Source organism: Phascolarctos cinereus, unplaced genomic scaffold (genome assembly GCF_003287225.1).
Source record: "Phascolarctos cinereus isolate Bilbo 61053 unplaced genomic scaffold, phaCin_HiC Scaffold_4;HRSCAF=312, whole genome shotgun sequence".
NCBI lineage: Eukaryota > Metazoa > Chordata > Mammalia > Diprotodontia > Phascolarctidae > Phascolarctos > Phascolarctos cinereus.
The window spans coordinates 404,552,835-404,697,013 of NW_027555847.1; the positions used below are offsets into that span (position 1 = coordinate 404,552,835).

At 36.4% G+C, this 144,179-nt stretch overlaps 1 protein-coding gene and 1 long non-coding RNA gene across 2 annotated transcripts; one reads left to right on the forward strand and one right to left on the reverse strand.

Annotated features, from left to right (window-relative positions):
• Nucleotides 1-31,363: 31,363 nt before the first annotated feature.
• Nucleotides 31,364-32,814, reverse strand: LOC144456950 (uncharacterized). Its single transcript, XR_013486185.1, has 2 exons — nucleotides 32,558-32,814; nucleotides 31,364-32,092 (listed from the first exon to the last, which is right to left on the reverse strand). It is a non-coding gene; the product is annotated as an uncharacterized LOC144456950 (long non-coding RNA).
• An 849-nt stretch (nucleotides 32,815-33,663) lies between these two features.
• Nucleotides 33,664-119,436, forward strand: TENT4A (terminal nucleotidyltransferase 4A). The gene is given in 15 exon segments (XM_021004426.2): nucleotides 33,664-34,032; nucleotides 34,034-34,621; nucleotides 34,623-34,849; nucleotides 75,713-75,836; nucleotides 84,703-84,749; nucleotides 85,658-85,778; nucleotides 87,408-87,515; nucleotides 100,667-100,795; nucleotides 104,071-104,284; nucleotides 105,213-105,339; nucleotides 107,020-107,120; nucleotides 107,294-107,466; nucleotides 108,104-108,262; nucleotides 114,861-115,025; nucleotides 117,062-119,436. Coding segments are annotated over 15 exon segments (2,613 nt in total). The 5' UTR covers nucleotides 33,664-33,897; the 3' UTR covers nucleotides 117,257-119,436.
• The last annotated feature ends 24,743 nt before the right edge of the window (nucleotides 119,437-144,179 follow it).

The window sequence follows — 144,179 nt, forward strand, 5'->3', positions numbered from 1 at the left end:
TAAACCTTAGGCAGTACTATCATTTAACTGGGTAGTCACTACCTTCATCTATTACCATTACTTACCCTTCCTCGTTGTCACCATTTCCCAGAAATTTCTCTCTTTCTCCCAGAAAAACCCATTTGGGAATTTGTCCTGATTTCAGAGTAGTATGACGGAGTAATTCCTTTCCTATCAGTTCATGTACCCTTCTTATATCCTTCCCTTACCCCTCACAAAGAAGAAAGGGGAAGAGAAAATCAGGAAAGTATGCCTCCACTTACTGGATCACGTGTATACAAAGTATATACATTGAAAATAAAATGTGATATGTTATCCTACACTTGCTATTTAACTAGGTCAATTTTACCAATTTATTTCATTGTTTATCTCTTCTTAACTTCTTAAAAATCCCTTATCCAATTGATATGATGTAGTCTACTAAATGAAATGTTGCTGCCTCCAAATACAATAATGGTTCTGTCTATTTCTTCTTACTTTGCCAGTTTTTCTTTTATATATCATTGGCCATATTGTTTGGGATGGAGTAAGACTGGATTAGTGTTTAAATGGTTTAGTGACATTTCTCAATGAGGAAACATCCAGTACCAATGGTCTTGCTCTCCCATTTTTAGTCTTGGATAGTTGTCTGGGGCCACTGAGAGATCAAGTGATTTGCTCAGGTCACATAACCAGTATGTGTCAGAAGATGGACTTAAACTGGGGGCTTTCTGACTCCAAGACTAGCTTTCTAGCCATTTAGCCTCAGCATATTCCCATTTGTCTGGAACATAAAATTCAGTGTTAACTTTTCATTGATTAATGAACTTTTAAACGTAGTGAAATTATCATTACAAAAATAGTTATTGTCATATTAGTACTATTCTCTCATTCATTTCCCTTTTCAGATGGAGTTCAGATAGAAATCATCCTGGGATTATTCATTCATTACCCTATTATTTTATTATATTTAGGGCCAGTTAGGTGGTACAATAGATAGAGCCCTGGACCTTGAGTCAGTGAAACCAGAACTCAAATCTGGCATTAGATACCTACTAGTTGTGTCAGCTCAGGAAAGATACTTCATCCCTGTATTCCTTGGTTTCCTCAACCGTAAAATGGGCATAATAATATGACAACCTCCCAAGGTTTTTGAGAGGCTCAAATGAGATAATATTTATGAAGCATTTAGCACAGTGTCTGGCACATAGGCACAAAGTATATTACCTAGTTGCCCCCATCCCTCCCTGCCTTCTTTCTTTCTTCTGTATCTTCTTCCTTCTTTCCTAATATGCTTAATCTTCTTAAAAGCATTATATAGATAGATTAAATATGACTGCCTTTTATGACTAATGTGGAAATATGTTTAATATGATTGTACATGTATAGCCAATATCAGATTGCATGCTGTCTTGGGGAAAGGGGAATAGAGGGAGGGAGATAAAATTTAGAACTCGAAATCTTACAGAAGTGAATGTTGAAAACTAAAAACAAAAAAAAATAAAAAAATTTTAAATATGTCTTTTATGTAATTGAATAAAATTATCAAATATAAGTTCCTTATGTATAGGATCACTAAAAGCATTTTCAGCCCAGTTCCAGTAGAAGAAAGAACAAGAGAGATAATATGTACCTCATTCAGCTTCCATGTAGTTTTGGTTTCTTCTACTAGGACTTTATATTTTTAAGCTTTTCATTCTACAGAGTTTGGAGATTACAAATATTCCCTATAGTTACATCTATTAAAAATATTGGTCTTAAATTTTTATGAATCAATGTTATAGCTCCCCATTACCTCCAAGATTACATATAAAATCTTCTGTTTGGCTTTTAAAATGCTTCATAATTTGTCTTCTTCCTACCTTTACATTCTTCTTATACTTTAATCCCCTTTATATACTCTATGATCCAGTGACAATAGACTCCTTGCTGTTCCTTACATAAGACACTCTATCTTCTGACTCTTCATATTTTCAATTCCTGACCCCCATGCCTGGAATTCTCTCCTTCCTCTTAGCCTCACCAGTTTCCTTCAAGTATCATCTAAAGTCCCATTTTCTTCAATAATGGAGAACAGACGTATCCATCATCTTAAAAACAATACTGGTCATTTTTTTAGGGTTTAAGCTGGGCAATGCACCAAGAGCTATTTCATTAAAGTTTTGGTGTGAAGTCAGAAGTACCTCACTGAATTAAAGTGGCCACTTTCTATTCTGTTTCTTAAAAACAAAACAAACTTTTCCTCCTTTCCTTCTCTCCAGAGTTTTAATGGTAAAAGAAAAGGGATTTAAACCTTTTTGCCTTATGCACATTTTGAAAGTTCTTATCAGCCTTTATTCATTTTGTGAAGTAATAATTTTTATTGGATAGGAAATACTTCTCACCCTATGTATCTTTATATATAGTCATTTCTTTGAGGTCCCATTTTATCCCTACTTCTCTATCTGTCCTCTATGCTTATTTCTGGATGTTTGTTTTCTCTCCTGGTCAACTACTCTCCTTTTCCTTTCTTTTTCAAGTATCTCTTCCTCCTCATTTTTCCTGTCTCCCACATTCCTTTTCTCACAAGTCTTTTTTATCTTCCCACCTGATTACCCCTTATATTACCTTTTCTATTACTCTTATGCATTTTCTCTCCTTCCATGGTTTCAGTCCCCCATATTTACTCCTTTCTTTCACATTTTTTGTGAAATATTTTTCAATATTTTGACAAATTTGTGGTTTTATGGATTTGAGTGCTCTTCCAATGATAAAAATCACAATCTATCCACATCTGCCTAGCCAGAGGCATTTTTGGCTATTTCCTCCCTCTGTGGGGCTGGGACTGGGGCTGGGGAACACCCTACATGCTGGAGCCTTGTTTTAGATTTCTTGACATTAAGGAGATAGCAATGGAGTTCCTATCACCTATCCCTCATTCTTGCTAAATGACTAGCTCATGTTTTTTCCTGATTATTAATCTCTCTGACATAATTTGTACCATTTCCATTGCACAATCCTTCCTTGTTCCTAGGTCTATCCACTGAGGCCAAGAAAAAAAAATCTGGTCTCTTCCATTAGATTTACTTCAATGTAACTGACATCGTGAGTGTGATTTCTTCCTCCAGTAGTACAAACTATGGAATATAATGAATAGAGTTTTATAAATGGATGAGGAAATGTGGACAAGTACTATCTACTAGAAGAGAGGTGGATTGTGAAGAGCTAAAAAGGAAATAATCATTTTTAAACATCTACTATGTGCCAGGCATTGTGCTAAGTTCTTTGTAGATATTATCTCATTTGATCTTCACAACAACCTTATGAGGTAGGGGCATTTATTTTCTCCATTTTACAATTGAAACAGAATAACTTGCCTGAGGTCACGTGGCTACTAGGTGTCTGAGGCTGGATTTGAACTTGTGTCACTGACTTCAGCCCGCTGTCCCATATATGGATAAGTGAGTAAAAAATGGGAAGTTTGAAAAGACAAGAAAATAAAAGTTAAAAAAGAACCTCCAATTAAACACCTACACACCTAATTTAAGTACCAAATTCCAAATACAAAAGAAATGCAAATATAAGAATATTTTTCTCCTAATTTGGGTTTCTTTCTAGCAATCTTGATTTACAATATGAATAATGTTACTAAATTTTTAAAAGTAGTATGAAGGCTCCAGTCAAATTACAAAGACATTTACAAACCAAAAACCTGGAATTTTAACATTTCATTCTGTCAAAGAATGCAAGTAACACATTTCAATAACTTTTTTTCTCCTTTTCCCATGGAACTTTCAGACTATTTCTAGTTAATGGACAGATACCTCTGAAATACCAGAAGGAATTCTAAAACCTCAGTGCCTTCTTCTACCATTGCCTTTTTTCTTCTTCTTCACTGATTGTCTTCTGGAGTAGAAGTTCTTGATAGGCCTTTTGTGGACACTTCTGTACAGTATAGATCACAATTACCAATGCCTTTTTTTGTGCTGAGATGCCTTGCCCTATTCCCTCTCAGAAATCTTCCACAGGTGATCCACCCAACCTTCTGGGATCCTTCTTTAATATTCTGTAAGTATCAGTACAAAAAGCAGGAGGATATTTTTAATTATTTCATTAACTTAATATCCTTCTTACAAATGTGTAAAATGCATGGGAATGTTCCAGTTATGTAAGCCTAATAAAGCAACCCAATGACATTATTCATTTGATTAGAAACTCTAAATACTGAAGTGAAACTCATTAAGGTTTTCAATATCTATAAATAAAGTTGGCAGAAAAAAAAAACAAATTGCAAAGTTATTTCAACTCAGACATCTCAACAGCTGTAGTCATGGTCTGCCTAGCTTAAAATGTTTCTGATTGAAAAGCATATAGATGCTAGAAAAAATTGAACAAAACAGAAACCCTTGAATTTATAATTTCAAAATATTATGTTTGTAGAATTAACTATGGAAGTAATGCTAATTTTCCACCCAAATTCCATAGAATATTCAGGATAAAGCATTCCCTAGTTCAGAACTGGTTATTTTCCAAAACTCTGTAAATTGGTTGCTTGAAATTCAGAACACATTTTTCCCATGGAAACCATTTTGTACAAGGCAGTTGCATTCCCAAGTCAGTCCTCCAAAGTCTATTTAACTCATAAATATGACATATACTACTAAGGGTACTACAGAACTTAACCGTCGTGTATAATGATGGGTCTATTGTGAAATGATTTCCATGTTCCAAATTGGGATGTTAGGAACACATCTTCCTATACTGTAGCATGATCAGCGGGGATGAAGGAATTCCTATATCATGACCTCCATCTTCTAAGCAATAGGAGTGGGGATACTCCAGCCCATATGATTTAGAGGTGGAAGAGACCTTAGAGATGATCAAATACAACCACCTTATTTCATGTTTCCTTATCAGGAAACTAACCCTTGAGAAGTGAAATAAATGCCTATCACATAGGTTATGTTACAATCAGGGATTGAGCCCAAGTTCTTTGTCTCCAAGTTTAGTGTTCCTTCCACTACATCAAACTGCCTCTTAATGTGGTGGGACAAGACTCCAACAGGATAGAGATGAGGGACAAGACTTCAACAGTATGAGAACTCCAGTGGGAGAGCAATGGTGGGAGGTTGTGGATGCTTTGAGGCCTTGGGTTGGCTCCCCTATTTTCATTTCTTCTAAAGATCCCTTTGATTGCCAATCTGCTTTCTTTTCCAGATACCACTTGTAGCTTCCCTCCAACATCTCTGCCCTCCAGCTTACTTCAGAACAATGCATGGTTTCACAGTTTCTCCTTACTCTTCTTGTCCCTGCAGTAAGTATAGGGTCCTGATATTTTGAAAAGAGATTTTATTACCAGAAACAATGGATAAACCAAGAGGTAATAAATTAACACTGGAGATTATGGGTTTTAAAAGTCCTGAAATGATGCTTTTTGAACACCTCTTCAAGTTTTCCTCATCTTACCTACCATTTATATTTTGCTCTGAAAGGAAAGGCAAAAGTCATATTTTTATATAAATAAATCTTTGGGTACACAAAAGAATGTGTCAAATTTATATTTTGTCCACATTTTTGAAGAAATCCCAGAATCAGTATCTGTCTTCCTTCTTTACAACATATCAACTACAAACAGAACATTTAATGGAGAAAAGGGAGAAGTGGGAACCAGATTTGCTGATGGTAAGTATGCAAGGACGCTCCGGCCTCTGTGGAAATAAAGGACAAAAGGAATGAAGAAAGGAGGCAAAAATCCAGGTTAAAGGGATGAAAGGGGAATCTTCAAGTTCCTGTCTAGCAGTCACAGAATCACATAATCTGATTTGAAAATGTTGTACAAAGGCCATTTAGTAGAAATCACACTTGAACCAGAATTATCTGTGTCAAGTATAGGGTCCAGCATTGAGGATCTGCTGCTTGGCCCATAGAATACTATAGCACTCCCTATTCCATTCTCAGCATAGAATTAACTCTTATGAGAGGAGTTTGGATCCTTTGCCTCTCACTCAAGATCCTCAAGACTAAGGTTATGGCTCACAAGTCTAGAGTGTCCCCCAAAAGGGAGAAAAAATAAAAAAGATGGTCAATGTACAACATAGATGTGGTGAATAATTCATTCTTTCATAGAACACTCACAAGAATAAATTAACAGAATGACTTGGCACTGTCCTTACTACTTGGGCCAGATTTGGGCCAGTCCTCTTCTTAATGGGGGACATCTTCTCCAAGAGCTTTGGGGACTCTTAGGGTCTTAAAGTTGTTGAGGACTCCCTTTGGAATCAATTCTGCTTCATCCTGTGATGGGGAACTTCTCAACCTCTTAAAGTTACCTCCAATGCTGGATACATCTACTTCAGAATACTTGTTTGCCTAAGATCAAGAAAGAACAAACACAAAACAGGCAAAAGCATCAGGGGCCACAGTGTAAGGCAAGCTTACCTGCACTTACTGCTACATGGATAATGTCATATTGATTTTTAGGTGGAAAAAGATCTTTTTCCCACTACCCATCACTGGAATCGCATGATCCCACTTGAAGAGTTGCAGCCAAGATAACAATGGCTGGAAACTATCTCCTCTTTTAACTACTGAAGCACCCTGATCACCTACCTATGTTGTCATCATGGATTGGGGAGATGACCAAGGAACCCCTCAGGGTTTGCCACATTATAACACAATACCAAATCTTTTCATTATTGTATCATCTCATGTTCAGAAGCAGCTGGGGAGTTCTTTATCATCAACGTGTCCAAATAATGAAACACATACTTAGCTAGAAGCAGGTAAAGAATACGTGAACATGTTTTCTCTCTCTCTCTGTCTCTCTCTGTCTCTCTCTCTGTCTCCGTCTGTCTCTCTCTATGTCTCTCCCTCTTTCTGTCTGTCTCTGTCTCTCTCTCTGTTTCTCTCTCTCTGGTGGAACCTGCTACATTGTCAAGTAGTTATCCAGTATTTGCTTGGAGACCTCAAATGAGGGGAAATCTATTGTCTCCAGAGTCAAGCTGCTACACTTTTAGATAGCCCTAATAGGAAGTGTTTCATTATGTAAAACTAAAATATACCTATGTAATTTATATTCATTACTATCTGAATACAGACAGACTCTGACCTCAGAAAGCTTATGATCTAATAGAGAAACGATACAAGAACTCAGAAATATTATTCAGTACTACCAGAAGACAGACTTTTAAATGTGACAATATGGAGGAGAGGGAGTAAAGAGGACACCTCGATCAGTGCCTAGTACTTGTTAGCAGACAGAACCAGAACATGACTTGTTCTCATCTGTCTATCTACCACCAATCACTTGGTTGCCTCTCACTGTTTGAATCTGCCCAAGGTTGGTGTTTCAAAGAATCAGAATATAGTTTATAGCTTCAACCTACTTAGCTTCTCCATTCTCTTCAAAAAAGCTGCGTTCCTGGTAGGGTTCTTACAAAGGCATTCTGGTATATGTTATTTAAACAGAATATTAGAAGTAGATGAAAACAAGTCACCATCCAGCAGTTATATTATCCAGCATGCATTATACTCCTTCATTATACACATCAACCAACCTGTGGCAGGCAAGACAAAAACCTAAAAGTCCACTTTCCCCTATCTGACACAGAGAACTAGCAAAGCATTTGTCCAGAGCTTTCCACTCACAACAAAACCTTTGTAGTGTTTGTGATAGAAGAATTCAGGGCCCTCTATTTTCTCTTCCACAGACAAATAGAAAACTGTCTGACGTCATTCTTGTACTCAGCAAATGATGGCTTTGCTTTTATATCTGCATTCCTATCAAAGGTAGACATTTCACTAACATCTCCAATATTGATTGGTTCTATCAACTATCTTGCTAATACATTCTTATCAAGGCAGTCAGAGGACAGAAAGCCTTGGGCTTTTTCAAGTAGATCCTCTCCCAAGTGGAGTTTTGCCCCACACACCTCAGTCTTTGTTATCTACAGTTATCCCTGATCCTTGCAATATTCTATCCAAAGCTTTGCAGAAAGGACATGTAAGAGAACACTAGGGAAAAGGTGAGTTGGGGCTTGTAGAATGGGTGAAATTAGCTAAGGAAAACTTGGAAGAGGATGATTATAAATAATCTTAAAAGGTAGTGGAAGAGGATGGTTAATGAAGTACTCAATCCATGATAGGTAAATGACCAACATGTATCATTCAATACATTTTGAAAGAAGGTTTGAAGACAGGGCCGTATATATCCTCATCACCAATCCTGCCCTTTATTAGGGACCAAAAATTCTCCCACTGATAAAAAACATGAAGTGCGAAGACATGCCCTCTAAAATAATGCTCTTAAATTTATTCTTAAAATTTACTCTCTGATTATGACATGTGAGGCCAATAGCTCCCAAGTTTGCTTTCTACATATTTTTGTTTTTGTTTTTTTAAATTTTATTAATTTATTTTGATTTATCAACAATCATTTCCATATGCTTTTGAGTTGAAAATTCTTCTCCCCCTTCCTCCCCTCCACCCTCCCCAAGATGGCGCACAATCTGATATAGGGTTTGCATTTACATACCCATTAAACATATTGCTTTCTACATATTTTTGGATTAAGACTATAATGTTGTACCTGAAATAAAAACTCTCCTTTGATATTTCAAGGAACATAACTTTTGACTAGTTCCAATATGCTATCACTGCCTACCTTACTTCTGTAGCCAACAAGAAGGTAGAGTCACTTGATTAGAAATGTTCCTTAATTTTCCTTAAAATGTCTTACCTAAAACCAACACACTTCTATGGATAGAAGATAATTTTCCTACTCAGCTTAAAGGGATTCACTGTGTGCTGATATCTTATTGACTTTGAAAAGAAACATCCAAAATACCTTCCATTATTTGTTTTTTGGTTGTTTTTCTGTCATGTCTGACTCTTCATGACCTCATTTGGGGTTTTCTTGGAAAAGATAATGGAATGGTTTGCCATTTCCTTCTCCAGTCCATTTTATGAATGAGGAACTGAGGCAAACAGAGTTAAGCTATTTGCCCAGAATCACACAGTTAGATTTGAGCCATGAAGATGAGTTTTCCTGACTCCAGGCCAGGCACTGTATCCACTGTACCACTTAGCTGCCCTACCTTCTAGTATACTGAAGTTGAAATATCAGCAAGAGTACTAACATGCTCTTTAAGTGAATTAAAAACTATCCATCTATACTTTGCACCTTCACTGATGTCCATTTAGTGTTGCAGTGAGAAGTTGTGATTCCCTGCTATAGGTGGTTAAAATGCTTTGGTGTGTTCACCAAAAAGTTTTCCAAGGCTTTTCTTTTGTTTTCCTTTTTTTAAAAAAAAAATTAAGAAAGAGAGGGTGGAGGAGGAAAAGAAGAAAAGCAGGACAAAAAGGAAGAGCAGAAGGAGGAAAATAATAGCAATAAATAAGAAAACACAGAGAACAGATTTATTTTAAGAATATTAGCTTAGAATTAAATTAGTTAATGGACATTTTAGCTAGAGTTCTGGATAAGACACATTTAAAACTTTTTTTGGAGTTCTTTTTTTCACCATATAATCTTTGAACTTACACCAACAGAAACTAACAACATCACAAAAAGTGTGGGTATGATCCTACTTTTTCCTACCTAGTTATTCATGAGAAGAATTCAGATTTTGAGGAAATACAACATTCTCACTAATGATGGTGCTGTGAAAAAATTTGTTTGATTAGTGGCCAAGGTCAGGTTGGTAAAGGCACATTTTTGCTTCTATTCCAGACTACTGAGTGGTTTAGCCATCTGTCATCTCTCAGCCCTGATGGATATTTTGTAGGGCAGGATTATTATTCAGGTATAGATTCAACTACATGGTTACTGAGGTCTCTTACAATACTGAAGTTCTATGATGCCATGATTCTTTTATACTTGAGTGACCTCAGACATGTCACTATACTCATGAGGGTCTTATTTTTCTCATATGTAAAAAAGAAAGGTTGGACAACTTCTCTGAAGGACTATCTTTAAAGGCATACTCGGTTTAAAGGTCAGAGGACCTAGGATTGTATCCTGGCTCTGCCATTAACTGCCTGTGTGGCCATGGGCAAGTCAATTAACTGCTGAGCTTCCATTTTCTCATCAGAAAATATAGAAAGTTGAATGACATCAATGGTGTCAAACTCAAATAGAAATAAGGGTCACTAAACCCTACATAAGGATCCCTATAGGATACATACAGACTCAGAAAACCACATGATAACATTATCTATGTTCTATTGTATTTTTATTTGTTCTGTTAAATGTTTCCCAATTACATTTTAATCCAATTTGGTCAGCATGTTGCTGGCCACATGCAGCCCATGGGCTATGAGTTTGACACCTCTGCGCTACATGATCTCTAAGACCCCTTCTAATTCTAAAGTCCTATGATGTTATGATCCTATGATGGTCCTGGGGTTGCTTTCTTCTGATAGCATCTGAAAACACTGATCCAGGAACTTGATATTAAAGGTGCCATTTGGAAGAGTAGTGGGAGTTGAATCTAGGTGAGAACTGAGAGCTATTCTTTCTCCCCAGACATCAAGGTAGGGATTGGAACAGATACAAGTAAGAAAGAAAAAAGACAAATTGATTCAGGAGGTTGTGCTGGCCTCTATGGCTATATTAGGCATATCTTAGGTAAGAAGACTAGGTCTGAATCTCAACTCTATCACTTACTCATATGACTTTGGACAAGTTGCTTCACCCTTCTGGTCCTAGTTTCTCTTTTAGTAGACTCTCTGCTCTAGATATGACCTTCTTCCTCCCTGTTCTCTAGAAGATAGCATTAAATTTTTTTATACCTTGAAACTTCTATGTCTCATGCTTATAAAACAGAGACTCCTTCTAGCCAATCTTTACTTCTTTTTTTGTGACAATTGGGGTTAAGTGACTTGCTCAGGGTCACACAGCTAGTAGGTATCAAGTGTTTGGTCTGAGGTTGGATTTGAGCTCACAAAGGCGAGACTTCCTGACTTCAGGGCTGGTGCTCTATCTACTGCCCCACCTAGCTGCCCCAATCTTTACTTCTTTTGCCTATGATCTTAGAGATGGCAAGAACACGAGAACATGCCCTTCCATAAAAAAAATCCTGTGGTCCTCACCTGAATAATCAGATATCATGGAGAGGAGGTAATGAAGGATCCAAATGGTCCTTTTGGTGGAAAGCTAGCAAAACTAAACTCAGGGACAACTTCTCTTGAGGACTACCCTGTTGTCAGTGAAAGTCACATTGAATTGGGAGTGAGAGAACCTGGGATCCTATCTTGGCTCTACCTACCACTGAACCTCATGGACTCAGTTTTCTTCTCTATAAAATGAAGGGGTTGAACTACATGGGCTTTCAGGGCCCTGTCCACTCTAAATCTAAATACCTAATCATCTCTGCTACTGTAAATATGGGGATTTGTGGGCTTTGAAGTTCTTTAAATCTAATCTGCAAACCTGGATTAAGGTGAGATCAAGAGGAGAGTAGAAATCCTGAGGTAAAAACTGCCTGCAAGCACTTGGTCCCAATACTGAGTTCAAGCTCTCTCAACTCTTGCATGGGTTATTGCAATAGTCTCCTAAATGATCTCCCTCAAGTCCTTTTCCTCTCCAATTGATCCTCTTTATTGCTGCCAAAGTGGTTTTCTAAAAATGTAAGTATGGCACTCCTCTGCTCAATAAATGGCTCACTATTGTCTCAAATAACAAATAGAGTTCTTTTTAAACTTTTCATAACTTGGCCTCAACCTACCTTTCTACACTTATGATATACATTGTTCCCCTTACCACATTCTACAGTCCAGCTAAATTTGCTTTCTTGCCTTGTTGGTCCTTTTAGATGACAGTCCATTTCCTCTTTCTACACTTTTGCATTAGCTGTTCCTCATGCCTAAAATTTACTCTTACTTCACCCCTATCTCTTAGAATCCTCATTTTTTTCAAAACTCTAGTCAAGTATCACCATCTATGTGAATGCTGATCTTCCAACTTGCAATGCCCTTATTCTCTTAAATTTACCTTGCATTTATTTTATATGAACATATTGACATCCATGTTGTCTCTTCTGATGGAATGTAACCTTCCTGAGGGCAGAGGTTGTTTCATTTTTGTCTTTGTAGCCTGAGCACCTAGCACACTACCTGCACATTTCATACACTTAACACGTGTTTATTGATTGATTGATTGATTGTCTTGCTATCCAAACTGTTAGAACCTGACCGTCATAACCCAGAGGTCTGTACAGGCTTATTGACAAACTATTGCCCTTGGTAGGTCACCAGCCAGGGGTTTTCAGAGTTGACTCCTTCACATTGGTGTTCTTCTCTGCAATCCCTCTGCCCTATGCAGAGAATTTATTTATAACAACTCTTTCCTTTAACCAGATATTGTCCCCATTCCTGCTCCTTGTTCTTATTTCCCATGATCTTTTTCCCCAAAAGCTTTCCTTAGCTCCCTGCAAGTAATCATTTTTATCACCAATATCAACCACTGTCTCTTACAGTTCTGGTGTTCTCCTCAGCTACCAGGAGATAGCACACCTTACTTTCCCAAGGGACCAACTCTCTAATGACTGGCCCATATGGGAAAGAAACTCATGGGTTGTTTTAAACTAAAAAACACAGCTCTGTTATCCTTAAGCTTTCTTTTGCTTACTGGTCCCCATAGCCCCAGACCTGACACAAGAGATTATATGAACAATCTCCACTTAAAATTTGAAAGTCTGTTTCCAACTCTATGTAGGCTCCTGTTGGCTGATTGTCATTTGTCTCACCTCTCTCCCAATGTCAAGGTGGTATACCTCTTTCTTGAATCAGCAATTACCACTGGGACCAAGGACTCAGCGAGAGAACACACCTCTTTCTTCATTGTCCCTCTCTTTCTTGACAGAGGGACCTCACAGAGTTGTTCCCATTCAAATATTCCTTCCAAAAACATGTAGAAAGGGGATTAGTGAAATTAAATCCTCCCAGAATTACCTACGAATGGAAAGAGGAGAGAGATATTATGTAGTCATCCTTGCTGAGCATCCATTCCTCCAGGGCATAACTGGAAATGAAATGATCACCTCTCTTTCTCCTTTCTGCCAGTCTGAAGACTATCAATCTTTCAAGACCTAGATAAGACACCACTTAATATATTAATATTTCACTTGCTACTCTAGTCATCACTAATCTTCCCGTTTTCTGAACAACTATAGCAATGTAATCTATACCACAAAATTTGGCACTTAATAATACACTGTCTGCCTTATATTGGTTATCTTTTCCCATTAATGTATATTAGGCTTGTCTCTTTCACTAGACTTTAAATTCCTTAAGACTGAATTCTTAAGGGCAAAGATCAGGTCTTATACTTCTGTCTTATACTCAATGTGCATAGTGTAGTATTAAATGTATAGCATTTACTCATTAAATGCTATCATTACAATATTTATCATGATCTCAATGTAATCCCAGCTGAGGTGACAGGAGAAAGGCCAGACACTCAAGTGGTGTGGATATTTACTATTCTGCTCACTTCCTTCCTGTCATACAGCAGAGAGAATAGAATGATTGGTTTTGAGGTTAGGACCTTGGACAGATTCTTGAGTGTAAACTTTGGATTACATAGCTATGCATTTAGAACTGAATGATTTATTCAGAATACCCAATAAAGATATGCCCTTTTTTTCCTTTCCAGGAATTTTATAGAATTTATGTCGTACTTTAGAGGGCAAACATGATGACACATTTTTTTTTTCCCAGTGAGGAGGAGGAGTAGTAGTAGTAATAGTGAAATAATAATATAATAGCTGATAGCATTTATATGGTGTTTTAAGATTTGCAAATGCTTTACAAATATCTCATTTGACCCTCACAAACTTGAGAGGTAGGTATTATTCTCATTTTACAGATAAGGAAACTGAATCAGTGTTAAGTGACTTCCCCAGGGTTACACAGCTAGCAATGTCTACTACTAGATTTGAACTCATGTCTTCCTGCCTTAAAGGAAAACTCTATCGACTATACCACATGGCTGACATTATGTGCCAGTATGCACACCAGCCAATAATCAGTGCTGTGACTCTATTATTTCAACCTCAAGATTAAAAATAGGGTAAAGTATAAAGGTAGGAGGCAGCTAGGTGACCCAGTGGATGGAACACTGGCCTTGGGGGACACCTCTACCATTAAGACCATTCTGTTCAAGAGAAAAATTATGATATTGACTATTCTTTTTTCCCACAAAAAGAGAAATGGACTTTTGACAAACAATAAGTTTGCTATATTCCATGTTGGATAGTAGTATATGATAATCTTTTGTACTTATAATCCCTGATACCTGGGCTAGTAATTGCTTATCTTTTCCAAAAAAAAAATGTAATTGATCACTATAGGAAAACAATCTTTAAAACTCCTCTTCAAAATCAATATTTGAGAAATGTTCTGTTTTGCCTCCAGACATGAGGTATAATATTAAATTTTGTACTTTATAATTAAGTACTCAACAATAAAAATAACCATGAAATAAAATATCAGATAGAAGTCTTTAGATGAGCAAATGATATACGTGCATAAGAGATATGAAGGTAAATATATACAATTAAAGGAATTAGCTATCAATAAAAATTTTACAAAGAATAAGTATATTAATAATATATAATAATTAAATAATATTAATCATACCTTAATGATTTATGTTAATTATACATGAGCCAATGTAGAACAAATGAAGCAATGAAACATACCCAGCAAATATATTCAGTTTTTGTAATAAGAGGCCAATACAAGTTCTGCATTCCATAGCTTGTTTTAATGCTGGATTTTCTGGATAGATGCCTTAACTCTTCCCTTTATTTTATAATTAGATGACTTGTGCTTTCAGAAGATCCAGAATCTTAATATATCTTTGCACAGAAAGGTATGTCACTAATTGCTATATGGAATAATTTGGGTTAGACTAGTTATTCCACATTTCTGGCTTCCTTAGCTGTAAAATCAGTGAGTTAGACTAATTTATGATCTTCTGCATCCTTCCCAGTTCTAAATCCTATAATTCTATGAATTTTGCATGGATCAAGGACTTTGGAAAGTTTGAAAAAATGTCCCATCAGCCTTTAGAGTAAATGTAGATCTAAGAGTTAAGCATTATTCTTTCCAGTAGAGGGAAGCATGGAGTATCACAACAACTTGAATTGGTTTTGCTGTCTCAAAGCAAGGATGCAGATTTTTCAATGCTTTGTATTGATTTCAGAAATAAGGAAAGAAAAATAAAATTTTGCACTTTGTCTTAATCTTTAAATTTTTGGACCTGAGTGATACTTTACTTAACAATTGGCCAATTAGAAATGGACAGTTTCTATTAGGACATTTCATAAATTTGTTTCTGGATGTTGCAGAATCATGATCAAGTTAGCTGGTAGAGAAACTGATCAGAAATACTAAGGGACAGCTTATTTGCCAAGAATGGAAAGTAATTCTGAGAAAACTGTAATATCATAAGGATTATGATTGTTTTAGAATCTCTATAGTGTGTATCTTAGAAAAATGGTACATGCCACATGCTATCAATCAATTGATAAGCATTCATGGAGTGCTTGCTATATACTAGGCTATTTGCTAGACTCTGTGTTTAGTACTGGAGATGCAAAAGTAAGGCAGTCCATACTTTCAAGTTTATATTGTACTATTTATTTTCAGACTGAATTTATGATGAACTTTCTCTGATTCTTACCTCTTCATTTTCCCCTTCAGAATCTTGGTTGTGAACCAGGAGTTTAGTGGTGTCATTTCCAAGGTTTCGTGACATGGCATTTCTTATGCAAAAAAGTGTAAGTTGAATTTTTCATGCTCCTCTATCCATACTTTTGCATGTATCCTAAAATACGTTTGTTAGAATATCTGCTTTTATTATATGCTGAGCACATAGTTATAAAGAAGAATCTGGTTCTCTGGAGAATAACAGCCAAGGTCATGGTGTCATTCATTTTTATGATGAAATGAACATTGCCAATTAAAAGCACATGCTCATTTCAAACAGAATAGGATTGAACCTTAAGAAGTAAAAAAAAACAAGAAAAAGAAATAGAAAAAAATAAGCACAGGCATGAAGAAACAAAATTACAAATTTTATTATTTTTGCAGATGATATGATGGTTTGCTGAGAGAACCCTAGAGATTTGACTAAAATTATTAAACAATCAATAACTTTAGTACACTGTATTTCTTAAAAAGTCACCTCCCCAAGAACATCATTGGGAACATGTAAATAGACAACACATCATATGAAAAAGACCTTGTTATTCTAGTGAGTGAAAATCGAAATACGGATGAACAGTATGACATGGAAGCCAGAAAAGCTAATGTGATATTCTACCACGTTAACAGAAGCATAAAAAACAGAATAACAGAGGTTAATATTAGGCCAGATATGGAGCACTATGAATCCCACATCTCAAGAAGGACAACAACAAGTTGGAGGGTCCAGAGGACAGTGATCAGGATGGTGATCACTGAAGGATCAGTTGAAGAAACTAGGAGTAGTTAGCTTGCAGAAATGATGACTTAAGGGAGAACATGATAGTTATCTTTGAACATTCAAAGAATGTTTTGCTTGATTTCAAAATACATAACCAGCACCAATATATGGAATTTGTAGAAATTTTCGTATGGAATTTGTAAAAATATTTTTGTTTGATGCAAAGAAAATTTCCTAATCATTAGACCTGTCAAAATATGAAATGGAAGGGGCAACTAGGTGGTGCAGTGGATAGAGCACCTGCCCTGGAGTCAGGAGGACCTCAGTTCAAATCCGGCCTCAGACACATAACACTCACTAGGTGTGAGACTCGGGGCAAGTAAGTCGCTTAACCCCAATTGCCTTACCAAAAAAAAAAAAAAAGAAAGAAAAGAAATGGACTGCCTTGGAAGGTGATGTATTTTCCATCAGCATTAGTCTTCAAGAGAAGCCTGGATCAGAATTTGTAATTATGTTATAGATGGAATTCTTGATTTGGGTATGGGTTTGACTTGGAGTCTTTTGGGTCCTTTCTAACTCTGAGAATTGTACCATTAATAATGAATATGCATTGATGTAAATCCTTCCTCACTATTAGATAAATAACTCAAAGTATATTTTCTAGTGGCAGGTAGTCATTTTTGTATTTGTACAGTTAATCTTTGGCAAATAATGTGCTCATTAGAATTGGACTTGTACCAAATATGCCTCCAGAAAAAAGCCACATTTGATATTTTCTCCTTCTTGCAATGCCCTCCCACCTCCTCTCAATCTATATCTATTACTTCAATCAAAACCTGCTTCAGACATGCCTTCTCCAAGAAACATCCCCCTCATTACCCTATTCTACTTAATTCCCCACCCTCTGTCCCTTCACATTTGTACATAAAGTATCATTCACTTCCACTCAAGTTGCAGTGCAAGTAGTAGCCTATACTGTACTTGAAATGAGAGACTGTTTGAAACCTGCCTCCAACATTTATTAGCTGTGTAACCATGGAGAGTAAGGCACTTAAACTCTCAAATCTCAGTTTTCTCATTTATAAAATGGGGAGAATAATAGCTGCAGTACCCACTTCACAGAGTTGCTAGGAGGATGAAACAAGAAAATGCATGTAATAGTGGCTTGGGATTCTCAATGCACTACAAAAAATGTCATCTATTAATGCTAGTGGTTATGTGGCACTCTCTATCAGTTGTCTAGTTGTTCATGTTCATGTTCATGATGTGCTTGAAGGAGCACAAGGCTGAAAGTAAAATGACTTGCTTTGAATGCTGGCTATATCACTGATTAGCTGTATTATTTATCTTGAGCAAGTTTCTTTATCTCTTTGGGCTCAACTTCCTCATTCTTGTAAAATGATAAAGTCAGACTATTTGATCTCTGAGGTCCTTTCTACTCTAATCTTTTGGCTCCATGAATGTATCCAGCTAAGTTGTCATTTTTTTTAATTCTGCAAGAAGAAAGTTTATTTTCTATGAATACATCAAACAAAATGTCAGGCTTGAACACCATCCCTTTCCCTTTTAGTTGGGATTCCTCTGTGCAGGCCAAAAACACCAAAAAATCACCGATGTTCAAGAAAGGATAGATAAGGTGGAAGATGAAATTTTCCATGACTTCTATGAAGAAACTGGTGTAGAAAATATTTGTGAATTTGAAAAACACTATGCGAAACATCAGCAAGAAATTGACAAAGACTGGAGTTAGAGAAGCTAAAGACTTGACTAAACATTCAGCTTGAATATAGCCGTAAGTTGTAATCTTCTTAAGAATGTGCCTTCATCTTTTATATCTACCCCACCCCTCAGAAGGAGGTTCTTAGCCTGTACTCCATGAACTTAAAAAAATTAAGTATCTAATTTTAAAAATATTTTGGTAGCTGTATTTCAATATAATTTGTTTCCTCACTTCTAAAATAGGGGACAATAATAGCAGCTACCTTGCAGGGTAGTTGTGAGGATCAAATGAGATAATAAGCATTTAGCACAATACCTGGCACATAGTAGGTGCTACATAAATCCTTGTTACTTTCCCCTTCCCTTTCCTTCTTAATTGTATTTTATTTGAATTTTTGTATAAAATGTGCATTATATACATTTAAAAATATTCTGAGAAGGGTTGTATAAGCTTTACTAGATTGCCTATGAGATTTACAGCACATAAAAGCTTAAAGAATCCCTACCCTTGTAATAACGTCTACTAAAAGCTACCAAATGAATCCAGTAGACTTTTGTGATGAGAGGCTTCTTATTGCAAACCCCATGTAGATTTTCTACTTGGTATGTTTCTGCTCAGTACTAACAAAGTCCTATTCCTTGTTATGGTGTTAAGCTGACCATGAGTTCCTGAAAGTTATGCCAGAAGAGTGTGTGCTTTAAAATGCTATACCAAACTGGAAAGGCTTTGAGTGGGAGCTCAGCAGCAAGTTGTATATCTGATGTTAACAGTAATGGCATATAACTGAATACGGAGAAGCTCATCACCAGAAATGTGGCTAACAGGTGATGAATTCTTTTTTGTTCACAGAAACCTATGAAATGGATAAAAACAGAAAATGGTCTTTTGTCCTGTGTGGCCTCTTTCTCTTTTTACAATGATGGTAGCCAAGCGGAAGAAAAGGAAGTACAGGCTTTTTAGCACCAAACATTTCTTAGAATATCTACAAACATTAATCTACCTGTTGGTATTCTGGTTACAATCTTTGTCCAGTGACCAAAACATCCACATGACATTTTCCCCATAAATAGAATATATAAAGAATTTGTAGCTAAATGGAAGGCTGGTTCCCAGGTTTTCTTCAGAAAAGTGACTAATAGAATTGGCCAGATTAGCCTCATACAAGGGCAACAAGATGTATTACTTTATGGGAAAATTGGTCCTTTTGTACCAACAAAATACTCCAAGCTCCCAAGTCTAAGCAAATATACCATGATGAATTTAATTGCAGATTATATGATGTCTAGTGTAGAAAATGAAGAAGTAAAGAATTATCTTGACTATTTGTGAGCTTAGTCTTCTGTGTTTTGTTCTTGGTTAAATAAAACCAATCCTGTATTATGCCTTGTTAGCCCAACTATTTGCAAGGGAACTGAAGGTACTTCCATTTTTTAGAGAAGACCTAGACATGAGCCAAATAGAACTATGGGTGAAGGTAAATACCTGTAGTGGGTGACATGATGAGTTCCTAAGTTTGTGGGAGGAGGAATAAGCATTTTATATACCACCTTCTATGTGTAGGGTACTATGCTAAGTACTTCACAAGTATCATTTCATTTGATCCTCATAACAACCCTGCAAGGTAAGTGTTGTTATTATCCCCATCTTACAGTTGATGAAATTGAGGCAAACTTAGGTTAAGTGGTTAAGTTACTTGCCCAGTGTGACACAGCTAGTACATATTAGAGGTAAGATTTCAACACAGGTGTTCTCTTACTCCACTGAACCACCTAGCACCTCGTCAGTAGAATTGTATGAGCCACAGAACCAATGAGAATCCTCTCAAATTTAACCTGGTTCATATGAGTCCAGGGTTGATCTTCTTATGATGTGGCCCACAGTACATATACTATATTTAGTGACTGTAGTGCACCACTGAAGTGGAGGCCAAAAGGGGGATGACAAAGTGTTATCCTGTAAACTAGAATTTGAAATCAAGAAACCACAGCCAAAGCTTTTTAGGTTATTCAGAATACTTATTGTTCTGTATCATGATTACTTTCTTTAAGAAAAGAGTCAGAAGGTACTGGATGAAATTGGCATAGAATTATGTGGAATAATCTCTAACTCAGAAAACAAGAAAGATAGTTGTAAGCATAGTCACTTAAAATTAATTTTCTCTGTGTTATGGTCTGATTATAACAAAGATCCTAGTAAAGACCAATTTGGAATAGATAAATACCTGGCATGAGTGCCATCATTTGCAAGGCCTTTTATTACCTCTGAGTTTCCAACAGGGTGTTTGGGTTCATCATAATTATGGCAAGTATGTCTTAAGTCCCCATTCTACTTCACACTATTACACACCAGGCAGGTTATTTAAATTCAATGGCTAAATACCTAACCAAAACTCAACAGTAAGTTAAATAACAAATAGAAATCAAACAATGGAATAATTCTTAGTTAAACACAAAGGGACACTGTCTCCCCAGGACAATTCACATAGAGCTAAAAAAAAATAGCTATCTTTTTCTGTGAAGGCAGATAGGGTGAAGGGAAGAGCTGAATGTTCTTATCTCCTCTCAGCTTGATCTTGGCAGTTGGAATTGAAATCTGCTATAGCTTCTCAAGTGTAGACGTTGACTTGGTTGGCTCTAGGGCCATTAGATTTCTGCTAGACTTCCTAGGTTTGGAGCCTTTTTTGCAGACTCACCCAAATGGCTTTTATTGCTTCTTCATTGATAACAGCAGCCTAGCTGGGCCCTCTCTACCTCCATTGACCATCATGTTCTTAACTACTTCACTTTTTAAACCTTCCACCTCTCAGAAAACTCTGCCAGATATAGTCTTCACTTGGTGATGTCATTGCCTAGATGAACATAGCCTCCTGAAAAATGAAGTACAGGAAAAATTTCAGTGTCTTCATCTGTAGATTGGTGACAAGAAAAACAATACTATTAGCTAGCATTTACAGAACACTTTAAGGTCTTCAAAACTCTTTACAGATATATCCTTGTAGCAATGCTGGAAGTTAGGTTCTATTATTATCTATACTTTACAAATGAGGAAACTGGGGCAGACCAGAGGTTAAGTGATTTGCCTATGGTCATACAGCTAGTAAGTGTTGGAGGCCAGATCTGAATTCAATTCTTGATTCCAGGTTCAGTGCTCTATTCACTATTTGACCTATCTAACTCTGTAAATAGGTAGTAAGTATGAATGCTAACTTGCATGACCAAGACTATGGCATTATTTCTTGTGGAGTTATACATATGTATAAAACTAGATATGAAAGATGTCGACTTCATTGAGATTTTTATTCTGATCTTCCTGCTCCTACTAGGTTCATCAATGTGTTATTGAAACACTCAGACTGTGGGTCTCCTTGGGAATAGAAGGTATAGTTCTTGACTTCTTGAAACTTGCCAAAACTAGCATTTCTTGAATAACGTACTCTCAAATGGGAGGCCCCAGGAACTGGCAGTGACAACAGGAATTTGGTGAGTCATCATAGCTATCAATAAATTCTGTTGTTTTAAGCCTCTGCCACATCCAGAAAATGAATTGAAAGAAACTAGGGGGCATGACCCAGCAGAAAAATTATCTTTATCCCTTTTGATTATTTAGTTCTTTGTTTTCATACCTAAGGTTCATATCCAAAGGCCAAAAGCGAAAAGAAATATAGGCTTCGTAAATATACCAAAAATCATATTAGACATATATGAATCTGTAATTATGTGATTGATTCTCATGGAATCACTATTAGTACCTGCATGAAGTTAAATTTCTATCACGAAGAAAAAAGATACATTATTTTCAAACTTCCTGTTGGAACAGATAAGTCAGTCAGTTAATAAACATCTGTGAAGTACCAACTATGTGCCAGGTACTGTGATACATGCTGGCGATAAAAAGAAAGGTACAAGAAAGTCCCCTGCTCTCAAGGAACTCACAGTGTAATTGAGGAGACAACATATAAACAAATTTAGGTACAAACAATCTATACGCAGAATAAATTGGAAATGACTAGCAGAGGGAAGACACTAGAATTAAGAAGTATCAAGACAGGCTCCTTATAGGAGGTAGGATTTTAGCTGGCAATTGAAGGAAACAAGAGAAGCCAGGAGGCAGAGATGAAGAGGGCAAGCATTCCAGGCATGGGGGAACAGCCAGAGAAAATACAAGTGTTGGGACATGGAGTGTCTTGTGGACAGAGTGAGCTGGAGTGAGTTAGGAAGAATATTAACAGGCCACTGTGATTGGATTGTACAAAGTGTAAGAATGGAAAATTCAGGAGGAGGAGAGATTATGAAGAATGTTGAATGCCAGAGGATTTTATATTTGACCCTAGAGATGATAAGCAACTACTAGAGTTTATTGGTTAAGGGTTACATGATCAGACTTGTACTTTAGAAAGATCACTTTGGCAGCTGAGTGGAGGACTGACTGGAGTGGGGAGAAACTTGACAAACACACCACCAAGCAGGCTATAACCATATGTAATCGTGCTACATTTTTAACTAGTTGTACTTCCCCACAGGGGAGCTAGATGGTGCAGTGTATGGGGTGCTAGGCCTGGAGTCAGGAAGATTCATCTTCCTGAGTTCAGATCCGACTTCTGACACTTATTAGCTGTGTGACCCTGGACAAGTCACTCACTCCTGTTTGCTTCAGTTTCCTCATCTGTAAAATGAACTGGAGAGGAAAGGGCAAACCACACCAGTATCTTTGCCAACAAAACCCCATATGGGGTCACAGAGAGACAGACACAATTGAAACAACTAAACAACAATATCTCAACAGCCTTATCTTCTATTTTCTGAGGTGAAGAGAGGCAAAGGCCCTATATAATATTTCAAGTGTTACCAAGGGTCCATAATTTCAATCTCCAGGATCTAAGAGAGTAATAAGGTAGCTGTGCTCACCTCCACATCACATTTTATGTTTTCTAGGATCAAGATATGGACTGGAGCTGTGATTTCCTTGGTAGAGGAAACTCCCTCTATCAATGCAGATCTGTATGTCCTTTCGTAGCTTATAATGTTAAAGTTGCCTAGGACTCCCTAGAGGGAAGTAAAGTGACTTGTTCAAAGTCACAAAGCTAGTATGTGTCACAGGCTCTTTAAATCCAGGTCTTTATCACTTCAAGGCCAGGTTTCTATTCCCCACTCTATGCTGTCTCTTTTAGAGGCTTTGTTCCAGAATTGCCATACTTTTAGACTTGGAAGAGGCCTCAGCAGCCAGAGAGTCCAAATTCATCCACCCAAAGAATCTCCACTATAAATGTCTAACAACTCATCTAGCCTCCACTTCAAACCTCTAACGACAGGGAGCCCACTGCCCTGAGGCAGCCAAGTCCATTTTTGGAGAGCTCTAGTTGCTAGAAAGTTTTTCCTGACATCAAATCTAAATTTGGCTCTTAGTATTGCTCCTGGTTCTCCCCACAGTGGCCAGATAGAACATGCCTAATCCCTTTTCCACATAACAGCCCTTCAAATACTTGAACAGAGCTATCATATCTCTTACCTATTACTTCTTTTCTCCAGGATAAACATTTCCAGTTTCTTCAATTTATTTCATATGATGTTTACTCAAGACTTTTCACCACTCTGGTGGCTTTCTTTGGCTATTCTTCCCAACTTCCTGAGATCCTTAAACTGTGGTGACCAGGAGTGAATACTATATTTGAGATGTGATCTGACCAGGGTAGAGTGAAAAGATAGACAGTTCCTTTTTCCTGGAAATGATGCTTTTAGTGCAGCACAGGATTGCATTAGCTTTTTTTGTCCATCCCCATCCCATCACACTCTGGATTAAAATAGTCCATTGCAGTCCATTAATATTCCCAGATCTTTTTCAGATAAACTGCAATCTAACCAGACCACCCCCATTCTGTATATGCAAAGCTGATTATTTAAACATGTGTATGACACATCTATTCCAATTGAATTTCATCCTTTTGAATTAAGCCCAGCATCCTGTCCAGATCTCTTCAGATTTGCACTGTTCTCCAGTGTGTAAGTTAACTTCTCCAGCTTTGTGTCATTTCTTTTTTTAAAAAAATTTTAAATTTAAATTTTTTTTTAATTTTTAGGCAATTGGGATTAAGTGACCTGCCCAGGGTCACACAGCTAGTAAGTGTCAAGTGTTTGGTCTGAGGCTGGATTTGAACTCAGGCCCTCCTGACTTCAGGGCTGGTGCTCTATCCGCTGTGCCACCTAGCTGCCCCAAGTTTTGCGTCATTTCTAAATTTAATGAGCATACAATCTATTTTTTATCCAATTCACTTATAAAATGTTAAACAGTACAGAGCCAAACACAGATTCTGAAGGATGTCTGTGGAAGACCTTGTGCAATGTTAACACTGAACCATTAAACAACTACTTTTTGAGTACATTCAGCTGGTTCCAAAGCCATCTAATTCTATCATCTTCTAGTCCTCCTTTTTTTCCACTAGCACAAAATGAGATACTTTGTCAATTTCCTTGCTAAAAACAGGTATAAAGTGTAGCTATAGCTTTCACCTGATCTACTAGTTTAGTAACCATGTCAAAAAAGGAAAGGTTGATTTGCCATGATCTGTTCTTGAGGCAGCCGTGCTGGCTCTTTGTTATTATTGCTTTCTTTTTTAGAAGCTCACTGATTATCTCTTTAAGGATTTGTAGCAGAGGTTTGACCAACAAGTCTGGAACAACTTTGTCCACCAGCTACACAGCATTTGAAAGTGAATTTGGTGGGGTAAATGCTTTGAAGCACATATTTTAAGTTTGAAGCTTACTCTATTAAGGACTGAGTTAATATAGAGGAAAATGTGTCTCTGGTTTGGGTGAATGTTTTCTACTTCTGTTTTTGCTATAGTTTCTCAATACCTATATCTAAATATCTATCATTATCTTTCTAAAAGCTTGTTGATATTAATTGATTAGATGAAACTAGGGTGCTAATTGTTACATGTCATTATTTTGGAGACCAGACCAGAATAGGGGCTTAACTGGTAGCATTGGAGAAGACACTCCCAATCCATCATGAGGTAATGCTAGAACCTCAAGAGAGAGAGCCAGCTAGCCTTGTTTTGCAGTGTCCTGACCCATCAGGTACAATTAGGAGTGATGATTCAGACACTTAGAGCTTATGAAGTCTACAGAAGCTTTCTAGATTTTACCAGTATTCAAAGTCAAACTCACTGGCTAATAGATTTCAAACTCTGTTCTCTTATTTGAAAACTGGTACATGTGCCTTTCTCTAGGCCCACAGTACTTCCCTCATTTGTCATAGTCTCTCAGGTGTCACTAACAGTGGCTCAATAACCACATCCATCAGTCCTTTCAGTGATCAGACATGTAGTTCATCTTGGTGAGGTGATTTGAATTCATACAAGACAACTATGTGCTCTAATACTATCTTCTTACTTTTCTTGGGAAAAAACTCATTAGATGCTTTTGTTCTGTTCTTCCTTCTGCAAAGATCACTCTTCATGGCAGAAAAAACAGAAGCAAAAGATTAAGCGAGAAGCTCTTGTTTCCTTTTATTTTTTGTCAATTATTGTCATATTTACCTTAGGAAGTGGTCCATTTCCTTTTCTATATCTCCTCTTTCTCCCAATACTGTTTAAAACACAGTAAACCTTTTGTTTGGTCTTCAGCTTAGACTCATACCAAGTCAACTTTGAACCACTTGATTCTCTTGGTTCCCAAACTCTAAGAACCTTTTCCATTAGCCTTACTATGTTATGGGATTCAGCATTCCTGAACTATTTTTCAGAGCACCGTGCCATATGGGCTCTTTGTTTTATGGAAAAAAATTATGGCCATAGCAAACATCAACAAACTTTTTTTTATTTCAAAGAAGGATACAAAAGGATTGTATATGACACCATGAATCTATTGCTCACAGCTTTTTGTTAAGTACAAGTGTCCTAGAATTTTTAGTGTATTCTACTACACTAAGATTTTTGGGACATCCTGTATATATTAAATTTAATATGGCAGTTGCAAAACTGCTTGGCTTGATTGTCCCCTTATGAACTTCCTTCTGCTCTAATTTGTGAATTTTTAAAAATGTTTCATTGATGCTGTTTCCTTTCTTATTTTTTTTATAACTAACTCCTACTTTCCCTTATAGTTTTCCTCCCCTTAAAAAAAAAGTCCTCTCTTGTGACAAATACGTATGGTCAAGCAAAAGAAATCCACACATTGGTTGTGCCTGAAAATATGTGCCTTATTCTGTACCTCTACTCTACTTTTGGCAGAGAGAGAGAATGCCAGATGATTTCTGGAAAATGCATACCTCTCATCACTCATATCATGCCTCTAAGCCAGGATTGTGATCTGTTTTCTCAGTTCTTCATCTATTTCCTATTTCTCTCCAGGTGCATTACAGTGTATTCTGATCACAAAATTGCTTCTGTTTTTCCCTTCAGTGATTTTCATTAAAAGCTTTGCACTATGCTTTCCCCCTTTCATTCTTGGGTTTCCCTCATATGAGTATACTTTTTGACTATTCCATGCCACTCTAACCTTACCTGCTTTTGGGTAAAGTATGCTTCTTGAGAGCCATATTTCAATTATGGGCTTGATCATTCTAAATCTTGTATGATTCTTTATGCTACAAAGCCACTGTGGCATTATCATCAGTCAACTTTTTTTTCCTTAAGTTCCACAGCTCATAAAGCAGAGCTATTAGATATCCTCCTTCCCAGAAATGTTACATATTATTCTTTTGAAGAGAATGGTCATTAAAAAAAGAGATAATTGATATCTTTTTGAAAAGTTTGAAAGGTAGCGTGGCATAAACTCTACAAAGAATAGAGAGCTGGCCTCCAAGTTAGAAAGATTTGCGTTTAAGTGCTGCCTCTGACACACACTGATTGTGTCTGTGGTCAAATCACTTAACCTCTCAGAACGCTAGGCAACCCTTTAATACCATAAGTTGAAGAGAAAATGCTTACTTACATCGCTAGAAAGAATTTTCTTTCCTTAGACTCCCTTGTATCAATGAAATCACAGGTCCTTTGCTTTGAAAAATTCAAGAGGGAGAAAGCAGGGGCTTTTGTGCCAAATAAGAAAAAAATACACATGAGATTCTGAGGCTTATTAAAATAACTTTTAAAGAAAAATAAAACAAAGTAGAAAGGGAGAGTCACCCTTGGAAGATTTTTATGCAGTATACTTTAAAATTCTAGTAGACATATTGTTTCTTAACAATATCAAGAAACAATTGTTTCTTAAATTCAACATATTTGCTGTTAACTCTGTGTAAGACACTGGGGATACAAAGAATAAACAAAAGAATACCTCGAGGAAATTAACTTAATACTGGAATGATACAGCAAGTTTAGAGGCAATAAGAAAGATCAGGAAAGAATAGCTATTAACTGTGCTCATCTCAAAAGAAGATGCAGAAATAGATGAAGACTTAGCATATTCCAGGCTTGATATATTCTGGAGTCTAGTAGACTGGTTTCCCTGAAACATGGATAGTGTGAAGACAAGTCATATCAAATAAATCTGTAAAGGTAGGTTGGGGTTAGATCATGGAAAAGCTTAAATAGTTAATTGGTCTGTTTTTTATCCAGAAGCAATAGAGGCCACTCAAAGGTGTGTTGTATTTTTTGTTTGTTTGTTTTTTGTAGAGGAGTAATGTAGATAGACCTATGCTTTAGGAAGATTATTTTTGTAGTTCTATGAAGAATGCATTAGAGAAAGGGAAGAATGCATTAGAGAAGGGAAAGAATGGAGGGCTAGGAGACCAATTAGTGCCTGAACTAGGCTGTTGATTATGTGAGTAGAGAGGAGATGAATGCAAAAGATGTTACAGGAGAAGGGATAGGTCTTGTCAACTGATGGTATGGGGGAAGAGGGAGAGGGAAGAACCTAGGAAGCTTCCAAGATTATAAACCTGGGTTACTGGGAGAATAGTGGTACCCTCAACAAAAATAGTGAAGTTTGGAGAAGGGGAAGCTTTGGGGGTGGGGAGAATGGCAAGTTCTATTTTGGATATAAGTTTGAGATGGCATTTGATGTAATGTAGGACTAAAATTCAAAAGACAGGTAGGGCTAGATTTATAGATTTGGCAGTCAATTGTATAGAAACAGTCATTCAGCCTGAGTATCTAGGATTAAGGTACTATTTGGCTAAACCCATAGAGCCTAGGGAACTCTCCCCTGTTTGTCCAGTACCCAGGTATGTTTTCTGACAGTGTTCAGTTCTGGATATCCTGGTCTCTCATGAAAGGTAGCTCCCTTTTCTCACATTTGTTGCCTCATGAAGCTCCCCAAAATAAGTGATTTTAATTCAGATAGATGAATTATAATAATATAACAGGCAGGTAGGTGGGCATAGTGAATAGAGTGTTGAGCCTAGAATCAGAAAGGCCTGAGTTCAAATCCAGCCTCAGACACTCACTGTGTAATTCTGATTTAGTCATTTAACTTCTGTTTGTCTCAGTTTCTTCAACTATAAAATGGGGATAATATTAGCACTTACCTCCAAGTGTTGTTGTGAGGGTCAAATGAGATAATATTTGTAAAGTACTTAGTATAGTACCTGGTACTATATATATGAGTAGGCCCTATATAAATGCTAGCTATTATTATGATTATCCCCCCCTCCCAATGAATTAGATTATGACTCAGAAGCCTAAGAAATTCTAAAAAGGAGGGAGGAAAACAAGGTACTGGATGAACAATATGAATCAGGACATAGAACTAGTAAATTATTCCTACACACAAAGGAGCACACTAAGCATAAAAGATTCACAGTTTACATTAACAGAATGGAACAGAATTCAATTCCCACTTATAAACATTGTTACAATGCACCAGGAGACTAATCAGAACATAAAGCACTTTTCAGAATGGCTAATTAGGCATATCATATCACACCTCAGCTGGTCACTATCCAAACAACTCCTAGTACATATTTGTTGTACATAAAACAGGCCAGACTGGGGTTAAACATTTTGTCAGTGGCTGACTCTTCAGTACAGCAGCTTCCCTTGCCGGACAGCTCCAACCCAGTACTTCTAGACCTTTCAAACTTACTAGGTTGCCTGAAATCCTAGATACATCTAACCTGGGATCAGAAAAGAACAAACACAAAAGGCACAAAGGTAGCTGTAGGACTTGGTGCAAGTCCATGTACTGGAGTTCATGTTTGAAGTGGGGATAAGCGAAGGAGGGCACAATGATACTGAGGTAGAGAAAGACAACCTTTCCCAGCCCTCATTGAAGTCACATGATGCCACCTGGAAAGTTGCTGCCACATGGAAGGAGGGCATGACCAAGGGACCATTCAGGGTTTCTGCACAATTTAAAATGCCAAATTCTTTCATAGATTGGCCACTGTTTGGTCATGGGCAGCCAGGAAGTTACATACAAAAAGTAAGCCAAGCTATGAGTCACTTGGGGTTGTGGAAGTTTCCAGAGCAGCTCCGGGCACATGGTCCCTGGGATGACCTCTACAGGTCAATTCAGGTTATTATAAATAGATGATATCACCAAGCGTAAATGTGTAGAAAGAGTAGAGAATGCCAAGGACAGAGCATTGGGGCAAACTCATACTTGGTGGACAGGATATAAATCAATACAATACTGGGAACAAGCAGTCAGGTAGAAGAAGCTATTCATCCAAACAGGGAAAGTTGGGAAGAGGTATTAAAAACTGCAAAGAGGTCCAGGGATATGAGAAACTAGTTAAATTACATTGAATTTATCATTTTTGAGAACATTGTGAGAGCAGTTTCAACAAAGTGGTCAAATTGGAAATCATATTGCAAGGAGTTAAGGAGTGAATGGGTTATTAGGAAATGCAGGAAGTGAGCATATGATTCTCTTCACAGTGGCATTGTCATAGCCAATGAAGATGGTACACTTATTGCTAGTTGAATCACAGTAATAAATAGCAATAAATTTAGATTCCATGAATGGTCGGGTTGGTCAGTGAATAAAATAAAGGAACATGTGTTGATGAACCTGCAATGAAAGGTTTATGAGAAAATTGCATAATTTGAAATAAAAATGGTAGAGTAGTCTTCATATTTAAATGTAAGTTACAGAATGGAAAATAAAGACCTTTCTTTTTAAAAATGAAAAAGAATGAGATGATAAGTCTACATGTGATGTATTGTGAAAGTAGTGAAAATAAAATTGAAATATCCTCAAGTATATCAACTTGTCTATATTTTCTAGTCTAATTACTAGTGTACATATTTTATAGCCCAGTATTTTTCAAAATAAACTTTTATGGTTATCATCATAAAAACTTTTGGGTCTAAATATTTATTTAGTTGCCTTATTTATTCAACAGTATCACTTTCCAAAATACTTCAGGGCAAAATACAATGAAATCATTGTCGTATATAACATTTAGAATGATTAGCTGTAGTTATAGTTTACATTTTTTAAAATCCGAGAATATCATCAGATGGGCACATGTTCAATACCATCACTCAATCAAGGTTGGACATTTTACAAAAGCCAGTTTTATATAATAGATTGAAAAATAAGAACCAAGGAAGGCAGAGAATCCCGCAGATGAATCTGACATTTTTTTTTTTAAATCTGCCTTCAGTTCCATAAAATTCGCTGAAGCCTGAGATCATAATTGTTATTTTCTATGGGAACACAGTACCTGCATGATTGCTTAGTAAATCTTATAGTGGTAAATAGAAGTAGGGTGGAACTCAGCATTATCAGGAATATAACCACTAAATCTCACATTGCATAAGTACTTAAAGATTAATTATAATCGATAGATAGCTATTTTGGAGGATTTAATGCATGGTTAACATTCTTCTCTTTCCTCTTCAGAACAGATCTGTAGGGAGCAAACTCCCAGTAAGAAAATTCCTTCTACCAGTGCAGACTGGCCACTCCTCTGCAACTCTCTGCAGTCAGAGAGTTTTCTTGTTCACTGAAAGGTTAAGTGATTTGCCCAAAGTTTCATTCACCACAGGCCAGAAATCAAATGTAGAAGAAGGTTGGGTAATAATATAATGAATTCTGCCAATAAAGAGAACATCAGTTTATATACTTTAAGCCAAGGGAAGACCCACAGTTAGGTGCCTGAGTCGTTTCCTTGAGAATGTTTGCATTACTAATTTCGGTATGTCAAGTTTTGTCACTAAGGTAATTGTTCAAGAAGAAAAATAAATTTCTTGCAACGTTAATAATTTTATAATGAAGCATTATTGTGCATTATTACTTTGAAGCATAAAAGCTGCAAAGAAAAGTATTTGAAAGTTCAGTAGGCAGGCACATCGGGCACCAAAACGCTTCCAAAACTTGGTAGTTTCTTTATTTTGGAAGAAAAATGTCCTAACCAGATGTGTGGTTAGGTGTAGGGACAATCCATAACCAACATTGGAAATTAACATTTGGACTTCTCACTTTTTCGTGCATATACACATGCTGTGCTTCAAATGTGGTGGTGCAAATTTTCCTTTCCTTTCTTTTTTTCCCCCCCTTCTCCACCGTTTGGAAGCTGGAACCGGACCCCAGGCATTTGATTTGCCACTTCCTGCCGGCTCTAGCACCCTGGTGTAGGTCGTGTTCCCACCCAGGCCAAAGTTATTTATTATACTTTTGTTACTTATGTAATTCGGTCCCGTTTAATGAAACAATATAATGGAAATGAAACTGAAACCAGCAGCTTGGCAGCCAGGGTGCACTCCCGGGGCTCGTTGCCTGGCAGCGGGGCAGAGCCACCCGCACCCGGGCCCGGAGGACCCGCCAGCGCTTCTGAACGAGACCAAAGAGATTCTGAAAGCGGCTCGGACGCCGGCAGCCGGACCGGGAGAAGGGCTGACCAAAGGGGCCGACGACCGGAGCTTCAGACTCTTTTCAAGTCGGGCCGCCGCGCGCCGATGCTTTAGCAGGCACTTGCTTGAACCCAGCGGGGAGGAAAGGAAATAGAAGCGGCCGTTTGATGATCAGTCATAAATCACAGCTTCTCAGGGACAGGCGGCCCCGGTCTGGTCTGGCGTAGGAGGCACATGGCCCCAGCTATGACAGGGGGAGGAAGGCAGCTCGAGGGAAACTGCTGAGCTTTGAGGCTCACAATCAATGCGGGCCCTCATCCGCTTCCCTCCTCCCTCCTCAACGTAACAGCAAAGCCTAGGCAGCTTTCATCACCTTCTCCCCTCTCCCCCCTCCGGAATTAGGGCCCAGAATATGAGGCGTAGCGGTGGGGGGTAGGACCCCTCCCTCCCCAGCTGCGCAGAAAGTTCCATCCAGAGGTGACGGCTAAGGGGTCCCGCTGCGCAAGCGCACTCGAGAGCCGGGCGGGGTTGTACAGGGACCCTGGGCTGCCGGCGTCTCGGCTTTTCTGAGAGGTTCCAAATGTTCCCGCTAGCCAGACATCGCGCACACGTCTCCTGGAATTGGCCCCTGTCCCAACGTGTATCCGTGTGTGCCATTCCAGTCCCAGCAGCGCGCACACATACCACACACACACACATACGCATTAACCTCTTCCTCCTAGGCCAATTCCATTTTAAAGGAGCGCGGGCGAGCCGTCTCCGAACCCTCCAGACTCCACTCCGACACCCCCTCCTCAGCTCGATAGCCCCTCCCTGTCGCGTACTCCAACATCTTCCATCCAGCCTCCCCTCCGCCAGTCCCGAGGAGAGCCTTAGTGCGCAGTCGTGGTAACCAAGGCGGCCGAGTCTAGTGAGGATTTAAAATCGACAGCACATGCGCAGTGCGAATTCTGTTGCCGGCGAGGGCGGCCCTCCCTGCTCCCCTTCCCCCTCCCTCTGCCCGCCCCCGGCCCCTCCTCCTCCTCTTCCCCCCCCTCCCCTCATTGGAGCCTCGGCGGCGGCCTCCTCCTTGGTCCGGATTCCTGTTCTGCGCTGCTGTCTTCTGGACTGTCTGTGCCCGAATAGCAGGGGCCGGAGAGTGACCGAGAAGCCCCGGGCTTCGGGTAGACGTAGCACGCCCGCCGCCCGGTCCCCTCCTCCGGGGCGTCCTGTGCCGGCTGCGCGGCGGCTGGGCCCGCCCCCTCGGCTGCCCCCCCTCCTCATTCCCCCTCCCCGCCCGCCCCATTACAGATGGCCGCTCCCCCCGGCCTGTGGATAACGCCGCCGCCGCCGCCGCGGCCCCCGCTCCGGGGCGTGTGACTCGGGAACCCCTGAGAGAGCGAGCGAGCGAGAGACCCAGAGAGAAAGGCCGGAGCCGCCCGCCAGGAACGTGCCTAGCGCCGGAGCCCGCCCGTGTCCCCGGCCTCGACCCTGCCTGTCCCGGCCCCGGCCTCCCAGCCTCAGCCCAGCCCGGGCCCGAAGCCTCCGCCACCGCCTGCGCTCCCTCCCCCTCCTCCCTTCCTCCCTGTCCGTCTCCCTCCCTCCTGTCTTTGCTCCCTCTCTCCTCCCACCCCGGCGACGGCGGCGGCGGCGGCGGCCGAGACACAGAGCGGGGAGAGCGAGCGAGCAAGCGAGCAGCCGGCCTGGAGCAGCGCCGGGGCCGGACCGCGCGGCCGGCAGCGCTCCGTGTCTGTCTGTCTGTCTGTCTTTGGGGGTGGGTGGGGGGTGGGTTTGTGTGTGAGCTCGGGGTGGGGGGTGGAGGCGTTGGAGCCCGGAGGGCAGGGCTGCGGGGCTGCGCTCGGTCGCTGCCGCCGCCCGGGAGAGCCAGGGGGCGGGGTTGCTGCTGCTGCTCTTGCCGGCTACCGAGCCCACTCTGTCTGGGGTGAGTGAGTGCCGGTCGGGTCTGCGAGTGTGTGAGTGTGTGCGTGCGTGTGCAGGGGGTGGGGAGGGTTCGTGTGCTTGCAGTCGTCTCCGCTCGGGGAGGAGAGGCGGCCGGCGGAGAAAGTGTGAATGGATCCGCGTGTGGCCTGGATTCAGCCCGAGCAAAAAGGACCCGCTAATGCTCTCTGGATGCAGATCTGGGAGACCTCGCAGGGAGTGGGGCGGAGCAGCTCTAGCTACCCGCCGTATTTCTGCCTCAACTCCCCCGGCCCTGGACACGACCGCTGCCGCTTCCTCTCCCTGCACCCCTGGCGGCGGGAGCCACAGCTGCACCCCACTTGTCAAAGCTGGCACTGCCGCGGCTCTCCCGGCTCCGACCCCCGGCGGCGGTGGCGGCAGCAGCGGCAGCCTCTCCTCCGCCTCCTCGCCTCCGCCGCCCGCGGCGCTGCCCGTTCTACTGACCGGACTGGTCCCCGCCGCCGCGGCCGGGAGCGCCGACGGCGGGCGGCGGCTGCAGAAGTCTCCCTCCGTGTCTTCGTCGTCGTCCACCTCTTCCAACAACGAGTCTGGCACCGAGAGTCCCGGCTTTTCCTCCTCTTCCTCGTCCTCGTCCTCGAGCAGCGCCTCCTCCGGCCGGACTCTGTCCGGGGGCGGCGGTGGGACCTTACCTGGCCGGGGAGGCGGCGGAGGCCCCGGCGCCTTTTTTAACTTCAATGAGAACAAACTGAACAATCTCAACAGCGTGAATGGCCATCACCACCACCATAACCCGCACAGCGGAGCCAACAGCAACCTCCTGGCGCCGCCGCCTCCTACGCCCCCGCCGCCGCAGCAGCAACAGCAGCCGCAGCAGCCCCCCGCCCCCGCCGTCCTCTGCCCCCGCCTCAGCCAACTCCATCCAGCAGCACCAGTACCATCCGGGCCGCAGGAAACGGGAGAATAAAGCTAGCACTTATGGGATGAACTACCTGCTGTCCGGGAGCCGGGGGGCCGCGCTGAACAATAACCACCTCCCCCAGGAGCAGCAGCAGAGACCCGGTACCCCCTGGAAGACCAGGACTTACAGCCCGGGCATCCAGGGGTGAGTATGACCTGCAGAGAGCGGACAGCGCTCCAAGGGTTAAAGTAACGGGAACCTGGGGATGCAGGGTGGGATGTAATTGTTCTATTGCAGCCATAAATGTTAGGAAATGGCATGCTAGCGTGTGTGTGTGTTGGGAGGAGGGGGAGTGGCCGGCATATCCTAACGTATAGAGAAAGGAGGGGCTTAAGGGGTATTGGTTAGTTGGTTTCTTTCTAAAGTGCAAGACTTTTATGGGGGGTGGGGTAGAGCAACGGATGCTTGGTTATACAAAATAGTGTGGAACAGGCTATAAAAATAGCGAGAGAGCTTGAGGATTAAGTCATAGCCCCTTATGAAAAACATTTATTCAAGCCACTGTTTCCCCTATTACCGTAGTGAGGAAGGACAATTCAGTACAGGAAAGTGTTATTAGGGTGTTTAGATAGCAAGGAGGTGCTCTCTTATAAATTTTCTGCTCTTTATTTGGCACAAAACCTTGGAAAGAGAGCTGGGTGCTGGAGATCAGGTCTAACTAGGGTTCCAGCAGGAAGAGTTTGGACAGACACGTGAATTGTAGGGTACCATTCAAAAGTCACTTGTACTGAATCAGACAGTGTCTAGCAGAAGACTTTGCTGCTCAATAATTTCGTTTGAAATTATTAATTTTCATGAATTTAGAGGCAAATTAAATTGCCCTGGCCTTTGAGGTAAGCATGATATAATTTGTAACTACTAACTTCAATTTGTCTTTAAGAGGAAAAGTTTCGATTTTAATATGAATGATAACAGCTCAGATTATGAAACTAACAGATAAAGGAAGACTAGTGGAGTTTCACAGATGGCTTTTCTACAGTGATACTGTGCAAAAATTCTTTACTAATCACTTAGGAAAGGAAGGGGAATTATAATTTTTCTCCACCTTTTTACACAGGGAATAGATTTAAGTATTATATAAATTGTCTTAAAGGAAATTGGCATGGGGTTTTGATTGTGTAGGTCTTATTAGGATTGTCAGAATTCCATTTTTTAAAAGGTAAACACAAAGTTTTAAAAACAAGAAAATTGAGGTGCATATTGCATTAAATTATTAGATTTTTCTGTAATAATGCAATTAAATACCCAAAAAACTAATTCAGGAGTTAAATCTTTCCTGTTACAATTAAACTCTTGTTAAATGGTCATATATTACATTAAAAAAACGGATACAATTATAGGTCTTTAGTCTCAGCTTTCTTAGTAGTTACTCTTACTGGAAGAGAAGACACTGAAACTATTCAGTTCACTTAAGAAACTTTGTTATGTCTTTCTTTTGTTGAAAATATTGAACCTGGAAGTTTCAAAAAAATGTTCTCCACTTTGCTACTATCCTAAGTAATGAATGCTTAAAAGTACTCTTCTCTTCCTGTTTCTTCCCTCATCTCTCCTTTAGGTATTTGTATGATTGAGAATTTGGAAACAAAGGAAAGACTTTCTTCCTTTTTTACTTCATTTGGGTTCATTTCAATAAATATTAATAAGTACTCTTATGTGTAAAGCACTGTGCAGGCTGCTGGAGACACTCTTGTGTTATGGGCAGTTAACATTATTATGTTTTTCTAAGCAATCAAGATAATAAACCATACTCAACATAGGAACTATAACTTACATCTTTTAAAGCAGACACATCCAGACTTTGCAGCACCATAGAGTTATTAAGAACATTGATTATTGTTGTCCTACAAATGTATGGGGGGAAAAGTGATAGTAAAGGATTCTGTTTAAACTAGGTCTCTTTATTTCTTATTGTGTGTTTTTTAAAATCAGTTTAAGTACTTTGGAATGCATGGAAATTGATACTTGGAAGTATGCATGATACATTATAGCCACTTGCTCATAACTTGTTTCACCTGGTTTGAATTTGAAGGCTACTGTGGCTACTGAGAATGCTTAGATGATGAGAGCTTTTAATTTATTTTTTAAAAATTTTAGAGCTTCCTGAATAGACATTGGATTTGGAAATTTGAATAGTACAATACTTATAAATTTTATAGTACCAGTACTCTTAGAAGTTAAAGTATTTGAATAGAATTTGTTACTAAACAAAATGAGACAGATATGTCCTATAAGTAACATCTTATTTACAGGTCGTTAAATACTGTCCATCTTGGGAGGCATGTTCTGGTTTTAGAGTTGTTTATTGCCAGCATACATGTCAGTGCTTCATTAAATGATTCTGCTGATTGCATCCTGCACCCTAGTTGTCTTCACTGTTTTGTTTGTTTATCATTACTTACTTCTCCACTGCCAGGTATCAGGATATTTTGTGGAATGTGGAACATGGCTTGTAGCACTGCTAGAATTAGTGGTATAAACACTGAACATCTGTTAATTCTAGTGAGGCTCAAATTGCTTGGGGACTTTTATCTAAAGTATCCCTTCTCAAGAATTCACACTTTCCCCTATTTCCTTTGATGCCTCTTTATATTATTGTAAACTGAAGGCAAGCTCACTTTTGCATTAAAGAAAAGAGAGATTGATGGCTTGTCACCTACTTCCTGAAGGGGCCGAGGCAGTGGCCCACTAGGTTATTGCCATGTTATCTATACCTCTCCAATAATGGACAAAAATTTTGAAGTAGAAAATCAGAGTTGTGTTAGAGATTGAGGTAGAAAAGACTATGGGTTAATCCTTATTCAGTTTGATATATGTGAAAACCTAGGCCAGTCACAAATTATTCCTGAAGCTTCTGCCTTGGGGGCTGAACCTGGCAGTGTCTTGTGTATATGCCTAATGTGATGGTTTAGCACTACAAAAGGGTCTAATCCACTGGAGCCTGGAAAGGAACTAAGGAGAAATAAGCAATAGATAAAACTTCAGAATTTTCAATTGCTTACTTAGTCAATTGTGGTAAACCTGTTGCCGAAATTGCTTATCTCCTTGATAGTTCCAGATTTGGTTGTGCTATTAGGGTATGGACTTGTAGCTCTAACTCATAGGCCAACTGGACATTTGCCTGATGACTGATGTGGCAGCCTGAACTTTTCTGGAAAAATGTAGGGGGAAGGTCACATTAGAACAAATGTCTTGGCATTATGAGTATTTGCCTAATCTGCTTTGTGGAGTTAATTGAATCTTGATTGTGATAAAGGGAAAAACAGGTCAAAGGGTAAAAGGAGCAGAGCAAATGGGAACTTTCAGGAAGAGAAGGGGATAGGTGAAATGTTTGCCTGGGTTTTGCTAATCTATATGAGTTCTATTGAACACTATTCTTTTTACATTAAAAAAAAGCAGTTTGAGAATAGTTGATAGTATTTGAGAGTCAGAAAAAAGGTTAAAATTATGGCTGAAAGAGAAATTTTGTCAGTGGTACCAAAAAAACCTAGTACCAGTCCTGCTTCTGAACTTCCTGGATTAATACTTAGTATAACTTGGTCTTCTTTCTTGGTTTTTGAAATACCTTGACTTTTTTTTACCCCTCTGCCTCCCTGCTATCTCCCAACAGTCTGAGGGTGGCTGTGCAAATTTTTGCTTCATAAGTCAGTAAAGGAGAGGGAGAACCTGGGTATAAGGGAGGTGAGGAGAAGCTAGTTATTGAACAGTAACAACAACAACAAAAAAGCTTGAGTAAATATTATAGGAAAGTTCCTAGGTATTTCTGAGATAGAAGTGGGTCTCAATGGTTTCTTAAGTTCCATTCCATAGAGCTTAGGGATTTTTTTTTGAAATTGAGCAATTGATGGCTCAGAAAAAATACCCTTAAACATATACAGGTTAAAAAGTCAAATTTGCCACTTGTAGTTAGTGCTTGACCATGCCATACCTTGGGTCATGACCCTACATGCAGCTCTTGAACTTAATGAATATTATCATGTGTCATATATTCAATTGATGGTTACTGGTTGCAACAGTTTTTGCATCAAGATCTTTCCTGTTGCCCCTTGAGGATGCTTAATTTGGTTTGTCTTAATACAGTTATTGGAAGAAAAAACTACTGTTTTATATTGTTTATATATATGCTATATAGTGAAAGAAACAATCATTTGAACTTCAGAGAAGAGCAGTTTTGGATTTATTTCTAACTTTTATGTGTTGAATTCTTTCATCTGATTGAGGGAATTCAGACAATCAAGGAAATTCAAAACAGTAATTTCCCCCCCCATTTGGACTCTATATTTATTTACAAGATGCTTTTTCCTTTGTATGACAGATAATCCCACTACTTTGTATTTATATTTTCTCTCTGCCTCAGAATGCTTATTGATACCTCATTATGTTAATTATACTTTAAAGAAGGTTTAACACGGTGCTTTAATACATTACAGAAAAACAATGTTTAAAGTTTTTTTAATCAAATGTACATATGTAGGTTCTCTGTATGTTCTATAATCTGATTCATTATTTCCCAACTGGCATGTAATCTGTTAAATGCAATGAATTCTCTCAGTGGCTTTATGTTGTAGGGAAGATAATAATCATTTTGCATATGAGGAAACTGCAATACAGAAAGTGAAGTGGTCATGGCCAAATTTAATAGAACCAGCATCCTATTTTCCTAAATGCATTCAAATAAGAGAATATTTTTTTTTTCTAATGACCCACAGTACTGATGCTTTAGAAGTAGCTAGGTGGTGCTAGGTAGATAGATCCTTGGGGCCAGCGAGACCTGAGTCCAGATCCTGCCTTAGACACTTAGTAGCTGTGTGACCTGGGCAAGTTACTTAACCTTGTTTGCCTCAGTTTCCTCATCTTTAAAATGAGCTGGAGCTGGAGATGTCAGATCACTCCAGTATCTTTGCCAAGAAAACCCTAAATAGGGTCAAGAAGAGTTAGATATAGCTAAAACACAAAAATGACAAAACTTTTTATTTCAGGCAATTGACTGTTTTGGATTGACAAGATGCAATTTATTTTGCAAATACTCACCACCACCACCACCCCTCCCCCATTGGTGCCCCACTCCTTATTTTCCTTCTTTAGGTGGAGATAAACAGCCCATGTGAAATAGTAAAAATAGTACTGGATTTATTAAAATAATAAGTTCTGGGTTCAAGTTCAAGCTGTTTTTAGTAGCTTTGTGTGACATCAAACAAGTCATGATCTCTGAACTTTAGTGTTATGATCTATAAAATTAAGAATTTATATTCCTTGATCTAAGGTTTCTAACAAGCTCGTGCTCCATGATAAACTGACCCTTCCTGACATGGATGTCTAGTGGTGCTACATGATGTTACTGAGAATATGCCCTTTAGCTTATATGGGCAAATGGGAGAGAAGATAAGTACAATATGGGGGGAGGGGAAATCCCTTCAAAACATTAAACTTGAATATTTATATAGTAAAAAACTGACATTTCCTCATTCTTGAGGACAATTCTTGTTCATTTATTGCCCAGTGATTTTTTCCAAGATTTGGATTCTAACTCTATAAAGTTCTTATAATGTACAGGGTTTTTAAAAAATTTTTTATTAAAAAAAATTTTTTTAAGGCTACTACCAAATTAAACCATTTTTTTTTCTTGTGAAAATATCATGGCTACTAGCTGAGTGACCCTGGACAAATCACTTAACCCTGATTGCCTTCTCCCCTCTCCCTAAATGACAAGAGCAAAAATTCTTCCCCACCCCAAAAAAATAGCTTGGGTAAGCTAATTTTATTCTTTGAAATATGAAATACAGAAAGTAGGAAGTATTCTAAAAGTAAATAAACCTTCTCAGGTGTAAAAAGTGTATTTAGGTACATTCCATAGTACTGAGAGCTAGTGGGTATAGTAGAAAGAAGTTTGAATTCAAAATTAGGATGCCTGGGTTTGAGTTCTGCTACAAATATATACATTACTAATTATGTAGTCCTGGGTAATTAACTTAACCTTTTAGAGCCTGAGGTTCCTCTTCTTTAAGATAGGGATAATAATACTTAAACTCACAGGATTGGGAAGAAAGTGCTTTGCAAGCATTAACTGCTAGTTAGATGTAGTGATTGTGGTTGTTGGATTGAGTCAGAAAGTGTAGAAAATGACTTGAAGATTTTCAAGCTGTCACCCCTCATCTGTGGCCAAGTCACTTTCTGGATTTGTTACCTCATCTATAAAATAATAAACTAGATGATTTATGAGAGAGCTGGACTATAGGGGTTTTTAGCTTTTCTTTTTATGGAGTATCATGGACTCCATTGGCAGTCTAATGAAGCCTGTGGACTCCTTAGAATTATATTTTTTCAGAAAATTCATAATTGAAGGAAATGCTAAGTCTCACTTAGAGGTTAGTGAAAATAAAGATGTAATTTTTTTTTCCAATATAAGTTCATGGACCCCCTGAAATCCAAGTCCGTAAACCCCAGATTAAGGATCCCTAGAATAGATAATCTCAAAACTCTTTTCCAGCTCAATTTTGATCTCATAATCATCAATCTCTCTCCCATTGGTTCCTTCTCATCTGCCTTTGCATATGTTCAAATCTCTTCAATCCTAATAAAAGCCTTTCCTTTACGCTCCCAGCCTTCCCCTCTTTGACTGCTAACCTCCTGGAAAAAAAGTAGTCTATGCTACATTCCCATTTCCCCTACCTCTTCAGTCCTTCAGCTTTTGCGATCCTGTTTCTACTAGGTATTCTACTATTCCACTGAATCCATTCTCTTAATGACACATTTTTCACCATATTTAGTGGCTTTTTTGTAGATCTTATTTTAAAGGGAATAGTTGATTTCTGACAGCCCCCTCCCTAGGATATTCTTTCTTCCTAAACTACAACACTCTTCATTCTTATAGTATCTCTTTAATAGCTTCTTCCAATTTACTTCAGTGATTCACTTTCCTAATCTTTTTAATAATGGTGTTTCCCAAGGCTGTGGCTTTAACCCTTCTGACTTCTTTATTCATTCCGTTGACAATTTAATTCACTTCCATGGTTTTACCTATTGTCTCTTTACAGTTGCCTTTCAAAACTGTATGAACATTTAACTTAATTCAACAAGTTGGTAATATTCAAATGGATCTACGATCTTACAGATTTGATAGTTTCTTCAGTGATGCAACCGATCTATGCCTGTGTCATTCCTGAGCTTTCCCATTAGTTTACCACATGGTCTAGTCACTGTGTTTAAGGCCTTCCTCTGGTCCTCCTGACATCCCAAGGGTACTAGTGTGGCACTATGACCTTCTTTTCATCTCTAGTTCTTGTCATGTGACCAGCCCATCTTTTCTTAGACAATTCCTTGATAAGGCATCTTTTATGTCCACTTTTCCTCAGAATTTGTCATTAGTTATATTGCTGCTCATAACCATCACTTTCTTTTCCATTGTCCTTTGTGTGATAATAATTTGTAATTCTTTGGAGCACATTAGAGCATTTGGTGATGATTTGTTCCCCATGAAACAAAGGCAATAGAGATACCATAACAAAAAGGAAACAATCCCTGACCTCAGGGAGATAACATTCACCTAGATTGAAACAAATTATAAACACAGAATACATACATTTGCATTCAAATGCCAATACAAAATATATTTGAAGTAATTTTGGGGTGAGGAAAGAACAGTAACAACTCTGGGATCAGGAAAGTCCTAATGTAGGAGGGAACACTTGATCAGAGACTTGAAGGGAGTTAGGGATTCTGAGAGCCAGTAGTAAGAAGGAATTGAATTCCAGGACAGGGAGGGTGCCACAGGATAGTGCAGATGGAAGGTCACACGTGGGAAACATCCAGGCCTGTTTCTCTGGAATGTAGACTATATGGTGAGGGGGGGGAGGGAGAATAATATAAAATTGATCCAAAAAGATTGAAGGGGCCAGTTTCAAATGCTAAGCAGAATTTCTATCCTATGTTAGAGGTAATAGAGAGCTAATGAACAAACTGTTTTGAGGTGGGAGAGTCATGTGGTCAGACTTATAATTTACAAATATCAGTTTGGTAGCTGTGAAGAGGATAGTTTGGAGAAGGAGAGACTAGTAGCAGGGAGATCAGTTAAGAGACTATTGCAAAAGTCCAGATGAGAGAGCCTGAACTAGTGTGGTAACTGTGAGAGAGGACAGATCCAAGAGTTGTTGAAGTGATAGAATTGACATGATTTGACATCTTGAGGGAGGTGGAGGAAGAGTAAGGGAGAGTGCAGAATCAAAGATTACTATGAGATTGTGAACCTAGGTTGTGAATCTGATTGAATACAATAATGGAAATTTATCAGAAATAGAATCAGTAATTTCCTCCTTTTCAGGGTAAAAATAGATTTTGTTTTGGGTATGTTTTAGACATCTATGGTATATCCAGATTGTGATTTCCAACAGAAATTTGGTGAGGTAGGACTGGGATTCAGGAGAGAGGTGAAAGCTTACTATAAAGCACAATGCATGGCAATTGCAGTCATTTAATAAATGCTTGTTGACTGGGGAGCCATCTGCATAGAGATGAATATTAAACTGATGAGAGCTGATAGGATCACCAATAGAGAGAATAGAAGTGATTGGTTGTTGTCTTTCGTTTTCAAAGAAGACCAAAATGACATCACTATGTTAGAGTCAGGTTACAGTATGTCTGAGTTTGCTGATCAGACCAATACAATCTTGAAAAGCTCAAACACAGGTCTGGCACAAATAGTCCATGTGAACATTTGGGGTGGATTTTCTAAATTTGCATATCTTGCATTTCTTTTGAGCTATTCCAATTCTGCTTTGCTTATGGAGCACAGCCCTTTCTCTGATGAGGGCACACCGTGCTGGCCGATTCTGTGCCGCTGTCTCTCATGTCACAATCAATTTCAGACTTCTTAAGAGAGACCTTGAGAGTGTCCTTGTATTGCTTTTTCTGACCATCAGAATGCTTGCCCTGTGTGAGTTCTCCATGAAATAGTCTTTTGGCAAGCATGTTTGGCATTTGAACAATGTGGCCAGCCCATCAGAGTTGAGCTCTCTGCCGTAGAGTTTGAATGCTCGGCAGTTTAGTTTGAGAAAGGACCTCGATGTCTGGTATCTTATCCTGCCAGGTGAACTTCAGAATCTTCCTAAGACAATTCAGATGGAAGCAATTCAGTTTCCTGGCATGGCTGCTGATAGACTGTCCAGCTTTCAATAGAGATTAGAAGATGCAGCCCTTTGGTATAAGCTTATGTAGAAGATAGAATAGATGATGACCCAGCAAAAGAGAAGGAAAAGTTAAAGCAGAGAGCAAAGCAATAGGAAAAGCAGTGTCACAAAAACCCAGGGAGCAGAAAGTATTCAGGAGGAGGGGGTGATCCAACTCCAAGAGAGGTTAAGAAGGTGAAGAACAGGGAATAGGGCATTGGAATTAGCGGCTGAGATCATCAATAACCTTGGTGAGAGCAGTTTCAGTTGAACAGGGTCAGGAAGCCAGATTCCAGGGATAGGATGTGAATTTAGAGAATTTTCTGCTTGTATGCACTTATACCTCAAATTCAACATATTTAATACCAAGCTTGTTACCTCTGCCCCAAACTTTGCTCCCCTTTCTAACCATGTCAGTGGCACCACAAATGACTGTCTTCTTGTTCAAAACTTTATCCATTTCTCATCTATCTAGTGAGTTTCCAAGTCCTGTTTGACTTTACTTTTGTACTCTTTTTGGTATCTTCTCCTTCTTCATAACCATAGTTTAGTCCCTTATTACAAACCATTTGGATTATTATTTCACTGGCCTTCTAATTGTTCTCTCTAACTATTGCTCTCTGTACTTTCTTTTCTCTCTCTCTTATTCCTCCCTTACTCCCTTTCCCCATTCTATCTTTTACAAAGCTGCTAAATTATTTTCCTTTTTTCAAAACCCTTCCTCCATTGCTTAAAGAATAAAGTTTAGGGGCAGCTAGGTGGTGCAGTGGATAGAGCACTGGCCCTGAAGTCAGGAGGACCTGAGTTCAAATCCAGCCTCAGACCAAACACTTGATGCTTACTAGCTGTTGTGACTCTGGGCAGGTCACTTAACCCCAATTGCCTAAAAAGAAAAAAAAAAAGAGAAAAAAAAGAATAAAGTTCAGTCTCCTTGAATATTCAAAGTTTTCTACAATCTGATGTCATCCTACCTTTCTGGCCTTATTTTATGCTTTTTCTCCACGCTCCCATGGAACATTCTTGATATAGTTTCTATGTTTCTTGCTTCTTTGCCTTCATTTATGCTATTCTTTATATCTGGAATGTCTGAACCCAGCCTTTCTTTCTCCTTTACCCCTAAATCCAGTTGATAATGATCTTTCTCACTAAAGATTTCATTTTGCACCTGTACTGTATTATTTTTGTTTTAAGATCATAGATTTAGAACTGCAAGGGATCTGAGGAAGCTGTCTATTGTAACTTCTTTTTATGAATGAATAAACTGAGGATCAGAGAGGTTGTAACTTATCTAGGCCAAAACAGTATTAAATGGCTGAGGTAGGATTTAAATCCAGATCCTTTGACTTCAGTTCAAGTGAACTTTTGCCCTTCTATCTGCAGGGCATCAGATTTGTTATTCTTAAGCTTACTGCCATGATCTGACAGTTTTATTTGTGTCATATAATCTTTTTGATGACTATAAATTCCATAAGGACAGATTTGCCTTCATTTTGTGGATAAGGAAACTGAGACCCTCAGTAATAAAGTGTGTTGCCCAGAGTCAAATAAGGTATTAGTAGCAGTCAGGTCTAGAATCTAGGATTTCTCACTTTCAAATGTTTTTTTTTTCTAGATTGAAACATTTGGGAATGAAAAAATAGAAAAATATTTCTTTTCTAGGCAAGAATGATGAAGGTTGAGTTTGCTATGCAATCCAATATTTTAGGTTTTTTTTAAAAAAAATCTCACTTTTACTATGTTTATTTAATTTTTTGTAATTTTGGCATATGTATACAAGATACCTTGTAAGAAGAGAATTGTACCCAATTGATTTTTTAAAAAAATATTGTAACAATGATAGGACTTTGCATTCTCTGCATCTTTCAGGTAGGATAGCAGAAATGTATTCTTCTGTGGAATATTGTTTGCAAAAGCCTGCTTTTTCCTTCATCAGAGATAATTATACAGACATGTGTCATGTGTGCATATTTTTTTTTCATGTCAGTTTTATAAAGATGGGAAAGTAGGCATTTAACTTTGTAGTTATGACCTCTCAGTTGTGGTTTTTTTTTTTGTAATAGTAAGGTTTGAGATTATTTTTCTTTGCCTTTGATATCTTCTCATTCATTTGAGAGGAGAGAGGTTAGTCTTTCAACATCTTCAAAATTGTTGCTTCTAGCAGGTACCACTTTTGTATATTCTTGTTTTAGTTTTCCCTTTTCATTGTCTTCAGTGCCATTTCTCTTTTCTCTGCACATATGTCCTTGACAGTAACATTAGAGGTCAAATATTGAGGATTTTTTGATGGTGAAAAAGTTTGTTACCAAAAAAAAATCTTTGTAGATTTTTTCTATCTTCTCTTGTCTGTTTCATCCTTAAATGCCCTTGCACTTTCTTTAAATGGGCCTCATGCTAAAAATTTGTTGTTCTGAGCAGGAGTGATTCCTTCATCAATAACTAGTTACTTAAGGTCTTTTAAAATGTAACCAGTTTCACTTTATTAAGCTTCTGCTATGTATCAAGCACTATGCTAGGCAGTGTAGATAGAAAGACAAAAATGAAACATTTCCTTTCCTCGAGGAATTTACTTCTGTAGAGTACCCCCCCTGACCCACACGTATATACAAAATATATGGTAGGTTTTTTTTTCACTAGGGAATCAGGAAAAACGTCATGTAAAAGATGGTATTTTAACTGAGCTTTGAAGGAAAGTAGGCATTGTAAGAGGGGAACGTGAGGAGGGAGGGCATTCCAGGAACGAGGGGGCAACCTATACAAAGGCAAGATATGGGAGATGGAATGTCAAATATGAGGAACAGCAAGAAAGATAGTTTGGCTGGACTGAAGAATGTATAATAGTGCTTAACAAATAGTGCTGGTAGTTTTTAGTGAATGGTAGTTAGATATCTAGTTTCACTCATGATATTAAATGATAATTAGTCCAGCTCCTCAGCTGCTAAGGGTGACTTGTACTTTGTTTAAAAGACATAGAGGGGGCGGCTAGGTGGTGCAGTGGATAGAGTAACAGCCCTGAATTCAGGAGGATTTGAGTTCAAATCCGGCCTCAGACACATAACACTAACTAGCTGTGTGACTTTGGGCAAGTCACTTAACTCCAATTGCCCCCCCCCAAACATGCATATAGAGGCTCCCTTTTCCTCTTCCTGTAGACTGAACCTAAAACTGACAAAAAGCCCAGTTCTGCCTGTCTTAGGGAAATCCTTTTAATTGGGTTTTTTTAAAAAAAATGCACATATGCCAACCTTTCTAGCACAGGCCAAAATTTCTTTCATATAGAAACTACTAATGCCTTAATTATAACAGTCTTTTAGACTTGGGCAATGCAGATGGTTTGAGACTGAAACTGTTCTTTGAAATTAGAACCCACCCCCCCTTTTCTGAGAGAAACCACTGTTAAGAATTCCCTTTTCCTTAATTACTGCGAACAATCCTGCTGTACTTTCTTGTTTACATATTTGTTTCTGGCATTTGTTATATATAAATGTGCCTATGTTTGGGTTCTCCATTCAAGGGAGGAATTATCATTATAGAGGGCAGAGAATAAAGGGACATGGAATAATTGCTTAATTTTCTATAACAACTGTAAACCTGAAGGCCAGAGAAGATCAAAGAAGAAATATCTAAATTGTTAGCTTTAGAATCTTAGGATAATAGATTTTAGAACCAGAAGAGACCTCAGAGGTCATCTAATTTAAATGAGATAATATGTGTGAAGTACTTTACAAACCCTAAATTTAGCACTATAGAAATCTTAGCTATCATTATTATTATTTTGATAGATGAAGAAAGGCACTTGGGAAAGTAAAGTGATTTATTCAGTTACAGGTAGTATCAGAGTTGGAATTCAAACTTATTTTTAACTTAGTGCTGGATCTATGAACCATGCAGCATGTAGTAAAAGCTTTTGTTATCCAGTACTTTTCTAGTTAGAAGCTCTAGAAACTTTTATTGAAGACTAACCTTAATTTGGAAACTAGACTAATTGACAATATTTTTTTAGGAAAGAGGCTTGAAAATGGAAGTTTAGTTATTTTTATGACAAGAAAAAAAAGTCTGACTGGGAATATAAAAAATGAGGTGACTCAGAAATATTAGGAATGATTAGGATTTATATTGCATAAAGTAATCAAGTAGAAAGGCAGTAGTAGAATTATGCACCATAAATTATTCTCTAATCACTTAACAAACTGAATAAATTCAGAAGCAGGATTGTTTTTTTTTCCTTTCACATCCAAATTTCCATTTTTGTAGGTTCAGAGTACACTGACAGTATGAAGTTTTAGAATTTCACAGTGATAGGAAAGTGATTCCAAAGCCTAGTCAAAGCTAAGTTGCCCTCCTTTTGCTTCTTTTTTCCACAGTCCAACTTTATTCTCTTTCATCCTTTTGCCAGTGCCCAGGCTTTCTTAGCTGAGTTGATCCAGAGGCAACTTCAGATTTGCATATCCACTGCTACCTTATTTGTCTCTCAGCTCACTTTACCAGCCTGTGACATTGAGGAAGTCACTTAAATTCTTGAGCCCTAGTTTTTCTAATTTTAAAAATTAAATGAGAGACATACCATGTAACTATAAAGTATACTATGATAGTTATGCATACAGCTATGCACAGGATGGTTTTTAAAGTTGGGAAGCAATTAAAAAAATGATCATGCCTTGTGCTCTGAATAATACTTTTGCTAAACAGATTTGTAAAACATAAATTAGGTGTTTGTTGTATTCTTTATTTTGCAAAAAGTTAATCTTTGAAAACTTAGATATTGAGCTCTCAGAAAGCATTTAAAATTATTAAGCATATATGTATATACATGGAATGAATCTATTGCATAAAGTTAATTATACCTGTATATTATCTAGGTTTTTAAATAAATGTTACAATTCTTCTTGGCATATCTTTGCGTTTGATTTTCCAGTCAATTTTATTTGGGAGAGACTTCTCACCAGGTCTCAAGAGTTTTGGTGTGGGGACTGCAATATTAGATTGGGAAATCTACCATGTCAGGGTTCTTAAAGTCTCCTTTTGAAAATTCTTTCAAGCAACAAGAAATCTTCATAGGTATATTCTTATGAAGTCTAAATACTTTAAAGGCTATATCTTATGCTCTGTTTATTTTCAAATTGTTTTTAATTAATACTACATGCTAAAAGTCATATTCTGATTTTATTGTTCTTACTTATCTACCTGCTATGATTAACTCAGATTTATTGTTTTAATAGCGTATGACATTTGGGAATATAGAGCCAGGGATCACCAACATGTATGTCTGTTGTATACATATATGTATGTATATTGAATACATACTGGCTGTGGTGTCCTGTGTTGTGCTAAATGATGACAGAACACTGACTCTCACTAATGGATAATATACTGTAGTTTGGAGAAGGCTGATAGGAGCATTTGAAAAAAATGAAGGTGGTAGAATTTGTGGGGCCTAAGCTAGCCTTACAATGTCAACTTTTTTCAGTCACTAAGAGATGTATAATGTCATGAACAATAAGTTGAACATGATATTTTGTTACAGTTGTGTCTTTTTCCTCAGTTCCTTCCCTGTCCCGAAGCAAATTTTTCTCAGACTCCTTTATAGTAAAAAAGATTATTGCCACAGAGTGTCAGTGATTCTTCTCACTGGAGCTCAGCTTTTGAACTTCTAACCTTTCTGGCACATAATAGGGATGTAAAATGTCTGTCGAATTACCTTGTAGAATTCATGGAAGAATTCTGTAAATTAGAGGAGAGGTATGTACTTGCCTTTTGGGTCAGAGATACTTTGCCTGATGCAATGCTGGTAGAGGCTTATGCAATTTAGATTAGATTTTACCTGACAGCAGATGACTAATTTGAGAATTCATTGTCTTTGGAGTTCAGAGCACCTTTGACATTTATGTGTGACCCTCAACCACTTACTTAACCTTCCTGGTCCCAGTTTCCTTATATGTAAAATGAGGAGGTTGAACTAGATGGTTTCTGAGGTTCTTTCTTGCTCTTGGTCTATAACCTTATGTTGAAATTTAAAAATTGGTGAAATAAGCCACTAGTCTGGTTGTTTAGACAGTGACTGTTTAAATTGTTGTTATTGTATATCTTGTTTTCTTGGCTTTGATTACTCTACATCAGTTTATGTAGATCTTTCCATGCTTCTCTGTATTTAATCACATTTTTTTTTTTGGCTAAGCAGTGGGGTTAAGTGACTTGCTCGGGGTTACACAGCTAGTAAGTGTTATCTGTGTGAGGCCGGAATTGAACTCAGGTCCTCCTGAATCCAGGGCCGGTGCTCTATCCACTGTACCACCTAGCTACCCCACATTTGTCATTTCTAAAGTAGAGTACTATTCCATTACATTTATGTACTAGAATTTGCTTAGCTATTCCTCAATAGATTGCTATCTACTTTGTTTCCAATTTTTTTTTGCTATCATAAAAAGTGCTGCTGTAAATATTTTGGTGTACATGGAGACTGTCTTATCACTGACTTCCTTGGGGGTATAAGCCTAGTAATGGAATTCCTGGATCAAAGGATATAGATATTTTAGTCACTTTGCATAATTCAAAGTTGTTTTCCAAAATGGTTATACTGATTCACAGCTCCACCAACGATGCACCAGTACACCTACCTTCCCACACCTCCTTCAATCTCTTCTATCATCTTTTCCAATTTGCAAGATATGAGGTGAAAATTCAGGGTTGTTTTGATTTGCAAGTCTTTTATTGATGATTTGGAACATTCTTTCATGGGATTGTGAATACTTTGCATTTCTTGTTTTGAGAATTGTTTGTTATAAATCCTTTGAAACTTATCTAGTGGGGAATGACTTTTGGTCATATATATGTATGTATGTGTGTGTATATGTGTGTATGTGTGTGTGTGTGTGTGTGTACATACCTGTTAATTGCTTATACATTTTTATATGTCTTTATACATCTTGGATACCAACCCCTTAGGATCAGAGAAATCTGATACAAAGATTTTTTCCCCTTCTTTATTCCCTTATCTTGAGTATATTAATTTTGTGGAGAAGCTGTTCAGTTTCCTGTGATCAATGAACTTATTTATTTTACCTTCACCATCACCACCTTTATGAGTCTAATGATAAATATTAATATATTAATTTATTTACCAGCATACTGTAGCTAACTTGAAGGCAAAATCTCTCCAGGAATATCAATGGACTTACAAATTATTTAGATAGTAAAAAATGGCATTGTAACCAAACTGATGAACAGTGAATTAATGAAAAATCATTTATTTGAGGACATAATATGTACCAAAAACTATGTCAAGTGCTAGGGATACAAGTAAAAGAGTAAAATATTCCCTGCCCTCAAAGAGCTCACATACTAATATGTAGAGACTACACATAGAAAAGATTTTCTCTGCAAGTTAGATAGAAGGGTCCAGTGGTCCTTATGATGCAGCAGTAAGCAGATGGTAATCCATCTTTAATGTCATTTCTATTGATAAAACATCTGTTTTTGATATCAAACTATTGCATAGTGCTAAGGACTTTGGTGAGAACTTTTTTCTGGATCTCTGAATCCTGTGTCTACTAAGGAGGAGGGGGCTACAGCACCTGTAGAATTATTTCCTAGGTCACATCTGCACAAGGAAGGATGGGCTGCAGAGGCAGGTTGAAATCAAGGCTGGTGGTGTAGGTTGCAGACATTGCTCTTCAAGGGGCTCTTGGACTTACCTGCTTCATTAGTGGTAGTTAGTATTGTTAGTGGTAGGGATGGAGGATCTCTTCTCCATGAAAATTGCTCTCTAAGATGGTATTCCTGGCTAAGCAGACTCTTGTGAGCAAGCCTTAAGATATCCCAGTTTAGAAGTTTTAAAATTTCTATTTTGCCAAATCACTTTGTTGAAGTATCGTGGTTTATCTGCATTACTCGATTCAGTAGTTACTTGTTAAGCTGCTACCATATGAAAGGTGCATAGTTGAAGGCTCAAGGACAATATGAAGGTCACTGCCCTTTAGGAAGCTCAAAAGTCTGAGAGACTGTGTAATTTATATCTAAGGAGTTCAGGGAAGCTTGCATGGTAGGAGATTGCATTAAGTTACATATTGCAGGCTGACTAGAATTTCAGCAGGCAGAGACAGGGGTAAGGTATTCCAGACAAGGGATTAGCATAAATAGAGGTTTAGAAGTGGGAAAGCAGAAGATGTGTTGGGGAATGAAAAATATAGAATGATACAGTTTTAATTCTGTATTACTCGGATTTAATCCACTTCCTTACCTACTCAGAGTATCAATCCCATCTACAACATCCATGACATAAGTGGTCATGGATGTTGAATGTTGAAAAAATTCCATGAGGCAGAACCTATTACCTACTTATGTAGCCCATTGCTTATTTAGACAACTAAGATTGCTGGGATGTTTTTCTTTAGCTATAATCTACCTCTTTACACCTTTCCCATCTAGTTCTGTCCTCTGAGGTCAAGCAGGATAAGTCTTATAATTCCTATTCCTTACAGCAGCTTTGAAGATATTTTCAGATTGCTATCGTGTTCCTTCGTATAAGTAGTCTTTTCTATGTTAAACAACTCCAGATCTTTTAACCAATCTTTTCATAATATGGTTTCAGGTTTCTTCAGTAATTTAATCACCCTCCTGGATGTCAATTTCCATTTTAATATGTGGTTACTAGAACTAAACAAGAATCATGTTCATAAGTGATCTGACCCAGACAGAGCAGGACTTTTGCCTTCCCTACTCTGAACATAAGATTACAGTAGCTTTTTTTGGCTGCCACATCACATTGCTGAGTCATGAAGCTTACAATCCACTAAATGCCTAGGTCATTTTTATAGTGAAATGCTTTCCAGAGACATCTTCCCTATTAATATAAAGAAGAGGGGACTGTAGCACCTGTAGAGGTAGTTACCAGATCTCATTTGCACAGGTGCCTCTCAGAGGCAGGCTGGAATCAGGGTTTATGTTTTGAAGGGGGCGGGGCAGGGTGGAGTGTGCAGGGCTCTTGCAGATGTGGGATTATATTGAAAGATTGGTTATTTGAGGCAAGATTTTTGGAGACCTCTGAGTAGTGTGATAAAGGATTTTGGCTTGATTTAGTATGTAATGAAACACTACTAAGTTTTGGAGTAGTAGGGAGACTTGATCTGGGAATTATGAAGATCAATTTGACAGTGGTATGTATGATATATTAGCATCATGGGGTGGGAGTCAAAAAAGGATTGAGGCAAGGAGACTAGGTTAATGAGGCACTGAACTAGCATGGTGGAATTGAAGGTGATAAGGAGAAAATGAATAAATTGTAAAAACGGGCAAAAAAGGTATTGGTAGTAGATTATGTTGGATGAAGTGAAAAGGGTTGGAGATAACATATCAGAGATGAAAGGGATCTTCCAGGAGGGAGGAGAGTACAGAAGTAATGGTAGTGTATAGTTAGAATGCAGATACAAACATCGTATACTTCCATGAGTCTAAGGTAGGAATAGACCATGTGTAGGCTTTTGTGTATCTTAATGTGGAACTTTTGCATGTGTGCTAAAATAAGCCATGGGTTTTATAACAGTGGCTTTCATTTGAGTGAAATGGTTGATTTTTCTGAGATGTTTTATTTTTTCCCCCTTTGTAACTACTGCTGTCGTGGTATTCTAGAAAAACAATAAAACTACTTCACTGTTTAATGGGAGTCTCATGTAATGTTAGATCTGTGTTTTGAATCATCATGTGAATATGGCTTAAATTGAAACATGTATAAACCATCAGATAATATATGTGAAGCTCAAGAAAAATAGTGGTAGGTCCAAAATATCAATTCTTTTTGTTCATAAGAAGATACAAAATTTATGTAGTATTTACTTTGCAATTTTTTAATTTTGATCAGTATGAAGGTACACAAAAAATTTTTTTGTTTGTATCTATACTTATGAATTATGTTGATAATACAATTTTAAAAATGCAGTTAATTGCCACTGTTTTTTTTCAGAAGATGTAGCCTAGTAGACTTATTGGAGCAACTTTTGGCCTTCTTGAAAGTAAAGGTTACAGATTTCATCAAGAAAACTAAAGTGTAACTAAAATAATATAGGCTGTAATCTAATTAGTTATAATACCTGGCAAATTAAAATAGAAAGGCAATGATCTGCCTGGAGTTTAGAAAAAGGGAGCCAGAGAATAAATTTTTGGTTAATTCATCACTGTCCAGGATGGAAAATGCTAATTAGCAGTCAGACATAGTATATCTCAGCTGTTGGGGTGTATCATACTATCATAGTTTGATGACACCGTCCTTTAAGTACATTCCACTTTTCTTTGCTTTGACAATATTCACTAAACAAACTTCTGATCTTAATTGATTTTCAAAATAAACTGTCTCTGGAGTTGAGAATGCATCAACTAGTTGATATGAGTATTTTGGTCTGCTTGATAGTTACATGGTTAGGAATAGGAACTGGGCCTGTGATTTCATTGCTGTAGGAAACTGCTAGGTAAGGATGCTAGCTCTACCAATGCAGTTTGGTACCTTCTCTGCAACTTAGAGTGTTAGAGAGTTGCCTAGAGCACTGAAAGCACAAATGACTTGCCCAGGGTTACGTGGCCCATCTGTGTCAGAGGTTGGACTCCAACCTGAATCTTCCTGGAGTTGATGCCTATTCACCCTTCTGTGCTGTCTCTCAGTTTTATAACACCATATAAATTAATAAATTGCACTCTGTTTTATTAATTTATTTAAAATTTTTTTTAGCCTGAATCAGTCCCCAGAGCCTCATAATCTTCTACTAGTATAATAAAATTCTTGAACATGCAGATATGTCCAGATCCTTGACCTATTTTGACCCTGTCACAGCCTATTCAATTGAATAAACAACTGTTTGCCTACTATGTGAGAGATACAGGAGGATGATAAAAGTTGTAAGAAGGAAAGCAATAATTAGATGTTGTTCTTGCCATTAAGGTTCCTGTAATTTGCTAGGGGAGATAATAAGTATATTTTTATACATAAGCTGATAATGGCAGTAAATACAGACGTAAAGTCATTTAACAGCATAACACAAAATAGCACTTTGTACCTCTCTTCTGGATTTATCAGCCTGTAAGAGATTCAAGGAGGTGGAGAGGTAATTATCAAGATGTGTTTGTGGGGGAAGAATGATCAAGGATAGCATTGTAGAGGAGGTGGCATTTGAGCTGAACTATAAGGATGGCAGGATTTCAGTGTGTGTGTGTGTGTGTGTGTGTGTAAGTGTATAAGTAATAGGGATAGTTTTGCTGTCTTCTGCCTCCATGCATTCATGTAGAACATCTTCCTCTGCCTGTTGAAATGTTCTTCCAAGGCTCAGGTCAGGGGCTATTTCCTTCATGAATGTCACCCTATTTCGCTTCCCTGTTCCCTAACTGCCCCCACCCTCACCAACGTTCTCTATTTTTTGTGTTTATCTAGAGCATCTTATCTAGATTTCTACTTTACCCCATTTTTTTTTTTGTATTTGGGAATGTTATATTCCCTCTAGTAGACTAGATAAGTTCCCTGAGTATAGAGACTGTCAATTTTCATCTTTGTGTCTCTCACATTTATCACTGTACCTTACACATAGTAGGTACTGAATACATTTTTATGGTATTAAATTTAATTTCAGGTGTAGATTGTAATGTAAACAGATGTAAAAAAGCAAGAACAATCAAGAAGAATTTGGGGAACAGTGAATAGTACAGCACTTAGTACAGTGCCTGGCACATAGTTGCTTAATAAATGTTTGTTGACTGATTTTGGCAGGATCTTTTAGTATGCAAAGGGGAGTAAGAATATGTGCTTTTTAGTATGTATCATTAATTAGTGCAAAAGTCACTTTTGCTCCCAAAGGTTCATTCCCTAACTTCTTTGACCCATTAGTCTTTGAACTGAACAGTTTATCTTTCCAGTGTACCTGTTTGCTACATTTGTGATATTATTTAATATTGCATTTCAGTATAATCTAAGGACATTTACTTTTTCAGTCTTTTCAACTTGTCATACAAGGGAACATTTAAGTCTACGATATGATGTAGTAAAAAGAATGCTGGACTAAGAGTCAGCACCCAGGTTTTAGTTCTGTGTCTGACACTTATCGGCAATGTGATCTTGGTCAAATAACTTAGCTCTTCTAAATTTCAGTTCCAGATATGTTAATAATAGATAATACCCCTTCCATCTCATAGAGTCACTGTGAGGGGGAATTTTTAAGTGATAGTACCTTTTAAACTCTTAAAAGCACTAAATACAAATGTGAGGTAGTAGCATGCTTCTTTGTTCTGTGCTCTCATGCTGTTATCTTGATGGAACTGAATTACATTAATGATGACATCAGGCAACTAATAAATATTTTCTGAGCATTTACAATGTGCTTAGCACTGTGTAGGCATCATGGTACCTTCTGTAGTGATGGGTAGATATATCTAGTTGATGAATTAATATCATTTTAAAAATTGTCAGGCATATTACAAAGTATCTTAAAGTAGAGGCAACTAGATGATGCATGCTAGACTTGGAGTCAGGAAGACCCAAGTTCTGCTTCAGACACTGACTAGCTATGTGGCCACTGGCAAGTTACAACCTCTGTCTGCTTCTGTAAAATGGGGATAATAATAGTACCAACATCAAACAGTTGTTATAAGGATAAAATGAGATATTTGTAAAGTGCTCTGGAAACCTTAAAGTGCTCTATAAGTGTTAGCTATTATAATTTTTAAAAACTATTCAGAAAGTTATATTTGATGTTTATAGTTAGACTAAGTGGCACGTCCAACAGTTCGATTCTCTTCTGTTAACCTTTATTATGTGTAATTCGCTATCTAGCAGACGTTCCCAAAGTGGGTGATACTGCTCCCTGGGGGGTGCTGGATGGTCCAGGACTGGCAGTACCAGCCTCAGGTGCAATTGGGAGGTTTTGAATAAAAATAAGGGGGTGGAGGAAGCATAAGGAAAGAAGAGAAGAAAATTTTGAAAGATCGTACATGTTTCTATTTTCCAAATAAACACACAGAATGCAAGTTATAACTGATCAATGGACAAATCCGCCGACAGGTCTTAAGCAAGTGTTGGCAGAGGAACGTGTAGTGCATTATCAGGAAGTCCAGCATGCATGGGCCGGAATATGTATATGTAATGACTTGTTTACAATATGAGACTATGTGATTATATGACACAGTATTGCATCATCAAAATTTCAATGCAGGAAAAAACTCCATAAATTTACAATTATTAAATTTAAGATGCATCATTTAAAAAAAGTATATATTTTTGAAATGATGCAAATTAACAAAAACTATTAAAGGGTTAAAGAAAGTAGGGGGACACTGAGTATTTTTTTTGAAGGGGGCAATAGGCCAAATAAGTTTGGAAACATCTGTACTAAAGGTTCTACAGGCGAAGGACGTACTGGTTTATGTGATTCAAATCACTGGCTGGTATATCTTGGCATGTTTATATAAGATTAATGCACTTAAAAGATAATCTGATAGTTATACAATATTAGAAATACATTGGGGCCTCACTTTAAAATGGTATATAGAAGTGTTAGCTGTTCTGGTGCTTGTGTGTTATTGTGAAAAGAGTGCTGGCCTTGGAGTAAGGAAAGTTTTTATTTTTTTTCCCTGAGCTTTAGTGCTAACAAGACTGTGCTATGCTTATTCATTCTCTGCTACCTGCCTTTGTCTTTTTTTTTTTTCTTGGTGAGGCAGTTGGGGTTAAGTAAACTTGCCTAAAGTCACAGAGCTAGTGAGTGTTATGTGTCTGAGGTCAAATTTGAACTCAGGTCCTCCTGACTACAGAGCTGAGACTCTATCCACTGCACCACATAGCTGCCCCTTCACATTTCTTTTAAGGAAAAAAATTATTGAGACCTTTTGTTTTTATATTATGCTCCTTTCCAGGGAGCCATTTTATTATTAAGACAAAAACTTAAACAAAACTAGCCAACATATTGAAGAAGTCTTATACTATATAAAGTGTTCCATAATCTATTACTTTGTGAAGAAGGGGGGAGGAGTTGCTTCTCTTATTTAGGATGAAGCTTGGTCATTATAATTTCAAACATTCTGTTTTCAGTTGTTTTGTTGTTCTTTCCATTTACATTATTGTCATTAAATCGTGTTCTACTTAGTTTACTTTGCATCAAATAATATAAATCTTCCCATGCTTCTGTGTTCCTCATTTCTGATAGCATATTAATATTCTATTATATTTATGTGGTACAACTTGTTTAACGATTTTCCAATCAATAGGCATCTTCTTTGTTTCTGGGTGTTAACTATTAAAAAATACTACTGTACATTTTTCTTTTTATAGAGTCTTTCTTCTTATCATTGACCTCCTTGGACTACATCTGTATTCATGTTTTAAAAGTCTTAGTTGGCCAGTGAATTTCCTATGTATCTCCTTTTGCTTTTTTAGGATATTTGACCTTTTCTCCCTCATCAGACCTCTTTGTGCCTTCATAATCTCTTTCTTGAAACCTGGGGTATCACACTGTGCCTGCTTTCTTCTCCTCTATACCAGACTCTAAGATGGAAAGGTCATTTCCCTATGAAGCTATCTTGTGTGTGTGTGTGTGTGTGTGTATGTTTGTATGTGTATGTATCTATATCTATATATGTGTATATGGAACAACCAATATCATCTTACTGGTAAGAATCAGGCTTAAATAGACTTCATGATGCAGGTACCAGCTCTCTTTTTTTTACTCTTTTACTCTTTCTACTGATTATGTGCTTTTGCTGAGCTGCTTTCCCCTGTATAGGTTTTGGAGGAAAATTATTAATTTTGCTTTAATTTAACGTACCAGTTACTCATCAGTGCTGTAGGCAATTGGTAATGCTAGTACAGCTTTTTGGAGTCAAATTGGGACTAAGGATAAGGATTTGGGAGTAGTCCATGTAGAAGTGATAGTCAAAATCAAGGGCATAGGCATGGATGAGATTAGAGAAGAAGCCTCACAATCTTGGGGAAAACTTATTTTAATGGAATAAAAGGAGGAGAAATATCATAGAAGCCACTCTACTAAGTCACTGACACTGAGCCCTTTATTTTAAAATTATGAAAACTGAGGCCTTGTATGATCCCCAAGATCATACAGCTAATAAGTGAAAGAAGTGGAACTTGAACTCAGATCTTTCTGGTTTTAAGGCTGCTAATCAGTTTAATAGAATGATTAAGTGGCATTGTGTGGAGGAGCTCTAAGTTGTAGATAAATCCTAGAGTTCCTTGAAACACAAAGTTTAACTCATCCAGGTACACACAATAAATTCCAGAACATGATTTGAATCTAGTTGGTTTCCTTAATTTGAGCCCAGCATTTTCCCTATTATCCTAGGCAGCTTCTGTAATCTACCTCACCTACATTATGAGTTAAGTGGTTTTTTTGTAGACTGGCCTATAAGTTTAGCCGCTACTTAATAACATTATTCTGTGAGAAAGTACATTGCCTTCAACACATGCTTTTCAAATAAACTTTTGGGACTGAAGTGTTTTTAAGTTTTAGGGACTATATATATTGGCTCTCTTTTTACAAGGGTTAATTGGAGTCAACTTCCATTTATGCCAAATAAAATAGTTTGATTCTTCTTGGTACCAATTATGTCTTTCAAAATATGCATGTTCACACATTGATTTTTGATTGTGGGTGAATTAGATGCTGTAATTTCTTTTAACTGAGAGGTACAAGCACCTAAAAAGCAAGAACCATGACATTTTTATGTTAAAATTGAGGGCACGGACAACTTCTGCTTTCAATTTTGAATGAATGGTAAAATATCTTACGATTGCCCGTTGTACTATTATTAATTCCTCCAGAGGTATGCCTTTCTGAATGGAATAAATGTAGTCTATCAGGACTGTCTACAAACTGCATTTCTGTTACATGAATCCAGTTTTTCTCATTCATATTCTTTTCACAATCAGAGATATACTGTAAAACTATAGACACTTGTAGTAAAAGCACAATGCAAAAAAAAATTTAAGTTAACAAGTCTAGGGAAAATAATGTTCTGATCAAGCATTAATAATTGACAGTGTACTTGAGGGGCTAAAATTCTGGCTGTAACCTCCCCCTTCCAAAAACAAAAGGTGACAAAAAAAGAACATCAACTAATGACCAATATGCCTATTTTCTACTCTATTGAGTTTGACATTACTGGTGTAGACTCTGGGAAAATGAAGGCTATAGCATAATATAGTAAATTAGGAAGAAGAAAACAATTTGGAGGCTAGATACTGATGACTTTACATTATTAACTTTTTTGAATGAAAGTATTTTGTGTTTGTAGATTTAGTAGCTTAAATAGCTTCCTAAATGGAAAATTAAATGTTTAAGTTGATGTATTTTCAGTTGGAATGAACATAAGTAATGGTAACTTAGTTGGCACAGTAACCCAAAAAGGTTTTGGAGAATTGAATTGGTAGGCATGTTGGTTATTTTAAGTATCCAAATACTACTATGTTGTGCATTTTTTCTGACTCTCTGGTGGCTGGATAGTATACTGAAGGCAAACAATTGTTTAGATATGTAAGTTGCCATAAGCATAATATATTGTTCAGTCTTACTATCTTTTAAGGTGATGATTAACTTCTTTTATTAGGAATACTGTTAAGGAAAATAATTTTTAAAATGTTAAGTTTTAGGATCCTTTTAAAACTTTAGAGTTTAATTTAAGCTGATATTAGCTAGGTTAAATAGCCAATTAATAGTATTATTTCCTTTAAAAATCACAACATGCCCACCTTGGAAGTTTGTTTTAAAAAGTGTGTTGGAACAAATTGTAGAGATATTTTCTACCACCCCTATAGTTTTTTTTTTAAATTTGTATATCTGAAATTAATGCAGTTAATAGGAAAATGACATAATTAAACAGGACTTGATTTTTTTTTTATGTGAGGCAATTGGGGTTAAGGGACTTGCACAGAGTCAAACAGCTCTTGAGTGTTATGTGTCTGATGTCATATTTGAACTCAGGTCCTCCTAACTCTAGGGCCAGTGCTCTATCCACTGTGCCACTTAGCTGCCCTAGAATTTGATGTTTGTATAGCTTCTCAAGGCTACATTTATTTTTTTAAATAGTGTTTTATTTTTACTCAATTGCACGTAAAAACAACTTTTAATTTTTGTTTCTTTTTAAATTTTGAGTTCTAAACTCTCTCCCTCCCTCCCTCTCTCTCATCCCCTTTCCCTGAGATAATAAGTGATTTGATATAGGTTATATGTGTGCAGTCATGAAAAACATATTTCTATATTAGTCATGTTGTGAAAGAAAACATAGATCAAAAAAAAGTGAAAAATAGTATGCTTCAATCTACATTCAGACTCCCTCAGTTCTTTCTCTGGGGTGGCTAGCATTTTTTCATCATGAGTCCTTTGGAATTGTCTTGGATCATTGTATTTTTGAGAATAGCTAAGGTATTCACAGTTGATCATCATACAGTTTTGCCATTACTGTGTACAATAGTCTCCTGGTTCTTCTCACTTCACTTTGCATCAGTTCATGTAAATCTTTCCAGGTTGTTTTGAAAGTATCCTACTCATCATTTCTACTTGTCACAATAGTATTCCATCAGAGTCATATACCACAACTTGTTCAACAAGGCCGCATTTATTGCATAAGAACATATCTGAACAAATGTGTGGTTTAGGCTTAGTGTTCCTAACTGTAATAAATATGATCTTGAAAATTTTATGGTTCTTATTAACTCAGTTTATCATCTGATTTCATGTGTTTTTGTATTTTCTCATTTTCTAGTGACAGTTCAATCTTTTTATGCTTTAGCAGCTCTAGGAAGCTTTACTTGTTTAAAGATGCTTAATTAATATTCATTACAGTTTTTCTTGCTTTTATTCTTTCATTCAGGGACTTTTGCTAGTATCCAATGAAGGACAAGAGTGTGCATACTCAGGATATGGTCTTAAGCCTCTTTTAGTATTTCAATAAGAACTGTCTTGGCATTCCTTTCTAAATGTTAGTATTAATGGCCCAGTGATTTGTTTTTATGATTATCTGATGAAATATTTTGACAACCAAAAATAAACTGGTTATGTAGAGTAAGTAGGAAAGTTGGAGGCAGGTTCTAAGTGTGATGGAATGATTTTAAGTGCTTTTGATACAGGGAAATTAATGAGAAAGAGAAGGCATAAGAAAGTATTTTCTTTCGTTAATTTATAGATTTTGTTTTAACTCAAGAGAAGATAAAATAAAACTAACAAAGTGCAGTCCCTGAAAGTGTTCAGCAAGAAGTGCATAAAATAGTATTGGTAACATAACCTTACACTTTTGTATATTTACCAGTTGTTAAAAAGAAACAAAGTATGTATTCTCTAAAAAAAAAGGTTAGTTGTTTGTTGTATTTAACCCTATTTTTGTTGCTATTTAATGTTTTTCTCTTAGTTCATGTAATTATAGTATCTTTTAGTTCTTCATTCTGTATCTTTTTATACATATCATCCCATATTTTATTGAATTTTTCATATGTATCCTTTTGGCACAATTATATTACATTGCATTCATGTACCGTACTTTATTCACTTATTCCCCAGTTGGTGGACCTGTGGTTTATTTTTATCCTTTCCTAACACAAATAGTGGTGCTATGAACTTTTTGGTACAAAAGTATCTTTTCTTCTTGTCAATAACTTTAATTTAGTGAAATTGCTGACTCAAATGTAATGGACAATTTTTTAACTCTTGAATAATTCCAATTGCATTCCAAATTTCTTGGTTCAATTCACAGAATAAGCCTGTTTTCTAACACACCTTCCAATACTGAATCTTTCCATATTATAGAGTCCGAGTTACCTGGTCCATCCAGTACCTGAAAGTAATCTTCATTACAACATAATTGACAGATGATCATCCAACTTCAGCTTAATGACCTCCAGTGAAGAGGAGCCCACTACCTTCTCAGGCATCCCATTCTAATTTTGGATAACTGTATAATCATTAGAAAGTTTTTGTCTCCAAAACATATGTCTGCTGCTCTTAGTTCTAGCCTCTGGATCTCTAAAGGATAAATCTCATACCTTGTCCACATGATAGCCTTTCAGGTATTTGGAGACCATTTCCACATCTCTTTACCCTCTCCCCTGCTTCCCAATCTATTTTTATCTTCTTTTTTTTAAACATCCCTAGTTCCTTTACCAACTCTTATAAGAAGGCCCTTACCCTTTCTGGTTGCACAACTCTGAATACTTTTGGCTTAACAAAAAGTTCTTTTCATGTATTGTCCCCCAGAACTGTGTACTATGCTCTCTATACTCTATACTCCTGATAAGGTCTGACCAGAGCAGGGTACAGAGAGATTATCATTTCCTTATTCTAGGAAGCTATTATGTAGTCCAAGATTGCATTCGCCTTTTTTGGATGCTACCACAACACCATTCTGTTGATTCATATTGTCCTTATTGTCCTCTAGAACTCCCATATCAGGCAAAGTGCTGTCTCAACCATGCCTCCCCTGTTTTGTACTTGTGAAGTTAGTTTTTTGATCCCCAGTATAAGACTTCGCATTTCTGTTTATTGAATTTCATCCTATTAGATTTAGCCCAATGCCTGAGCCTGTCAAGCTATTTTTTACATCATGACCCTATATTAGGTATTCTCAGCTTTGTATCATGTAAAGATTTGATAAGAATCCTGACTGTGCCTTTATCCAAGTCATTGTTAAACAGCTCAAGATAAAGATACAGATCCCTGCAGTACTCCACTAGAGCCCTTTGGATGAGCTGATCTCTGACTACAAGTAATCTTTGATTCCTGCCATTGAGCAGTTCAAATCTGTCAAATTGTATTAGCAGCTAGCCTATATATAATCTCCCAACTTTTCCATAAGAATACTATGAAATTTTTAACAAATATTTAACAAATATTTTTATTTAACAAGTATTTTTAACAAACATTTGTTGAAAAAGCCACTGGTGTTACTCTGCTGCAGGTTGTTCTTAGAGATAGCATATTGGCAAGACTCTAGTGAACATTGCTTTCTTTTTTGAGGACTCACATTTGTTTTTAATAATTTGTTATAGAAATTTGCAGTGGATTGAAATAAAATTTATCGGACTATAGTTTCTGGAAGACAGTGGAAACATTTGCCTATCTTTTTTGGACAGATCTTGTAGGACCTCTTCTATTCTTCACTGTTCTTAAAAGATGACAGCTGTTTGGTAGTTATAGCTGTCCATTTTTTCAGGAAGTGTTGAACTGTAAAAAGAGTATTGGACTTCTCATCAGGAGAGACCTACTACTTAGTAGGCTTGAATCATAGACTTGGACATTTCTTTTATGAATCTAGGCAAGTTATTTAACCTACCTGATATTTCTGCTTCTTTATCTATAAAGTGAGGATAATAATATTTATATTGTTTCACACTTTTGTGAGTGTTACAGGCTAAATAAATTGGGCTACTTGTTATTACCCTGGAGTAGAATTCATCCTGTTAGAGATTTTTGAACTCATTAGGAACAGCTGCTTATTTGAATGATCACTGTACTTATTGCATGATTCTTCTTGAACAGGGCCTGTTTTTTGCCATTCTTTGTATCCCCAGTATTTAGCACATAGTAGGCACTTAAAATTTTTGTTGTCTGACTGACTGCTCAAAGGTTATTTTCTCCTTTTAGCTTGTAGCTGATTGACCTTGATGATGAAAATAGAAAGTATAATTCATCTTTTACTCATTTGTCAACATTACAAATGTATACAAAGCTGTGCCTCGAATTTAGCTAAAAAAGACCTCTTTAAACTCTTGTCTCAGCACCTTCAGGGTTGGGTAGTGCTAGTAGAGTGCTAGACTTGGAGTCAGGAAGACCTAAGTTCAAAATCCTATCTAAGCATTTATTAACAGTTTAACCCTGTGCAAGTCACTTAACCTTTGTGCCTTAGTTTTCTCATCTGTAACTCCATTCTCATCTGGGGTTAAACCTGATGGCCACTAAGGCACCTTCCAGCTCGCATCATGTTTTGATACTATGAGACTTTTCTCATGCTATATTTTTATATATTTGTCACTCTGGTGTTCCTCAATTAGTTTTGTGCCCTGTTTTAAACTTTTGTACATCTTTTTCACTCTCAAACCATTTATTAACAGCTGCTGTGTGCAAGGCATTGTGCTAGGTACCAGAGATACAAAGGTAGATTTGATTCAGATTCTTTTTTAAAGGCATCTTTTCTAATAGCATGGAGGTGGTGAGTGCGAAAAATATCTAAGTAGCTAACCATATGTTTCAAAAGCAAGTGTAAGATAAGTTCAGAGAGAGTAATCCAGCCAAAGGGCCATGAGGAATTGGAGGCAGGAGAAATCAATTCAATGTGAAGCTGAGAGAGATCAGGAAAGGCTTCATAGCAAAGGTGGCATCTGAGTTGCTCCTTGAAAAATGGTAGGGACCTCCTTAGAAGTAGATTTAGGAGTAGAAAATTTAATCAAGGTATGAGGGTTCCATAAGCAAAGGCAGTCAGAGAATAGACAGGGTAAGAAGAAAATGAGGAGTGGAGAGTACATGTAGTATGAGGAAGCTCGTTGCCTGTAATCCAGGAGTTTATTTAGTAGTCAGAAGAATTTTGAGTTAGGGTTGGGGATCAAAGCAGTGCACTAGGATGGTTACTTGGGCAGCAATGCACAGGGCAAATTAGAGAGTGGGTAGGCTAAACCAAAAGGCAAAATGATGAATTAGGAAGCTATTACAATAATCCAGGTAATGAATGGTTTGAACTAATGTCAGCAAATACTTTGCATCTTTTATATTCAGGCATTGTGCTAAGAACTGGGGATACAAAAAAGGATGCAAAAATAGTACCCACTTTTAAGGAGCTCACAGTCTCGTGGAAGAGAGAACATGAATGAACTCTATAAAAACAAGATTTATATATGTTTGTATATACATATATTTTTATGTACACATACAAGCTAAATTGGAGATAATCAACAGAGGGAAGGCACTGACATTAAGGGGATCAGAAAAAAAAACTTTTTGTAGAGGATGAGATTTTAGCTGGAATTTGATAAAGGCTAAAAGATGGAGATGAGAATGGAGAGAATTCTAGATATGAGGGACAGCCAGTGAAATGCCCAAAATTGGAAGATGGAGTGTTTTGTGTGAGGAACATTTAGGATGTTAGTGTCACTGAATCACAGAGTATATGGGGGTGAGTAAGGTGTAAGAAGACTGGAAAGGTCTGTACATCATTATAATTATTGTATTTATTTTCCTGGTTTAGTTTTTTCAGTTTGCATCAGTTTGTAAGAAGTCTTCTCAAATGTCTCTACATTATTGTTATAGTACAGTAATATTACGTCACATTAATGTAACAAACTTTGTTTAGTCATTTCCCAGTTGATGGACATCTGCTTTGTTTCCTGTTTTTGACTACTGTAGAAAGTGCTGATATGAATATTTTGGTATATATTGGACCTTTTATATTTTTTAAATCATTAACTTCTTTGGGAAGTGAGGGTAATTATGGCTAACAGGAAGATCTCTGGGTTAATTAAAGTAGATTGATATTTTAGTAATTTGCTTAGCAAAATTTCCAGAATGATTGTACCAATTCTCACCTTCATCAACAGGTATATTCGTGTGCCTTTCTTTCTACAACCCCTCTGAGCTTTGACTATTCCTATAGTCAGCTAAGTGATGTAGGGGAGAGAGCATTAGACTTGGTGTCAGGAAACCTAGTTCAAATTCCGAGTCAGACACTTAATAGTTATGCGACCCTGGACAAGTCACTTAGCCTTTGTCTGCTTCAATTTCCTCATCTGTAAAATTGAGATAATAATAGCATTTATCTTCCAGGGTTGTTGTTAGGATCACATGAGATAATATTTTTAAAGTGCTTTGCAAATCTTAAAGTGCCATATTGAAATGCCAGCTATCATCATCTTTTGTCATTTTTGATTTAATTTTATTTGTATTTCTCTTCAAATTAGTGATTTGGAGCAGTCTTTCATCATAGAGTTCTTAATAGTTTGCAATTCTGCTTTTGAGAACTGTTGGTTCATTTCCTTGGACAGCTTCTCTGTTGAGAAATTATTTTTGGTCTTATGTATTTTTGTTAGCTATCTAGCTATCTTGAATATTCAACTCATATCAGTATTTGTTGCAAAGTTTTCTCTACCAGTTAATAACTTCCCTTCTTATTCAAGTTGCAGTAATTTTGTTAGCGGAAAAGTTTTTCAATTTTATGTACTATACATTAGCTACTTTATCTTTTGTGATCATTTTTTTTGGTTAAATATGCTTTCCCTAACCTTGCCATTTCTGTGAAATGTATCTGATCAATTAACAAGCATTTAAGAAGAGCCTACCTAATATGTGCCAGTAACTGTGTGACTCAAGAAGAGGAACACAAATCCAGTGAATGAAGTGATGCTACTCACAAGACTCTTACATCTGGTTCTCTTAATTTTTTTTTTTTGATGGTATGACTCTTCATATTCAGGTCATATATCTATTTTGAGCTTATTATGGTATATGGTCTAAATGCTTATTAACCCTAATTTCCACTAAACTACTTTCCAGTTTTGTCAGCAGTTCTTGTCAAATAGAAAGTTTATTCTCTAGTAATTTATTTTCACTGATTTATTGAAAACTGGGTTAGTAGATTGTGATTCTTGGTTATTTATTCTGTTCCACTGATTCACTTTTCGATTTCAAGCCAGTACTAAACAGTTTTTCCCCCCTTGAGGTGACTGGGGTTGTGTCTTGCCCAGGGTCACACAGCTAGTAAGAGTCTGAGGCCAGATTGGAACATAGGTCTTCTGGACTGCAGGGCCAGTACTAAAGAGTTGGTTTTTTTTTTTCACTAAAGAGTTTAAAAAACATACTGAGCCACTCTGTCTTACCCAGGCTCTAATGAAGGAACTATTTAGTGTGGCCTGGTCTGGAGCTTTGACCTCACATTTCTAGCACAGGCCAGTTTGCCCCTACTTCAGAAAGCTGGTGGCCACTCACTCTTGGGAGTGTAACACATGTTGATGCTCAACTTAAAGTGGACACCTGATTGGCATTGCCCACTGTACCTCAGAGCTCTTGATCTCAAGAAATCTGGTGGCCTCGTCCTCCCAATAGCTTGGATTACAGGTATTCTTTACCAAACCTGGCACCAAACAGTTCTGATAATTGCTACTTTGTAGTATAATTTGAGGTCTAAGAATGCTATTTCTTCTTTATTTCTACTCTTTTAAAAATATTTCCTTTCAGATTCTGGATTGTCCTTATAATGAATTTTATTATTTTGTCAAGCACTGTACTGTATCTATCTTGGTACAGAAATACCTCATGTTGTTACTCTTCACAGATACTGTGTTGTTGTTGTTTTTTTTTTACAAACTGAAGGTTTATTGCAACTTTGCATTGAACAAGTCTATCCATGCTGTTTTTCCAATGGCATATACTCTTATCGTGCACCTGTGTCACATTTTGGTAATTCTCACAATATTTCAAACTTTTTCATCATTATTATATCTGATGTGGGGAAATGTGATGGTGACCTTTGATGTTACTATTGTAATTGTTTTGGGGCTCCCCTAACATGTCCATATAAGACAGTAAACTTAATAAATGTGTGTGTTCTGTCTGTCCCTCCAACTGGCAGGTCCCCTGTCTCTCTCCCTGTCCTTAGGCCTCCCTGTACCCTGAGGCACAACAATATTGAAATTAGGCCAATTAATAATCCTGCAGTGACCTCTAAGTGTTCAAGTGAAAGGAAGAATCAAAAGTCATTCACTTTAAATCAAAATCTAGAAGTGATTGAGTTTAGTGAAGGAGACATGTCAAAAGCCAAGATAGGCTGAAAGCTAGGCCACTACCCTGATCAGTCAGCAGCCATCAACATCTAAGCTAGACACTCCACAAGCAAAAAGATTACTTATTCTCTGAAGACTCAGATGAGTGTTAGTATTTTTTTTAGCAATAAAGTATTTTTAAAATTAAGGCATGTACATTTAAAAAATATATAATACTATTGCACACTTAGCAAACTGCAGTGCCGTGTAAATATAATTTTTATATGTATCAGGAAACCAAAAAATTTGTGTGACTCACTTTATTGCAATATTTCCTTTATTGCAGTAGTCTGAAACTGCAGTATCTCTGAGGTATGCCTGTACTTTCATTGGTATAGTAAGTAAATATGTAAAATAATATGTAGGTAGGTTGTCACTTTTTTTTTTTAGCATTCATTTGGACCAGCCATGGGCAATAAATATACCTCCAATTATTTGTCACTTAAAAAAAATGTTTTGTAGTTTCATATATCTTGAGTGTGCCTTGGTTGATGGACTTATAGATGTTTTGTGTATTTTTTATTTTGGATGGGACTTCCTTTTAAATTATTTCCTCCTGGATTTTGTTAGTATTATTTGAAATGCTATTGATTTTTGTAGGTTTATTTGTATCTTGTTACTTTTACTGAAACTATTCATATCAGTTGTAGAGGTTATCTTGGTAGTTTTGTCTCCCCTTCACCTGTATTTATACTTTAAATTTCTTTCCCTTGTTTTTACTGCTAATATTTCTAAAACTGTGTCAAATAACATTAGGGAACAGAAGCATGCTTGCTTTATGAAAATAATCATATGATTTGGGGTATTCTGTTTTAAATTAATTATATCAGTTGTTTTCCTAATGGTTGAGTCCCATGAATATCCAATTTAACCATAATGCATAATTTTTGGATATATTAGTCTTTTTGTTAGAATTTTTAAAAATAATATTCATTAGTTGTAATGGTTTATAGTTAAATTTTTTTGTCTTTTTCTTCTCAGGTTTAGACAGTAAAACTATTTGTCACAAGCCATTTGGTAATTTTTTTTCCCTTAATTTTTGAGAATAGTTGGTATGGTATAGGTATTAATTCTTTCATTATTTGATAGAATTCACTAGTAAATCCATTTGGACTAGGGATCTCCACTCTGTCCTCTCTTCCCCCTCAGTAGTTCCTAATTCAATTTCATTTTTTGAAATTGGATTAGAATCTCTTTCATATTCTATTAATTTATATTTTTTATGTTGTAGATAATTCTCCATTTCTTTCAAATTCTGCCACATACTTGTATATGTATTTATAATTTATATTCTGTTATGATTTTGTTGGTTTTTTTTACTCCAGTAATTTGATTTTCTTCCTTCACCTTTTTAAGAGGTTAGTTAGAGGTTTATCAATTTTGTTAATTTTTTCGAAGAGCCAACTTTTAGTTTTTTCAATCAGTTACATAGTTCTTTAATTTTCCATTTTATTTATTTCTCCCCTCGTTTAAAGATTTTTTAGTATTTGTTCATTTTCTTATTTTGAAAATTCCATATTCAGTTAGGTAACTCTCTTTATTTCTTTTTCCTTCTAGTCTGTTCTTAATTTTATTTTCTGATTTATTTCTAAAGGCTATATTCATATTTTTCTGTTCTCTCCCTGTCTCTCATGGGGTTATAGTTTCTGAAGTACCAGCTTTGAAGTCCCTATTAGCTCTAATTTATACATTATTACCTTAGCAGACCTTACGTTATCCTCATTTCTTTTCCTTTTGGTTTGCCCCACTTTTAGAAATAAGGAAAATAATGTTAGATGGTAGCAGTACCACAGAGTCATTCTGTGTCCCATATCATAAAGCCTGGTCCCATTTCTTGGCCTCCTCATGATCAGCCTCAATCCCTAAGGACCTATATCATCTCATTTCTTATTCTGTGATTCACTGCTCTTACTACTAGCGGTGCCCACTGTCTTTAGGAACTAACACATACTCCACCCTCCAGGTTCTGATCTCCTACCACAGCTACACATCTCTTACCTTGTGAGAATACTGTTCAGCAGTAGATACTCCCTGCCTTTTGCCATTGTTTCTCACCGCTTTTTGCCAAGAGACCATAATAATCACCATCTCTTTACTCATCACCCATGGCTTTAATGTATCACCTATTCCTTCTATTTCCTACATCCTCTTTCCCTATTATGCATCTTCCCACTCCGCTATTCTCTCCTGCAAAGACATTAATTCATAACTTTGAGGGATCAGAGTATTTAGTCCTTGGCACATAAGTGCAATTCTTTAATGTTAGCTTCTTGTTTCCCCATTACAACTTTAGGCTCTTTGATTCTTTTTATCCTTTGAAGGCCCTCATTTATTATTTGTTTTACATAAATCATTTTTTAACAAAACAAAAACCTGTAACTATGAGACAATTTCATAAATCTCTTCTTGGTAGTGTACTTATTTATCCTCCCCCCCCCCATGCTGTGAATACTTTTTATTTTAAACAATGATTAGTTTCAGGTTTGTAGCATTAGTTGTCATTTGGGGTTTCAGCTTGGGCTCATTTGCTCTTTTGAATATGAAATTCCATTCCTCTAATTTATTGTGAATCCAAACAATACTGTATTGACATTATTTTAACCTTCATATTTGAAAGATTTTCTCTTCATGGCTTCCAAAAATTGCTAATGCAATTGTTAAATTTAACTATTGCATCTCTCAGTATTTGAAGTGTGAAGTTTATCCTGGTAGTACTTTGTAGATTCTCATGATTAGTGCCTTGTTGTCTGCGTTTGAAAGTTATAGACTTCTTTTTCTTTAATTATGCTATTAAGGTTGTTAAATTCATACTATCTGAGAGATTTAGGATCTCTCATCACTGGACATATCTTTGATGTCAAACACTTTAATTTTATATAGAATTGGTGCCTTCTTTTAATATGGATACCTTTTGCAAGTCTTCCACCCTATTTTTTTCCACTTCAGAATTTTTGTGTTCAAGTTTCTCTCTCTCTCTCTCTCTCCTCTCTCTCTCTCTCTCTCTCTCTCTCTCTCTCTCTCTCTCTCTCTCTCTCTCTCTCTCTCTCTCTCTCTCTCTCTCTCTCTGTTTTTCTCCCTCTCTCTCTCTCTCTCTCTCTGTTTTTCTCCCTCTCTCTCTCTGTCTCTCTCTGTCTCATAGTTTCTATTATTTTGGAAAGATTCTTGATCAAAAATTCAGTTTTTCCTCCTTAGCTATTTATGTTCGGTGTAAATTTATTTCTCTTTTTTTAAAAACAGTTTTACTTCTCTTAAGTCACTCTGGAATTTCTTACTGCTTTTTCATGATGTCTGTGGAGTCCACATGAGTCTCTTTTATTAGGCAATATTAGTTTATTTTCCTTTTTCTTAAAATTATTCAAAGACTTTTCATTTTTCAAAGTTCTATTCATTCTTCCTTCTGTTTTTAGGTCTTCTCTGGTTCAACTGCATATGAGCTAGGTTTTTATTCAGGCTTTCTCTCTTGATTCTATAGTATTTCAACAGTTTTCTTCTATTCTCTACCACTTGTTTGACATTTCCTTTTCATAGATGGACAGACTCCTGAAGGCTGATTTACTAGGTGGCTTCACCCTCTTCTCATTAGGGGATGTTAGGTCAGATCTCTTCCATGAATAAGCTGGGAGGTGGGAAGCCTAGTTCCAACTTAGTTTCCAGATCCATTATTCTTCTTCTCTATCCTTTGGCTGTAAGTCCTGCACACCCGTATTTTCAGGTCAGCCTCAGTTCTTCAGTTCATTCCCCCTTCCTGCCCCACCCAACCTCTTTTGCTTCCCATGACTGAGCAAAAGCAGTGCTTACTTCTTTTTTTGAGTTGTGTGTCTAGAAGAAGAGGCAAAGTCACTACTATGATAGGGAAAGAGGTGTTCCCATACATGTCCCCTGAGTCACAAGCTTGAGGCAGGCATTTTATAGTTGGTTGAGGTTAGTAATGCTGAGTGAGAGCTCTTAAGTATTAAAGTTTCCTGGAGTTAACACATGAGATTTTTGTCTAATCTTTTGGATTTAGCTGTAATTTCTCTATACCTAGCACATAATTCCTTTCCTTTAAGGTTTTGGTGTTGAAGAGGTTTACAAACAAGTGACTTCTGCCATCTTACCGGTAACATCTCACATAATGACATTTTGGAAGAGACTTCATATAAATATAAAGTTCAAGTTATCTATTCATAACTTTAGTTAAGAAAAAAAATAGAGAAATTACTTCCCCATAATCTCTTCTCTCTCCCCACCCCAAACCTCCACTTAAAAAACAAAGCTCAACAGAGGTTGAAACTAGAAACATTAAGAGTCAAGGGAACAAAAAGATATTTCAAAAATTGCTTGTTTAGACATGTAAGATGTTGCAAATGATTGTGAAAAACAAACAGACATATGGTCAGGAAGTATTTGTCAAAGTACTCGTTTAAAAAGGCAGTAATTAACAATGTAATTTTCGCTTGTGAAGCTAGCAGAATATGGTATGAATATGGTATGCTAGACTAGAGTTGGAGTGGGCTTTTTTTTTCTTTTTGCTTTAAAGTAGCAAGTTTCAGAAATTTTCAGGTTTTGGACCAGTGGATGAAATAGAACTCTTACACCAACCTATATTTAGTTATAACAAATTAAGCTGCATTTGTCATGTGCTCAGTTCCCTTCAGTCATAGTCTTTGGCTTTTAAATTTTGAAATTAAAAAACCATATACAGCTCTTGGTGCTGACTTCAACGAGCTGTCCACAAAATGAGTCCTTTTCTCTTTTTCTCAGAATTGCTGAAAACTCATAAAATTAGGTGTATATAGTAGAGTAACACTTTTAATTAAAAAAAGTGTTCTTTGGCTTAGCTCTAGAGACATGTTGATTTTGAGTTCAAATCTTTAAAGTCTTTTGGATTTAAACTTTCTTTGTCTGCCTATTACTTAGAAGTTCAGTGAAATGTGGATTTCTGGAATGCTTTAGCTGTGCTGGTACTGATTAACTGAAGTTATAATAATAGTAATCTATACCTTGAATTATATAATGTTTTTAATCTATTTTCAAAGCTCTTATATTCATTGCACTGAGTATATGTTTACTGAATGAATGATACTATGCATAAAATTATTTTCATCCTAACACCATCCCTTCAAGCTAGGGTAGGGCATGTTTTATTCCCTTTTTACCAATGGGGAAGGATGTCTAACATGTCTTAGGGTTCAGGTGACTTCTGTAAAGTTATATAAGCATCAGGAAGTAGAAGGAAGGTCTCTTGAGTCCTATCCCTGTGTTATTTCCTCCTAGCTGTTCTTTTATATGCTCATAATCACCAATACATTTAATAAAGATAAGCTCATTTTAAGTGAAAAAATGAAGGCTCTTTAATTTTGTCTAAGAATTGCTTTGTGGAATATCTTGCACCAAAGAAGATCACAGGTTTCTATGATTTATTTGATGTCCGACAGAATTACTTGAGGCCAAAAGGGTAAGCTGAATTTGCCAAGGGGTCACTCTCTTTGACATATGTCATAGATAGGATCTGCTGCCAAGTCTATAGGACTTCAAATGCTGTACTCTGCTCCCTACTCTGCCACTACTGTAGGTCTATCTTACTGATATAAAAAGTCTTAATAAAAGATATTTCTATAGGTTCATAATTTGTTGATTGTTCTTTCTAGTTGTGGGCAGTTTGAATTTTACAATGATAAATATATTAGATGTAAAATATGATACATAGTACTTTTAAATTGCTCTCAATTCATCTGATAAAATATATTGTTAAGTATTAACAGAAAATTCTATTATAGTAAATGTACTAAACCTGTTTGATCTCATTGCTCTTTTACTCTTTTTCTTATGAATTCATTCCATGAAAATTTGACACGCTCCTGAATAACTCTAACTGCTAAGGTAGTATTTATGTTTGACTGATGGTTATTACCATTCTGATAAAAAATTTATACAGTTTAATTGCACTCCAAAATGCTGCGATCATTTTCATTCCAATAAATCATGAGAAAATGGCATTGGCTCTTATTACTCAAGCAGTTTGAACTTCTGGACTACTAAAATACTGTAACCCACAGCCACTCTCAGAATTTTGTCAGTATGGTTCCTGCCCATCTTTTCAGCTTTTTAAAGTGTTGTTTGGAAAAAAAAACACCAAAAAACCAACAATAAAACAGCACTCATTTAGTGTACAATTTGTTGAAGTCAGCACCAGAAGCTGTATGTAGTACAGTAACAGTAAAGTGGCATCATTTTGCTTTCCTTTTTTATTTGACAGAATACTTTGTCAGAGAATATTGTCTATTTTGCCAGTTATTTCAGTAGCAATGGGATCTGTATATTTACCAAATACAGGCTTTTCAATGTAAGCACATGAATTTTAAATACATGTTCAAAAAATTCTGTAGTACTAGTTTTATTCTTTTCTGCCTCCTAGTTAACTTCTGTAATAAAATGACAGACTAGCCTTCTTGGCATCTGTGGTGCTAAGTTGGCATCATTACTTCTATCAGTTGCTGACATAGATTTTTGACTGGAAAGATAAATGGCTGGAGGCAAGTGGAGGTGGGTAAACCTTTTGGAGGATCTCTATTTTAGACATATTGTTCAAGATTTGAGTTAGAAAAATAAAAATAAGATAATGCCTTTTAAAATTAACTTATTTCTTGCTATTGCTCTCCAGTGTTCCCTTTTAGAGAAAATACCTTTGGATGTTTATTGGATTAAGTTAAGCAATGCTAATTCTAAATGACTTTGAGTTGTTTGGCTGTAGTAGAATTCTGTGACTACCTACTATCTATACATATATTGCTTTATCTCTCCTATATATCCTTTCCCACCTCCCTCTTGTGCTTCCCTTAAGCACTACCCCACTTTTTTCATTTCCCCATTTTTATCTTCAGAACAAAATCCTTTTGTGTGACTTAGTTCAGCCTAGTTATTATTAAAAATGTATGGCTTATGCATTTAAGTACAAAATAACCAATAGGATTTAAAAATTATTCCTATGATTTGTTTATATAGCTTTAATAATGCTGTCAATAGGTCTGTATTGTTAAGTGATCTTGGGAAGCTCATTTATACTCATAGTAATGATTCTTTCCTTCTTCCTTTTTTTCCTTTTAGGCTTCATGAGGAAATAATTGATTTTTATAATTTCATGTCCCCTTGTCCCGAAGAAGCAGCTATGCGAAGAGAAGTAGTTAAAAGAATAGAAACTGTCATAAAAGATCTTTGGCCTACGGCTGATGTAAGTACATTTTTTCAAACCTTTGTGTGATTATATAGATAAATTTAAAAAATGTAATTGCTATAAAGAATCAGACTCATTTTCTAGTCAGAGTGCCACTAAACAGACATCTTATGGAAAGATATTTTTATTTTTATTGCTTCTGCATTAAAAGTTAGGAATCCCCCAAACATTCTAATTTCCTTTACCCTGTGTTCCATCTGAGAAGCTGTACAATAGTGAGTGGTAATAGAATTATAGAAAGAAGAGCCTGAATTTAAGCCCTTAAACCTGGACTCTTCTATCTATTACCTGTTTACCCTTGGACAAACCACTTAATTTCTTGACTTTTACATTTTACAAAGATGAGCTATTAATTGCATATTTTAATACATTTTTTTAAAAGTTTTATTTACTGAGCTATCCTGAACTACGTCTTAACGTGACCAGCACTGTATTAGGTACTATGAGAGATAAAAGATGGCTAAGGCATGGTTTCTGCCCAAGGAACTTACAGTAGATGGTGTAAATTTATCATTTGTGCTGTAAAACTAATTTTTATTTGCCTTAAATTTGTCTTAAATATGTCAGTCTTTAAATAGTACTCTTTGTACATCTTTGTCCAGATCATTTATAAAAAAGTCATGAAGATAGGAGTAGTTCTGGTTAAGACAGTGCGATATAGAGGATAGAGTCCTGGGATTGAATTGAAGTAAGGAAGATTTAGGCTACTTCTTATACTTCTCTTTGTGACCTTGGGCAAATCATTTAATTTCTCTTTGCCTCAGGCACCTCCCTATAACTTAGGTACTAAGCCATTGAAGGAGGCTTTGGTAGTTGGAGTTCCACCTTAGAAGTACCTTGTGCTTATGAAATTACAGATTCTTTGTGTGTAAGACTGTATTCCCAATTACCATTCCAGATATCTCTATTTATTTTTCTTTTCCATTCTTTTCTTGTTTAACTTTAATAAAAACAATCTTCTTAGTTCCATGGCAAAGAAATTTTTTTAAAAAACATGTTTCACTACTGCCTGGCAATTCTTTTAATTTTTTTTCCCCTAATAGTGTCTCGGTCACATTGCTGTGATTATCATTTCAAACTTCTTTTCTCCTCCCCTACGTCACCCTATTCCAGGTTACCTCAGCAGAGACTCCTACTTTCTTTCTTTTTTTTTTTATAAATTTATTTTTAGTTTTCAACATTCACTTACTCAAGATTTTGAGTTCCACATTTTCTCCATATCTTTCTCCTCCCCCTCCCTCATGGTGGTATGCATTCTGATTACCCCCCTCCCCCAATCTGCCTTCTCTTCTATCACCCCCCCCATCCCTTTCCCCCCTACTTTCCTGTAGGGTAAGATAGATATCCAATATGGATAGATATCCATATCCAATTGAGTGTGTTTGTAAGATTCATTCATTCCCTCTCATCCCTGTCACCTCACCCCCTTCCCCTCCACTATAAAAACTTTTTCTTGTCTCTTTTATGTGAGATAATTTACCCCATTCTACCTCACCCTTTCTCTTTCTCCCAGTACATTCCTCTCATGCCTTAATTTTATTTTTTAGATATTATACCTTCATATTTAACCCACCCTGTGCCCTCTGTATATATTCCTTCCAACTACCCTAATAATGAGACAGGTCTCATTAGTTACAGATATCATCCTTCCATGTAGGAATGTAAACAGTTCTACTTTAATAAGTTGCATATTATTTCTCTTTCATGTTTACTTTTTCATGCTTCTCTTGAGTCTTATATTTGAAAGTCAGTTTTTCTATTTAGCTCTGGTTTTTTCTCAAGAATGCATTAACTTCCTCTATGTCATTGAATGTCAATTTTCCCCCTCATTGATTACACTCAGGTTTTGCTTGGGTGGTGATTGTTGGTTTTAATCCTATCTTCTTTGACCTCTGGAATATCATATTCCAAGGCCTCTGATCCCTTAATGTAGAAGCTGCAAAATCTCGTGTTATCCTGATTGTGTTTCCACAGTACTTGAAATGTTTCTTTCTGGCTGCTTGCAATGTTTTCTCCTTGACCTGGGAATTCTGGAATTTGGCTATAATATTCCTGAAAGTTTTCCTTTGGGGATCTCCTTCAGTAGGTGATGAGTGGATTCTTTCAATTTCTACTTTACTCTCTAGTTCTAGAATATCAGGGCAGTTTTCCTTGATGATTTCTTGAAAGATGATGTCTAAGCTCTTTTTTGATCATGGTTTTCAGGTAGTACAATAATTTTTAAATTATGTCTCCTGGATCTATTTTCTAGGTCAATTGTTTTCCAAAGAGATATTTCACATTGTCTTCTATTTTTTCATTCTTTTGGTTTTGTTTTATAATTTTCTTATTTGTTGTAGAATCATTAGCTTCTTTTTGTTCTGTTCTAATTTTTAGGGAATTATTTTCTTCAGTGAGCTTTTGGACCTCTTTTTCCATTTGGCCAATTCTGCTATTTAAGGCATTTTTCTCCTCATTGGCTTTTTGGACCTCTTTTGCCATTTGTTCTAGTCTATTTTTTTAAAGTTATTTCCTCAGTATTTTTTTGGGTCTCCTTTAGCAAGTTATTGACTTGTTTTTCATGATTTTCTTGCGTAACTCTTATTTCTCTTCCCAATTTTTCCTCTACTTCTCTTTCAAAATCCTTCTTGAGCTCTTCCATGGCTTGAGACCGATTTGTATTTTTCTTGGAGGCTTTGGATGTAGGAGCTTTGATTTTGTTGTCTTCTTTTGAGTGTATGTTTTGATCTTCTTTATCACCAAAATAAGATTCTGTAGTCTGAGTTTTTTTCTTTTGTTTGCTCATTTTCCCAGCCAATTACTTGACTTTTTAACTCTTTGTTAAGTTAGGGCTCTGCTTCCATAGTGGGGGCATACTATCCCAAGCTTCAGGGGTTTTTGTGCAGCTGTTTTCAGGGATACTTATAGGGATCTGTAAGTTTTCAGTTTTTCTAAGGTGGTATGATCTAAGGAGAGGTGTTTACTCCTTTCCTGACTTGTACTCTTGTCTGTGAGTGACCACAAGCACTTTTTTCTGCCCTGGAACTGTGAGGAGGTTTCTCTCTGTACTGCTGCTACAAGCTCTGCTATGCCAGCGTTCCTCCTCGCCCCAGGACAACCACCCAGGACTTCGACCCAGATCCAAGTATGTGCAAAGCAAGAGAATCCTGCCTCAGTGCCAGCAAAAAGACCCCTGTAATCTCCTTTTGATCAGTTGTTCGATCCCCTTGCTGTCTGTAGGCTGAGAGTTCTGGAAACAGCCTCTGCCACTGCCACCACTCTTGGGGGGCTGTGCTGGGGCCAGGACTAGACTGCGCTTCTCTCTCACTCAGGTCTGATAGACCTTTATTACTGACCTTCTAAGTTGTCTTTGGCATTTGTGGTTGAAAAGTCTGGAAACCACCACAGCTGCCAATGATTTGGTCCCCTCAGGCCTGTTTTGGGTTTGCTGGAGTCCAATCTTGATGGCACAGCCCATTCAGGGCTGGGCTCCTTTCCCAGCCTGGTGCAACAGACCTTTCCCATTTGCCATACAGGTTGTCTTCGGCTAGAAATTTGTTTCACTCTGTCTTTTTGTGGGTTCTGCTGCTCTGGAATTTGTTTAGAGTCATTTTTTACAGGTAGTTGGAGGGGTTTGTGGGGTAGCTCAAATGAATCCCTATTTTTTTTCTGCTATCTTGGCTCTGCCCCCCCCCCCGACTTTAAAGAGAAAATTGAGGCCCTCTGTTGTGTACATTCTCTTCTCCTCTATTCTCTACTCAAAGTCTGAATTCTCTCTTATGCTGTAATCCTTTTCTTTGATCCTGTCTCTGACAAAGAAGTTTCCCTCCTTGCTTTGTTTGTGCCCTTGATACTTTCTCTTTAAATTAACCCTCTGTCCTGTTCAAATTTTTTATCTACCACTCCCTTTCCTACAAATGTGCTGAGATCTCCTTCATCCTAAAAAAATCAAAACAAAACTTCATTCAACCATGCCATTTCCTCATTCTTTTTTCCTAGATCTTTCTTCTTTTGTAGCCAAATCCTGGAGAAAAAAGACATCCACAGTCATCACCTCCCACTTCAACTCCTGCTCACTTTTTGACTCCTCAGTATCTGGCTCCACTATCACATACTGGAATCTGTTCTCTCATAGGTTAATAATCTCTGAATTGCATCATGCTTCCTGACCTTTTGACAGCTTTCAACACTGCCACCCATTTCTCCCCTTAGGGTACTTCTTTGGCTTCCATTGTCTCCCAGTTTTCTTCCTTCCTGTTTGACTGTTCTTTTTTATTCTGCTTTGTTGGCTCACCATGCTTCTTCTTACCTTTCCTCCCCCTCCTCTTCCCAGGCTCGGCCCTCTTCCCCTTTCTGTTTATTGCTCCTTCCTTTGTGATTAGTTCTAATGGGTTCAGCTGTTATTTTGATGCATACAACTCCCAAGCTTTAAAACCTGGGTCTAATTTCTTTCCAGAGCTCAAGACTCCTCTCACCCACTAGCTATCTTCTGCTATTTGTTTATCCTGGATGTCCTGCAGACCTCTCAGACTCAATTTGTCCAAAATGGTTGTTGGTAATTCTGTTCACTAAGCTAGTCCCATTTCTAGATTTCATTATTTCTCTTGAAGGCACCATTATCTTTCCAGTCACCTAGATTTATAAACTGAGTCATCCTTGGTTTTTCCAGCCTTATACCCTTCCAATCCGTCATCCAGCCCCTTTCTAAATTTTGTTTTACAACATCTCTTGAATTTGTCCTCTTAACTCCATTCACTACCCTGCTGTTCAGGCTGTTCTTACTTCTTTCCTAGACTATTGTAGTAGTTTTCTGGTTGGTTTTCTTGCCTTCAGTCTTTTTCTTCCCTAATCTACCATCCATAGAGCTTCCCTGATGTATAGCTTTGACCATATCACTTCTCTCTTCAAAAATCTTCAGTGACTCCCTATTGCCTACACACTCAGTCCAGGATTTTGCGCTTTTTTTTCTGGCCCTAGACTAATTTTTCAGACTTAACTTCACATTACTTCCTTTTACACAGTGACATTGCTGTCAAACTGACCTATTTACTCTTTCCTCAACTTGGCAATTCCATGCCCCCAGTCCTTTTCATAGGTATTCCTAATGCTGGAATATACTCTTTCCTTACCTTTGCCTCTTAGGATGCTTAACTCTTTCAAGGCCCAGTTCTTCTACTTTTTCTGATCCTCCTAGTTGGTGGTGCACTTTCTTTCAAATTATCTTGTGTTTAATTATCTGTTCGTATAGTATACCTTGCAAGTTTCTTGAGGTCATGGACTGGTGGCTTTTCCCCCCTTTGGTTGTGGTGGTGTAAATCCTTAATGCCTTGCACAGTACCTTGAACATAATAGGCATTTAGATATTTATTAAAAGAAATAATTCAGAAAATCTTTGTCAGTTATACACTATTATCAACTGTTCCTGGTTGTCCAAATGTAAAGTTTTTACCTTAAAGGATTTTTAATAGGTTAGTCAGACATGAATTCCTCTTACCAAGTTGTTTACTTGAGCATTGTTATAAATTCTAGCTCCTTACTCATTATGAAAATTAGATTTAATCATTTCCCAGGGTCTATTGTAGAGCATTCTTGTGTCTTACAATTACTGGCCATTTGCCAGTTCTTCAACACGATATCTGTTTATAATGACTGGTTACATATTTTAGCCTATAGTTATCCAATTTTACCATTAAGTTCTTTCAGAACTCTTGGCTCGGTGTGATCCCATCAAAGTGATTTTTCTATCTCTAGACCAAGTCTAGAACATCCTGTACATTTATCATTGATTGCTATCTCTACCTTACCCAGATGAAAGGACAATTTGAGAATGAGAATCTCCTTTAATGGCTTCCTCAGTGAAAAGAAAGAATTAATTTAGTGTTTATTTTTATTTTTTAGGGTTATTTTTTTTTTAGGCAATTAAGGTTATGTTATTTGCCCAGGGTCACACAGCTAGTAAGTGTCAAATGTTTGGTCTGAAGCTGGATTTGAGCTCACGTACCCTTGGCTTCAGGGCCGGTGCTCTAGCCACTGCACCACCTTGCCTAGGGTTATTTTTTGAACTTTGCTCACTAGTCCAATTACTTATTTTCCTGCCTTTCTTCATTTGATGTATAAAAGAGACCTCTCTTGTCAACACATGTTTTTCTTGAGCTTCTATTAAGGTGTTTAAAAAAGGATTCTTTTGAGTCATTTACTTAACAGTTTCTGTCCCTCCCCCACCCCAGCCACCTAAACTAATGTACCACCATTTCTTTTTTAAAAAATTGAATGATTAATTTCATTGTTTTTCCATCAGACTGTTTAGTCTTAAAATGTATAGTAGAGATTTTTATCCTCCCCCCAGCTTTTCCAATTTTAATAAACCTTTAAAAAAAAATTAAGGAAACTGCTTTCAGTTACTACCAAAACCTTTTCAGTTTAGTGAATTTGTAATCATTTTTGTTTAGTAGTAAGAAAATAAGACTTCTTTTAATGTTGAATTTTCATCAGTAGATAAATTTACTTTGCAGTAATCAGCCTTTTGTTCTTATTACTTAAGGTTCTTAAATGTATAGTGCCTTGTTTGTCTGCTTATTGTTCTTTAATATGTGACTCATTTTAGGGATAATTTGTTTTAGCAGTCTAAAAATAAGCTGATTCTTAAAGCTAATACATAGCATTGTATAATATTACTATAACAAAACTTTGTTATAGTTATATATAAAAGGAATATTCTTGTTATTTTATCATCCTTACCTTTAGGTTGTTTATAATACAATTTTTAGTATATCCTAGAATTTGAGAATTAGAAGAGACTTCAGTGGCCATCTACTTTAATTTCTACCTAAAAGGTAAATTTTATAGTGAATAAATACCTTACTATAAAATACCTTACTAGAGGCCCTCTAGATTCTGCTTGAAGACTTCCTAGTAGGTGAAAAACTACCGCTTTTTAAGGCAGCTGTTTTCACTTTTGGACAGCTTTAATTGCTAGGAAAATTTCTCCCCAGTATCAAGCCTTAATCAAACTCTTTGCAATTTCAACCATTTTATTTGCCTTCTGGCACCAACCAGTTAAAAAAAAATACTTTCTCTACTGGACAGCCCTTTAAATCCCCCCCTCTCTTCCAATCTCTTTTTTTCTCCTTGTCAAATAACCTCAATTCCTTTTATCCGATCTTTATATGAGATCTTTATGTGACAGGAATTCCAGGCCCTTCACAATGATGGTTTCCCTCCCCTGGCATCTCTCTAGTTTATTAATGTCCTTTTTAAAACAAAGCGATTATAACTCGAACATAATCCTCCAGATATAGATATAGACTGACCAGGACAGGGTGTAGAGAAACTCGTGCCTTTTTTTTTTTCCTGTTAAACTAGCCCAAGACTACATTTTTTTTGACAGCCATGTTATACTCCTGAGTGATGCTGAATTTGTAATCCACTAAAACCCCCAGGTCTTTTTCATAAAATCATCCCTCCCTCAGTCTTGTGCTTATGAAGTTGGTTTTTTGTTAGTGTAAGGTTTACATTTATTCCTATTAAATTTCATCTTAGATTCAGCCCAATACTCTGGTCTGCTAATATATTTTTGGGATCCTGTCTCATTCAGTGTGTTAGTGGTCCCTCCCATTTTAATGTCACTTGCAACTTTGATGAGTCTTCCATCCTTATCTTTATCTAAGTCATTGATAAAAGTGATAAGCAGCACTGGGCCAGACCCATATGCCTGGGTTACTGCACTACAAAACTTCTGCCCTGCTGAGATTAAAACATTAACAGCTACTTTTTGAGGCTGACCATCCAACCAGTTCTGAATCCATCTAATTACATTATCTGCTTCACATTTTTTCACCTTTTCCATCTGAGTAATTTGAGAATTTTGTCAAAAGCTTTGCTAAAATACATGTAAAGTGTATCTATGGAATTCTTCTCATTGTTTTAGTAATCCATAAAAAAAAGAGGAAATCATGTTAATTTGGTATAACCTATTTTTAATGAAGCCATGCTGGCTCTTTCAGATCACTTTTCCCTTTTCTTTTACCAACTATCTCTTTAATGATCCATTCTAGGATTTTCCTAGGAACCAAAGTCAAGTTCATTGGCCTGTAGTTTGTAGATTTCCTTGTATTTTTTTTGAGGTGTATGGGAGTGGAGAAATCAACACATTTGTCTTTCTCTAACCTGTTACTTTCCCTGTTTTCCATAGTTTTTCACATATTACTGATGCTGACTCAGCAATCACTTGTGTGTAAATATCATGTATCAGTATTTTTGCATATTTGAGTTCTTTTGCAGATGGGCTGGACTTAGAGTTAGGAGAGACCTTGCTTCAGATCCTGTTTCTGACACTTTTGGTGTAACTTTCACTAAGTGATTTAATTTCTCTGAGACTCAGTTTCTTCACTTCTAAAATGAGGATAACACCTATTTTTTTTTTTAAGGATTCATTGAATAAGTAAAATACTTTGTCAAATTTAAAGTGCTATATAAACTTTAGCTATTATTTTTATTGTGGATGAATTATATGTCGCTTTTTGATATGGTTGATATCCTTAAAAATATAATTGCTTAGATTTATTTTGATTTAGTAATTTAATGTCATTTATCATAGGACTTTCAAAAATCACAGTATTTATTTTAGAATTATTTAAGTGGAGCAACTTTGGTTTGAGAGTTATACAGTGGGAATAGGAAGTCAATAAAATAAGAATGTCCATAGATTGCAAAATATTTTCTTACCAGTTATTTAATTTTGATCTGTGTTTTACTATTAAAACTCTAATTCGGCTCTGTATCTAATAATACATATTTCTTTTTATGTTAAACTTGTTAATTTAGTCAGAACTTTGATAATGAGTTGCTTTGAAATGTTTTAGTAGAGAATATGTTTTTCTTTTAGGTTCAGATATTTGGCAGCTTTAGTACAGGACTTTATCTTCCAACTAGGTAAGTTAGTTCAAAGTTAAATTTTCACTTATTTAGTTTCTTAATTCCCATTAAATGTTGTATGTTTATATGCATTAAAGATTTAAAGTGGTGTTTAATTTTTCAAAGTTTCAAGATTATATATCATATGATTATAGGCAAATTAGGATTGATAAAGAACCTAGGGGAAAATGGTGGTAAGAAATGAAATATCATGGGTTTTCAGGGTTTTGATTATAATTTTATGTTCATAGTTTCCACTTTTGGTTTTGTACTTATTTAAGGTCCCAAATTCCTCATTATAACATGAGAGGGTGAACTACTTGGCATCTATGCTGTCTGATTTTATGGTTCAATAATCCTAAGTATGAGTTTTTATAATTCTTGATTTTATAATAATTTTATAATTTTTGATTTTTCCCACAATAGGCCTTTTTACTTATAATTATGGGTAAGATTTGGCATAATTACATAAGAAATTTCATTAAAAATTTGATTTTTAAGAGTTAATGCCTGTTTTCCTGGCCTGTAACAACTATTTGCAGATTGAGGGAGAGACAGCCTTTGAAATTTATGAGGATTCTAGATAACCCAGAGACATCCCAAATTACATTAACAGGCGAATTTGACTTAGAAGAACACCATAATTAGTTGAGAGCACAGAGGTGTGAATCAGGAGACATGGGTTCTCTTTTTAAATTATACCTGGAGGATGTTCAGGAAACTACTTCTCTATTCTTTGTCATTTTACAATGGCAAACAAACTGCCTTTTACAAGTGATGACAGTTTATAGAATTATTTTATGTTTCCAGAGACAGAGTGAATGATTTATTTGTACTAAATGGTATATGTTGTTCTACTTTAAGAATATAAATAAAATGTACTTATTGCATGTTTTATTGACATATGTACTCTATTTTTGGTGTAGTGACATAGACTTAGTAGTTTTTGGAAAATGGGAACGTCCTCCTTTACAGCTGTTGGAACAAGCACTACGGAAACACAATGTGGCTGAGCCATGTTCCATTAAAGTACTTGACAAAGCTACAGTAAGTATTTTTTAAAAGTAGTGAAGCAGGTGGGTTTAAACAACTAAAATAATTCTCCAAAAGCAGTAAATTATGATGATTTACTATGTTTAATTTTTCAACATTTAGATATTGTCTGCATTAAAATTTGAATTTGTAGATGTCAATCTTTGTGTAATATTTTATAATCATGATTACCAGATGTATAAAAGTTTAATAGAAATCTTAATTATGAATAGAACAAGAACTAGTAAACAATCAAGATTTTCTTGGCAGAATACCATAATTTTACTTCAACTTAATTTCTTCCTTGTGGAGGAAGAGATATGCTTCATGTTAGAAACCTTGTAATCATTTAGAGACCTTGCAAATGAGAGGCTTAGGGGCATTTTAGGTTTTCAGTGTACTCCGTTATGTTAGTAAGTTCCAAAATAGTGGTATTAGTATAAGCTCCCAGATAGGGGAATTGCAAAGGAACTTTGTTAAATATTTGCTCAGTTTTCAAAGTGAATAAAATTTTATTCTTATATTTCACTATTTATAGTATTTAGAGGAGTTAAAAATGTCATATCTTTATATTGATGAGAAATTAAATTACTACTGACATCAAAAGTTAAATTTGTTGTGATTCTTAACGTTGATTTAAAGTATTTAGAAATCCAAAAAAAAGATTTCAATTTAAATGCACAATTTAGACTAGTAATATACAAAATGTTTTTTTCATTGCCTTATTACACCACTGGCAAATTTTCATGAGAGGGATGTACCTTTACCCTCTCTACCTCGGGGTACCTGCTGCTCCCAAACTCTCCATTCTGTAAAAACAAGAACAAATGAGATCTCAGTAGTCTACAATTGCTGATTGAATTGAACTTTCATGTAAAAGCTTTTTGATATAGTCATGAATGGTACTGTTTCAGCTGTGTCACTAATTATGAGGCAGCCAGGTGGCACACTGAATAGAGAGATGGACTTGGAGTCAGGAGGACCTAAGTTCAGCTTCAGCCTCAGATCCTTACTAGTTAGGTGTCCCTGAGCAAGTCACCCTTCTGTCTACCTTAGTTTTGTCATCTATAAACTGAAGATAATAAAAACACCTACCTCTTGGGTTTACTGTGTGAGATAAGAATTGTGAAGTGCTTTGCACCAAGCCTGGAACTTAGTAAGTGCTATATAAATGTTATTTTTATAATTATTACACTGGTGATGATAATGCTAAGCTGTGCAACTTTGGCAAATTCCTTAATCTTTTGGGAGCTCAGCTTTCTCGCTGGCAAAAGTGAGATGTATTTCTAAGATCCCTTTCAGCTCTGGAACTTTAAATTAATGTATTAGATCACCTTGTTGTTTTTACTAAATTGTACTATATGCAAAGTACTATAAGTACTATGTGTTTATAGTTGTTTTGAAAGGCAGCATTAGTTTTCTTTACATTATTTACATTTCTGGTAATCCAGTTTATGATTACAAGATGATGTAGGATTTCAGTCTTCTCACTGATGGAGGTATTATTACTAAGTCCATTTTGTCCAGTTGTGTTTGTTATTTTTATTTCCTAAAATGTACAGAAACTAGCCATTTTGAAAAATCTTATTCAATAACTACAAGCATTACATAGTAAATCAGTAATTTCTTTAAAACTGTTTTCAGGTACCAATAATAAAACTCACTGACCAGGAGACAGAAGTGAAAGTTGACATCAGTTTTAATATGGAAACTGGTGTGAAGGCAGCTCGGTTGATCAAGGATTATATGAAGGTATGCTTTTTATACCTAAAATTGAATTTCAAATAAAAAATGTAAGGAATTTTAAAACTTATTTAGTTCTTTAATTTTAAACTCTAAAATTATAAGAAACAGTGCTGGATATGGGATATATTTGGAAAATGACTTAGTTTTATTTTTAATGTATTATATTTGCCCCAGTTGGTGCTACACAGTTATAAAGGAGAGTCCTTTTCTAAGTAATTATGAAATTTGCTCTTCTACTCAAACTTGAGTATTTTTGCCACAGTTTACACGACAAAGTTTTAGCTGAGAGAGTCTCATTCAAAGTAACTGTGGCAGATTTGCTTCTACATTGTAAACTATCTTGTTCTGTCTCTAAATTTGAAACAAAATATTTTGTTCTGAAAAAAGTCATTAAAATTCTCTTTCCAGTATTTATTTGTAGAAATAACATAGAAGACTAGTCATATATATGAGTTTAATTCAGGATTTTTAATGAGAGTTCAGTAAATAATAAATTAGTTGTGAGTTTAAAACTCAGAAAAGTTTAGTATTCAGTTGTAACTGTTACTACAACTTAAAAAATTCAAGGAAAAGTATATCCTTTGAAGTGACCTTCATTTTGATTAAAATGAACTTAACATTTTGTTTGAACACTTGATTAAATAAAATATTTTTAAAGTGGTAGCTTTATTTTGTTGTAGGTTTTAAAAATCCTTTCTTACAGCAGCACCAAAAATGGATGACTTGTAGAATGTTATAAACCTTCCTTAATGTGATTCATGTTTCAGAAAATGTTAAACTAAAATATATTTAGGCTTTTAAAAATATGTTTTATTTTTTCCCCCAAACCCATGTTGAAACGTCTAAAGTTTTGGGGGCAGCTAGGTGGCACAGTGGATAGAGCACCAGCCCTGAAGTCAAGAGGACCTGAGTTCAAATCCGGCCTCAGACCAAACACTTGACACTTACTAGCTGTGTGACCCTGGGCAAGCCACTTAACCCCAACTGGATAAAAAAAACCCCAAAAAACAAACAAACAAAAAGAAACACCTAAAGTTTTGAGTTCCAAATTCTATTCCTCCCTCCTGTCCCCCTGCGATGGTAAGCAATCAGGTATAGATTTATATAGGCTTTTAAAGATTTCTTTTTTCTCTCTCTCTCTTTTTTTTTTTTAACTTTTAGGCAATTGGGGTTAAGTGACTTGCCCAGGGTCACACAGCTAGTGTCAAGTGTTTGGTCTAAGGCTGGATTTGAACTCAGGTCCTCCTGACTTCAGGGCCGGTGCTCTATCTACTGCGCCACCTAGCTGCCCCTAAGATTTCTTTTTTTTTTTAAATCAATTATTTGTTATTCAGTATTTAGGGTTAGTATGACACTTGAGGAATTGTTGCATCATTGTACATCTATAGATAAAGATTTCTTCTTTAACCTAAGTTTGACAAGTACTATTATCCTGAATTATCAGAATTAAAAAAAAATTAAACATCAAAGTTTTATAAAAATTCTGATGTTTTCAAATCACATCATCTTATACTTTAGTGGCTCTTTGATTTCACTGATGTGGATCTCCCTGCTAAACTGCAGAGGCAAAAACCCATCCATGCCTGCATATTCTGTAATTCTTATCCATATCCTCCCATAAATTCTCTGTAGGAGATCCACCCAAAATAGTAGGGGCCATTCCCTAGATTTCTTGACCTTGCTTGGTTACTAGTGAAGTACATAAACCCTCTCTTTAAGAGAACCAGCTCTTGAGTCAAAGAACTTGGATTCACATCCTATCCCTGATGCTTTTACTACCTTTGTGGCCTTGGACAAGACAGTTAACCTCCTCGGGTCTTATTTTCCTCATTTGTAAAATATGTGGGTTTGACTATATCTAAACCTCTGACTCTCAGACATCTTCTACATTCTGTGATCCTATTTCTCTTTTTTTCCCAGTGATAGTTTTCTCTGATGGTATCTTTTAAACCATTCCTATGGAATTCTTCCTTGATAATATGCTGCAATATACTCACGCTCACTCTCTGCTTCTCCACTGCTTTTGGAATGACCCTCAACTTTAATTCTTCAGAGACTGTGATGTTTTGTGACTCTCAGTCATCCAGTATTTTTAGAAAAATATTGACATTTTAAAAATGTACTTTTGTTTCAAAGAGAAGATTGGAGTCATTAAATTCCTCAGAGGCAGTCCAATCTACTCTTCTCTTCCTATTTAATTCTGGACCCAGCTCATTGTCACTTTGCAGAGTCTGTCCAAAATGTTTTACTGTTGGACCAACTCTATCCAATTATATTGTTAAAATTTTGGATAATAGGCATGCTTCATCCACTTTCTTTTTCTTATTTAGATAGTTAGGCGGAACTCTGATTATAGATCTCATTTAGGATACTTCGCATTGTCCTAAGGGCACAGACTCCATCACTCTTGTCATTTTATTCTTAGTATATAGTGTATAGTAGATGCTTAATAAATACATAATTGATTTTGTAATTATTAATATTTCCTCATGCATATGTTTTGGAGTTCCTAATAAATTCCTAGATTTTTTTCCTTAAGGGATTATAATATCTTGAAAATTGAGCTCTCATTCATTCAATATTGGACCTCTTCCAAATATCTATGGTGTGGTCCAGCCTGTTTTTCCCATCTTTAATATCTTTAGAGCCATTTTTATGCCCCCTTAGGGACTATTCTATTATAGTCCAAGCATAATGCAGCTCTATTATTATTGAAGACAATAGTTTGCCATATAAATCTTCATAGATCTTTTCTATTTTTTGTTTGATTGTTCATCTAATTTCATTGTTACCCACCCTTGGTATGGACTGGCTTAGTTGGATTAGTTGTAAATTTTTTTTCCTCTACTGCTATTTTCTTTATTTTGAACCTACAAATAAAAAAAGTTCCATATAAATAGCAAAACACAAAGGATTGTATATGAGACCATGAATCTCTAATTCATACTGCTTATTTTTTGTTTGTTTGTTAAAAAGTACATAGCAAATTCCACACATTACATTTAAAACTATCCTTCTTGTCTGTATTTCTGTTGTCTTATGTGCATTTAAACAAAAATGTTTCAGTGGGTAGCTACCTGTTCTGGTGTTAGCATTGTTAACCTGCCTACTCCATTCAACACACCAGATTTAAAAAATGAGAGAAAGGTAGAGGGAATCTTTGTAACAAATATGGGTAGTTAAGCAAAAAAAATCCATGTAATGGCCATGTCCAAAAGTGTATGTCTCTTCTTGGATTCTTTCTGTACTTTGATCCCATCACCTCTCTTTCATTAGATGGCTAATATATTTTGTCATATGTCCTTTGGAGATACAATTGGTAATCACATCATTTAGAATTCTTGAGTTTTCACAGTTGTTTTTCTTTACAATGTTGTCCTTATATAAACTATTCTTTTGTTTTTGTGTACTTTACTCTGTATTATTTCATACTACAAATGATTCTCTGCAAATTTTCTTTATTTCTAATGGTACAATAATTTAAAACATTCTTATTAAACAATGTGTTCAGCCATTCTCCAATGGATGGGCATCTCCTTTAGAACCTAATTCTTTGCTTCGCTTTTTCTTTTACTTCTCAAAATCAAGAAGTTTGTTCTGCCTGCAGCTCTTTCTTCCCCAGTATTCTCCTTTTCCTTAACTCTGCACCCCTCATTCCTGATTGTTTCTCTGTTGAATTTGATGTATTTCTGCACCAAATTGTTTGAGTCTGTGTGTTTAGCCCTTTCTTATCTGTTTCAGTTAAAAGTGAGGTTCATTTGATGCCCATTCCCCATATTCCTTCCGTGCTTTCATACTCCTCACACATCTCAATTATGAAAAAGAACAAGTTCTAATACTTCCTATACTAATGTATTTCTTATATTTGCCCTTATTTTCTCTCTTTTTAAATACTGAGAAAGGAAATAATCTGTCCCTAGGACTCGTATTTTTCGGATTTAAGTCCCTAAATTCTTTTTGAAAACATTAAGGTTCTAAAGAGACACTTGTTTCACTTCCTCTTATCATTATCAGAAGGCCACTTCCATTTGCTCAGATAAATTTTACCTTTTTTGTTTTCTCTTGATTCTTGTACTGGCATTTCAAAGGTTCTACTTAACTCTGGTCTTCTCTTCAGAAATGCTTGAAAATCCTCAATTCCATTAAAGGTCTATTTTTTCCCCTCTAGTAAGATGGTACTTATCTTTGCAGAGTAAGTTATTTTTGATTGCAAGCATATGTCTTTTGCTTTTGAAATATTACTTTCCCAGATCTCCTTTCATTTAAATTAGGGGCTTCCAGGTCTTTTGGGGATCCTAGATTTCTTCTTTGGCACTTGAATTGCTTCTTTCTGGATGCTCACAATATCTTTTCTTTGATGTAGGAGCTTTGGAATTTGGCTGACATTGCTAGGACTTTTTATTTTGGAGTTCTTTCAGAAAGTGATAGGATTTTATCTTTTCTTTGATTTCTTGTTCTAATAGAACTGGTTAGTTCTCGTTTATGATTTCTTGAAATATGCATTTTAAAAATCATGGTTCTCAGTACAGTGGATAGAGCACCAGCCCTGGATTCGGGAGGACCTGAATTCAAATCCAGTCTCAGACCAGACACTTGACACTTACTAGTTGTGTGACCCTGGGCAAGTCACTTAACCTCAATTGCCTTGCCAAAAAAAAAAAAATCATGGTTTCCAGGGAATGTAATGATTTTTAAATTCTCTCTCCTTGACTTATTTTCTAGGTTGTTTTAAGTAGCAGAGAGGTTTTTCTTCTTTTTCCTTTTTTCAGTCATTACATTTCTTTTTAAAAATATTTCTTGATATCTCATAGAGTTATTTATTTCTGTCTGGTCTATTCTAGTTTTCAGGGAGTCCATGATTAGGTAAGGTTTGCTATTTTCTGCTGTAAAGTATTCTCCTTCCAGTTCTTTCCTCCAGAGCTTGTTTTTTTTTCTTTTTTTAATTCCTTAAGAGAGTAAAAAAAAAATCTAGGTATTTATATAGTTCTTGTGGAATTTTTTTTTCCCTTTGAGTGTCTGATTATAGTTGTTACAGAATTACTCTCTTTTGGCAGATCTCTAAATTAGCAGTAATTTTTGGTTCTGATCAGCGTCTTCTTTGATTTATCCATCAATTTGGCTTTCATTCCTCAATTTGGGCTTTATGTTAGGAAAAAGTTGCATGCCTGCTATACTTTTGGGTGGTGTGGTTGACCTTCTTTGTCTAGCACTTAGCACAGTGCCTGGCACATAGTAGGCACTTAATACATGTTTATTGAATTGGATTGAATAGCTCCGAGTTCATTACCAAGTGGCCTGCTTGTGGCAGTGAACCTCCTTGTATTTAGCTAGTTGTGTATTGCCAGGATCTCATTCAAGGACTCTGCTCTGGTAGAACTTTCAAAGAACTAGTACTTAAGAACCTAGGGCTCCTCTGTGCCACAAGGAGTATCATAATAAGACTTGGTGGGGCTCATATGATCTTCCTGAAGAAGCAAAGAAAAGTTGATGGAGTTGGCTCTATCATAAGATAATAAGAAACACCAGTACTACAACTTCTTGTAGTGTTGTTTCAGTTGTGTCCAACTCTTTGTGAGTTATGGGGTTTTCTTGGCAAAGATACTGGAGGAGTTTGCCATTTTCTTCTCCAGCTCATTTTATAGATGAGGAAACTAAAGCAAAGAGGATTAAGTGACTTGCCCAGGATCACACAGCTAGTAAGTGTCTGAAGCTAGACTTGAACCTGGTCTTACTGACTCCAGGCCACTGTGCCACATGACTGTCCCTTGCTACACTTAGTTGTTTCTTATTGTTAGTGATAAATATTTGCAGAAAAATCAATATAAAAATACCTGAAACTTTTCTATCAACTCCTGTTTCAAAGGATATAGATATGGAGAAGATCTACCAAGAGCTCAATAAAACTCTCTAAATTAAATCAGCATTTAATTTAATTTTGGGACCTCTGTATTAAATAGAGTTGAGGGGAAAACATGAAAAGTTTGTTGGAAAACGTGAACCAGAATAAGAAACAAGAGGTAAAATATTTGCATTCTATACAGAAACTTCACTCTTGTATATCATGAATATTTTCTTTGAGAAAAGAGTTGGAACTGAATATGAAAAATACCTAGCATCACAAAATATGAAATCAATTACATTTTAGCAGACAAGAATACTAAATATTAATGTGGAAATCATTCCCTTATCAGTTGCCTTTGTATAGTCACATAACAGATTTGACAGAGCAGACTTTAAAATCAATACCAAATTAGAATATCGAATAAAAATGAGAAGATATAGTAATCAGCTTGGTCTGATTGGAGCTACCTTATTTAAACAAACTGTTCATCCCCTAAATTGAGAAATGTGTAAAAGAATAGGTGACCCAGACCATCACCATTTCTTTTAGTTTAACCACTATAAATCAATCACTACACTGAGACCAAAAGAACCTAGAATCTGCTTTCTCTAGCACACCCTTAATTTTCTTGCCAAGTGGAGAGAGAGGGCAGCCAAAGTAAGCACTGATTTATAAATGAATGTAATTTCTTTTGTAGAACCCCAGTTCTACCTGCCAGCGGCTAGATAACCTCTTTTTGGGAATATTTGAGGGTGATCACTCTTTTGAGTATGGATTGAACTCAATCTCTATGGCCTTTTTCTGCTTTGAAATTCTCTGATTATTTTAATCTTTTGTAATTTAGTAATGTAATTTGTAATTGTAATTAGTTCCTTAATTTGTTTTGTGACTTTGGATGTTGACCAAATTTTCCTAAAGTACAAGATATATCTCTAGCTTTACAAAATACCTAAATTCATGGGAATTTCAGCTGGTCTGTGAAATTTGCAACCTTTCTTTTCTGTCCATTTGTTTATTCTTTTCTGTTTCCCCCCAGCATGGTCCATATAGACACATTCATTGTCATTAAGCATTTATTGAGCATTTAAATTGAATTGGACCCTACTTAATGCCATATTAAATTTAGAACTAAAAAGCATCCTTTTTCTTTCTCAGTCTTCTTTGTTAGTTTATCCTCCATTTCCTACCCCCCAATTGTGGGTATTCTCCAAGGCTCTGCCCAGGAACCTATTTCTCTTTTCCTTCCACATTTTTTCACTTAATGACCTCATCATCCCCCATGGGCTTGATTATTATCTCTGTATAGATGAATCCCACTTCTGTATATTCAATCCTAGTTTCTCTCCTGACCTACAGTCCTAGATCACCAACTGCCTATTGGACTTCTCCTCCTGGATTCAGGTATCTCAAATTGAAAATGTCCATAATAGAAATAATTATATTTTTTACCTCACTTCTCCCCTCCCCTTAACCCTCTCCCTAAACACTCTCTTCATCTGCACTTTTTATTTCCATTGATAGCATGATATCCTTCTAGTCAGTCAGGTTTACAGCCTTCACATCTCCAACTCCTACCTTCTTCCTTTCACCATATCCATTTAGTTATCAGGTTTTATTGATTTCACCTCCCCAATATCTTTTGCTTCCATCCTCTTCTTTCCATTCAAACTGTAACCACCCTAGCTCAGACCTTTTTTACCTCTTGTCTGGGCTATTGTAAGTCTCCTAATTATTCTTTTTGGCTCCAGTCCCTGCTCCCCTCCTCCTGCTACTCCAATCTATCTTCCACATAGCAGGGAAAATGGTGTTCTTAGTGCACATTTGACCATGTCCTTAACCCTGATCAGTAAACACTGTTACATCCTGGATCAGATGAAAGCCTTTCTATTTGTCCACAGCCCAACTCCAACCAACATTTCCTACTTTATTATATGTTATACTACCCTTTATTATACATACGCCACCCTTTATGTACTCTAGGATCTATCCAAAGGAACCATGTTGCCCACACTCCCATCTTCCATTTCAGTGCTTTTGCATAGGCCATCCTTAGTATCTGGAATGTGTTCCCTTCTTCATTTCTGCCTTCATGTCTAATCTTAAGCCTACCCTACCACATGAGGCCTTTTCTGATCCTTTCTCCAGGTGCTACTATTAATCTTCTTCCCTACCCCTAGTTACCTTGTATTTATTTTGGATATGTATTTTATTTACTTATTTGTGTATGTGGCTCCATTATACAATATAAAATTCCTAGGGTCAGGAACTATTCTATTTTTATCATTGTATCCCCACCTCCTAGCACTATACTTCGTACTTAGTAAGAACTTAATAAATGCTTATTGATTAGTTGATAGAATTTTAGATATGCTCCAGCATTGTGGGTGAGACTGGAGCATACAAAGACCACCAGTGAGGTGGCCATTAATTAGAGAAGTCAGAAACCAGTAAATACATCAGTGGAAGAGGTATTATAAAAATAATGGTTCCGAACTACGTAAGAAGCTGGAATATTATACAGTAGGCACCACAGTCAAGAAGACCTTGAAAATGAGGTTCAACTTCATTCCTGACAAAGCATCTTATACATTTCCTATCACAACAAGAGCCAGTTCCTTGGGCGTGGGCAAACAAAGGCCAGTGGGTAGGAGTAGTTGATCCATATTACTGACATGGGAAGTTAGCTAACTTGGTTGGACTACAGAGTCTGACAGAACAGTAAATCTTAAAATAAATATATCAGGACACAAATAAGACGTACTTCCATATATTTGCTTGTAAACATTTACAGCCAATAATTATTGGCCAACATTTGTCTCATGTTATTATTTCTCTTTCTATTATTGCCCTCACTTACCTCATGTGCTCCGCACTCTCCCTTCTACTCTAATTCTCCCCCCTCCTTTACCTCTTCTTTCTTTTCTCATCTCCTTTTCCCCCTTTTCTCCCTTTCTTCTTCCCGTTTCCCTCTTTCTTTCTCTCCTCCTCTCTTCTTTTCCTCTCTTTGTCTCTGTCTTTAGCAATATTGTGATCTTTAGTGCAACAGTTTTATATCTAAAGCACTTTCATTGAGGGTTGTTTTTCTCCTTAAAATAGAAAATATTTTTTTCTTACCACAGCACCTAAAGGTTAAAAGATAGAAATAGTAAGAACAGTTGATGAGGTGAAGATATAAAGAATAAACATTTATTCCTTTTCCTTAAACTTCCTCTCTTTTCTTTATTATGTTTCTATCAAGTACTTTGTCTCAACTGATCTCATTGTACTTTATAATCTATTTAACTCTATTCTAGTTTACATTATACTGTATGAATCTGTGTCCAAATTTTCTTCTTTTACTAGATCATAATCGAGTAGGATTTGTGCTTTTAGATATAAATATTTAATTTAATATTAAAATAAATTATTAAATATAAATCTGCCTCTCCCAACACTTAACACCGTGAAATTGCATAGATCAGGAACTCAGTAAAGGTGTCATGCTATTTGTTGTAAGAAAGTGTAGTTCCTGCCTTTATAGTTTAGAATCTGGTTTGAGGTGGGATATACACATATCTAAATCACGAGCAAATTATTTGCTTCTTTGGGACTGAATAATTTTTTTCCACCTAGGTCAAACATACTTAAGTCCTAAATCTGAAACTTAATGGAAATATTAAACATATTGACCGCCTTTCAATCAGTTGCACATTACTGAAATCCTTCTGGTGGCCTCTCTTTGGTTACCTTTACCCTGATTTCTTAAGGACCCCCTTAGTCACATAGTGAGATCTTCATAAAAGAAATATTATAGGAACAGCCCTTGCTTTTATTTAGAGCCTTTGTGTTCTAAGTTGTATTTTTCAGGAACGATAAAAATTGTTAAAGAGAAGGAAAAAATATTAGACTTAATTACCATTAATATTACTACTCATTTTCTAACTTGGAGGATGTTGCTATTTCTTAGTGAACAGGATTAACAATCTTAAATTAAGAAAGACTAACCAGGGTGATAGTGAACAAGGCTCATGTGATTATATAATTTTTCTATTCATTGTATAGTGAAAATGTTGGGATAAAAAAAATGAATCAGTAGTCAAAAAATTCATGTTACATGTTCCTGTTTTTGTTTGACAAGCATAAGTGTAATGAGAAAAGTATTGAACTTGTAATTAAGATTTACCTGGGTTTACATCCCTCCTGTGAAATTTCTCAGCTGTATCACTATGAGGAAGTGACTGAGCCTCAAATTCTTAATTTGTCTAATGGGGATAAAGCCTGTAGTACTTATCTCCTGGGTTGGGGTGGTGGTGGTGGTATGGAGATCTGATTAAGAGAAGGCTATTAGTAGGACTTGAAGGACATTAACATTAGGCTGAAACCAAAGAGCTGAACACAAAGTTGGGAGTATTTTAAAGTTAGACATTCTAATCTGGGTTTGTATAAATAAGATTAGAGTTAGAATAAGCTATTGGGAAAATAGTTAAGGCAAACAAATTGGATATTATTTAACAGAACTCCCAGGTATCATTTTAAAATTGTTTTGTTCTAAAACTCCACTACCATCTCCTGCCCTTATGATGTGGAGTTAAGGCTGGATTCTAAAAAGTTATACCAGGAGAGCCCAAGCTCCAACAAATCCTTGTAAGCTGGTAAGTCTAGATGACCTTTGTGTCTGTCATTCAAGGACCCTAGATAAGTTCAGTCTTCCTTTAGGATCCTGGCCACTCCATGGTGATGTTTTTCAGAAATAGCAGTTCATTAAGCCAGTCATTCAAGGACCTGTGATCTGTGTTGTAGAGGGGTTGCTCACACTGATGAAATAAATCACTGATCCTTAGCATATTGAAGTATAGAAGCTTAGCTTGAAAAAGCATGGAAATAGGAAGTTATTGACATCTTTGGAGTACATTTAGACAGAGAGCTACCTCTGATCACTGGGAAGGCACACCTTACTGTTCACATTGGCTGTGATAGCACATCTGAATTGGATGAGCTATTTTAAGGAGTGAATGAATCTCAGTGGGAGATGAATCTGCAGAACAAGTCAAAATCAGTAAAACAAAGAAATGTTTATTACTCACTATGTGTAGGGCACTGTGCTAGATAGTGGAGATATAAAAACAAAACAGTCCTTGCCTTCAAAGAGCTTAAATTTTTCTGGGGTCTTGCATGTACAGAGAGATAAGTAATGCAAACAGATTTTAAGAGGTAGAGTGTAGTAGCAACCAGGGAGATCAGAAAATGTCTAGTGTAGAAGGTGGTATCCAGACCTCAAGCTGTGCTTTGACAGAAGCTAAGAATTATAAGAAATAGAAGTACAGAAAAAAGACATTCCAGACATGAGGGGACTGCCTGGCAAAGGCATGGAGGTGGGAGAGGGAATGTTGTTTGCAGTAATAACTGATAGACTAGAAGTAACAGCTAGGAAGTACTTGTACCACAATGACCAAATTCTGTTACTGGATTAGGTACTTAACCCTTTTTTATCCAGAAATTTTCAACTTCATTTTTATGAGAACACTTGCAGTTTTATAAGTCAAATTGAAAAAAAAAACTATGGCTTTGTATTTAAATTTGAAGTATATCTGTTTTGGAAAAGAGGTTGTACCTATATTGAATGAATCAGTGCTACCTTGTTGATGCTTAAAACATAGATATCAAATATACTTAATACTTTTTAAGTGTGGGAACCTGTTTTTTTTTCCCCTGAATACTAATGCTCATAGCTTGTTTTTCAAAGACTAGAGCTATGAACTTCTAATAAATTTCAACATTAGTACTCAGTAATAAAATCTTTATAGTAGAAAAATTGTTCTTTAATAATTAAGGGGCTAAAATTTACAACTAAAATCAACCTTTTGCTTATTTAGATTGCATACACAAATAAAGATGTTTACAGAGGATGAAAATGGACGGACTATTCGTTTAACTGGTTCAGAATCTCACCCTATAGCTTAATGCTCACAAGTTAACATTGGATAATGTAACCATGACCTATTCTGAGCAAGATATCCAAAATTAGGAAGCTCTGGAGCATATGCTTCTAAAGAGATGAAATCAGTTGAGGAAGATTTTTTTTTAATATGTAATAAAGAACATGAACAAAACATTTTATTATAGGCTTTTGTTTTCTTGACTGTGTGTATTTATTACAATGGTTTTGGTTTTCTTCCTTTTTCTTTTTAATAATCTTATTTGGTTGGTAGACAGGAGACAGGAGAAGGGATAGGGATCCCAATTTTTTAAAATGAGAAGAGAACAGAAGGAAGGCCAGGAAGAATCACTGAGAAGCAGAATAGCTTTGAAAGTTTCATGTTGAACTTATAAAGATTATAGTTGAAAGTAAAAGCAAGCTTTGCATAGTAGAGATTCACAGTTTGATGTATAAATTCCTACTGTTTATGATGGAAATGCTTATATTGGTATTTGGCATTTAAGTTTAGATTTTTTTAAAGTAAAAATTGTACATATTTGTGTATGTATTTAAAATATGCAGAACACAAAAAATGCAGGAGACATAAAATTTATTTCTACCTTTTAGTGTATATGTACTTTATTTAAAAAAATATCTATGTATATATATGTTCACAGTTTCTTCCTCGGTCTTTTGTTTTTCTATTGAAATTTTTGTATTTGATTGAATTTACAATAAAAATTAATAAAAAGATGAATTATAAGCTATGTAGACAATTTTATGCTGAGAATTTTATTTTATTTTTACTTTTTGATGAGGCAATCAGGGTTAAGTGACTTGCCCAGGGTCACACAGCTAGTGTCAAGTTTCTGAGGCCAGATTTGACTTCAGGGCCAATACTGTATCCCATGTACCACCCAGCTGCCCCCTGAAAAGCATTTTATTAAAGATACTTACTACTTTAAATTGTAACTTTTTATGAGGTTGGGGAGAAAGTGAGTTGAATTGGCTGGGTTGAGAAAATCCTTATTTCTCTAATATACTCCTTTGAACAAGTATAATTTTTTAGTAGCTTGGACAAGATAGCTGTATCTCTTGGGCTAGATGTCACTTGAGGAAGGAGGTGAACTTATTTCTTCAAATAATATCTTTTCATTAGAGGATGTTTAAAACTAAGGTCTTTGCCCCATTCTCCTTTTGTAGCAAAACAAAACCAAACAGAAGGTACAAAACTTTTATCTTGACAACCCAGCTGGTGAAAAGCAACTTTCACCTATTTAGATACCTAGGACAGCTCCCAAAGCCTTTATGTAATCTCCTTGGAGGTTGTAACTCTCTCCTTTATCTCCCCTTTAAGATATTATAGAATTAGTCTAAAAATATATTAACTATAGTTTATCTATTTTCTTTTATTTACAGAAATACTCATTGCTGCCTTATTTGATTTTAGTATTAAAGCAGTTCCTCTTGCAGAGGGACCTGAATGAAGTTTTTACAGGTGGAATTAGCTCTTATAGCCTAATTTTAATGGCCATTAGCTTTCTACAGGTAAGTAATTTCTTCTTGATCGATTTTTAAAGATGAACTAATAAGTGTTTTGTATGCTAGTTGTCCTTTATTTTGTTTTATAAGAAGATAAAATGTTTCAGTCCTTTTTTCCTCAGTGTCTACTTATTCTTATTTTGTTTTGAAACATATGGCTCATATATAAAATGGCTTTGTGTAAATAAACTTGAAACTTTGTGTTCAAAAATTTAAGTTTTGGCCTATACTGAGTAATGTCTCATTCTGTGTCTACTGGAAGCACCTGGTGGAACTTTCTTTAGCCTGGTGCCTAAAGTAGTTGGGGAGATCATCCTCACTTCAGTTCCTGGCCCACCTCTACTCGCTTGCAGCTTTAGTTATGTGGAGCCAGGTGGTATATATAGGGTATGTACTGCCTCCAAATGGACAAAAAGAGGTTTCCTTCTCTCCTTCATAATAAGAAGGATTTTGCTATGCTAGGCATTATAAACCTTTTTTGTCTAAATGGTGTTGGGTTCAGTAAGCATTTGTCACCTTTTGTGCTAGGTGCTGGGGCAATTTATAAAGATAAAAATAAAACAATTCCTTCCCTCAAAGTGCTTATACTCTACTACTGTTGATTTTGAAAAGCTTCACTTAAGATAGAATATGGTTGTATTTAGTAGATTAATTCAAACTATGGTACAACTATTTTTTCCTGAATATCCTTTCAAACTTTGCTTCATCAATAACATTTTCAAGTTTTGTCCTTGAGAAAATAGACTAACTTAAATGCTTTTTTCCCACCTTCTATTATTATTAAGCACTTTTCCAGGGAACTTAGGTAAGATAAAAAATTTTATTAATGTATTTGGAGAAGCTACTAATACTTGTCAAGTAGTTCATTCTTTACCAATTTCTTTAATAGATCTCTTGAGTTGTAGTGTCTTGCCAGTGTTCAGGGCAGTGTTGTGTACTGGAAAAGGCATTTAAGAACTGAGATTGGAATCCCATTTCTACTACTTAAGTAACCTTGGACAAGTCTCTGAGCCACTCTGGTTTTCACTTTCTTCACCTGCAAAAATGGGAGAGATACTAGAAAATCTGAAATATGTCTTTGAACTCTCTAAGTGTTGTGATTTGAGACTATCAAAATTATAGGATCACATCCAGATCTAGAGCAGGAGGGGGCTTAGCAACCATATGGTTGATAATCTCATTTTACAAATGAGGCAACTCTGAAGTTCAGGGAGGTTAGACTAAAGTCACAGAACAGGATGGATTTAAATTCAGGTCTCTTGACTCCAGATATCTGCTCCTTAGAATTAAGCGCAATCTTAGTTTTTATAAGGGACATGAGGAAAATTCATTGCTATTAAAACTGTGTCTTTTAGTATTGTGATAATGTGGTAGATAGTGGTTAGTAGATGCACCCACTATACTCTAAGCACTGTTGTAAGAGCTGAGAATACAAAGAAAGTTTTCTTATTTGCCAGTTGGGAACATATAGAGTCTCTTAAAATATCCTTAATTCCATGCATATGTATATGTATATACACACATAAAATATATGATATCAGAAGACCTGGGTTCAAATTTCAGCTCTGCTTCTTACTGTTATGATATTAAAGTCTCTTTCCCTCTCTGGACCTCAATGTTCTTATTATAAAATGAGGGGGTGGGATTAGATGGTCTCTTAATATCCATTTTAGTTCTAAAGTGTATTATTCTGTATTCAAAACTAAATTAATTTTTTCCCAACTTCTGCTTGTAAACTCTTGTGTGATAACTGTTTTTAGTCTCCTAAGATAGAAAACTGACTCACATTTGAATCTACTCTCTATCCCCTATATCTAGGCTGTTACCTAATAATTTTCTTTTAAATTGTTTGTTACTCATCTTTCTTGACAGTTATCTTCATCCTATCATGTCTGGATTGCCACAACAGCTTTGTAGGTGGTCTACAATTTTTCTGTACAATTTGATCTTAAAATCAGGAGATGAAAATCTTATTTTATATTCTATTATATTACCTAATCAAAGATAGCATATTTCACATTTTTCTTTGGAAGAGGTTGGACTAGAACTGTTGTACCTTTTCCTACACCAAGTATTTGTAAACAGTATAGTATGGAGTATTAATTTCTGTTTGAAATTATTTCTAAAGAAAATTTTGTGGATTACATTGTTCTGATTAGTTTCCCTGCATTCTTGGCCTCAGACTACTTAGGTAGCCCAGTTACTTAAAAAAAAGAATGAGTACCCTCTAGGATTTGGTAAAGCTGATATACTTTATTGTTGTGGTTTACATACTGGGACAGAGATTGTCATTTATTATATTTATTTTCAGAGAATCTGTTACAATGCCCAATTGGAAAGCAATTAACTATGGTTATTTAATTGAATATTATAGCTTTAGGTGTGATAGGCATTGGCATCTCTTTGTTGGAGACTGTGTAAGAAGGAAATATTGGGTTTTTACAAAGTGTTTTCAGGAAAAGCAGCTCTTAGGACCCCTTTCCTCCTTCTTACCCATCCCTTCTTGGTTGCCATTTGTTTAGATTTAATGTAAGCTGAAACTTCCTCTTTAAAGCAAAACATAAGGTGGCTGAGCACAGTGACCTGAATCACATACTAGTTTGTTTGAATAGTGGAAATATGCTTATTAATTATTATATATTAGGTCTATTGATTATTCTGTTTTACATAAAATGTGAACTGTTCATTCTGGTGCTGCCCCCTTTTGGCTTTACTTAAGAATAGTCAGGAATATTAGACTTGGACTGTCTGGAATCCAAACTGATTTGCAAGGTCATAAATTTATAGCTGGAAGAGTGGTTGATGGTCATCTAGTCCAACAGACTCATTTAATAGATGAGGAAACTGAGGCCCAGAAAAGTTAAATGCTTTGCCCAATATAACACATGTAGTGAGTAGTAGAACTTAGATTTTAACCAAGGTTTAGGGTAATAAACAGTTCTCTAGCAAGGCCTAGGAATAGAGTAATTCTGTTTAAGCCAATATTGTGAATAACTTTGAGTTATCATACAAACCACAAATAGATGACCAATTTTGAAATATGCTGTAAAATGTGTTTTACATCATAAATATGCTAAGTATAATCTTTGATTCAGAAAGCAGTTCAAATTCTTTCAGGGTCTTAGGATCATAATAAGCACTAGTTAGCAATTGTGAGAGAAGTGCTGGCTGATAGGAGATTTGAGTCTTATAGGATACCTAGACAACAGAATCGATGGTGCATGATGTATTTAGAAGATTTACTCAGATCTGCGCCAAGAGAAAATGTGTTTCTTTTGCAGTTGCATCCCAGAATTGATGCCAGAAGAGCTGATGAAAACCTTGGAATGCTTCTAGTAGAATTTTTTGAGCTGTATGGAAGAAATTTTAATTACTTGAAGACTGGTATTAGAATAAAAAATGGAGGTGCCTATATCGCCAAAGAAGAAATCATGAAAGCCATGACCAATGGATATAGACCATCCATGTTGTGCATTGAAGATCCTCTACTGCCTGGTAAGACTAAATGAAAATCACTGAATGTTCTCATTTTCACTGAGTCTGAGCAAGAAATCATTCTATGAAAAGGAACATGATTCTTACATTTTAAAATTTAGGCATTTTATTTAATTATGAAATACAATGAATACTGAAAGTTGTGAAGATTTCTAGTTGTTAAAGATTTCCAATTAGTGGTAATCTTAACCAGGAAAATAAAATGTAAAATATGTCACCTCCCTTCTCCTCCCTTTCCTTCTGAGTTGTGAAGATTATATATTTGTTATGGCAAACCGTATTATTTTTGTAAAATAAAGTGATTTTTATCTAGTTAAATTACTGATTTAAATGAAATATGCCCTGGTTTATAGGCCCAAAGCTTAGACCTAAGTGTCTAAAACCTAAGAAGGTGCTAAGTTTTGTCATGCCTTTGTATATGCCTTGCAGTGTGTAATTAGTTTTAAGCTTAGGTTCTGGCTTTCAGGTACATTAAATTATCTTAGTTGTCATAGTATGTCAGTTTTGTCTTAATGGTTGAGTACAAGATATTTGATTAGGAGATGCCAGTTTTTGCTTGCCTTTGTTTTTCTTGTAAATATGTGAGAAATTTATGACCAACTCTCAATTACTGATTTTCAAGGTAGGAGAAAAGGAGTCACATAACATAATCTAAAAATCATTTGTATTTTAACTTAGATTACAGTTAGAGATAAATACATTCAGTTATATAATCATTCAGCTACCTGTTTCCCCACTCACATCCTGTTGTATGTATCATGCCCTGCTATTAGGGACCAAGATTTGGCTGGAAAGTCAAGGTAATTGCTATGGGTAATTGTGAACTGATTATCGCAATTACCTTGTGTAAAAGTAAATACAAAAAAATCATCTGGGTAATTGCTCTTTAAATGCTTTGTAGATTTTTATAACTTTCATCTTATTATAGGAAATGATGTTGGCAGAAGTTCATATGGTGCCATGCAAGTGAAACAAGTTTTTGACTATGCCTACATTGTTCTTAGCCATGCAGTGTCACCATTAGCAAGATCATACCCAAACAGAGATTCTGAAAGGTAATATGGGTCTCTTATGTGTTTGGAATATTTTGGAATTATGTATTCAGTTACCTACCATCATGGAGTTGCTATATTCCTTATTAACATTTGGAAAGCACTAGCAAAAGCAGGATTTCTCTGATTACAGATTGATGATCCAGAAAATGCAAAATCTAAATTGTGGATGGTAGCATAACTAGCATTTACTTTAAGGTCCTCTTTTCCTCAAGTGATTCTACTTTGCCCTTTTCAAATCCTAATCCAAAACTGAACAGTTGCTAGCTAATTAGATTTTGTTATCTCTACAGGAACTCTTTAGTTTGCCAAAATTCAACCTATCTAGCAACTGAACATATGAAGGGGGGAGGTTCCCTGAGTAACTAGAGTTCCTGTCATGTCTCTTGTGAGTCAACACCTATTTTGTTCGTTAGTTTAAAATACATGAGAAGTAATTGACTCAGAGCAATTGCTCTCAAGCTTTTTGGTTTCAGGACCACTTTGCACTTTCCAAAATTGAGAACCTCAAAGAGCTTTTGTTTATGTGAGTTATATCTATTGATATTTACCATAATAGAAATTAGAATATCTTAGTATTATTATGAAGTTAGTTTTGACCTTGAGGACCCCCACAAAGGGTCTCAGTGACCTTTAGGGGTCCTTTGACCACTCTTTGAGAGCTTCTGACTTAGAGAATTGTCTTAGTGAAATACAGAAAATAAGCAACATGCTCATTCCTGAGGAATCTACACCTTACCCTTCATGCCTCTTCTCCTCCTCACAAATGAGCTTCTTTCCCTCAGGCTATTTAAGAGGAAGAAGAGGGGAGGAAAAGATCATGCTGGAACCAAGAATGCATTTTGCCTTTAAAATATATTATTAATTAGTTATAGTTGAAATCATAATTAGAATTTTAGATTACAGTTTGGGTTGAATTAGTCTTTGTGGGCTGGTCTTAAAACCTAACTGCTATTTATATTTCTGTAATGCTATTCCAAACAACCAAATTTATAAATACAATTTTAGAACACATCCCATTCATAAACTTGGAACAACCTATGTGAACTCATATCTCATGTTGTACTTCACACAATCTGTTCTGCTTAACATATAAAGTGCTTTTGGATGGCTCTTGTTTATAATTTTATCTGTTGACAATGATTCTCCTACCAAGGTTATTAGAAAGAGATAGGCAAAATTCTGATACTTTATTGAATATATAGCATTTGACAAGGTATGAAACCTGCTGTCAAGAGAAACAGTTTTATCCACATGAAATTTAAATTTTGGTGTATATAGTATTAATGTCCAGATTAAATAGACTTTTGGTGCTACCTTATTTAGGATTTTGAGTTAATTAAAGAATTTTTCTTTGCAGGGGAAATTAAGAGCAGCTAGCTCTAGGCCTGAAGAGCAGAGGGCTAGTATGCAAATAAGGATCTTGTTGAGCACAACTTCCATAACATGATCTCTTAAGAGGACTTAAGCTTATAGCAGCATCCAGTATCTGAAATGTAAACAGGATTTTTACTTAATAACAGAAATCAAGGAAATTTTATAAAACGTTAGCTTCTTTGCAATTACCTTTGACTTAGCAAGCTGTCATGTTGACAAATATTATTTAGATTAGCTGGTTAGTGGGAAGGATACAAGGTAATTTTCAGAAATTTTTACAGTAATCTTCAAACTTTTTTTTTAAAGTACACTAGGTAGAATCATCAAAGTAACACAGGAAGTGATTGACTATAGAGGCTGGATCAAAGAAAAATGGGGAAACAAAATTAATCTATCACCTGATCTTGGTAAGAAAGATAATTATGTTTATGATGACTTTTTTTATTTTTCTAAGATAACTAACATTGTCTCAGTTGTATATAACAACTGAGAAACTATTGTGTTCGTATTTACAAAATTCTTTAATAAAAAAACAGACTATTTAAGAAACTGTTTTTCTTCTAATTTTTTTCCTTAACAGATAATAGAATAAAGATAAAAGAGCAGATAACTCCTTGTAATGGGGATCAGCCTCAAAGCAGAGACACAGAATCACCCTTTAGCCAGCGTTTGACTTTACCTTTGTCTAGCACTCAGCCTCTTTCCTCTGGTTCATCTACATCTTCTGTATCTTCACTTTCTGGAAGTGATATTGTAAGTATGGATTATTTTGTGATTTGTGGTCAATGTAAAGCACCCATTAATAGTATGATAATACCTTCTTCTGAAGGTACTTCTTTAACACACTGCAACAGTGTAATTTGTGGTGAATGTTAAAATCTCCCTTACAATTGGTATTTTACATAAGAATTTCAGTGCCAAAAATCTATATAAATGTTTTCATTAAAAATTGTCATAAAACTTAAACCTGATTCATTGCAACATATAGCCCTTTCTTTATCCATGTATTTACTATGTGGGGGATGTGATCCTTGTGGTTAATAGCATCTACACTATTTTAAAGGAAAATAAAACAAAAATTGAATTTCTTAAATTTTGAATTTAAAGATACTTTTGTAATAGGGAAGAGACATTAAATAAAGGCTTGCATGATATTGTTAGTTATTTAAGTTTCCTCGGTAATTTTTTTATTCTAATTGAAGTGAAATGCTTCATAGAAAGTACAGGTAACTTTATGATTTGGGTTTCAGATTGACAAAAATATCAGGTTTGTTAGCTTTCATTAACCTAAGACCTAGTGATTTTGTTTGTCATTACTTATTTTTGGTAAATAAGCTAATATTCCTTTTATGAAGCTGCTTTTCCTTTCTAATTTTTCTCTACTAAAAAGGATTCTGATACACCACCTTGCACAACTCCTAATGTTTACCAATTTAGTCTGCAAGCACCATCTCAGCTTATGGCCAGTTTACCTACAGCATTGCCAATGCCAAGTGGTAAACCTCAATCAGCTCCTACTAGAACGTTAATAATGACAACCAATAACCAGGTACAATTATTTTTATATTTCTCTAAAATGTTAATTTCTCATTTCCTGAATACAGAATTCCAGTTGGTTGGAGGTATTTCATTGGCAGAAATAGTTCCCCAAAACAGAGGGGTTTTTTGTTTGTTTGGTTAGTTTTTTTTTTTTAAACCGTGATGTTGGATGAGCACTACAATGCTGTCTTAAAGTAGGGAAATTGAGAGTAATGGGGAATAGGGAGAGGAAGTTATTGAGGACAAAATATAAACCTCACCTAATCAGGGACACTTCTGAATATGAAAAAGTATTGGAGGATTTTAAAGTAGCCTTGGGAAGAAAAGGGATAGAGTGACCTTTGTGGTGTACCTGTACACATTTTCATACCTATCTGCACTCTCACCCATGTAGACATAAACATATCTTACTTTTACCTAAAAATATTCTCTCCCCTGCTATCTCCTCCTTTCGTGCCTGTTTCTCGTGAAGAGATGACCTTTTTCTTTGCCAAGGCAACTCTCTCTACATGAATCCTTGATCTTATTCCATTATGTCTTCTTCAGCAGATCCCTTCCTCTGTCACCCACTCTCTTTCTAATCTTTGGTCTTTTTGCATCTATTGTCATCTTTCATGATGCCTCTAAATATACCCATGGCCGCCCATCCTTAAAATACTCTCACTTGGTCCTACCATCCCAAAAGGTTATTATTCTATATATACTCTCATCTTCTTGACTAAACTCCTTGAGGAGGCCGTCTACAATTGGTTCCTCACTTCCTCTCTTCTCACTTGATTCTAAACCCTCTGTAATTTGGTTTTCAGGGTCCTCATTCAACTGAAGCTAGTCTCCTCAAGCTCACCAGTGATTTCTCTCTTTCTCCCCCCCCCTTTTTTGTTTTGCGGCAATCAGGGTTAGGTGACTTGCCTAGGGTCACACAGCTAGTAAGTGCTTGAGGCCATATTTGAACTTAGGTCCTCCTGACTCTAGGGCTGATGCTCTATCCACTGTGTCACCTAGCTGCCACTCAATGATCTCTTAACTACTAAATCTAATGGCCCCTTCTCAATCTTCAAATATCTTGACTTTCTCAACCTTTGACACTCTTGATCACCCTCTTCTCCTGGGTGTTTTCACCTCTCTAGGTTTTGAAGACATTGCTCTAAGCCTAACTTTTTTTTTTTGCATACTTTCTCTTCTCTAGGTTTTTGTGACACTGTTCTCTTCTTATTCTCTTTCTACATGACCACTGTTTCTTGGTCTCCTTTTTTGGTTCTTCGTTAAAATCATGCCCACTAACTGTAGGTGTCCTCCAAGGCCCTTTTCTGGACCCTTTTCTTTCTTCTAACTTTGTGGTCTCATCAGGTCCCATGCGTTCAATTTTCATCTTTGTGTGAGTGATTCCCAGATGCTATGTTCAGCATTAATCTCTCTCGACATCGGCAACTGCGTATTGACATCTCAAACTGGATGTCCTGTATGTACCTCACACTTAATGAGTCCAAAACAGGGCTCATTATCTTTCCCCAGAAACCCTTTACTCTTCTGGAGTTCCCCATCATTGTCAAGGATACCACTACCTTCTTGGTCATCCTATAACTTGGGTGTTGTCCTTGACTGTTTTCTCACACTCCACAAATCAAACTAATTACCCGGTCTGCTCTTACCACTTCTCACTTCACATTTTTTTATGTATATATCCTCTTCTCTCTACTCACACAACTACCACCATAGTACAGGTCTTTGTTATCTCACATCTGGACTATTGCAGTAACCTCTGGTTCATTTCCCTGCCTCTGGTTTGTCCCCACCCCAATCCATGCTCCATTCAACTATCAAAGTTATTTAATATCCTAAAGCTCAGTTCTAATCACATCACCCCAACTCAGTAAATATAAGTGGCTCTTTATTACCTTGAGAATCCAATGTAAAATACTTTGGCATTTAAAATGATTCACAACCTTGCTCCTTCCTACCCTTTGCTCCCCTCCACATACTTTACAATCCCGCAACACCTGCCTTCTTGCACACAATACTCTAGCTCTCAAGTCTGTGCCTTTTTTAATGGCTGTCCCTCTTGTCTGGCATGCTCTACTTTCCCACCTCTGCCTAGTGGCTTCTCTTGTTTCCTTCAGGAGTCAGTTCATATATTATCTTCTGCAGGAAGCTTTTTCCTCTGAGATTATCTTCTGTATTCTCTGTATATATTTTCTTTGTGCATAGTTGTTGCATATTGTCTCCCCTGTTAGAATGTGAACTCTTCAAGGGCAGGGGCTTTATTTTTGCTGTTACTTGTATTTCCACTGCTTAACCCAGTTTGTAGCACATAGTAAGTGCTCTATAAGTGTTTGCTGATTGACTAGATTCTTTTCTCTTCTTAATCCCCTTCTTAGCTGTGTCCCATTTCTCTTGTCCCCATCCCAATCCATCGCATTCTGTACGTAAATACAAAAATATAAATAAACAGACATGCACATAGGTACATAACAGTTAAGACTTTAAGTCAAAAGAATATGCAGCTAGCTTGTAGTGGTAGTTTGTGAGGGGTTTGTGTAGTTATTGAAGGGGTGTAGGGGAGTGGTGAATAAGCCTCAACTCCCAGTTACTAATTTAACTGTAAAACCTGAAAATTGTGTACTGAAATCACAGAAGCAATCCACCTATCTTCCTTCCATTAAGTGGCTTAATTTCAGTAAGTTATGTATTTAAATTAGAAATTGACACTTTTCAGCTTTCAGAAATATTAGACATTTACTACACATGCCAAAGGAAAACCTTCCCCTTTTTGACTGATTGATAGAATGCCCTGGAAACAAATCCTGCCTCTGATGTTTATTTTCAATTGACTTTGGGCAAATTACCTAACCTCCCTGGGCCTGATAGTTTCCTTATCTGTAAAATTAAGGGGTTGGACTGAATGGCCTCTGAAGTTCTTTCCAGCTCTAAGATTTTATAATATTTCTTTAATATTAATCTCCCATAGAGTGGGATTGTTTTGTAAGTAGCATTACCTTATAATGAGATCCTTTTGATAGTTTAGTAAATCACTTTATTTGAGGATGGGGAGAAAGGAGGAAGGAAAAGGGTCCATGTTACATCTGTATTAAATTCCACTTAGTGAGCAATGTTTTAGTGTACATAATACTTTGCACTCTATATTTAAATTTTTTAGTTTAAAGCATTTTTAAAAACTTAAAGCTATACTTTATTTCCATTTCATTTACTGTAAATTATTTTTTAGGACTTAGCTGGTATATAGGGCTTATTCTATTTCAAGTAATTGGGAAAAGGATTTTTTTCCCTTTTGAGATATGATTAGTAGTCCAAAGGAAAGATTTGAAAATGCTTTAATTTTTTATCTGTTTCCAAATTGTGCTTCAGAATATACATGTGGGGGAAAGTAGTCCCTAAGTAGACAAGCTAAAAGAATTTCAAAAATTTCGTAGTAATTTGAGCATAAAATAGGATAGCTGTTTCCAAGTGCTTTTTCAATATCATTTATTTCATTGTGGGGAAACATGGCCACATTTGGTTCCATGTTTTATATGATGAATATTTATTATTTAAAAAAAAGAAAATGTTGATGTGGGAGATGTGTAAAATTTTTTGAGTAATTTCAGACAACTGCAATTTATTATTTTAATTCAATATTTGATGCTAATGAGAAACTAAGTTAAAGTATCTCCCTAGCTGAAAATGGTTTTTTCTTCTTAAGTTTTTCTGAAATGCTCTCGGTTTCTTTGCTGTAACACACTTTAACTTATTTTTATTTGTATGTATTTCATATCTCCCATTAGTAGATTGTAATCTCTTTGAGGGTAAAGATTGTCATTTTTTCTTTTTCTATTCTTAGTGCTAAGTGTTTGGGCAGTTAATGTTTCAATGAAATGAAACTGATTTGGGTATTACATTATAATCTGGATTCCGACAATTAGTGAAAACCTCCTTAAGAGACAACCCTTGAAAAACCCACTTTTCCAAGCCCTAGTTGGTGTAGTGGAAAGACTGCACCTTTTGAAGGCCTAGGACCAGGTCTGCCACTTATTACCTATATGACCTTAGGCAAGTTATCCAATCTCCCTGAGTCTCAGTTTCCTTATCTGCAAAATTAAGGGGCTGGACTCAGTGACCACCACAGTCTCTTCCAACTCCAAATCTATGATCTCATGATCCTGTTTTCTCTGGGGACAATTATTTTTTAAATTTTATTTTCTACTCATATATAGAGACAACTCCTTGTAAGCACAGGCAAGTGTATAAAGTGTGTCAGGTAATGAAATAACTTCTGTAACAGAATCACAGAATGCTAGAGGAGGATAGTATTTCAGATACTGTGTCTGAATCCCTTATTCTATTGATGGAAAAACTGAGACTCAGAGAGATGATGGGATGTACCCAGGGGCACATAGGAAGTGGCACAACCAGATGTTGAGCCAGGATTGTCCGACTCTCCTGCAGCCTTACCTAAGATGAAGCAGCAACTTAGTCCTTTAATTAGATTTTAGTACAAAGCTTTCAGGATAGGAGCTTAGGATTTAAACATGTCTCAGAGATATCAAGGGTCCTCATGAATTACACTAGAAACTTTTCTCTCCTCCCCCCTGCCCCCCAAAAATTGATTTTTTTCATCTCAGTTGCTTTTCAGTATTACCCTGTAACAATCAGTCTCCTTTAACTTTCCCTCTTTGACAAGAAAAATACAACTGACAAAATAACCATGTGTAATATTGCACACAATATTTTACACCCTGTGTTTCCCACCTGTGTGCTGAGAGGAAGAATGTATATTTTATTTTTTGCTCTCCCAGAACCAACATCATTCATTTAATTATTCTTGAGTTCATCTTCCTTTTAGTATTTTTTAAATTGTTGTAGTCTTTGTATATATTGTTCTCAGTTCTGCTTTCTTCCCTCTTTATCACTTCACTCATAATCCCCTATTTCTCTCAATTCCTTATTTTTGTTTTTAAGGCATTTATTATGTATTATTTCATGTTATTATCCTATATTCTAATATTCTATATTATTTTCATGTCACAGTTTGTTCAGCCATTTTCCAGTTGATAGGTACCCACTTTGTTTCTTTTCTTTTCTTTTTTTTTGCTGCCAGAGTACTACTATTCATATTTTGGTATGTATGGGACCTTTCTGTCACTGACCTTGTGGTCAGGAGCTTCTTACAACTCCATGAAGGGACACCCCAGTTACTAATATAAACAGGGAAGAGTAAACGTATACAGTGGAGGGGTCCTTGCTTTGCTTCTTCCTTGAGCAGTGCTGCTTCAGCTTTGTGTAGTCATCCCACCACACTGGCCTTTGAGGGCCTAATTAAGAGTTTGTTTTTATTCATTATTTGGGGGTTAAACTTGTATTGATTTCAAGATACAATTCAAAGTCTAAGGAATAGTTATTGAGTGAGATGTTCCGCAGTGGAAAATAATTAAAATATGAAAACATATAAACTGAAGATGTTGATGTGTGGAGAAACAGTAAGGCAAAAAGTATCATTACTTTTCTGGTAATCATAATCCATAAGCCATGCTAGTCAGAGCAATTTTTGGAGTCATTGATTGTGATGAGGAACATATTCTTAATGACACTGCACACTTGCAATAGGAAATTTCATCTTCAAAAGGAAAATGAAAATGTTAGTATAGGTCACTTGAGATCAGTGATGTCAAATTCAAATAGAAGCAGATCTCTGTAAAAGGAATCCCTGTAGGCTGCATATTGACTTAGAAAACCACAAATTTGCATTATCTATATTGTATCACATTTTTATTTATTTTATTAGACATTTCCCAGTTATATTTTTAATTTTGCTGGCTGCCTGAGGCCTGCTCAAGAGTTTGACAGTTATACTTTAGACCAGGGATGGGGAACCTGCAGCTTTGAGGTCACATGTGGCTTCAAGATCTTCAAGTGTGGCCCTTTGAATCCAAACTTCACAGAACAAATTCCCTTCATAAAAGGATTTGCTCTGTAAAACTTGGACTCAGTCAAAAGGTTGCACCTGAGGACTAAGAAGGCCACATGTGGCCTTGAGGGCACAGGTTCCCCACCCCTGCTTTTGACCATTCTCTTAAAACTGAATATTTATAATATTCTAACATGAAATAAAGTATTTCTTGATTTTGAACCAAAATTAAATTTATGCAAATTTGTATTACTTTATGAATTGGTCATCTATATTGCACTTTAATGATAGCAATAATTTTAGGGTTTACAAGTACTTTATATGCTATACATTCATGTAATATAGTGCTTTAGGATTAGATTCTCACACAACCCTTTGAGGCAGGTGCTATTATTATCCCCATTTTGCAGATGAGGAAACTGATCAGTGAGTTGCCTAGGGACACACTGCTAGTAAGTCTGAAAAGGAATTTAAACCCAGGTCTTCCTGCTACTTGCCTATATAGTGAGTTTGATTCTAAATAAAACTGATTACTTTAGACTTTTAATAAATAAAATTAACTACTATAATGTATCTTTATTCAAAAACCATCTGTAAGAATTTCACTTTTGTAGTTTTAGTACACAAACTTCATTGATTAAGATAAAATTTAATTGTATTTAAATTGTTCTGCTATTCATTGAATGTTTATTACTATTTCTTTTTATAGACTAGGTTTACTATACCTCCACCTACCTTAGGCGTACCCCCACTTCCTTGCAGACAAGTTGGTATTGAAGGGACACCATCTTTGAAAACTGTTCATCACATGTCCTCTCCTGCTGTTCCTTCTACATCTCCCAACCCACTCTCAAGCCCCCATTTGTATCATAAGGTATGCTTCATATTAATATACTATTTGAATTGAGAGTTTTACCCATCCTAATATATTAAATTTAAAAAACAGTTGTTGAAAAAATTCGATATACTACTGGCTAGATATTTCATTTAACATTTTTGTGACAGTTACAATTTTAAGATAATCTCACAATTTTCCAAATATTGTATACTGCTAACATTAGTACCTTTTAAGCAAAACCTATTCTTGACAAATAGGGCAAAAGAAATTCTGTTAAACTTTAAAAGTATATTAATTTGGGGCAGTGGATAGAGCACTGGCCCTGAAGTCAGGAGGACCTGAGTTCAATTGCGGCCTCAGACCAAACACTTAACACTTACTAGCTGTGTGACTCTGGACAAGTCACTTAACCCCAATTGCTTAAAATATTTAAAAAAAATTAAAAATTAATTTTTAATTTAATTTTAAATTAATTAAAAATTAAAAAACCCAGTATATTAATTACCCCCATTCACATGTTTCTTGTCTTCTGATGATATCAGTTTTTATGTTCTTATACCTATTAACAAATAAAATTTCAAATTACGAAGCTATTAAAGTGAAAATACTTTGTTCTCTATTAGCAAATTGCTATTAAAAACTTGATGTCATGATAAACGCTTCTTCATTTGTTAAGGATCAAGAGAAAATAAATACATTACTTTTAATCAGATAAAAATTGCTACTTGGAGAAATGGAGGTGGTACTCTTAGCCACTGCTTCCTAACCTGCTTTCATTCTTTCCTACTTAGCAAATTCTTTCATTAAATCAAAGCTTTCTAGTTTTTGTAATATACTAAGGATTTTTTTTTTTTATCAACTTGCAACTCCCTCAAATATGTATAGGTAACAACTGTCATAAAGAAAATGGTTAACTTAAGCACAGACTCTGTGTGTGTGTGTGTATATATACACACGCATATGTGTATGTATGTACACACACACACATATACATATAGGCTGAATTTGAGGGATAGTTTCTCAAATATTGATGGTGATAAGACAGTATGCCAAGTAGGCCCTGAAGGTAAATGTGTTCATACCAAAGAATTTTTTTTCTCTTAATGATACAGGGACTTTACAATCATAGGACTGATCTATTATGGAATGTCTTTATTAGTGACAAAAACTAATTTCCCCTTTTACTTATTCTTCCCTCATTTTTTTTCTAGCTTCTTTATTCTCGAAATATAATATCAGTGAGGGGACAGAAATGGTAACACTTTTGGTTAAGCTATTAGTTCCTTTTTTAGTCTTCTAAGAGTCAGAGTATTTCTTCCTCAATGAAACTATTTCGTAATAATACTTATACTTCAACAAGAATGAATAATAAGCACTAATATGCAGAAGGCACATCATTACTAACATAAAACTAGGAATATCCCAGATGAAATTCAGAACTTCTAAGAATAAAGAATAGTCTTCCAAATATGCTAAATGATTGAGACTTTGACTTCCTTTTCTTGTCTTCTCCTCCCTGCCCCCCAAACTTGTTACTCATTCTGTCATGGAAGCTTTCCAGGTCTTACTTGGGTTTGCTTTTGATTTGCCTTGAGCCTGTTTCTAAAGAAGTTTTCTTTTGTGATATTGAATATCTTGTAATATATTTATGATACTGAACATCTATAAAGCGAGTTTAAACTTTTAAAATCTTTGAAATTAGTTCTAAGTGCAGGATTTGACAGACTGATATAAACCTAAATGTAAATCATTGTCTTACTGTTGTGGTCTCTCTACAAGTAAATCACTTTCGAAGTTTATGATGGGTCTCCTTTTTTCTATGGGAAATAGGACTAATAGATTGATATCTGTGAACTTAAATAAATTATGTGAGTGTTTAATATTTACATAATATTTAAATTTTTCTTCAGTTTTAGAATTCTTCGTGGTACACTTGCCAATTCTTGGTTTTCTAAATAACATGTAACTATTTATCCTGTAGTTGAGACAACTTCTAACCTTGTGAAATATGCCTATGGTTGCTGTCTTGGGCTATCTACAACATTGAGAACTTTCTGTCTTTTTTTTTTCAGCAGCACAATGGCATGAAATTTTCCATGAAAGGAACTCATAATCATAACCAAGGCAATGGTTACAATCCTGTTGGCAGCAGTGGCATGCGGCAGCCCGTGGGCAACAGAGGACACCACCAATATAACCGTACTGGCTGGAGAAGGAAAAAACACACACACACAAGAGACAGTTTGCCTATTAGTCTCAGCAGATAATGGCTCATCAGAATTATCTACCCCCAATTTTACAAACTGAAGCTGAGTGACATTGGACACTAAACTGGGGAACTGAGACCAGCATTCAGCACATCAGCGTACGGGTATTGTGAAATATCTGCAGCTGATTATTTTGCATGTTTCTTTGTGTGGTGGTTAAGTCCATCTTAAAGAAAAAGTAGTTGTGCTCATCTGTGAAGCCTTATTAAATGTGGAAGTTGTTTTCTGCCTTCCCAGGATTATTCATTCAGTGCCGAAGCAGCTCTTCATTAAGAACTGCAAGGACATTAAATGCTTTGGCATTTTTGCTGTAGCTGCATTTGTTCCTTAGCAGTTTGGGTTTCTTATTTTTATTTCTGTCAAAGAAGCAGAGGAGAGTTAAACCCCTGATGTTTTTTTCCCCCAGCAGACACAGTTGGGAGTTTGTAACAGTTTTACTGCCCTCATGTTCTGTTTCAAATTTCAGAACTTTTTTGCTCTGTAAATATTGAAAACTTATAATTTGTGCAATAACTCAGAATTTTTTAATTTAATTTCATATTTTCACATAAGTTATATTTAAGGGAGGAGGGAATTTTTTTTTTAAATCTTATATCCTTTCCCAAGTTGCATTTTCTAAGTTGGGTTTATAGTTTTGGCAGGTTGAATGTCATTAGAAACACCACACTGAGGGGTTTTTGTTTTTGTTTTGGTTTTTAGCCTTTTTTGTTTTATTTTGTTTTTCCTTGGGTAAAATGTGAGGCTTCTTGATTCATAATGAATGGGCAGAGTTGGCTTACGGTTTTATGAAGGAATTAAGCTCCAAACCATTTTGACCCTGCCTCATTAGCTCATTAGTCTGGCCTCTGTCAGTTGTCTTGCTCTGACCAGTGAGTTTTAATTGTTTTTTTTCCTCCTTTTTAACTAGACAACAAATCCAGCAATTAAAGTGCCAGAAGTATAACTTTCTAAGGGTGAGAAAAGGGTTGTCACAATATAAAATTCAAAAAAATTTAAAAAAATTTGTGAATTTTGAAATGTTCCAGTCAGTTTTAGTAATGAAACAGAACCTGTAATGACTTCGGGGGTCTGCTGAACATCATTACTGAAAAAGGTTTGCCCAGTTTTAGGAATGTGGAGAAAGGAATTATGTTGATTCCATTATGGAATCTGTATAGCAGTATGCATTAGTTCTGTTAAGAGCATATATGTGAAAAGTACTTCATCTGCTCAGTGCACTCTAGGAAGTATCTTTTAATGTATTGCAAGAGAGCACAGCCAAGGGTTGCACATGTCTGAGTGACTGGCACTTAATTTACAGATGCATACAGGTATACTATGCAAGTGTATTCTGCCATGACAACCACTGTCTTTGTTACCTTTTTTTGAACAAGAATATATACATCCTGCCTAACCCTGAGTTTTAGAAGCACCACAGTTGTCCTGGGAGTTGGTTGCATCTCATATGCCATCTGACTTCCCGTTTTTAAAATGAAGGGTTTTAGCCCTGCTAAACACTACAGGTGGGTTGTTTTTTGAAGTCCACTAGTGGAGAATGTTGAGAGGAAAACTTATTACCATGACATCTAGATGATGTAGAGAAGTGGGAAGTTTTAGAATTGATATCTGAATGTTAAAGTAGGCATCTAGCATGATAAAGCTTTAAAATGTCTGTGGTATGCCTTTTTGAAGCAGGACTAGCCCACATTGTCATTGGAATCTATAAACTGCAACTGCAGATTTTTTAGAAGGAGGGCATTCCAGAATAGAGTAGCACATTTTTTCTGCAGTTCTTGATGATTGAAACTTATCAGAAATATTTAAAAATATTTAAATTGTGAACCTATTCATAAGCAGATATTTATAAAGACTGATACATAGGCCTATACTACTAATCTTTACACATTAGCAATATTGAGTATAAACCTACATTAAGGAAACCACTACAAAGACTTTAGTTGGTATCTTATGTAGTGTGCATTTTAAAGCTAGATTCATAGAACACAGGTATCATGTTCCATTTCAGTCATGGTGAACCAAATGAATTGGCCTGGCTACCACTGTGGTTATGTGCTACAGGTTTAAAAAAAGATATCATGTTTAGATTTTTTTTTGTGTGGACAACAATGTGGAAGCTAAAATTGACATATTTTTATGTAAAGTTTTTCTATTCTTTGATTTTTAATAAACTTTGGAAACCACTTTTGTCTTTGTCTTTGTGGATATATATCTTTGTTAAATTGCATGTTTTTATGGTTTGGACCATCTAAATGGGATTTCTAAAAATCATAACTTTTAATATTTCCTTTTCTGTCTTCTCACAGATCATTTACTCTCTCACAGGTTAATAGTTACTCTTATTCCAAGTATCTTAATTTTAGTAGGATTTTAATTAGTTTTTCCAGACCTCAGCTTTTGATGAGTTGGGACAATTTTGTTGGTATAGTGAAGGTATGCAATTTTAGATCAAGCATCATCTTTTCTAGAAGTTCAAAACACTTTAAAATTGCTTGATACAGTTTCATTTTGAAATCTAATTATGTTCTGTACGGGAATATTGTCTCAAAATATTGTATACATTGTAATTCAAAGAACAGTATACATTTAGATAAAACAGTCATACTATGAAGTCTTACTTTGTTGACTCTTCATGGCATAAAAGGGATCCTGTATTCATTCTGGAAGGTTATGTCAGTGGAAGACAAGCTCTTGAAATTCCTACTTATCTAGAAAGGCTTCAAGTGCAAACCTAATAACAGACTTCTGTGTCTGTCACCTGGATCCAGTAAAATTCAGAGAATATTTATCACCAGAAGTTGGCCACCAGATGGCTTTTCTTTGGTAGAGGGGAAGGTAGAGGAGGAGGGAGGGGATGAGAAAAAGAATCTGCCAATGTGGATAAATCATAGATCTTCCAAAATATTCAAGTAAAGATGAAATTTAAAATACAAACTTTTTAAAGGTAAGTTTTAGACATCTCATTTCTTCAAACAGGAAAACTTAAAAAATGGCATGAAATTTAGCTTCTCTCTAGAGAGGAGTTTGGTTCCCTACTTCCCTCACTTCCTGCTTCCTCCCTTCCCCTACTCTTCCCTTCTTCTCTTCTGTCCCTTTCTCTCTCAGTTAAATTAGTACTAAAACAACCGTTTCTACCTCATTAATTTTTTGCCCCTTTTCCTCTGGAGGGGATGGGTTTGGGAAGAGAAGTATCCAAGTATCTTTTTAAACTTAGAAAAACAGCAATTTGTGAATGAGAAAAGTATAGCTAATGCTGCTACTCAGTTCATTTATTCTAAGATTTGCTGGAACTTGAAGTTATGAAAACTATAGCTTATAACTAGAAACTGTTTCTTAAAAGGATTCCTATTTTCTCACAGGAAAAAAAATTTCCTGTTTTGCTTAAAATTGGTCAAGTTTTTTAAAGAATCATTGAACAAGGCCTCATCACAAATGTTTTTAGATAAGCATATTAACCTAAGTCCTCGGTCTCTAAACAAAACGTTCACCCAAGCTTATAGTATTTAAAGGCTCAAAGGGACCTTTGAGGTAATTTCTCCCCCTCCCTCCCTTCCTGTAGTCAATACAAGGTCTAGAGAGGTTGTGATTTATATAGGTCAGTCATTTATCAGTTAACAAATATTTATTATGTGCTTGTTGCATATCAAGCGTCCTGTTACTCAGTGGGGACACAAAGAGGGGAGAAAGCCCTTCCTTCTTCTCAAAGAGCATATGTTCCAAAGGGAAAGACAGCATATAAATGATTAGGAAGGTACAAGATATATACAGAGTAGAGAAAGTACTGGAAGAGAAAAAAGGCATTAGAAGCTGGGGAGACTGGCAAAGGCCTCCCATGGAAGGTGAGTTTTGAGCTGAAGGAAATATGGGAAACATAGACAAAAGGTGTGGAGGCTGAGCATTCTAGGCATGGAGATAGCATATTGTATAGTTGTTGGTAGGCCATTGTATCTCAAACATAGCATGCTGAGAGGCTTTTTATGTGCAAGAAGTTTGGAAAGGTAGGAAGAGCTAGATTATATTAACTGTGAATGCCAGAGTTCTTTCTGTTTCATTGTGTAGGTAGTAGACACTGGAGCTGCTTGAGGAGATCGGGATGTAACATGATCAGATTTATGCTTTAGAAAAATCACCTTGGTAGCTAAGTAAGTGGAGAGAAGAGGCAGGGTGACCAGTTAGAAGGCCATTGTAATAGTTCAAGTGAGAGGTGATGAGGGCCTGAACTAGGATTGTAGCTGTGAGTGGAGAGAAGGGGATCCAGTTTTAAGTTTTAAGCTGCTGCTACCCCTTGTGTAAGAAATAAAAAGGTTGGCAATGGACTAGATATGTGGAATAAACGTGAGTAAGGAGGATAGCAAGGTTGTGAGCTGAGGTGACTGGGAGGATGATAGTGCCTAATAAGTTCTGAAGGAGAGAGAATTTAGGAGGAAGTAGTTCTATTTTGCATGTGCTGAGTTTGTGCATCCATCGATTATCCAGTTCAAGATGTCCAAGAGACAAGAAATTTGTGATTGTAGCTCAGAGAGTCTAGGGATGTTTGTCTGTCTGTTATATCTATATGTCTGTCTGTCTGTCTGTCTATCTATTCATACATCCATCTAAAAGAACCCAAGGGAGTTGATGAAATAACCAAGTGAATAGTCTGGAACAAAAAGCAAGTAGCAGATTCAGGATATAAACCCAAGCCAATGATCTTTATGTTGCCTCAATAGTTTTTGTTAAGTAACACGATATTGATGAAAGTTTTAATGGAACATTGATACTATGTAACCATGTTGTTTTGCTCACCATAAATTCATAACTTTTTTTGTAAAGTTTTAGGTATGTCTTCAGACACCTTAGGTCTAAGGTTAGCAGTTGGTCCCAAAGCAGATTGTAGAATCAGCTATTTGAAGAGATGTCTGGGTTCCCGGCCAGAGAACATTGAGTACTGCGGTCTCTGGCTTCTAGTCTGACGTCTACCACTCATTATGTTAGTCATAGAACCGGGGTGAGTAATTTAAACTCTCTGGATTTCGGTTTGCTCATTTGTAAAATGAGAATGGACTAGGTAATCACAACATCACTTTTAGTTCTAATACATCTTGTTTAAGCCCCTGTTTCAAACTGACCCTTAGCAAATGTATTTTTGTAAATTAGCTTACAGCCTCAATTTAATTGGGCTCCTAATAAAAGATATCTGGATCCAGGTAAGTAATATATATTAAACAAGCCCTAAAATACGTATGTTACTGTTGCACTAAATGAAGGTGAAAATAGTTTTGAGATACATTCAATCAATTTATACAAAAGAAAAAGTTAAAAGATCCTGTTATGTCAGTGGTTAAAGTTGTGTCTGGTGCATAAGTATAGTGCTTAAGTCTTTGCCTCTTTGTCTTTTGGAAGATCAAGTGGTAGAAAAATTACAAGCAAAGCCAAGAATTCAGCTCTAAATACAAATAGGTACAATGTTTGGAAGAGTCCATGGAGATCTCACCTTGAGTGTAAATTCATTCAAACTTGACCTGCCATAACTTTCTAACTTGACCTGGTTGGTAACTCATCAACTAATCTTTTCTTGGGAATATTTTTTCCTTTGTTATTCTCATTAGCAGTACAATTTATTTTACTTCTTCAAGGTCACTTAAACACATCGTGTTATCTCTTGGCAGCTTTAGCTGGGATATGTGCAATTCACTTAAAGTTTCTGGGCATAGGCTATATTCAGACACATTACGAGGTGGAGAGTTGAAGGACCTCATACCATATAATTAGGCTTTTTGTTGTTTAGCTGTTTTCAGTTATGTCTGACTCTCATGACCCCATTTGGGGTTTTCTTGGCCAAGATACTTTAATGAGTTGCCATTTCCTCTCCAGTTCATTTTACAGATGAGGAAACTGAGGCAAACAGGGTTAAGTGACTTGCCCAGGGTCACACAGCTAGTAGGTGTCTGAGGTCAGATTTGAACTCAAGAAGGTAAGTCCTCCTGACTCCAGGCCTGGCACTCTATCCATTGTGCTACCTAGCTGCCCAATAATTAGGCTAGATTAGTAAATTTTATTGGTTAATGTGTGAGAGTTGAAGGGAGCATAAATAAGGGCTGAATTTTCCATAATTAATGGAGTCATATTTATTGGTGCATTCCATTGCTGTATGTTCAACAAATGAATTTTTTTGTTTGTTTTTTTTTTACAGGTTGCATAGTTATGGATGCACATGAAGGAAAAACAAATCGTAAAACAAGCAAACAAAAAAGAAGACAGCCCTAGTTCAAAGGGTCAATAATATCATTTAGGTAACAGCTTAAGTGACAATCTTGTGGTAAGATATATGTGTGGAGAAGAGAAGGAAAGAAAGACCCTTGCAAACCATGCCAAGAAAATTTCAAGGAGGAGACTGAATTTTGGCACTCCTTGTAGGTGGTAGTGTTAAAGCTGAAAGGAAGAAAGGAGTTCTAGTCATAAAGAAGAGTAATAAAGAGGTGTGGGATTAAATGGGAGAATTAGGCCAAGAGCCCAGGTGGTTTAGTAGAGCAAATGGGAGGTGAAATGGTAGAAACTACTCAATAAAGAGAAGGAAGCAAAGCGATATGAAGGTTCTAAGGAGAAAGGTCTTACCAGCGTAATGGTGGTAGGAAGAGTTAAAGGGTTGATTGTAAGTGAGTTATGGTGTTCAAGAGTTAAAAGAAGAGGTTAAGATAATCTAGTCAGGAAATACTTTCCCTAGGAATTTGATGCGGGAAAATTTTAGGAAGACAATTCTAATAGGTCAAACATACATATAAAATTTTCCTTTTTAAAATTTTATCCGCTACCACCCTTGCCTTTGTTTGCTTCCTACCTTCCATTTTGTTTCAGAATTCCATACTATCTATGTGTTTTTCAAATCCTCTAAGAATGGTAATTTTGACATCTTTCTCAGATATCTCATAATTTCTGGGGATGACTAGTTCTTAAGCGTGAATTTGTTTTGTTTTACTTGGGATGGCAAAGAAGGGGATGCACTGATACCTTTTGTTTCTACTTCACCTATAGTTCCCAGTATAGCCCTTCCACCACCCACTCTGTGAGAGCTATTTTTTTATTATAAAGAACTAAAAAGGAGGAAAACATAGGTTCAGTACATCTAACCAAGTTGTTGAAAAAAATCTGACCTTTTATACAGGATTTATGCCCAAAGTCCCTCACCTTTGTAAAGAAGCTGGGCTGGCGGTCTCATATCTTTTCTTTGGGTCCAAGCTTGCTCATCACAACCTCACAGCATTTAGTTTCAATAAAATTGTTGTTTTTTGTATTTACATTGTTTAGTCATGAATACTGTTTTGTATATATAGTTTACTGCACTCTCATAAGTCATCCTGTGTGTCTCTATGTTAATCATATTTTTGATTCCATTGCATTCATATGCTACAAATTGTTGAACTCCTGCTCCCTCAATTAGCAGGTGTCAGATAACTAAGCGAATTGCTTCAAATATTATTGAAGTAAGTTGGGGGAAAATTGATTCATTTAAAGTTATTTAGTAGGCTATCAAAACTTTAAAACTAACATCAGGGCTAAAAATTTATTGTTGTTTCTCTTTGTATGTATAAAAATATACATGGACTGTTTTGTGTTAAAGACAATTTAATAAATACTTGTTAAACACCTACTATGTGCAGAGCTATATATTAAATGCTGGGTAAGATTGAGATTAGAAAAAATAGTCCTTACCCTCAAGGGAGACAGTGTAGAGGAGAAAGCCATGGATAGCACTTTGATGGGGCACCCATTGTAAGGAGCTGGGAAGAGGAGAAGCCAGAGAAGGAGCTGCCTACAGAGGTTGATGTATGAAGGTGGTCTAGTGTCTCTGAAGACAAGGAAGGTGGGAATGTCAATCAATATCAAATGCTTCAGAGAAGCCAAAGAGGAAGATTGGGAAAAAAAAGACAACTGGATTTGATGATTAAAAGATCACTGGTGACCTTTGACAGAGTAGTTCCAGTAGAACGATGAGGATAAAAGCCAATTTGCAAGGAATTGTCAAGTGAGAATTGAATATATCAGGTACAGACAAGTTATTCAGTATGTCAGTGAAGAGATTAGGAGTAAGAGATCACATACACATAGGAATAGAGAATAGATTTAAGATTTCCTCAGTATAGTAGACACCTTCTACCAATGCAAGTTGGCGCCTTTTCTGCAACTTATAGTCAGAGAATTTTCTTAGAGCCCTGAGAAATGATGTGAGTTAAGTGACCCAGGATCAAACAACCAGTGTCAGAGGTGAGACTTGAACATGGGTCTTCTTGACTTTGAGGCTTCTACAGTGAAATAGGGTATGTGGTATATTAGATAACTACAATGTAAAATAAAATACGTTAGATGCAAGCAAAACACTAAGAAAGATTTAAGAAAGGATATTCAAACTTCAAGAAAAGGGTGTTGTTTGGATTAGGCTTTGAGGTATGAATAGGATTTCAATAATTTGGGGGTACAGGGTGAATGGGGAGAGTATTATTAAAATAGGAAATACTGTGAGCAACACAGAGGGTGGGGAAATCCGGGGGATATAAATGGGGGCTTTTGAGTTGATTCTTATTGAAGTATAGAATATGTGAAAGTGAGTGGTATAAGATGAGGCTAAAAAGGTGGCATGCTAGTAATTGTGAAAGAACCTTAAATGCAGGACCAAACAGTTTAGACTGTATGCTATAGATAATGGAGAGCTATTGAAACCATTTGTGTCTGCAAGTGGCATGGTTAGGTCAGTTCATAAAGAAGATGAATCTGTCATCATTATGGAGGCCAGATTATGGAAAAGAATGGAGGCAGGGAAAGAGTATTGCAATAGGAAGAGATAATAGTAATAATAAGTGAGAGAACTAGACTTGTATGGTCTGATGCTGAGTGAAGTGAGCAGAACCGAGACAACGTTGCACACAGTAACAGCCATGTTGTATGATGACTTAACCCTTCTCAGCAATATAAAGATCTAAGACATCTCCAAAGGCCTCATGATGGAAAATGCTATCCATATCCAAAGAAAGAGCTATGGAGTTTGAATGCAGATTGAAGCATACTATTTGCTATTTTCTTTTCTTTTGTTGTGTTTTGTTTCCTCTTTCTGGTGGTTCCTCCTATTGGTTCTAATTTTTACTTACAACATCACTGATGTGAAAATCTGTTTAATAGGAATGTATATGTATAGCCTATATCAGTTAGATGCTGTTATTAGCCCTACTTTAAAGATGATTTAAAAAAAAAAACCTCTTTGAAGTTTAATAATTTGCCCAGGTCACAGGTAGTAAGTGTCCAAAGCAGGATTAGAAGTCAGGTCTTCCTCACTCCAAGACCAGCACTCTGTTTATTCTACCATGCAGTCCTCCTTTTCTTTAAGACTGGTGAGAGAGAACCCATTATCTTCCAGGCCCTTATCCGCTTTTGGTTAGCTTTTAAGTGTTAATCAGCCTGTGAGCATTTAGTAGTGGATTACTAAGTGTCAGGTATTAAGCCCTGGGGATATAAAGTAAGGCAAAAAAGAAAACAAACAAAACAAAAAGTACAGCTCCTGCCTTCAAGGAGCTTATATCATGTGAACAAAGTTTTCCTAACAAGCCTGATTTCTCCTTATTGCTTCTGGTTTTGTCCTCTGTGACAGTGGAAAACCTGTCTAACTCCTAGTTGACATAGTAATCTTTCAGATTCTTAACAGGCAGCCATCATGTTCCCACTGTCCTTTCTTCTTGAGGCTAAACATCCTTCAGTCAATAATATGGCAGGATCGTCAGGTTCTTTACCATCCTGATTGCCCTCCTTTGGATGCTCTCCAGCTTATGTCAGTGGCCTTGCTCTAATCTGATGTCCAGAATTGAGAACTGCTCTAGATACAGCCTGACTAATGCATTCATTCTGAGGAGTGCCATATTACACTGTTACTTACACCTTACTTGCAGTTCACTGAAAACCCCAGATCTTTTTCAGACGCACTGCTATCGAATTTCAATAGTTATCTTGAAATAATACTTTTCTTGAATCCAAGTGTAAGTTTTCATATTTATTCCTGTTACATTTCATTTTATTTGATTTTACTTAGTGTTTTATCCTCTTGAGGTATTTTTGCATCTTGATTTGTTATCCTGTACGTTAGCTGTGCACCTTAACTTTGTGTCTACTGCAAATTTGATATCTATGCCTTTGTATAAATAATTGATTTTTTTTAAAGTGCTAAACCTCACAGGACCAAGGACAAATTTCTCTCCTCATAGAAACCTTCATCGAAGTTGACACCAAATCATGAATTAGTATCCTTTTAGTCTGACCATTATAATCTTCTGTGACCTACATCTTTAATCTTATTCACCAGAATAGTATAGACATTTTGTTGAGATCTAGAAAAACTCTTCTTATGGTATTTCCCCCCGATCTACCAGTCTTATAATATCATCTAAAAAGAAAATGAGTTTAGTGGGGCACAACCTATTCTGATGAAACCTTGCAAACTCTTTGTAATCCCCTTTTACTTTTCTAGATATTCACAAACTCTCCCTTTAATTATATATTCCAGATGTTTGCAAGGAATTGGAATTTACAAGAAGAGACTCAGAAGCATGAAGTGAGTTGCTTGGTAGTTGCACAGATGGTAAGTATTAGAGAAGGAATTTGAACCTAAGGCTTCCTCACTCCAATTCTAGCATTTGTATCTAGACATCTGAGGTCGTGTTTTTTTGTTTGTTTGTTTGTTTGGTGTTTTTTGGCTAGCTTTTTCTTTCGTCGTATCTCCTGTGGGTTTGTGGGTTTCTACATGATTTGTGCCAACATTGTAGGTATTCTCTGTGGTATCTAGCTTAGCTAGATTCATAGGCAATTTTCTCCCTTCCTCTTTCTTTTCAGTTTGAAACCCCTTTGATTAGATTTGCAAGACTCCAGAAAAATATACCATTATAAAATATAACTTTACCTCACTTTACTAGGTACATTCCATCTCTGATACTATTATTCTTGTATTTTAAGCCATGGACTATAAATCTAAAACTCGTTCTCAGATACCAGATTTGTAACCAAATCTGCCTTTCTTTTCTGAAACTCTTGCCTTCTTCCTTGGTCGACAATGATAGAAACACACTTGAGCCCCTAAGGTCTCCAGTTTCATGACCAAGATATCATAATATTAGTATTGCTTTCTAAATGCATTCTGGTTGTACCATTTATATATTTGTGAATCACCAGAAAGCAAATAGTAGCCCTCATGTTGGATATGCCTTGGGTGGTTTTATATCCATTCCTGAATGTATGCCATGGGATGAAAGCAAATGTCTTTTGTTATTTTGAAGTAGACACAGAATTTCTCTTCTTTCTCTGACCCTTACTGGGTGATTGCTCCCTTGATGGCACCTTTTGAACTACAGTGTTATAAATATATGTAAGAGAAACCTCAAGCATGAATATGCAAGACAACAAAGGTCAGTTAATGGTCTAGTTCAGGGGTAGGGAACTTGCAGCCTCAAGGCCACATATGGCCCTCTAGGTCCTCAAGGGTGGCCCTTTGACTGAATCCAAACTTCACAGAACAAATCCCCTTAATAAAAGGATTTATTCTGCAAAACTTGGACTCAGTCAAAAGGCTGCACCCAAGGACCAGGAAGGCCAAATGTGGCCTTGAGACCACAGGTTCCCTACCCCTGATTTACTACACTATCATCATTTCTTGGAGAACAAGCAACAGCTTCCTCCTCAGATTGTTCAGCTGCATCCTCTTTGAGGAAAGACATATCTATTACTTGATTTCAAGTGCTCAGTGGTCCTTCTTCTCATTCTCTTTTAATTTCTTTCATCTTCTAATTTCTTGTCACAAGTCAGCATTTTTCTCTGCCTCTTCTCTATTTTTATATTAAATTCTTTCTATTTTTATTTTAAAGAAATACATCATCCCTGATAACCCAGAGTGGAGAAATGTTGCTGGAGTTCCTTTGCCTTATCTTCAAGGAGGGAGACTACAATGGTGATTATGGTGAGAAAATCCACTAGAAGAGTTATAACAAACAGAGTCAATGACACTAGACAACTGATGGATATAGGAGGTAAAGGAGTCAGAAAAGTAATTTTTATCTTTTGAGCATTAGTTACTGTCAGAAATCAGGGAATCAAGAAGAGGAACAGATTTTCACAGAAATATGATAATTTAGCTTTTGATAGATTTGGGATACAACAGTATATTCAGGTGGGATAATCCATGTGGAATAAGAATCTGTACCTGAGAGAGATTAGGAGTGGGTACATAAATTTTGGAGTCATTTACATAGAAACCATATAGCAAATGAGAGTGAATGGAGAAAGTAGAAAAGAGGACTGAGGAGGTAACCTTTACAAATATAAATATTAAGGTGTTGGAAAGTGGAATGAGAGCCAGGAAAGGAGACAAAGTAGAAGCAATTAACAAGGTAGAAGGGGAACCAGGACAATGTGATGTCCTTTAAGACAAAGGAAGAGAGATTATTAAAGAAGGATTACCCTTAGTGTCAAATACTGGAAAGGGGTTAAAGGGGATGGGGACTCAGAACAAAGGACATTACATTTGGATATTAGGAGATCATTAATGATATTAATGTGAACAATTTCAGTAGAGTGGTTAGTAATGAAGCCAGATCTGGAGGGGCAAAGAGTGGGTGTTGAAGTGGAGACATTAGTTACAGAATCCTTTCCAGAAGTTTTTTGGGTTTGAAAAGGGAGTAGCACAGTGGGACTACAGGTTAAGGAAAAGTGTGTGTGTGTGTGTGTGTGTGTGTGTGTGTGTGTGTGTGTGTGTGTGTGTGTACGCGTGTGTGTGCACGCACCCGTGTGCTCACGTATGTAGATAAGGAAGGAAGGAGGAAGGTAGGTAGATGAGGAGACAGTAGAGAAGAGAGAGATTAAAGATGGATTAAGAGAAAGAATGACTGATTGAGCAAAGGTCCTGAAGAAGCAGGAAGGAATAGGATTAAATTCTATTTTCTCTACTTACTTTGGTTCCATTTCAGCTTCCAGAAAGATTCACTTTGCAGGGATGTTTGTCATATAATAATAATAATAATAATAATAATAATATAATAATAATAATAATAATAACTAGCATTTTATTTAGTGCTTTAAAGTTTTAGGGGTTTTTTGTCTAGGCAGTGGGGTTAAGTGACTTGCCCAGGGTCACACAGCTAGTAAGTACTATGTGTCTGAGGCCAGATTTGAACTCAGGTCCTCCTGAATCCAAGGCCAGTGCTCTATCCACTGTGCCACTTAGCTGCCTCTGTGCTTTAAAGTTTTTAAAGTGCTTTACAAATATTATTTCCTTTTATTTTCACAACAACCCTGGGAGGTAGGTGCCATTATTCTTCCCATTTTATAGATAAGGAAACTGAGGCAAACACAGGTTAAGTGAGTTGCCCAGGGTCAAGCAGCCTATAAGTATCTGAGGCCAGATTTGAACCCAGGTTTTCTTGACTTTAAGTCCAGTGCTCCATCCACTGAGCCACCTTGCAACGTTCATCGTACACACTCTACCTGCAATGAGCAGCAACTAAGAAGCAGAAAGAGTAGAATATGAAGAAGAGTAGAGCAGACCTCCCTTGCATTGTAAATTTTCAGGACCTAATTTGACTCTTAAAAATAAAAGATTCTCTTAATTAGAAGAAGTTTCGTTTTCCCATCCCTTGTACTGACATTTAGCTTTTAACTACTGGCCAAATTTCTAAGAAGCAATTTATAATAAATTCAGTCCAACAAGCATTATTTAAACAAGTGCTTTAACACTCGTCACCTTGAAAACCAGTGTACTTCTATATAGTTAAGCAGCACTTCCTAGTCTGTTGTCATTTTTTGACAAAATCATCTTAAAAAGGAATAATTCAGAGACTTGCTTTTGATAAGTTAATAATTTTTATGGCTCTTGAAAAGACTGTTTTCAGGGTTGTTGGAGGAGTCTTTGTTGCCAGCATCGTGTTAGTGTAAAAAGTGTCTGTTTAGTTCTAACTCAAAGTACAAAGACAAAGTGAAAAATGGTCTCTGCCATTAAGAAACTTGAACTCTACTAATTTTAACACATAAACAGATAAGTGTATGTGTGATCATTTGAAAAGGAAGAGGGCACTAACAACTTGATCCAGGAGATCAAGAAAGATTTCTTGTAGGAGGTGGCATGTGAATATTTAGTTTAATCAACACACTCATTACTATTTCTATGCAGATTTGTCAAGTAAATCATTTAAAAGTCTTAAAAATGTTTTAAAATATCAATTAGGTCAAATATTTAGTTTTAACTTTATTTTATATTTTTATAGACTCAAGTTGATATATAATAAAAAGGAAGTACAATGAAGACTGTATATTAACATTAATTATTCATTAATTAATATTAATGAATGTGACAAGACACAAAAGCCTTAGTGATTTTTTTGTGCAGAGCAATTCTTGTGAACAGAAGTATGAAGCCAGCAAAACTGAAAGAACAACTCACATCTGTCTATCCTGGAAATGCATCTACAGATGTGGGTTCTTTTTGTGAAAAGAAAAAGTCCAATTTGAAAAAGCTGGGCTTGGTTCAAAACTTGGATTTGCCATTTCCCAAAAACCGTTTCTTGGCACATCCTATAAATTTCCTTACTGGATTGCCAAGCAAAACAGGCTCCACTCTATTGGAGAGACTTTATAGAAGTCTTTAAAGAAGAAACAGAGGGAAAAAATGTAAGTGGTTCATTGTCATATGAAATATGAACGTTCTAAGATAGTCTATGTTAACATTTTGGAGAAGATCACTGAGAAATTGGAAGCTTTACCATCCCTCTTCAGTATACAACTGGCTGAAACTATAGACATCAATAGACAAGGCAGCCAGTTTCTTGTTTTCGTTCTAAGAATAATTTTTGATAGAATACTAATGCCATGAAAAGATTTTTATTTTGTGAATCCTTTGGGAGACAAGGGCCATTGACATTTTGGAAATGGTAGGGTTTTTTTGCCTTCAAACAGAATTTTGACTTGAAAGAAAAGCCTCATACTTTTTGCATACGTGGAATTCCTTGTTGCTTGGTAATATGTCTAGTTTTGCTAAATTGATGAAAAAAGAAGCTCCTTGTGTCATTGTTACTTGTTTTTTGCAGTAACATGATGCTGGCAACAAAGACTCTTCCAACAACTCTGAAAAAAAAGTTTTATCAGGAGCCATAAAAGTTACTGACTTATTAAAAGCAAGTCTATGAATCATGCCATTTAAAAGATGATTTTGTCAATGACAACAGATTAGATAGTGCTGCTTAACCATACAGAAGTGTAGTGGCTTTCAAGATGACAAGTCTCAAAGTATTTGTTTGAAATAAATGCAGAATTGTCAGTTTTTCTGAAAGAAAACATCCAGTATTGGAGCACTTTGAAAGGAGGGATTTTATCTATTGGTTGGTTTATCTAGATAAATTTTTTTAACCATATGAATAAGAAAAATATCAATTCAAGGTCCTGAAGTCATCATGGATGCTTCTGAAAAATTATGAACTTTCTTGTCCAAGCTGCCAATATAAAAGAGTAGAGGCTGACATCTATGAAAAGTTTCCACATGCTGGCAAAAGTGCTTTATCAATATGCAGTTGAGATAAAAAGATTCTCTGTCAATTTCTTTGAGAAGAGATGTTTTACAAATACCCAGAAACACTTAGAACACTTTTTTTTGGTTAGGGGAAAGGCAATCAGGGTTAAGTGACATGCCCAGGGCCACATAACTAGTAAGTACCAGGTCTTCAAGGCCAGATTTGAGCTCAGGTTCTCCTGAGTCCAGGGCTGCTGCTCCTATCCACTGTGCCACTTAGTTACCCCAACTTAGAACACTTCCAAAGGTTATTTCTATCTTCACAGCATTAAAGCTGAAGGAACCATAGATTCATAATCCCTTTCTTTCTGATATAAACTATATTAAAGATGTTGACCTAGCCACAAAGATGAACTCAAAAAGGCTTGGAGAATTTTGGTATTTATTGAGGATATCCCTATCCTCACTTTGTAAAAAGAACTATAGAAGCTTTAATCTTCATTTGCAATAATGTCTCTTTGTTAATAGAGATTTTCAATACATAATCATCAAAACAAAAAAATTGAAATCGATGTCCAACATGACATGCATATTACCATGTTAAAGACTATCCCATAGTTTAATGTTCTTATTGATATGAAGAGAAAATGCCTTCACAATGTTATCTTTCTTTAAAAAATAAAATTTATCACCTATATTTTAAATGTATTCCCTTGTTATATAATGCATATGTAAAGAAGCATATGTTACAATATCACAGATTTCTTAAAAAGACTTTTAAAACTTTTAACATAATCAGTTTCCTTTGTTATCTCCTGTATTTTATGCATTTAAAAATATTATTCTGAGAAGTCTACCACATTTGCCAAAGAGGTCCATGACAAAAGACTAAGACAATTGACATGGAAAGGAAAAGAATAAGGGCATATCAAATTATTTCTTCTCTACTTTAACCTTCTCCTGCACCAAGCAGCCTTTGTCAGACTAGCTGAAGCAAACAAGATTGGTTCTTCTTTGTTCTTCTCCTAGAGCACATGGATATAGTCAGATTGCAATGATACTACATCATCCTATAGTCTTCAAAACTGACTCTTAAGCCATTAATTTTCACATCCTGTTTCATTTCAGTATTATATGAAGTCATTTTTACCTAGATCAGTGGAGGAATGAGATCAGAAATAATGAGTGATTTCTTATGTCTCCACTGCGGCCACTGATAGTAGAGCTTCAGGGCAATGAAGGGTCCACCAGCTTCTGAGGTGGGGAGGAGAAGAAATAGTAAAGTTCAAAAATTAAGCTGTGAATTTGATAACCTACTTCTGGCTAACTAGAGACTGATAGAAGCTGAGTAGTATGTGAAGCAGCTTCTCAGAATGAATAATACCAATAAGCAGATTAATAAATTGGTGAACTAGAAAAAGCCAAACATGTACAGGGAAGCCAATTTTTATTAGTCATTAGTGATCAAAGTTGGAAATTCCAACCCATTTTACCTTTGTTTTGTGTATCGTGCAATACAATTTCATTACTTTGGCTTCTCTTATAGAAGTTTTGATGAGTTGGCTATACGTGTGCTTGGTTGACATATGCCTTTGTACCACCTATGAAAAATGAGTTTGCTATACAGAGTGTAATGTTATTTAACTTATTTAGAGACAGCAAGCTCTTCAGGAGTTTTAGAAGTACTTGCTTATGTGTAAGAAAATTGATGTGCTCCAGTTGAAGATCATTCCTAATTATTCATTGTAGCAGGTAACCTTAGATAACCTTTGGTTTGCCTACTTTAAGTTACTGTGTGGAATTGAAAGTCAGTATTTTGGGCATTTTGTTCATTCAAACTGGCCCATCCCCAGTTAGCCAGGATTATTTAGGTTTTTCCAAATGCTAAAATGCCTTCTATTTCCCATCATAATAAACATCATATCTTTTCCTCCAGCTTTGATTGAATACCAATATTTTCTATAACTACTTCATTCTATTCTTTTGTAGATTTATAACTCAAGGACCTGCTTTACCCACAAACTCTCTTAGTTTTTCCTATTTTAAGCTTCCCTTTTCAGAAATAATACAACAAAAATGACTAGATGGTTAGGAAATTGTAACTATAAGAAAAAATGAAAAGAAAGCCGTTTTGCCTAGAATATAGTAATAAAATGGATAAATGACCTCACAATCCTTTTTATGTGGATTATAGCAACTTAAAGTTCTGTACTTCTGTTATTTCTACAATGGGAATGAATGGCCTTAACTTACAATGCCAGTACTTGAATGGATACAACATCACGTAGGTGCCAATTGCAACCCTTATATGATTTCTCTGTCTGGAGAAGAGGAACAAGATCAGAGGGAACTTCTACAACCTAGAGAGCAAGAAAGGTTGGAAGAAGGGGGGTGGGGAGGGAAGGGAATAAGCATTGATGTAGCTCCTTCTATGTGCTGGCACTGTGTTAAGCATTTTTATACATATTGTCTCATTTGACCCTCACAAGAACCCTTGGAAGTGGATGCTGTTATGATCTCTGTTTTACAATTAAGGAAAGTCAGGCAAAAAGAATTTAAGTGGCTTGCCTGGGGTCACATGGCTGAATTTGAACTCAGATCTTCCTGACTCCACATCAAGTATTTTATCTCAACATGTCACTAAGCTTCCTCTAGAAGAGGTAGGAAGAGTTTTTAAATAACTGGAATCTACTTGAGACCTTCTCACAGATCATAGATGCAGTTACCTTTACCCTGGGTCTTTGGCAGTGGCAATTGGCACTTGGAAATGGCCAAATCACAGATCATTCAGACAGCTAGTTCGTCTTGTGAGAAAAGCCTTCAGCAAATAACTGAAACTTTCCTTTGAGAGCTCTCAGCAGCTGAGTGTGTAAGGAACAGACGTGACAGAGAAGCAGGTGGTCATGAGACCTACCAATAAAGGTCTCACCCTTAGCAAATATAAAGGGCAAGAGGAATTTCCTAGTGACCCCTGAGAGTGTTCCATCAGCATCCATTAACAACTATATGTACAGGTTCAGAGAAAATGGAAACAAACATTTCCAGGAAAGAATGGAAGAAGTATTTTAAAGTAACAACAACATTTTGCCTTTGAAGAGGCAAAAAAGAAATCCAGACTTTGGCTATTGATTCATTGACTCACAGAACAATAGAATTAGAGCTAGAAAGGATCATAGACCCAGAGGTGAAAAGGACCTTAAAGGCTATCTAGTTCAATCCCCTCAATTTACATATGAAGAAACTGAGACCCATAGATGTGTGAGTCAGTCAAGATCACACAGATAGAGCGTGGTATTTGCACACAGGTCCTCAGACTCCAAATCCAGTACTCCTGTTCCACAAAGTTGTAAGTGTGATATTGAGAAGAAAGGTAAGAGCAACCACTGAATAATTACAGTAGAATGTTAACTCTTTGAAAACAAGGCCCTTTTCTTTGTATCCGCAGGGCTTAACAATGCCCCAGACATAGCAGATACTTAATAAATATTGAATTTGATTAAATTGAATACTTGGTGCTGAATAATAGTTATGTATTTTTCCAGAGGAAGATGACTAGGCTAGTGAAAAAACTAGACACCCTGCCATGGAAGGGTGGATTGATTGGCACTGGTTAGACTTTGAGTATCTGAAGGGCTGTCAGAATGAAAAAGGGTTTAGTGAAAAAGGGTTTAGTAAAAAAGGGTTTTGTCGCATAGTACAGCTCTAGGAAGTGATGGGTGGAAGCTATGTCGGCAAATTTAGGCTCAATTGAAGGAAAATTTTCCTAACAAACAGACAAATGTGTTACTTTGAAAGTTGGTGGATTCTCTCTTTCTCTCCCCCTCTTCCCACTCCACCCCCCCATCCCCCTCTCTGTCTTTCAGTAAAGCCTAGATAACCATTTATTCCTATTCAGGTGTGAGTTGGACTACCCCTAAAATTCCCTGTTTCTGCTCTTTTCCATGTCTTTTAATAAAATTGTTCATACAAGGACTGAATACCCTTGGTAAGGTCTGATGAAAGCAAAATAGAATTAGGCAATCGCCACCTAATTTCTGGAAGCAGCCTCTTTTCATGTAGCCCAAGATTGCATTAACTTTTCTGGCAACCACATCATGACTTCTGGCTCATATTCGAGTAGATTCACCTATTTGTACTCTCTTTTACCCATCTCTCTCCATCTTGTATACAAGGATAGCATGACAGACTCTGTCCATGATTTGCTGACTTCTGTTTATGTGTAGCACCCCCTTGGGGATGCATTGTCAAGGAGATGCTACATATGCTGTGTATCTCTGATATTCCTCTGACCTAACATTCTAGTGAGCCGGTCAAAAAAAGGAAATGAAGTTAATGTGGCAGAGTCTGTACTTGATGAAGCCATGCCATTATTTATTGCTGCTTTCAATTCTAAATATCATGAACAATGAAGAATTTTTCCAGGAGCTGAAGTCAAGGTTACTGGTCTATCATTTGAAGGACTTTTATTTGAAAAAGAGATTACATTGGCTTTGTTTGGCCTTAAGTATAAAAACAAGGAGAAGTGGTTTGAGGTTGTAGATCTAGGCTTGATGCAAGAAAAAAAAAAGTTCCTAACAATTAGAGCTAACCAAAAGAGGAATGGACTGCCATAGCAGATAGTGATTTTCCCATCATTGAAGGTGTTAAGTGGAGGACAAATGACCACTTGTCAGGGATGGTATGTCTCAGTTCAGGTACCACTTGGGCTGCATGTTATCTAAGGAAGGACCTTTTCAAATCTAGAAATCTGATTCTGTAAATTGGTTGTGAACTTACTTTGGATTTATTTAATTTTTGTATTGCTTAGTATTATGACTTCTTTAATTGTTATTCCTCTGCTTTTGTTTCTTTTTTGCCGGTTTGTCCCAGCTGTAACACTAGTTTCAAAACTGTTTCCTTTACTTTCATTCTCTTTAAAATTTTATAACAGATCCCACTAGGTGGCAGTAGAGAATTACACAAGACTAAAGAGGAAGCATTGTTTCTAAGAATTATAGGAGAAAATTGACTTTTTTTCCCTGCCAGAAATATCCTTTTATTCAGTTATGCTCGAAAACATAATCATTAAACAAAACACATAAAATGAATTTTAGAATTAAAAAGTAAAGTTGAACTGGTAACTTTCTATCTTTTCTTTAGATTTGTTTTTTTAATTTCTTCAACACCAACATTCTGTGCATAGCTTTGGGAAAAAAATCTTTCCTTTGCACTAGTTTTATTTTTAAAACAGTGGTCTCTCTAAGAGTCATAAAATCTCAGAGTTGGAAAAGACATTTTATTCCAGTATAATCTATTAGATCATGAGCTAATTGGGTACAAGGACTATGACTTTTTTTTTTAATCTTTCTGTCCTCAGGACTTACCATAGTGTCATGCTCATATCAAATGCTCAATCTGATTATTCATTAAATACCTTTGTTTCATGATTTCTTTAAATATGATATTTATGCCTTTTTTTTTGTTATAGCTTTTTCAGGTAGTGCGATGATCCTTAAATTTTCTCTTTTTAATGTATTTCCAAGTAAGTTGTTTTTTATATGAGGAATCTAATATTTTCTTCTGTTTTTTTCCAGTTTTTTGACTTTGCTTTAATATTTCTTGTGTCATGGAGTCATTAACTCTTATTCCATTATAATTTTCAAGGAGTTTGTTGCTTAGGTAAAGATTTGTATCTCTTGGGCTGAGCTGTTAATTCTCTTTCCATATCTTTCCTTGATAACTCTCATTTCTTTTCCAGCTCTTTCCTTGAGTGTTTTCCTTTCACTTATGAAAAAATTTTTCACTTTTTCAAATTCTTGCTTTATTTCTTCTAAGAATTCTAGTAAAATTTGTGCCCAAACTGGATTTTACTTTGAGGCTTTGCTTAAACATATTTTGGAGTCATTATGTTATTCTGAGTTTGTGTCACAGTTCCTACAATAATAGCACCTTATAATAGGATTTTTCATTTGTTTACTCGATTTTCCAGTCTTACGCCCATGTGTGTTGTGTAAACCGTGTTCTGCATATTTTTGGAGGGAATTTCTGGGCCTTGCTCGGATGTGTTTGGTTTTCTCTTGCATCTTGTTGCCGCTGCTTTCTCTAGGTATTTAGTGCTGCGCTCTTCAAGGATCTCAGAAATGGCTCAGGTTGAAGATGCGTAAGCTTTCAGTGTGTCCAAAGTGGTCTGATCCAAGACAGAGTCAGAGTCTATCTGGTGCAAGTTTTGCAAATTCTTGATCTGGATTTGAGTCTGAGCAACACAATGATAGGCATGCCCCATTTTGGAGCTCTACTAGGCTGCTGCTGGACATAATCACCATTAACTAGTTGGATGACTCGGCAGATTCAGAGTGAAAGAACTGTTGGCTGCTTTTTGGTCTGAGTTGCATTCCATGGTTATCCTGTTGCAGGTTTCAGAGCCAGCTAGAGGTTAGATCTGAGAACCCATTCTACTCCTGGGGTCAGAGTCACACTGCTGCTGCTCACTTAAATTCGCATTCCTTACTCAGTACACAGCCAGTCCACAGCTACTCCTAACCCTGGCTCACCATTTCTGGGTGCAGGTCCCCTCCTCAATCTAAATTGCATCCGTAACTCAGTTGGTGTTTATTATTGTTCCTGCACAGCATCAAGCCCTGCTGTGGTAGGTCCAGGACTTGTTGCTACCCCAGGACTGGCCCTAGCTGTTTAGTGCTAGAAGCATAGAACCTTCCTGGCTAGGCCCAGTTCCCAGTGTCTGCAGGCACCTCTTATCTCCTTATGCCAACATGGTCTGGGGGAAAAATGACTATTATTTTTTCTTGGATTTTCCAATTTCTCAATAAGGAGTTGGTCTGATACATCTTCTTGATTGAATTAACTACTCTACTCATATCACTTTGTTCATGTCCTCTGATCTTGAGTGGCTATTGTCCCTGAATTATTGCCTTCCAAATAAAGTTCAAATTCCTTTGCCTGGCATTCAAAGCCTTCTATAATCTAGTATCACCCTATCTTTCTAGGCTTTATATTAGTCCTGTCCGTTACTCTAGTTCTAGCAAAACTGAATTTTTGATTGCTCTCAAAATGTGGGATGTGTTTTTCACAGAATATAAGTTGTATACAATAAGTGGCATAAAAAAGGTATCTTCCAGAAAACTTTTCAGTGAAAAAGTACTTAATACTGACAAGTATTAAGACCAAGAGATAAAATGTAGACACATATACTACAGTGCAATCTGCGCAATGTTAAGACCTAAAGGAAGATATTCAGAATTTTTGGTAGATCCTCCACGGAGAATTTAGGGGAGCAAAGGTACAAGAACTGTAATAATTGCTAATCATTAGCTATAACCTACACCCCTCATCCCCATCCCATGTACCTCTGTGTCTGTCTCTCTTGGTCAGCCACTTTTTGATTTCTTAGAGACTGAGGTGCTGAGATTTGTAGCTGCATATACAAATATGCATACATACATACATACATACGCATATATAAATATGCATGCATACATACATACATATATGTATATATACATACATACATGTATATCTATATATACATATATCCATATATGTAAAATCACTGGAAGAAATGTTATTTTGTTTCAGGAAAACATTGGAAGTGTTTTGATTTTTCCCAAATAAATTAAACTATTTTCTCTTTTCCCATTTTTATTCTAGGACTAGTTAAATGTCAAATTGCAGTGTCTATTTAAAGTTGCATATACTGATAAACTAGTTCTATGGACTGTCCATCCCACTGCATATCTCAATGTGGACAGTAAGCATTCTTTCATTTGATTTTTTCCATTAGGCAGATAGAACTGTCTTGAGTGGTTGTGGATCTCAATTACCTATTTTTGGTAGTAGTAGTGTCCATGAATTTTTGTATGTTTGGTATTTTTCCTTTTTTAGTTATCCCAAAATAGGAAATGTACTAGAAACATATAAACTGTAAACATGGAAAATAATTTATTATTTTTCTGATAAGACTGTGATTTCCTTGATACAGGAAAATTCTGGTCAGGAAACACTGGCTTCCATGGTAGGTGGTTCCCTGTTCTGCAATATAGAGTTAGTGAATTCACCCATTCAGCATGTGTCAGAAGTAGGACTTAAACCCAGGTTTTCCTGAATATGGAAAAATTTATACAGATCATCATTATTAATAATTATGATTAGTAATAGGGGTAGGAACCGGGAGATTTTATTTTCTGATATCAGCTCAGCCATGGAATTCTGGTAAGTTATGGGGTATGTTCAATGCGTAAATTTAAAGTATAACAGAAGGATAAAAGGAAAATCACAGTCCTTATTCCCAACGAACTCACAATCTAGTAGGAATAATAATAGCACCTACCTCTCAGGATTGTGAGGATAAAAGCTAATACTAAGTTAATACTGTGTTTGTAAGGAGCTTTGCAAACCTTTAAATGCTATGTAAATGGTAGGTGGTGGTGGTGGTGGTGGTGGTGGTAGTAGTAGTATGCATGGCTTCCTACCTTCTAGAGTGCCATCAAATTTTTCTTAGGAAGAAATGTATGCCAGGATTTATTGTTGTTCTCCATGCCTGACTTTTTTGTTCCTCTTCAGCTTTTTTTTTTTTTTGAGCCAGAAGGGCCCTCCCTCCTGCTTGTGAAGCTAATTAAAATTTTGGTCATTGCTCTTAACAAAATTCACTGAAATGAACAATTATTAGAATTCTCTAGGATTCGTCATTATTCACATTTCTATATAACAACATTTTTTTTGGTACCTACTTTGTACAAGGCCCTGTTTTCATTTTTAAAGTCCCAGCTTAGGTTCAGCTTAGGAGCTGCTCCTTTGTGAGGTCTTACTCACCCTAGTCTCTGAACTTCTCCATTGGGTTCTCTTGATTTTGGCAATTAATCGGTCACTTACAATATTGTGACTTTGAATTATTGAAATGTTATTTAGCACTGCCATTCAACTTTTTGTGTTTTTAGTTATTTCCCCAAGTGTAAGCTCCTAAAGGGTAGTGACCACATCTGGGGACATTTTGATGTAGCTTAGATAAGGCATTTACTTTCATTAACTTTTATTCTCAGAGCTGATTTATTCACTAATGGTGGCAGATCTGGGGTTCCCAGACAATTCATAGTCAGGATCCTAGGGCTGTCCCTCTATAGGGGGCAGGGCATATACTCATATTACGAGTTACCACAACTCCTGAACTCACACTGGTACGCTTTCCATTTATACAAAGTCAGACACCATGACACCATTAACTCTTAAACATAAAGCATTTCCTAAACTGTAAGACAAAGGCAGGAATAATCATTCTTTTTACCCAATAGAAGACAAAAGCAGGAAGACTCAAACACCACAGTTACTCAATAGAAGTCAAAAACTGAAATAATAAAAAAAAAATCACAGTCTATTCATAAACCTGGGTGACACTGTCCCACCAATGCATCCAGCATCCATGAGGAAGATGGGGTACAAACTCCCAGCAGGGAGATATGTGAGTAGGGAAACTCACATTCCCAGGGAAATTCACAACCCTAGACTGCAAACCTGGATATATTTAGTCCGTTCTCTGCCAGCTGCTTCTCATCTGGTCCTTACTATTCTCCCTTTGGGCAAAGCTGCATCTTTTCTTCTTGAGCTGATGAAGCAGTAAGTTCTTTTTTCTCACAAACACCCTTAACGGGACATCAAGGGAAACTTGTCAGTGACAAGAAGTTCCTTAAGCCAAAAAACCGTCAAAGTCTGTAGATCTGCAACAGTATGCTTTATCCATTCAGCCCAAGCCTCCTCTCATAGCAAAGCACAGTTTACAATAAAACAGATGCAAAATCTGTTTATCCCTCTGAAACCAAAGAAATCAAAAGAAACACATGCATCCTTGAGTTTTCCTGCCTGAGGTTGTAGATGACACAAGAACAGACCTTTACAAATTGGCAGGAGGTAGGGGCCAAAATTAAAATAGGCTAAACTTCTTTGGGCTGTAGATAGATTTTTAGTGGCTTACTTTCCAAGTAAAGGTATAATTAATGCAAATAAGTCACATTAGAAAAAGGGAAATTTCAATTAATATCAATGAATTATACTTATTACTTAAGAATTTTATCAGGAAATCCCATTAATGTTAAAAAATACTTTGCTAAGGGTTCAAGGTTTTTTGGTGTTTTTTTTTTTTGGCAGTTGGGGTTAAGTGACTTGCCCAGGGTCACACAGGTAGTGAGTATCAAGTGTTTGGTCTGAGGTCGGATTTGAACTCAGGTCCTCCTGACTCCTGGTGCTGTATCCACTGCTCCACCTAGCTACCCCAGGGTTCAAGTTTTAATGCATTTTTCAGGTTTTCTTACTGTTTACATTTAGTTAATGGGATGTATTACACTTCTTGTACTCTGGAATCATGTTTGAAATCAATTTCTTTAGAAATCTGAAAACTACCCTTACTAGCTGCCTCATTTTCTGAGTTACTTTCTTGAAAAACTGTTGTTCCCCACTGAGATTTTTTCAACAATTTGGGTGCTTTAATTTATTTTTCGTTGGTGTTCAATTTGTTTAAGTCAGGGTATTTTGATTCGAAATGGTGACAAAGATTATATTTCTTCAGAATGGCTATTCTTGGCAAACAAGGCACAATATTTTGTCTCTCATGCAAGTAAACAAGTATCTATTTGTCCACTCCGGATTAAACAGTATGTTCTGATTTGACCTTCCATTTCTTTTTATCATCCATTTTACAAAGTCACCCCCGAAACTTTGATTTTAGAACCAAAAAATCTCCACAGCAGCTGCTCACATACAAAAAACACTGACCTGAGTGCCTGACCTTGGAGAAAGCACCAGACACTCCTGTAATTCAGAGGAGGGCTGCACAGCAAGGGAGGGGAAGAAGCCCTCGCGTTGTTGCGGCTCATGGCATAGCAGGCGGCAGCAGTGTTGGTGTGTGGCTGCACTCACTTTGTCCCTGTTGAACATCAGTAACAGCAAAAATACAACTCTACCTTCTTTCAGATTAGAGATGGACTGACGATGGTTGTTTGCCTCGAGTCATGTGACAGAGAATGTGCAGGGGCAGCCCACCCACCAAGTTACCTGTCGGGCACAGTAGTGACTAGTGGAAGGCGGGCTAAGTGGGGCACAGACAAAGCACTCGTTACATCTTTACTTCCTTTTACATGCTCTATATTTTTCTTTGTCCACCCAAATTACTTTGGCAGACCACAAGCAGACCACAGGCCGTATGTTGTGCAGGCCTGCACTAGAACAATAAGCCATCATGGCTCTTCACACAGCAGCAGGAGTTAGTTTTCTTCCAGTGAGCTTTCTGCACCTGCTCCAGCATTTCTCCAGCCAATCAGCTCAACTATGCCTCTCTAAATCAGAAAGTTCCCAGCTAGGCAGCTGAAAGGTTAACTGTCAGAACTAGAAGGCTTCTATGTCTTCTGTGTCTGGCTGCTGCTGGTGACGGTGATAGTGCTGCTG